The 144179-nt window shown below is 39.0% G+C and overlaps 1 protein-coding gene across 1 annotated transcript; it reads left to right on the top strand.

Moving 5' to 3' along the window:
- Window positions 1-35042: 35042 nt before the first annotated feature.
- On the top strand, window positions 35043-115583 carry LOC136862162 (ankyrin repeat family A protein 2). The gene is made up of 5 exons (XM_067138865.2): window positions 35043-35364; window positions 49044-49173; window positions 56289-56512; window positions 100563-100710; window positions 113902-115583. The coding sequence occupies exons 1-5, from the start codon at window positions 35158-35160 to the stop codon at window positions 113943-113945; spliced, it is 753 nt and encodes a 250-aa protein (XP_066994966.1). The 5' UTR covers window positions 35043-35157; the 3' UTR covers window positions 113946-115583.
- The last annotated feature ends 28596 nt before the right edge of the window (window positions 115584-144179 follow it).

Here is a 144179-nt window from a genome sequence, read left to right on the forward strand (position 1 = left end):
AAAATGGACGAACCATACTTAAGCAACTTTCTTCTTTTAATTCTTTGTTTCATCCTTTAAGTAGCCTCATTATGACATGTAATGATCTGTATGCTTTCCCAACAATGTCATCAACATGACCCTTCCAGTGCAAATTACTTTCAAATCTCACACCTAAGTATTTGCATTTGCCATCTTTTGAGATAACTACCTCATCCAAAGTATATTCAAATTCAGTTTTAAAGCTCCTGTTTGTAAATGTTGTAACAGTCGATTTGCCTCCATTAACCTTCATATTATTTTCTTCAACCCACTGTTGGATACTTTCAAGGTCCCTTTGTAATTCTGAACAATCCTCAGTGTTATTTATTTCCCTATAAACAATTATATCATCTGCATACGATCTTATTTTTGATGTTATATTGTTCCCTAAATCATGTGTGTATATTAAGAAAAGTAACGGACCGATTATACTACCCTGTGCGATTCCCTTCCAAATTTTCTCTTCCTGTGATATATTATTTCCTACTTTGACTTTCTGACCCTTGAATTTAGACATGTTCTTATCCAACGTATAACCCTTACGTCCAATCCTATTCCCTCCAATTTCTTTAATAATATTCCATGTTCCACTCTATCAAAGGCTTTGGAAAGATCTATGGCTATGCAATCGAACTGGCCTTCTGAATCCAACTTATCTGATATGTCCTGCTGAAATCCCACCAGTTGTGCCTCACAAGAAAATTTCTTTCTAAATCCATACTGGCTCCTCATGGAACAATTTTTATCATCACATATCCCTCTGATGTACTTTGCTATTATTCTTGTTCGTGAAGTTGATTTGGGCTCGTTATTTCACCCAGACACTATACTTTATTATATTCGTACTAGTTCTACACTCGCACACAATTCCGATAAAGTAAGACACCAATACAGTTTGCAATTTTCTCTGAATGAGAAGTACTTGAAGATTGAGTAAAGTAGATCATGCAGCGGACGCACAAAATGGATTCAAAGTACTTGCAATAGTTCATTAGAAGACGTAGCATCTAAACAAATGAGAGGGAGTAAATTATGTATACAATACTAGGAGATATAGGAAAATCACAGGGACACAAGGTATACTAATCTTCACGCTAGGGTGGCCGATATCAGCGACTTCTACAAAACATACAACACCGGGCCAACATATAAGGGAAAAGTAGGAGAGGGCAGTGGAACTACGGAGGGGTGAATATATGTAAGAGTGTGGGACTTTGGACAGAGGGAAATTAATATCAGTCGACGTATATAGGTGATTTAGAGAGCGGAAAATGTTATTGAGATCGTAAACAAAAAATTAAGAGGGGTGACAGTGTGATGATATGACGTCAATGAAAATGTACACACAATCGGTGGAGAGGGACAGATGACAATATACGGTAGCCATGTGGCCTGATTTAAAAGCAGGCGGTAGGGAGTACGTGAGTCAAATGAGAATATTATGAAATAAGTGATGTTAATGTATTGTGGGAATGAGGGATTAGAGTTGTAAATTAGAGTGATCTAAGAACTGATTTAATATATTGATTATTGTGTGAGAGGGCTTGTATACCAGACATGCAATTGAAGTGGGCAGAGGAAAATTGAAATGTATTAAGCTTGAGTACAGACAGCGTCTAGAGGAGTTATACAACGGACATTGAAAAAAGAGATGATTGATATCGGCATCTATGGATCCATAAGGACATAGGGGATGCTGTTGTAAACGAAAGCGAAATTTATATAGTGGTGTAAGAGCATGATTAAAGCGAAGGCGTAAGATATTGATAATATGCCGACGAGGGTAAGTTGCGTGTTGATACCAGAAAGTAGTAGGTAATAGTGGTTGTAGACTATGATAGAATTTGCCCTTCTGATGTGCAGATGTTGTCCATATGTGTTGACATGATTGTTTTTGTTGTGATTTTAAGAGAGATATGAAATCTGTGGCGGGAATAGAAAATGTAGCTGGGTTTGTAGATAATAGTGAAACCTATTTCGCTAATCGGTCAGCTGTTTCATTACCGGGTATGTTTTTATGTGCCGGTATCCAAATGAGTGTAACTTGGACACCTAATTGATTTAAAGTAAGTAGGATGTGCTTTACGTTATATACATACCACTTCAGCGTAAACTTGTTAGATTTTAGTGTTTGGAGCACGGAGAGAGAGTCAGTAAATATATTAACAGATTGTATGGATGAATTTTTTATGTACCGTAACGTTTGTCGTATTGCAAGGAGTTCGGCAGAAAAAATGGAAAAGTGTGACGATAAATGAAACAATTCAGCATACTGAGTTTGTTCGTAGTAAAAAGCAGCTCCAACGCCACAAGAATTTTTGTATCCATGGGTATAAATGTTGGGACATGCATTAGTGGGTGAGACAAGACCTTTTTAGAATATAGAGGAAAATATGAAAGCCGGTAAGGGAGCATAGCAGAGGATGATTCTTTAGAATAAATTATAGTAGGAGTATATTGAATCACGTCATATGACACAGAATAGTATGGTAACACCTGGCTACTAATAATATTAGGTTTAAATAGGGAGACAGGCTCTAATGCCCAAATTAAGGCAGGGGCTCGGCAATTTGGTGTGAGAGGGGATGGAAATGATTGAGCGAGTAGTTGTATTTTGGGTAGAAGGTTTTTGGAGATCACTAGAAGTCGTTTGAGAAGATACTTAGATGCTAGAAATCTGCGTCGAAGGAGAAGAGGAGGGTCACCAGTTTCTACTAATAACGCATTAGTAGGAGTGGTATATAATGCACCAAAACAAACTCGTAGCGCTTGATTTTGTGTCGTATTGAGGGATTGAAGGGAGGATGGTGATGCAAGATCAATGATATGTGCACAGTAGTCGAAACGAGCACGGATGGTGGAGCAGTATACTAATTTTGCTGTAACAGGCAGGAACGACGTGTAATAGCTTTTAATAGGTTAATGTATGTGGCAGTACTGTTTCGTAGGTGTTGTATATGTTGGGAGAAGTGTAATTTACGATCAAGTATAATGCCAAGATATTTATGGTGCGAACGTATGGGAATTTCATATCTATCGAACAGTAAAGGCTCTGAGTTATAAACACGCTTGGTAGTAAAAATTACCGCAGAGCATTTTCCAGGAGATAAGGATAACCCATGAGTGTGTAACCAAGACTGGACTAAGGCAGGAGCTGTGTTATGCATTTCCGGGCAACATCTAGATCTTTATGGGAAAAATAGAGAACTATGTCGTCAGCATACATAAGAATTCTGGCAGATTGGAGGGCATGTTGCTCAAGGTCGGCTAAATATAAAGCAAAGAGTATTCCACTGAATATATCACCTTGACGGATGCCGATAGTAGCCTGACGAGGGGATGGTGTAGTGAGGGGAGGTTTAAAGATAAGAGTGCGATATATTAACAGATGGCGTAGAAGAGTTATGAACGTAGTCGGGATTCCTTTTTGTAATAACACATCCCATAATAAATTCAGGGGGACTGAATCAAAGGCACCTTGTATGTCTAGGAAGAGAGCAATAGTGTGCTGTTTCCTCGATTTAGCTAATAATATAACAATAATAAGCATATTGATCGCATCCTGAGCATTTCGACTACAGTAAGCATACTGATACTTGGGAAGAAGGGAATAATACTCTAAGTACCACAGAAACCTTTGGAGCATGATTTTGAGAAATAGTTTGCGTAGACAAGATGGCAATATTATTCCCCTTATATTGTGAGGGGTGGTCATTGGACGACGAGGCTTTGGAACCGGGACTAGGAAAAAAGTGTTCCATTCCGGAGGAGGAGTCGTAGTGGTTAACAGAAAATTAAAGTACTGAACAAGCACTTGTAGGGCTTTGATCGGCAATTGTTGTAACATAGCATAAGAGATATAATCAGGACCTGGAGTGGACGATTTGCAAGAGTTAAGAATGGACGTGAGCTCTGGGAGAGTGATGGGACGAGAAAGGACTGAAGACCGACTAGTGGAAGCAGACATAGCTAGGGTATAAGGTGAAGTACATAATCTGGAGTGAGTGACGTTAGAATTTGATTCAGAATATTCGATGTGATTTGAGGGCGTGGGATATGAGTGGAAGCTCGAGTGAGAGCACGGATAGCATTCCATAACTGGGATGCAGAAATATGGGTATAGAAAGAGGATATAAACGTTTTCCAGGCTTGTCGTCGTTTTTGATTGGATACACGTCTGATATGAGCAATATGATGTTTGACGTGAAAGTAGTGTGAAGGGGTTAAAGTTTTACGATATATTTTGAAGAGTCTCTTGCGTTTAAGGATTAATTGGTAACATTCAGTGTCCCACCACTTTAATGTAGAGTTACCAGTCGTTATGGAGTGTGATGGTGCGTGAAAAGGATGGTAGAGGTCCAGATACTGTGTTATTATTTTGAGAATTGATTGATAGGATAATTCTGTTACAGGGAATGTCTCTAATTGGGTTACCATGAAGAACTTAAAGCACAAAGCATTGAAATGTTCCATGGAACGAATTTGAGCGGTATAATGGTGGTTAAGAGGGTTTTTAATAATATAACCATGTCCATAAGTAATGAGGATAGGAAAATGATCACTTGTATGAGTGTCACTTAGTACTCGCCACGTGGTTATAGAGGCGATAGTGTTGCGGCAAAGTGATAAATCTACTGCGCTAGGTAACGAACCAGGAGGAATGAGCCTGGTAGGGGAACCATCATTAAGAATCAAGAGATTATGTTGAGTTACAGCATGTAAGAACTGTGTGCCTTTAGAGGTGTTGAGCGGGGCTCCCCACTGAGTATGATGTGTATTGACATCTCCCAAAAAAAGGACTTGGGTATCAGATGGAAACTGATTAAAAAATTTGAACCATTGGGCGATGGAGATGTAATTATCAGGAGGATTATATAAGGTTATAACATATGTGTTATTATATATAAGGCCGAGGGAATAGGTATTTGGTATTATGTAATGTAGATGTAATGGAGTGTACGATAACGAATTATGTATCATAAGTGCGACACCATCAAATCCTGGTCCATGGCGTTCAATAGAATAACTTGGAAAATAAAAGTTGGTGTTATGAGAAAACCAAGTTTCTTGCAGAGCGACTATATGAGGAGATGTTTCGTGCATTAGAATTTTGAATTCTTATTGTTTATTTTGTAGGCTCCTAGCATTCCATTGAAGGATGCGTACTACCATTATTAAAGATAAGGTGTAAACTTTCTCGAAGTTGACTAATAACTGGTAAAATATTGGGGTGATCTCCAATTAGTTGAGTAAGCTGCATGAGAAGGTTGAGAACACACTGTTGAACATGTTCTCGCTGTAGGAGTGTAGTACCTGTTCGGGGATGCTGTGCGGGTTGCAGAGGGATTGACGGCTCGATGTTGAGGGAGTTGTCTGACTGGGTTGAATGGGGTATTGATAACTCAGAGATTGAGAAGGGCGAGAGGATATAGTGGATTGCACTAGCTGGAGATATCCAGCTCTATCATATCCGGGAGATGGCTTAGGTGGCAAATCCTTGAAAATCACTTGTGTGAATTTGCGTCTGCGAGGGATTTCTGGTACTGGAGAAGAATGTTGAGAGGGTAGGGGAGGAAATTGTTGAATGTTATTATACTCAGAATAAGTAGGTGGAAATAGTCGAGCAGAAGCTTCTGAGAAGGAGATGTTATCTGTGCACATGAGTTTTTTGATCTCCACTTGCTTCTGATGAACAGCACAATCAGATGAGCCCGTTTCGTGCTCCCGATTGCAATGTACACATAATTTGACATTAGCAAGGCAGTCTGAGATAGCATGATTCAAACCACAGTTGCGACAGCGAAAGTTAGTGGACTGGCAATTGCGTATGGTGTGACCATAACGCTGGCATTTGGAACAAATAATGGGGTAGAATATAAAGGGATTGACTTCTAACATTACGTGATAGATTGAAACATATTTGGGCAAAGTTTTGGAGCAAAAAACAATCTTTACTGAGCCGGTAGGTACATAAACTGCCTGACCATCTTGGAGGGTTTTACGACGTAGGCGATGAACAGAATGAACTTTGACGTCACTCTGAAGTAAAGTAAGAATATTTGATTCAGTTAGATCTTTCTCAACACCACGTATAATGCCTACTCGGAAGATATTGGAGTGGGGAATAAAGGCATGCAACTTGTGTGTATCAGGGAAATTATTCTGCAAAAAGTCATTAGCAAGATTAGGAGAATGAAAGTTTACCTGAATCCTGTTACGGCCTTTATATTGGATGGATTTAACAGGAAAGTTTATTTCATGGAGTAAGCGCCCAATAGCCATAGGGTGCAGGTTGCCAATGTTATTACCTTGTTTGGATGAAACAAAAACAAGATATGGTCCTGGGTGGTTTAATGGGTATAAATTACATGCAATAGTATTAGGAGGTTGAGCAGGAAGGGGAGGGTTATTATTGCATTGGGTCGAAGTTTGCAACGAAGGGGTAGTAGGAGAACTATCAGTCACGTTTTTATCCATTTTCACCACTTCTTCCCGTTCAACATTACTATTTGACGCGGGATGAAAGTCCCTAGTACCTCCACTATCAGAACTCATGCCACCACTGCACAATCACACGCAAACTAGCACTCGAATGCAGGAGTAAGTTCTAGAAACTTCAGACACCGAACACGAAACCTCGAACACTACGAACCGTACAGTACGATGTCGCGGACGAGACTAACTACTTTGTTATTAAACTCTCCAGTATTTTACAAACTATACTGGTCAGTCTGATTGGTCTGAAGTTCTCTGGTTTCCTTTTATCACCCCTTCCTTTATAAACTGGTATTATTATAGATTCCTTCCATTCTTTTGGTATTACACTATTATTTATGACATAGTCAAAGAGAAATTTTAAATAAGGCACTATGTACCACCCCATTGTCTTTAATACCCCCCCCAGTAATTTGATCACTTCCTGCTGCTTTTCCTTGCTGAAGCAGTTGGATTTCTCTGAAAATATCTTCATTTGTGAATGAGAAGCTTCTTGTTTCCTTATGTCTCTATCCCTCTCTATCTTCTGTTACAGTTTCCAACTCCTGACTATCTTCTACTGAATCCCTGAATTCCCTACTAAATATATTTGCTTTCTCAGTATCTGTTGAATAGTGTTCACCCCCTTCTCCCACCATTGTAGGAATTTGGATTCCTTTTTGATTCCTAATACATGAATACATCTTTTCCATTTCCCTTTGTGGTCATTACCCTCTTGAATTATGCCATTCATATATTCCTCTTTTGCTTCCTTTTTCACTCTATTCAGTTCCCTCATTAGCTGTTTTCTAGTTTCTCTATTCTCCCTACCCTCTTTGATTTTCCTGTTTACTATTCTACATTTTATTTTTAATTGCCTTATTTCCCTTGTATAATAAACAGGGTCTGAGGTCATTTTACCCTTCTTAACAGGTAAAAATCTCTTCTCTCCTTCCCAAACGATTCCTTTAAATTTAGCCCAAAGTGTATCCACATTACTCCCTTCACTTATCCAACACTGAATTGTGATTTAAGGTAAGTCCCAAATTCATCAACTTTAGTTTTTCTGTATAATTTCTTGTCTTGTGCAACCCTCTTATTAAGCATTTTTGGTACAAGTCCTACATCCATTATTACAGCCTTATGGTCTCCTATTCCTTCAATTACCTCAGTTTTATCAACAATTTCCCATGGTTTAACCAAGAATACATCTAGTATACATCAGAGGGATATGTGATGATAAAAATTGGTTCATGAGGAGCCAGTATGGATTTAGAAAGAAATTTTCTTGCGAGGCACAACTGGTGGGATTTCAGCAGGACATATCAGATCAGTTAGATTCAGGAGGCCAGTTAGATTGCATAGCCATAGATCTTTCCAAAGCCTTTGATAGAGTGGAACATGGAATATTATTAAAGAAATTGGAGGGAATAGGATTGGATGTAAGGGTTATACGTTGGATAAGAACATTTCTAAATTCAAGGGTTCAGAAAGTCAAAGTAGGAAATAATATATCACAGGAAGAGAAAGTCTGGAAGGGAATTGCACAGGGTAGTATAATCGGTCCGTTACTTTTCTTAATATACGCAAATGATTTAGGGAACAATATAACATCGAAAATAAGATTGTATGCAGATGACATAATTGTTTATAGGGAAATAAATAACATTGAGGATTGTTCAGAATTACAAAGGGACCTTGACAGTATCCAAGAATGGGTTGAAGAAAATAATATGAAGATTAATGGAGGCAAATCAACTGTTACAACTTTTACAAACAGGAGCTTTAAAACTGAATTTGAATATACTTTGGATGAGGTAGTTATCCAAAAAGATGGCAAGTGCAAATACTTAGGTGTGAGATTTGAAAGTAATTTGCACTGGAAGGGTCATGTTGATGACATTGTTGGGAAAGCATACAGATCGTTACATGTCATAACGAGACTACTTAAAGGATGCAACAAAGAATTAAAAGAAAAAAGTTACTTAAGTATGGTTCGTCCATTATTGGAATATGCAAACAGTGTTTGGGATCCTCACCAAGAATACCTAATAAAAGAACTAGATGGTGTGCAGAGGAAAGCAGCATGGTTTGTAACAGGGTATTTCAGGAGAAACAGTAGTGTATCAGAAATGTTAAAGGAACTTGGGTGGGAATCTTTAAGTAAGAGAAGGGAGAAAACTAGACTTGTAGGATTATATAGAGCCTATACAGGAGAAGAAGCATGGGGAGATATCCGTGAGAGGCTTCGGTTGGGAAATAATTATATTGGTAGAACTGACCACAAGTACAAAATTAGAAGGAATTTTAGCAGAAGCGATTGGGGTAAATTTTCTTTCATTGGGAAGGGCGTGAAGGAGTGGAACAGTTTACCAGGGGTAGTGTTTGATCCTTTTCCAAAATCTGTACAGATATTCAAGAAGAGAATAAACAACAACAGAGATAATAAATTAAATGTTAGAGGGCATTCGACCAGTGCAGGACATTGTAAATAATAAATGTGTGTGATTAAATTAATTCCATCCCCTGGTCTAAGGAGTTTGGACAGCCCAAGTAGGGGACTGCCTGTAGGGGTGAAGTACAGTGGGGACTTTGAGGGCCCTGGGACCGCTACGGTAGCTGTGAAGGCCCTTCAGGAACTCTGAAAAGTGGTGGCAAAAGGGGCTCTGGTTAAGACGCAGCAGGTCGTTATGCTACTTAGGTTCCAAAATGGGTAAAATATAAATATGTGAATAAATTCAGTGTTAATTTTAATCTTATACCAGTTGTATAGTATTATTAGAAGTAATTTCACATACCGTACTGTATATGAGTTGACTATGTTTGTAAGATATTATAAGTTGAATTTTGTAAACAATATAAATTTATTAAGGATGATGTGTGTGTTTAATAGAAAAAATTATTAGCGTAAATTGTATAATATTGTATTCTAGGAAAATTTTCTTCGTCTCCTGTTAATTTAAAATTTAGTGCTTGACAATAATGTATTTTAGTGTACCATTTGCCACCGAGGTAGACACCTCATTTGCAAATAAAGAGATTTTGATTTGATTTGATTTGATTTTTATTGAGACGAGTCGGTACTTGTACTACTTGTGTAAATCCTCCCTCCTAAATTAAATTATTTGCCAGTTTCTGTGCATGGGCTTCACTTGCAGCTCCATTCCATTCAACGTCAGGCAAGTTTAGATCTCCCCCAATTATTACCATATCATTATTATTGTTTTTATGAGTATTATCTATTATTTTCTCAAATATTTCCATGTCTCTTTCCTCTCTTCCAGGCCTATATGTTCATATAATTCCCACCTCCTTCATATTACCACAAACTAATTTTATCCCTAATATTTCATCCCTTTCATCGGTAAACCATTCATGTGAAGAATAAGTTTCCTTCACCAGAATAAACATCCCCACCTTTTTAATCTCCTCAGTCTCTACGATAGACTCTATACCCTTCTGGAAATACTTCTCTATTACCCACCCCTTCTCTCAACCATGATTCTACTCCTATCACCACATCAGTCTCATAAGATTCCATCAATGTACTGAATTTTATTTGTTTATTTACTACACTCTGACAGTTTACCAAGAGCAATCTCAGACCCCCTTCCTCCCTAAAACTTGACTGTTGTAATTGGGTAACATTTGCCTCATGAGTTGAGAACTCCCTGGAACCCAGATTTTTGTACATAGATCTTGATTTAAGGATCTGGGTTTTCTGGCAAGTTTCCCTGTATATGGCAATTTAGTGGTATGGGTTTTCTTAAGTGCATATTAGTTTGCAAATCTCTGTTGATAAGTGTAGCAATTTGTCTACAGAGAGTTGCTTTTCCATTACCATTCAGATGTAACCCATGCCTAGTGAACATTTGCCTGCCAATTACATAGACATTTCTAAAACTCTTACTTTGATATTTACATCATGTACAGCTTTGTTCACACACGAGTCCTCTATGAGGTCATACCTGGGTGGCACGTTAACTACAATTACTTTTGAATAAGTTAGTTTCGAAATCTTACCTCTGAGGGTCGTAATTATTTCCTCACCTTCATTTGTAGCAATGTCATTTGAAACACCAGATAGACGCTTGTCTTTTATGTGATAGTCTCTTCGTTTATATCGAACTGAGCAACATGATTGCTATGCTGCAAGGGCGCAACATCTTGAGCTTCTTTAGGGTTTGAAACACCAGATAGACGTTTGCCTTTTATGCTGAGAGTATCTTCGTTTATGTCAAAGTGAGCAGCATGATTTGTAACACTATTGTTAAGTTTATTGATATTATTGGTTACTACATCAGTTACATGAGTTTTGAGATTAGCGATGTCTTGCTTATGGGTAGACACTATGCTGTCGGTATGCTGTTTGTTGTATGCATAATCTTTTAAGTGGTGCAGAGTGACATCATCATCTTGATCTTCTTCAGGGTTTGAAACACCAGATAGACGCTTACCTGTTATTCAAGGTCCCTTCTTTGATATCAAAGTGAGCAACGTTATCTTTAAGTTCATTAATATCAATTTGATGGTTGGCTATCACACAGTCTGTGTATTGTTTCTTATATGCATAATTTTCATGATGATGCAACGTAACAACACCTTGAGAATCAATTGGATGCGAAGCCTTCGATATGCTTTAATTATATACATTGAGATTATCAGTGTTTACTTCTATAATGTCAGTTTGTTAATTCAAGTTTGATTTGAGTTCGTTTACAGCTCGGTTTAACCTTTCTACAACAGCATTAACTTCCTCCTGACTAGATGCGTACAGTTCCAAATATTGTTTGTTTACTCTATCAAGAGGTTTTCTCAGATCTTCCAAACCGGTTAGTCTTCTTCTCTTAACATATATAACACTATCTGTTTGAATATCAAAAATATCAGCGTAAGTGTCAATCTTACGTTTCAATTCATTGAATTCTTTTACAACTGATTCACCTAAATACCCTTTGGAGCGTGTATAATTATGGATACGTTCCAAGGTTACTGCATTACCAGCTGCGTTTGGATTTACTACTCCGGTAATTGTAGTGGATCCTTATTCCAAACATCCCACACCAGCATCGTTAAAGTTTTCTTTAATTCGTTAAGAGAATCTACAAATTTTTATTACATGCACCATTTTCAAGGGTCAGCTACACAACGTAGTCGTTTGTTATGTTACGAATAATCTCCATCTTCAGTGCGATATAAATTATTGGCTACAGCTTCAAACAAACTACCATCCACATAAGCCATATTTGGTATATAATTTTCAAGTACTGGGTAAGATACAGCAACCTTAACATTTCCACACACCTCCATGATGTTTGCACTTATCAATTACGAGATCGAATGAATGTGATCCATATTATGTTCACGGTATTTATACCTTCCTTGTATCGAAATACTTATCGAATCCATTAAGATACCGCCCGTTAGGTAATTCACCATCTGTATCGATAACAGGGAAACTATATCGATTTTCATTCCAACATTGAGCGCAGAGTTCTTTCAACTCATCGAAGCTCATATCTGTATTAACATGATCATCGTACAAATGTTTTAGGTCTCCAAATCTTGTCGAAATAATATAATAAAATTTGCATTATCTCGAAGTAAATGTTTGGGTAGACAGGTTTGACATAAATAAAAGATATCAACACCAAAATGTCTAGCCATACTAAAATATGCTTTCATAATACTTCTTTATCACACGGTACATCATCGAAAATAATTACAGAGTGAGGTTTTGTTTCCTCAGGACGTATAACATCTTCATTTTCAGAATAGAATGGAATGGAAGCTAGTAACTTTTCTAAGCGAGCATATTTACCTTGCTGTAACGATTTCGAATAGACGTAGACGTTGGCGAAACGCAAACCATTTGGATGTTCAAGCAGATTAATAATTAGTTTTTCCACAATTCGATGGACCACATATGATACAACGCAAAGCGTTTGGAAGGAGAACACTGCGGCGTCGCATTGCATTTTGTTCTCCACCTCCATCACCGTCTTCTATCACACGAACAGGTAGAGAGCTGTTTTGCTTTACCATTTTGACCATAACGGACTGAATGATATGCATCACCGGCATGCTTATATATATGCTTACCTTGAGGTATAAGCTTTCACACAATGTTTGTCACTCAAACGAGTAACAAAAACGTTACTTGTACTTCAAAGAAGACGGAGAAGGAAAGAAGACTTGTTATGGACGTGGGTTTTTTAATAAAATTATTAACAATGGGTAAACCATACAGTGATGGGCACTTTAAGAGGGCTCGAATAGTTTTATTTCACATACACCGAATAATTACGGAGATACATATTTCATTCATTGCAAGAGAATAGTGAAGTGTTCCTAGTTTTATAATAATGGTATGTTAGACATTTAGTATTAATTGCTGACCTTCTATAAAATATTAATTTCAGAAATTCATTAAATGACAGTGATGGGCACTTTGAAGACTAACTTGGGCACTTTGAAACACAGTGATGGGCACAGAGGAAAATACCTTCTAAGGAGTCACAAAACCTATTATCTCCTTAGTTTAATCATTTTCAATGTAATCTACTATGTCCAAACAATTTATGCAGAAGAAAATATTCTCATCCTCTGATTCATTTTCTGCTGGATGCAAATCGTTTACCACGGGAAGGCATTTCTTGTGGAATATCTTCTGACATATTTGACAGGAAACTCCTTGTATCTTAGTATTAAGGCTGCCGCCACACTAGAAACAAAGCCCAGACGAAAATATTTCGGTGGATTTCCGAAGAGAATTGTTAGTTTTGCTCTCCAGCAAGAAGTTACTTGATGACGCCCCGAAAAAACATCTTCCCATCTTAATTTCGCCTGTACTCAGGATGTTCGTAGAAGTACTGGCTTGTTCACAATCAGCTACTCCTTTCCCCTCAGCCAGACTTTCCATGTTCTGCTGCAAGTGTTCGTCACCGTGATTCCTCTCACCAGATTGTTAATTGCGATTCTCAAATAGCAAGATTTTTTTACAGATGTAGCTGCAGTTATTTTGGGGTCATTGCTCTCTCGTATGACAGGCAAAATATCCTTCCTATTCTTGTTTCCCCTTTCATTCTTGTTTATTTGGAACTTTTTCTCCACTCTTTTTCTCTTTCTGTCTTTCTTCTTCCTCTCCTCATTTGCTTTCGTGTCTGCCTTTTCTTTATGGATGTCTTTCCATTGCTTTGAAGTTATCACGTAAGGCATGCGTTGCACATTCCGTAGATTTTTCCTTTTGGGTGTTTCAGGCCATACAAGACAGTCTTCCAGTGATTTAACACCCGAACGCTTCAACACACTGCTTGACGATGGTGTTCGTGGCTGAGGCGATTCATTCATGTGCAGAGGCTGTACTGAGGGTCGGTTTGTCTTGTTCTACATATACATTCTCCAGAGCAGTTGGTTCTAAATTTGTTTCTCTGGTTTGCTGTTCTACATCCTGTCCATCAAACTCCGAATTTTGATCATTTCTCTCAGAAAATTCCTCATACAGTCTGTACAATACAAAAAATTCTTCACTGTGTTGTTCTTCTTCAGTTACCTTCTCAATATTCTTGAACTGCTCAATTCTCTCCTCTCCAACAATACTGCAGAATTTTTGAAATGTCAGTAATTTGTTCTTCTCATCCGAATTATTCACATTTTTGTTAATATCGGTTGGAGTGGAAAGACTGTACTTTCTTCCAATACATTTAGTGAAGTCTATATTGATTTTATTCCATGGAACAAGACCACAGACTCTGAAACCACTTTTCAAGGTTTCTGGCTTTATTCTCCCATTCACAATCTTTTCCAGCACTGGAGCAAAGTCTTTTCTCGTGAGAGCTTCAGAAGGGTGTCCACGACGCCAATTCAGCACTCCCTTTTTCCACTCACTCTTGACTGGCTGAAATACAGCAACGTCCGCTGGTTGGAGAATTCTTGTGGCGTTCGGATATAATGCTATAAGAATTATCTGAAGTTCAGTACAGAGCTCGCTAAGCTGAAACGTAAGATGGTTCTTGTGAGTATCCACAAAGTCACTGGAAATTTCACTTGTGTTTTCACTAAATGGTGATGAAGAACATTTGCCACAAATTCGAAGAATACTTCGATTTCATCCAGCCCGAGTCACTGCAGCCTATGCCCCATGAATCTGTAACAGACTGTACAATCTCATTAGGCAGTATTTTGTAGTTGTATACTATCATTGGACGGCAGACTGAATCATCGGCTACAAATGTGAACATAACTGTCAAGGTTTCCTTTTCATTTCCCATTGAAACTTCATAAACATTTTTTGAAACTCTTGGAGCAATGACTTTTTGATTCTTTGGGCACAGTTGAATGTTTGTTTCATCTCCATTAAACATTCTTGATGGGTCTTGGAGTATGTCGAACAAATTTTCTGATTTCAAATATGTTTCAGTCTCTTTAAACCGTCTTCTAATATCTGCTTCACTTATATTAGCACTAGCCTTCGTTACGGTCTCAGATATTCTTTCTGATAGGACCGGATGTCTCCGAAGGAGAGCTTTATACCACCCAATTCCTGGTAGGTTATCCTTGAAAGGAGTTTTCCTTTCGTTTGATTTCAGGAATTCCTGCACACTGAGCTGAAAATCTTCTCTTCGCCTAGGGAAACCTTTCTTACTCAAGTCTATCAGCCATTTAACTAAACTTTCTTCTTCATTGTCGCTAAGGATCGGATTGGGACCAAATGTAGACTTAGGTTGTCCTTTAAGGAAACGCTGAAGTGTAGACCTAGGAACACAGAAGTTTCTTGCTGCAGTTTTTATCTTCTCTCCATCATGTACCGCAGCAAATGCAGCCATTAGACTTTCTTTTCTATAGGGCTCCTTTCCTTTATTTGGCATTTTGGAGCTGGAATAAAACAAACAAACCTATGGAATCGAAGTAAACAACTGTATGACAACTTTTATGAATAAAAATATATTACGTCTTTTGCATTCACTTAGCCTTATTTATGATGCTTACGCCCTTAAAGTACGTCTTTATTGGAACAATATCTGCTTAAATTATCTGTTAGGATATTTCTTTAGATAAACTTAACCAAATATAAAAATAAGGGAGAATCACAGTGATGGGCACTGCCAATATCACACTGACGGGCACTGTGCCCATCACTGTGAAATACCATTTTAAATGTGTTCTATTGTTATAATGTATACACTGAGGTCATAGAGAAAACATTGATGAAATAAAAATGTTTAGTGCTCAAAGGTTCATAAATTACAGTGATGGGCACCCAATGCCCATCACTGCTTTCTCAGTTGCAAATAGTAACAGTTATGGGCACTGCCATTTGTAGGTTACTATTAGTTGGTAGAAGTTCAATAAGTGTATCAAAACATAATTATAACTCAGGCTAATATATTTAAACAGCAGATTCGGAATATATAGTAGCATATTTGCTTACCTCCTTAATAACTGGATACACTCTTCTTAACAATTTTGATAAGGATTCAATACCAAACCAACATGGATTCCACAACACTAACAAACAAACCATTCTTGTGCTCATTGCGTGGCCACAGACCATGGATATTGCATAGGAATATACCTAAGAGTACTTTTGACACAGAGGTACAAATAATGGATGCATACCACTGCCAGAATGCTTATTTTTACACTCCTTGTAGTTCCGGTGCCCATTACCATGTTAATGCCCATCACTGTATGGTTTACCCTAGTATTGGCCACCTCCCATTTGAAGCACACATTCCAAGTTACCAGTATTGTGGACCAGGCACACGACTCGGAAAACGATTGAAACGTGGTGATCCTGGCATCAATCCTCTAGATAAAGCGTACAAGGAGCACGCTATTTCATACCAAGAAACTGATGCAAATCGTCGACGAGAAGCCGATCGAGTATTAGCTTCTAAGGCTTGGGCTCGAGTCAAGTCACGGGACGCAAGCGTACGAGAAAGGCTTGCGGCACTAGCCGTAGCTGGAATATTAAAGGCAAGGTAAAGCTGGGAGCTGGAAAACAAAGAAGACAAATAAGAAAACACATTTTCGTTGGCTATTCAGAAAGCTCCGTCTGCGCTCGCACGTCTAGGACCAGGTGTCAGAATCAAGCAGGCAGCTACCGCAGCACTCAAAGCAGCGCGCAAAGCTGTAGGAAAAAGAAAAAGATTTACCCATTACCACAAAAATGTTGGCAGGAATTATTCCACCTATTTCGCTATTCGCAGGCCTATCAGCCTTAGGAAAACTAGCGGGTGGAGCGGCAGGTGTCGTCAACGCTATAAACAAAACACAAAAAAGCAAGAGAGCAACTATCCGAGATTCAACGCTGCAACCATGTCATGGAAGCAATAGCGTTACGCGTCGGAAAAGGTCTATATTTAGCTCCTTACAAAAAAGGATTGGGGCTGTACCTCTGAAACTACCATACAAACTGCTCTCCAACATTGAATTACATTACTATGTCTTACAGAGAGTTATTCCTTATTTTCGTGGTGTTTACATGCGAGAGACGTTGCCTAAGTACGCATAAAAAACGAGAGTTGTATTGTAAACCTAGAACATTCTTCCCTTTCAGGTTCACATTGGGTAGCAATACATAAGTGAGGGAAGCATGCACACTATTTTGACAGTTTTTGTGATTTGAGACCACATCGTAATGTATCACGCTATATGCGTGGTTGTAGCAGTATTCTATATAACTACGAACGTTACCAATCTTTTGATAGCGTTATTTGTGGACATTTAGTCTACAGTTCCTACTAACTATAAATGCTGCTGATAAGTGTTAACACATCACTCATCATGAAGAGTAGAAAGGAGTCGGTGTACACGTTGACTGGAAATGGGTCTGAATTGAGAAAGGAACTATATCCAGCGCTTGTTTAGATGACTATTCGTGCGAAGTAGGAATGAAAAGTTTGTATACTTCATACACTATTCCTAATATAACAAAAATAATAATCGTCTGAGAATTAGGTATGTAGGTAAACATAAAGACATCAATCATGATATAAAGATACCACCAGGAATGTATGAAATTCAGGATCAAATAGATGTCTTAAATAGAATGTTTGCGAGAATAGGAGATAATCCTGATCAAACAGATGAATACGAAAGGAATAATACAAACAGACCCACCGAAAATTTTACTTTAACTTTTGACAAACATACTTTGGAATCAAATTTGTACAGCAAATATACAATCGATTTCACCGTTGACGATTCTATAGCACCTATTCTTGGTTTCGGACGAACTATTTTGAATCCAAACACAACTAATATCTCACCTTCCCCTATCTGTATTTCGAACATTAACGTTATCCGTATAGAGTGCAATATTCCAAATGGTGCATTTTAAACGGAAAACGTACACATTCCATTTACGATTTTTATCCTAACATTGCTCCAGTGTATAAAATAGTCGAATAATACTTACCTATAATTTATTATGCTATTGCCTTACAAAGTGTAAACAACATCACTGTGACTCTCAAAGATCAAAGTGAAAAAAGGTTGATTTGCTTAACGAAAACCTTACTGTTACGCTTCACATACGACCTATCGAATAAACACATGGGTATCGTCTATAGAAATAGAAACGATGGAAATGGTAGTGGAGAACGTCAAGCTTCGAACCGCTTCTATCTAAAACCGTTGACATTAAACAACAAGCGATATCTGGAATCTTTAGGATATAAAAAGTGCTTCACCCTTATAAAGATATAAAACTGAACAGACACACCTCGTTCTCACCTACAGTCAGCTAATCCTTTATAGAGTAAACAACACATCTACCATGTCTCAAGCGCTAAAAGAAGAAAAACCTGTTTTCGATCGTTCTATTACTGATACTGCCGGATACAATGATGAAATACGAATCCCCTGTCACGAAAGCAAAAACACTATCTCTTGTGATCCTCACGCTATAGTTACAATAACAAACGGAATGTTTAAGTTATTACAAACGAACACACGCACACGGAATATGTAAAGTTACAAACGAAATCTTTAAGTTTTAGTGCTATCACCGCTTATAAAGGTAAAAAACACCGTGTTCTCGCTCATAGTGAGCTAAACTGTGTGGTAAACAATATCTCTACCATATTTCGTATGCTAAAAATGGAAGAAAACCTACTTTCAATCGTTTTATTACTGCTATTAAGGAACGAACCTATCTCCCCTAGGCAGGTACAACATTCGGATACAACCATAAAATACGAATCCCAGCAAGTAAGCAAGCAACAATACCATCTGCTGCCTTCAAAAAGTTCTTTTCACGTTACAGGTAAAGTTACAAACGGAGCAGGAGTCATATCCACTACTTCATATGAACTTAACGGTACAGAAATCGATCGAACAAGGAATTTGATAGTAGCAAGTACTATGAAGACTTATGCATCAAAGAAATCTACAACCAATCTCCAATATGCTGGTTGGTTTCCTGTCAGTGCAGATTACTTTCACATAGTTATGCCTCTTTCTAATATTTTCGGTTTTGCTGAAGATTATCTAAAGTGTATCACATGTTGCTCTCACGAACTTGTATTAATCAGAAGCAGCGACGATAACTGTATTCTCAAATCTACAGAAAATAATGATAACTCTGATATAATTATTGAGAATATTTGCTGGAAGGTGCCTTCGCCCTCTCTCTCCCACCAAGATCAAGCACGCATGCTTAGCATTGTAGAAAGAAATGAGAACTTACAAATCGCATTTCGATCGTGGGAATTGTATGAAATTCCTTCCCTGCCTGCAACCAAACGAATGAACTGGACTATAAAAGCATCTTCCCAACTGGGAATACCACGTTTTATTATCTTTGGATTTCAAATTGACAGAAAGAAAAAACCGCTTACAGCTGTGTGTTTGACCATTGTAATATTTCTAAACTAAAAGTCTTTCTCAATGAGGAATATTATCCAAATGAAGACATGCGTGTTAAAATAAGTGCTGGAGATTATTCCGAACCGTATGATATGTATACAAAATTTCCAGCTGCTTATTAAGCATTAGAGGAAAATGAAACAATTGAACCTATGCTTGGTAAACTTATGTTTAAATCACTGGCACCTTTGATTATTATCGATTGTTCTAACCAAAATGAAACTATTCGCTCATCTCCAGTCGACATTCGTGTAGAATTTGAAACCGACACCGACATTCCTGCTAATACATCTCTTTACGCGCTTCTTCTTCATGACCGAATTGTGACTTACAAACCGCTTAGCGGTGAAGTTACTATAAAACAGATGTAGACTTAGAAACACTTACCATGCGTGCATACTTCTCTGTTATTATGGAAGATGCTATACTAAAACTTAAAAATAGGTGTGACTGAACCATAGCATGGTGTCATCATAAATCAACGCTTCTTTCGTCACGCTTGTTTCGCCATGTATAAATTGCTTGTTGATGGAGTTACTACAAAACAGATGTGGTCTAAGAGGAAACCCTCACTCCGTGTGCGGTTACTTCTCTTTCATCATGGAACATTCTACACGAGCTCTCATCGATCTGAAACCTTTGGATAATGAACGTGTTGAATGTGCTTTCTGTGAATACACCAAGGATGCTGATTTCAGTTGTGCAGCTTTAATTAAATTCGACAAACGAGATAAGTTAAAATAATTTTTAAAGACTTACAAAACAAATGTTTCGTTGTGGTGAACGGATTGGAAGCAGAGTTTAAATCTGTGTTTTCTAAACCTGTTGCTGATTTATCAATGTACGGATGTTCGAAAGCAGCGTGGACAGCAGAAGAAACTTGTAATGATGAACACTTTCCGTGTGAACTACATCAAGAAGAAAAACAGAAATGTGCGTTATGTCATAATAAACACATGCATGATTGACTCTCTAAAGACAGTAATGTTATGCATTTAAGTCATAGTGGACTTAAATATTTCAACACTCTGGACTGGTGTTATATGCCTGGTGATATTCTGATTTCACTTGCTGGTTATCAACTTCCTTTTCTTTGGGATATACTTCCAGATGAATTCAAGGAAAACATGAATATGAATATTGTTATGAACATTACATCAACAACGATCCAAACGCTACTACTCATATAGATTGTCCTCCAAGTATTACGAAAGACTGTCGTATATGTAAACAAAAAAGGTGAAGGAGATGTATTACGATAGTCCATTTTGCTCAAAGAAATAAATAATAAAATGGTAGTGTAATTATGTTTATATATACATTCTATAAATATGTGTTTGATTGAATAAATACTATCATATAAGCTTTTTGTGTACTATTTATTTCATCACCTTCATTACTGTTAAAATAAAACAACCAATGTATACAAATTTATTATTTATATTTATTTATATTTCTTCATTTTTACTTTAATAACAATCAAATAGGTACACAAATAATTTATTAGTTCCTGCACATACAATATGATTAGTGTATTAAAAATCATACATCTTAAACTTCTTCATTATCAACATTAATAGGGTATTGACCCCGCGCTAAAGTTGAAATACCATCTGATTGAATGTATCGTTATCATGATCTGGTGTTAAACTACTTTCTTTTGACACACAGTAAACACATTATGCAGATTTGATTGTATAGAATGCTGATTTTTCGTCATATGCTTATTTTCTCTGAAACACTCCTCATAATCCTCTATTGTCAAATTCGCTGTAGATATTACACCTTTGGCTTTTGTTACAGTTTTCATTTCTGTTTTATAGCATACAGATAGTCCCATAAATATTCGGTCAGCCTGATCTTTCACACACTTTTATTGTGTAGTTTTCGTACACTACAATGATAACGTATAATACAACGAAACATGTAGGAAAACGTAGTAACACGTTCTACAAACACTGTGATGTAATTCAAACTCTTCTGACAGTCATTATTACGCCCTCTGCCGTACATTAAATAAAAGCAATAATTCCAGTGCCACCCCGAAAATATTTTCGGCCACGATACAAAATGCAACATAAACTCGCATAATTCACAATATTGTTACACATTCAGTACTTTGTAGGTCCACCTTGATGCTTTACGACCTATTCCATTCGATTCGACATACTGGCGATAACTTTTTGATATTATCAGGGCTTAATGCCGCCCATTCTTGTAGCAGTCTCCTCTTCAAACCTATGAAATAACTTGGTCGCCGCAATTGCAGAGCTGCCTTCATTCGATTCCATACATTCTCGATGCGGTTCAGGTCGGGTGATTGTGGTGGAGTTTCAAGACCTTCGGGCAGTTGTACAGCAGCCACTCCCTGACAAGTTAAGACTTGCGCTTGAGGTCGTTATTTTGGTAGAACTTGAAAGTACACTGTATACCAAGTTGTTCCACAAATTGTCGCAAATTGTTTCTGAGGATAGCCAAATAACCATTTTTTGTCAAAGTATCTTCAATGAAACTCAGTGCACCAACCCCTTTCGATGCTACACATCCCTACACCATTGCACTTCCTCTACCATTTTTGCCGTTGATTGTAAATTGCTTGTTCTCAGTTCCTCGTGCCGTTTCCGCAACACCAATTACTTTCCATCGGACCCGAAGACGTTGAACTTTGACTCATAAACAAATAAGACATCCTTCTTCCAAGCACTGGGTTTGCGTACGTAGGTTTCTGCGAACTCTAACCGCTTGTTTTTATTTACTGCACCAATATGTGGTTTTCTACTAGCTCTTCTCCGAAAGAACTCATTCCTTCTCAGTGCTCGTCGCACGGCTTCAGTACCTACTTTCTTTCCACACTCCCATAAAACAGCTGCTGCTACTTTCGGAGCACTAAGTTTCGGATTTCGTTTCCCATTCTGAAGCACAACCACTCCTCTCGTTCTGTCAGCCTTCTGAGTCAGCCTGTTCGGGGAATTGAATCAAATCTGTCTTCATTTCTGAATCGTCTTATTATATCTTCAATTGTTGATCTGGTTATGTGATTTACCTCGACCATGGTGGAATATAACGAGCTGGCGTTCTTCAAACGTGGTATTGTGTTGTCTTTCGATCGCTATTTGATACCAGTCCGCAATACTGCAGCAAATGATTTCAGCACGACGTGTCTCACGGCACCGCACTCCTGAAATTAATGTTTTGCAACGCTATCTACAGCGGCAATCCCGGCCTTTCCGGGTGAACGAATATATTTGAGGCGTGTCATTTTACCCATGTGAGCAAAGTCCTTCCTATTTACAGCGTACTGTTCATCAATGCTCAATGATTCCTCTTGGGCCTAAACAACCAAATGTAGTTTCATTACTTTGACACATTTGATTTCACATTCTGCCCATGGGTGCGTTTTTGTCATAAGTTTTTCGCGGATATTATCAGTGGCCGAATATTTATGGGAGTGACTGTACATTTTTGCTCTAAGTCCAGTAAATTTACAAAACAACACACCTGTCAATTTGCTTTTCATGTAGCCTATTTCACGTCTATTCACTCTAGGAATTCTATAATGATTGTCCTCTGAATAGTCCCCTGTATCGAACCATTCAGCAATATCTTCCTTTATATCTCAGTAAACATCCTCAGTTTTATTTGGTAAATAAGAATATCTGTATCAGTATACCCTAGTGTAAGGTCTCCCTCCTTTGGATACTTTTGATTAATGTACGAATAGTGAAAATCAAGCACCTTTGTTTTAGATAAGTCTAATATCGCCATTCCTACAAACATTGGTTTATCACTCTTTACTATCACCCTTTCCATTTCAATAGTTGCACACGGTTAATCGAAAATAACTCGTTTCGTAAAGGTAGGTTGCTCTATCAAACGTCCTGCAACAAAATGTCCATCCCAACGTGTCACCATTTTAACGTCTCTAAACTTTCTCACATTCATTAGTGTGCGACCAAAACAGAATGATTCATTAACATGAAAAGTTATTATCGAGATCGTTTGTGCTTTGCTTTCTGTATTCAAATCAATGTAAGGTTTAATCCAAGGAGCCTGATTAAGTTGTAGTATTCTATATGTTTTTAAACACTGCAAACCATACTTTAAATAAAGTTTCAAATTTCGATAATGCAACACCTACCGCTGTTTATTATGTAATGTTGTCATAAGTTTAGGAAGAGCTTTTTGTGCAGGAGATTTTCTTATTTCAGGACAAAGTGGAAAATCGCTATGCCAATCATGTGTTTCTCTAGGATACAATGAATCCAATTCTAAAATATAATCTATTTCGGATTCATCATCTACATTTAGCACATCAAATTCATCAACATTTTCTACCCAAGAAAAAATTGCCTACTGGGATATATTGCATCATAGCGCACCCATATAGGTTATTTACATCCAAGTACAGTAAATAAGAGTTGGACATTTCTGGGTTGTAATCGCTCATGTACTTATTATTAGCTTCAACATACCTATATAATATACTACTCCTCCTCGAATATCGCTTTCTACAAATAGCATCATATCCACATCGGTGATGAGTTCTATGTGAACTTTTGTTGTCTTTAGAAGCGAACTCCAAGCTCAACCGGGAGTAGTAAAATAATGAGCAGGATCCAACCCGTAAGTCTCTCTGCACACATTTCGAAAGTTTTCAAAAATATCTGTCAAAAGTAGCACATCAGTTTTCAAATACAAATCTGAATAGTCACCCAAACTAAAACAATTAAAAGTTTTCCATACACGTTGTGCTCGTTCGTATTCTATCCCAGAAATAGAAGTACCAGTAAGCAAGCCATCAAACATATCATTTGGTGGTAAACTTCTTTCAACTAATACGTTTATTTTCTTTAAATTCGTAAGGGAAACACCTTTCTGACACATTAATTCGAAATGAACAACATCTGGAAAAAAATTCTGCGTGATGCGTTTAGCATCATTGTTCATGTACAAAGCACATTTCTCTAACGAACTGCCCAAAAAGTTGAATGAATCAAGAAATCGTACTTGCAACGACTTGAAAGGTTTACTATCAACAATAGAAAGAACTTTAGTAAACGACTTATAGCGTTCTGTATTACTAGGTATCAATGTCACCCTTCCTGGTATAAATATCTCACTCTCATTACCATCATTCTCCTCTACCTCTACTACCTTCTCACACAATTGTTTGATAATAAAATGACTATCCTATCCACTCAAATTATGAAAACACTGGCAATTCGGTAAGGTGTACTGTAGATTACAACACTGGTGAATAGCACCACGAAATTTCCCAGTTAAGTGGTAATGATCTTTAACGTCTGTTGCAACAAACTCTTTTTCGCAAATATGACAAATAGTTACTCCTAAATATTCTTTTTCCCGATGTATACTAAGTTCGTCTATCGGAACTATTTGAGCATAATAATGTGCTATATCTTGAACAATACTAGATAATTCTCTAACATTGTTTCATTGTAAGAACAATGCAAATAGTAAGCGATACTGTGCGCTCTGTGGTAATTCAAGGGAGCTGTATAAGAAGTTTCATTGTTTTCCATAGCCGTATCAATTGGGTTCAAAACGCATTCGATGTAAGCATAAATATTAAAAGGAACTATTTCTTTATGTTTATAATGAATAAACTTGAATATTTTTTCATGGTCTTTCGGCATTTCTAACTTTACAGGATCAAATTGACTGCTAATAATCTTGTCGTTATCTAGTCTGGGTTGTGCTTTAAAGTATGATAAACAGCGTTCACACACATAAATCTAATGATTATGTTTGTTTACTGTTGAAGACACTAACCGAGACAGAGATTTAATCCAAGAAAAATGGTATATAACATTTTCTTGTTCCGTTTGGAGTAGCAATAGGTTTACATGTTTCCTTGTAGAACCCTCTTTCATTATAATGTAAATACGTACAATTGTAAACTGTTGATTGCTATCTTGTCCTGCATACATCCACTTTTTATTTTCATGCATTACTCCGTGTACATTCAACGATATATCGTTTTGGTTGTCAAATTTAGGCAAATTTTGTATTTCCATAGGAAATAAAATTCCTTCTAAGTTTAAAACACTTCTATAGTGTGGATATGATGATCGATGCTCGGTATGCGTTCTCGCTGGTTTAAGAGCAGCTAAAATTGACCACGCAAAACAGTCATCATCGTTGCATTGTACATTAATAACAACTTTCTCATAGCGTATTGCTTTAGGTAATTTCAAATGGTGACCCACATGAAATCCTACATATGAATTTATGTTTATTCGCAGTTCCAACAGTGACTTAAGAGCCCACCCAGAATCTCTCTCTGGATAGCGACTCAATTTGGTTAAGGTTTCTTCCACAACATTTTCTTCGTACCACTCTCGCAAATCTGTTGCAATAGTAATAATATGATTTTTGGTGTTGTGTGAAGTCTAGTTATTTGATCTGAACTAGGCAATATGTGTTCAGATATTAATGATGTGTTCACTTTGAGCGCACTACTTTCTAACGCTTTTTTGCACATACTCTTTAAACCACATGTAACACAATTCCAAAAATAATTTCGGATCCTTCAACTCACAAATATTTCTAATTGATCCTGTGAACATTCGCGTCTTGTAACAAATTTCTAGTAATGTCCAAGCCATACAACTTTTTTCTACTCTTACAGTTACTTTGCTTAAACAATTGTTTTGTATACAATTCTGTAGACTGTCAAATAGATTTACTCAATATGTATTCATCATCATCATCACTGGCACGACAGCCCTTTGTAGGCCTTGGCCTTCTGAAGAAGTTTTCCCCATTCTTTCCTGTTAAGTGCAGAGCTCCTCCAGTTCTTGACTCCAATCATCTTTACATCCTCTCTCACCCCTTCTTCCCACCTTAAATTTGGTCTGCCAACTTTCCTGGTTCTTTCTGGTACTGCATTAAATATCTTCTTTATCATTGTGTCATTAGCACGCAACACATGTCCTGCCCACTCCAACCTTCTGATCTTTATACAGTTAACAATGTTTGGTTCGTTATATAAATTATACAATTCATGATTATATCTTCTTCTCCAGACACCATTTTCTTCCACTGGCCCAAAAATTTGCCTCAAAATACTTCTTTCAAATATACCGATCTGTCTTTCATCAGATTTGGAGAGTGTCCAGGTCTCAGCACCATATGTTAATACAGGCTTTACTAAAACTTATACATCAGGACTTCAGTTTTCCTAAACAGCAACTTAGACTTCAGATATTTTCTGAGGCCACGATAGCACTTGTTGGCAGACAGTATACGTTTTTTGATTTCAGAACTAACATTGTTCTTGGAATTAACTTCTGATTCAAGGTAGATAAAGCTATGCACAACATCAAACCTATACGAGCCAATTTCTATGAATGTAGATCCACTCAGGTAGTCTTTCTTGGTTACGGGCATATACTTAGTTTTCCCTTCATTAATCTGTAAATTCATCTTTCTTGCTGCTTTTTTGAGGCTTGTGAAAGCTTCTTTCAATGCTCTTGGTGTTCTTGCGATTAAATCAATATCATCTGCATATGCCAAAATTTGAACTGATTTATATAAGATGGTTCCCCTTGTGTTGATACTTGCACCTCTAACGACTTTCTCCAGAGCTATATTGAACAAAAGGCATGATAATGAATCTCCTTGCCTAACTCCGTTCTTGGTCATTACAGCACTTGAAAACATATTCTGGATCTTAATTTGATTCCGAGTATTTTCCATGGTAGCTTTCACAAGGGCGATAAGTTTCTTAGGGATCTCAAACTCCTCCATTGCTACATAGAGGTTACTTCTATCAATGCTGTCATAGGCTGATCTGAAATCAATGAAGAGATGGTGTGTATCAATTCCAAATTCTTTACATTTTTCAAGTATCTGGCGAATTGTGAAGATCTGATCAATAGTAGATCTTCCTTGGCAAAATCCGCATTGATAATCACCAAACGCATTTTCCGCGTAAGGCACCAATTTGCTAAAGAGAATATTGGAAAATATTTTATAAACAATGGATAATAAGCAGATACCTCTATAGTTAGAACACATCATGATATCACCTTTCTTATGTATCGGGCAGATGATACCTACGTTCCATTCATCAGGGATTGTTTCAGCTACCCATATCTTGGCCACAAGTTTGTGAAAGTGTTTAACAAATTGTTTTCCAGCATTTTTTTACAAGCTCTGATTATATTAAATCCATTCCCGGGGCTTTGTTATTCTTTAACTTCTTAATGCCAAGCTCAACTTCCTCAACAGTAGGTATCGGTACTTCTATGTCTGGTTTTCTTGTATTTATAGGAGGTAAGGTTACTTGGTTATCACCTGGACTTTCATTCAACAGTTCGTCAAAATATTGGGTCCATCTTTCTAGTATTGCTTTCTCACTGCCCAGTATTATACCATCTTTATCTTTACACAAACTTGTTCTAGGCTGGAAATCCTTACGACTTTTATTTAACTTCTGATAGAAAGCTCTCACATCATTCATCCCTTTCAACCGTTCCATTTCTTCTAATTCTTTCCTCTCATACTGTCTCTTTTTCTTCTTGTGTAATCTCTTTTCTTCTCTTCTGGAAGTTCTATACTCTTCCACTGCTTTCCGGGTGTGGTTCCTCTATTGCATTCTCTTGTATGTCTCATTTCTTAAGGTTGTTGCTTGTGCACACTCTTCATCAAACCAATCGTTGTGCCAGACTTTCTCTTCCCTTCCTAAAACTTCATTTGCAGTTTTTGATGGTGCGTCTTTAAGATTCTTCCAGATTTCATCAATACTCTCACTATTAGGCATATCGGTCAGGGCCTCATTAAGCAAGCTAGCATATCTGAGAGCAGTTTCGGGCTCCTTCAGCCGAGCACTGTTGAACTTTCTTGCGTTGGATCCATGTACACTTCTTGCATTAGATATTCGGCTTCTAATAGCTGCTACCACAAGGTAGTGGTCAGAGTCAATATTGGCTCCCCTATAACTTCTAACATCCATCAAGTTAGAGAAGTGTCTTGCATCTATTAGGAGGTGGTCAATTTGGTTAAAAGTACTTCCATCTGGAGACTTCCATGTCATTTTATGTATGTCCTTTTGATTAAAAGTTGTACTTCCCACTACCATATTTCTCTAGAATGCAAAATGTATAAGCCTGATTCCATTATCGTTAGAAATACCATGCAAGCTATATTTTCCAATACAAGGTCTGTATTCGTCTTCCTTTCCTATCTTCGCATTCAAATCACCGAAGATTATTTTACTGTCTGCTCTTGGGCACTCATTATAAATTTCATCCAGTTCATCGTAAAATGAATCATTATCGTCGTCGCTCTTCTCTTCAGTTGGAGCATGTGCACAGATTGTAATTGACCTCTAATTCTAAGTCTGCACAATCTATGCGATTTTGCCCGAAAATCCATGATAAGGTGTTTTATCTGCTTATTGACAATAAAACCAGTACCAAACATGTGATCCTTCATGTGGCAACTATAGAATACCATGTGATTTTTCCTCTGCATCACTCCTTCGCCAATCCATCTCACTTCTTGAATAGCAGTAATATCTAGTCGATACTCATCCAGCTGATCGAGCAACTTTCTGAGGTTTCCAGCTTGGTAAAGAGTTAAAACATTCCACGAACCAATTCTCAAGTCCTTTACATGTTTGCAAGGTCGTCGTAAAAAGGTCAGGCCGGCTATTTCTTCTTCAGATTTCGTAACGAGAGATTTTTACAGATTGGGTTGTCAGCCCAACGCCAACCCCCAGCAATCCTGGAGGGCCGATGTTTTCTTTCGGGGTTGTCTCCCTTAGCTGGTGGGTCCCCATTTTGAAGCGTCGGGAAGTCGCTTTTTCGCCCTTACATGACTTAGCCGTGTACACGCGGTGTACCCGTTGCCCAGGGGTCACGGCGTGGACATGCATGTATCGGACTTGGTAGGAATAAATTGCATTTCCTGTGTTTTATTAGTACACTTCCACCAGCAAGAAGTGAACCCATAGGACCACATACCACCCCTTCGGCCCCCAAAATGTATTAAATTCATTTGTATTTTCAATTAACGTGGGTCCATAGATTGAAAGGCGATAAGTTGATGGAATAACGTCTACAGACACATTCAACCCTCTGCCAAAACCACATTGTTCTAACATACTCTCTGTGCTAGTGTATGTGTCATTTAAAAATTCTTTAAATTCATGATTATTTGTTACATTATAGAAAGAAAAGGAAGGTTCTTCTGATAACCTCAAGCGTTTTGGTTCCATCATTGTTTACTTAATTACTCTACCTTTTTAATAAAACAGTAGTAACAGTTACTGTACATAAGTTTAGTATGTGCATCTGCATGAATCCACGATTGCGGAGGAAATGTATAACACCACTAAAAAAAGGAATTCTTTCCAAATCACACTCGTGCTCAAAACTTCATAACAAATGCTGTTGGTATATCTTACAGTACATATCAAAAACGCTAATACATTTGACATAATTTCTTTACTTTGAATAAACAGTAATGACAGTTACTGTACAGAGTATGTACATCTGTATTGTGTTTCAACAACTGTTTTTGAATCCACCAATACGGGGAATGTATGACGTCACTATAACTATGAATTAGTTCAGAATCACACTCATTCTGAAGACTGTATAACAAATGCTGTTGATATATCTTACTGTACATATCAGTAAACACTATCACATTCGATTCAAACCTCATAGTTTTATAGTTATAACCAGAAATTATTAAAAAATGAGCATTTTTATCCAACTCTGGAGTCTGTAATATCACACTAACACACACTCATCAACATTTTTCCTATGCTCTTGATAGTATTCTTTCGAATCTGACGTGTATACAGTAAACTTTAAGGGTGTAATATTGCTTAACCAACCGTCTTCTTCTTCTGCTTCTGCTTTACAACCCTCAAGACATGAAGAAACTATAACTAACTGTTCGATTCCTTCTCTCTCTCTCTCTCTCTCTCTCTCTCTCTTTTACACTTGCATGTTTATGTTTCATATTTTAGGCACACATGTAAACAAAGCATTTTAGGCACACACATAAACAAAGCTAAAACCATGGTAGATAAAAAATAGGCTGTCCTCATTATAACCCGGTGAACTATGTGCGTCTAAGTCTGCCATCTAGGGGGATAATTTTTATCGCAACCTATTCGCAAAAAGCCTTACATATAGCCGTTGCCTACGAAACATTAAAGGACTGGAAATAGAGCACACTAGACTCGGCCTCAAGATACCTCCGACTACCGCCACGAGAGTTCTGTTTACTGAGCTGTATCGCCTGCTCATTGCAAAACGTTCGAGTATGAAAGCTATAAAAATAATTAAAACTAGTAATTTCGGAAGGCAGCAAACAAATATGAGATAAAAGATAGACCAAGAGCAATTATTTGCTTTATTTTCTGCAACGTATTTCTTACACTACGCTTAAACGAAATAAGTAATTCACGAAAGAAGCAGAGAAATCTGATAGCGAGTTTGCCAGTTCTTACCGATTCCTCTAATTGTCCTCAGAGTATCCGATCGAGTTTGCGGTCATAAATAACTTCAGGTTTAATCACCATTTTACCAATTATCAGCGATCCAATCTTTTCCTCCGCACATGATGTTTAGACATTCGTATTGAAGCCCCTGTTTCGTGAGCGATGTTATGCCCGTTTCGCCATTAAAACCCTATGTAACTTTTCAGCATCTTCTGATACGGTAGAGTTAGGCACTGTAAGGATCACAGAAATCTGTAGCTGGTAAGTGCTTTCCTATGCCAAAGGACGCAAATAATTAGAGTCGGTTCACCGTATGCCTTTTTTCCCTTCCCGTAAAACTCAATTTGTTCTAAATGACCATTTTTACCATTCTTTTCATTTTGGTTTCCTTTTTGGACAAGTTCAGATACCCTAAATCTTTTTTTCTGATTTCATTACCCTATCCTACTTCTCAATTTACAAATTGTTTTCCGTAATCTTGTATTTAATTTTCTCATCCGTATATTTTTAGAGTTAACAGAGATACTCGTAGCCTTTCATTGACAAAGAAACGAAACTTGTACTCCTTTTCCGTTTGTGGCTGACGTATGAAGATATGGAATGTTCATCGTTATCTGAATCGGAACTTTTAGGAAATTATGATGGCAGTACATAATTTTCGGGACCTGGACGTTTCCTTTGTGTGATATTTTTCTGTCTGTGAACAGGATACACACTGAAAACAGAAGAAACTTTGATTGATGTGCTTACACTGAAATCTGTTGTATGAGGAGAATAGATAAATAGAATAGATAGAATAAATAGATCCTACTTTATCACCTTGCCTAGAAATAGCTTACCTCCATTTCTCCCTTAATCTGCACTCGGAAGGGAAACTATGGAACGTCAATTTCAAGCTTTTTAAAGTGTCATCCGAAATACCCCTAGGAGTACACAACAGTGCACCATCTTCTGAACCTAACTGACACTCACCGACAGTAACAATATTCATAATAAATTGCACAATATCAATACAACATCACAATTACTCCGCATATCACAAGGTTAAATTCCGCCAAGAACAGAACGGAAACCTGACATCTAGCGGCCACACCGTCAACACGGTCGGGCCGTCTTTTCAGCGACAAATTATTAACTATGTCCCAGCCTTGTATATCTCGCAGGCAACGATAGAGGATCGAGACGGCGGTGGTTTTTACACTGCGGGCCACTATATAGAGCGTTCCAACCTTAAATTGCAGTACAGCAGTAATGGGATAATTCCGTCTCTTTCCTTCTCCCATGTTTTGCGGGTAGCGCTGTCCTACTCTAATGCAGCGGGTTTGCCAAATATCCGCGAATTGGAATGTTATCGGATAAAATGGGTGAATATCTTGTTATGTACAGAATTTCAAGGCGCATTTGGTGCCGTTAACAAAAAAAATGTAAAAAAAATAATTTAGTGTGAAAATGGTAATATAATGGAAAGTTTCGCCAAATGCAAAATCTTCATTGCATAGAACTTATCATGCCATAACTCCTATTTTATATTCATTATTTTCCTAATTTTTTCACTGCTGGTAAAGAAACATTTCAGCTCGATGTAGATAAGTTTATTTTTAAATTTAAATGCTAACAAAATGCAGTATATGCGTTTATTTCCAGTCATGTTCAGGGAATTTTATGTGTAGGCACGAAAAATCAGTCGCTGGCCAGCGTCTTTCCTATTGAATTTGCACGGGGGGTCAAAGCGAGGCAAATGGTCTTCAGATATGGAAGTTATTTTTAAAACATTCCCGAAGTTCCTATCTTGCTTAGTTATTAATTTGTGACAGGAAGAATATGTCCTTGAATTTTGGTTTCGCGCGTGACTCGGCTGGCTGGCTGAAGTACCGGTAGTGATCTCCCAAACATGCGCTTTTAACATTTCCGGACAGTCGCATGCAGTGCAGTGCTCATTTCGTCAGTAGTATGTATAATAGTGATTAAATACATATCAGTGACATATGTACAATTCTTGAGGGAAAGTGTATTTCGTTTGTGTGGTTCGTGAGTTCGTGCTCGTGCGTGGGGATCTAATTTCGAAGAAAACGTGCAGAAGGATCATGGCGTGGTTAAAGCAAAGCAAACGGTCTTCGGATATGGAAGTTAATTTTAAAACACACCTCAAGTCTTTAACTCGTTATCTCTTAATTTATGACAGGGAGAACGTCTCGTTTGTTTACGTTTCACGAGTGACTCGGCTGGCTGGCTTTTAAATATACTGGCAGCCGTGTGCAGTGGTGTTCATTTAATCAGTAATATAAGATTGATTAAATAAAGGTCAGTGATGTATATATATAATATTTAATGGCGTGTGGCCTCCGAAGAGGCCGAGTGCAGGTCTTTCCAGTGTTGACGCCGCATAGGCGACCTGCGCGTCTATAAGAATGGGGCCCCTACCCGTGATGAATTCTAATGCTGAAGACGGCACACACACACCCAGCCCCAGAGCCATTGGAATTAACCAATGAAGGTTAAAATCTCCGACCCGGCCGGGAATCGAACCCGGGGCCCTCTGGACCAAAGGCCAGCACGCTAACCATTTAGCTATGGAGCCGGACAAGATCAGTGATAAATGTATAGTTCTTGAGGACAAGTGGATTGTGTTTGTGTAGTTGTCAGTTCGTGCTCGTATGTATAGTTCTTAGATCGAAGAAAAATTGCAGAAGGATGTATAATGGATCGTCAAATTAAAAAGAAACGTTCCGTAGGTAAACTCAGGGGAAAAGAACGCAATATTATAATGAGTGTCCTGGATTATTTTTTAAAGATTATGAATATGAGCAGCGCAATCAGTGAAACAGCTAAAGTTAACATGTTATTCCGAAAGAACAATCTATGCTATAAGGAAGGAACACACACATGGTCCTTTGCGAACTCTCGAAATAAAAGAAAAGAGAAGGACGGCAGAAAAATTAAATATGATGAAATTGTTAGAAGTGGATGCGTCGGGCGGTTCACTCTCTTTTATTTGCTAACATACCACCGACATTGAGCGTGATTTTGAGTCGCGTAAATGGAGAAGATTCTTTGTCACGATTTTCCAAAACTACGTTGTATCGCTTCTTACATGATATAGGCTTCCGTTATTTAAGACGGGGTAATAAAGCAGCTTTCACTGAAACCGATGAAATTATTAATTGGAGGCACAGATATCTCAGGGAGATAAAACGTTTGAGGGCACAAAATAAAGCTATAATTTACACAGATGAATCGTGGGTAAATATTGGGCAGACAGTGACAAGAGAATGGAAGGATACGACAGTGAAAAGTGCACGGCAGGCCGCTTTTGAAGGGGTGAGTTCGGGACTTAGGCCACCGAAAAGCCGAGGACCGTGATTTGCCTTAGTCCATGCGGGTAATGAACATGGTTTTGTTCCAAATGCTGAACTAAAATTTTTATGCCATAAAAACATAAGACAACTGGGCAAATTACGTGAACGAAGTAAAGAAAGATGGAAGAGTTTTGTGGAAAGCAGACGAATTACAGGATGATGTCGACGATGAAAAGTTTTTAATACGATTTTCTTCATCGTCCGGATCATCCTCAAGTTCATCTCCCGAACCCGTTTCATCCAAAGCGAGAACATCAGGCCTTACAAAAATGTTAGAAGGTGTACGTCCAATGTCTGAGAGCAACGCCAGTGATTAAGATATGTTGTATTTATTTTACCATCCTACAAATCTTAGTTTATGAATGAATGAACTTAAAATTACAAAATTACAAACGAAAAATGTGGAACTGTGACGCCCTGTTTGAGTTACGCTCGAGCGTGATCTTCACGAATCGATTTCGCAACAGCGCGCTCCATCCAAATACTTTAAAGTATTTGCTCCATCTACGCTGTACTGCAATTTAAGGTTGGAACGCTCTATAGAGAGTGCTAGTGGCGCTATTTCGTCGGAAAGCTATGCACTTTCGACAATTTCCGCTATTATCTTTATAACATACTTGAATGTAGTTCGTCTTCAATATAGAAATCAGTTACGAATATCGTACGTTGTTATGGACTGCTGTCCTATGGTACATATTACTGAAAATTTTAACATGGCGGGGAAATTTGAAAAAGAAGATAAATTTTTAGTCTCACGATGGGAAATTACATGTCAAGCACTGGCAACATTGGATGGCAGTGTAAACACTTAAACAGAAGTTGATGTTGTTACAACGTGAACTAAAATTGCAATAATAATAATGAAATCTTGTGAAGAAATATTGCATTGGCCTATTGCATAATTTCTCAGTGTTTTCATCCAAATTCAAAATATTTCTGACCACCTAGATGGATCAAGATGACGACTCTTCGCAGGATACAGCTGCCGAACTGTACGATAATGATGATGAAGATTTGTGTTCTACTTTAGATGTGAAACGAGAACCATTGCAGATGAGTAGGACTTCTTCCCCTCTTCATGATATGGCTAGAATTCGTTGGCCTCCAGGATCGTGGCAAGACGGAACCCGTAGAAGTGCTTTCCAGCCATATCGAGTATGTTTAAACCTTTCATGTTTGCATCTTAACCCATTAAAGTCTGCAACGAAACAGAAAAGTACTGAAAAATACCAGTATTGTTAAAACATGTAATGTTTAAGGGAGATTTGTGCCCACGTCGATGTTTATATCATTGAAAGTGGGGATTTTTGGAGTGTATAACAGTTCATACGCTCGACTTTCACATAGTCTTAGCTCCATAAAGCACCACAGTATGAAACAAACATATAAAAACGATGAAAGATTTAGGGTAGATTACTGAACATTTGAATATTTTCTTGATAGAATTGGTAATTATTACAATGTCCCAATGCAAGGAATGAAGCACTAACCTCAAAACAGCAGCTTCAGATTGCACTCCACTGGCTTGGTAGTGGTGTACAGTATCATCGTGTTTCTGATATGCATGGTATTTCAGAAGCAGCCGTATGCACAGTTGTGACTAGATGTTGCATGTTGGTTGGCTGACTATGGTGAAGCATTTGCCACATTCACTGCACTTCGCAATATTCTTTTAGTTTGTGGAATACTTGTTTGAATGCTCAAAAATGATGCATCAAATGCATGTCATCCAGCATTTCTTGATCGATATGGGAAACATTCCTTGAACGTAATACTCATATGTAGACCAAATTAATAATTCTAGTATGTTTGTGTGAATTGGCCTGGTAGTGTCAGCGATGTTAGAGCTCTAAGGCTAAGTAAGTGACTTGAACTTGGTGCAGTTCTGCTTGGAGACTCCATATATCCTTTAAAATCTTGGCTTATACCAGCAGTAAACCAAGATTTTTCTAGTCCATCTCAACAGAGATTTTTAAGAGCACATAAAAAAGGAAAAGGCAAGGAGAGTTATTGAGTGTGCAATAGGCTCCAGTACTTGACTCTTTAACTCAAGCACTCTCTGCAAAAAACTTCTTCTCTCACGTTACTTTTAATTCTTTTACTCACTCTCCTTTGTATCAAAGTCGGAACAACAAAAATATCAAGTGAGTCTATTGAAGATGTGGATTAATAGCTGGTTGTAGTCAAGCACTAGCCTACTACTGGGAACGGGGATTTTTACATGGATAAGGCTGTTTCAAGGTTCACTCAACCTTCATGAGAACAATTGAGCTATCTAACGGTAGGATAGTGGCCTCCTCCTGCAACAAACCAATTCTAAGGTCCAATTGTATTAGCTGACTAATGAACTAATATTATGAGCGAGGACATTTTATTAGTCAGGTATAAATCTTTATGAAACAAAATTTGGTTAACTAATAATTATTTTTGTGAGTTCTAATATTATTAGTTAGTTTTATGAAACAAGGCCCTGATCTGCATTTTGGGCCAGGTGGCAGATTCCATATCAGTTGTTTACTTAGTTGTTTCTTAAATGATTTCAAAGAAGTTGGAAATATATTTCAAGAACATCTTGTCCTATTATTCCTCTTCCTATAAACAAATAGGCCTACCGTTATAGATCCTACATGTTAGACAGCCCTGTGGTGTGGTAGTAATTTATCTGCCTCGTATCCAGAGGTCGTGGGCTTGACTGAACCGGGATTTTTACCTGGATAAGGCTGTTTCGAGGTCCTCTGAACCTTCATGAGTACAACTGAACTATCTAATGGTAGGATTGTAGCCTCCATCTGGAAGGCCAATAATAATGACTGAGAGGATTTGTTGTACTGATTACACGTCATCTCATCATCTCCAAGTCGTCGGGTTGAACTGGGATTTGTGGGATTATTTTGTTCTTTTAGTTCTTTTCATCCATCAGGTCCAAAAGCTGTGAACATCCTTGACTTCTGTCTCTCCTGGCTTTTGTTACATTTTTGCACATTTAGATAATTCATTATTACTATTGATTTTCTAATGTATGTTTATTTTTTTCTAGTGATTTGGATGATTTTAGAGCAATGCAAAAATTAATATAGTAGGAAATATTAAAATAATGATATTTAGAGAACTAGATTTGTTTAAATATTAGTTTGTTAGTAATCAAATGTATTTTAAGTTAAATATTGGAGAATTTCATTTGGAAGTGGAGAACTGTTTGTATCGTTATGTCTGTATTACTCCGAGGTGGTTTTAAGGTTTTGTATCAATGACTGCTGTTTACGTAGAAATATATTCAATTAATTAAACAAATGGGTAAAACGCAATTGAGCTAATACACCAGGATATGCGAGTTGACCTCAGGGGTGGTAGTACCGTTGTTCAATCAGGGGTAAAAAATATATAGAAAAATGACATAAAGCAGTTTGTCAGCTGTGTTGAAGACAAGTTTTCTATTGTCTCTGTAGAGTTTGAATAGCTTCAAGGCTGCCACATTCAGTAAAAATAAGAAAACCCTGTATTTTGAATTTTTCATGTTGTGTGCTGGATAACCTGACTTTTAGTCAGCTGTAATTTTTGTCACATTTTAGCATGACTCCAGGGGATGCTAGAGACCTTGTTGGATCTCTAACCTATCTTCCGCAAATGTTTAACAGTAGTTTTACCATCTTAGGATACCAGTTACGATAGTAGACCTTAAACGTCTTGTCATATCAGTTATGTGGAAAAGTGTTCAAATCAGTTTAAGAAAAGTAAACTCGTGTCATTCTGAAGCGGTGCAGCTCTTTTCAGGCTCATCTTCAGTGGAGGTGAGCTGCACGTACCATTTTAACCATATACTAGCCCTCCTGTCATTCTTAAATCTCTGGCACTCAGGCCACTGAGGATGGCAGTAATGGTGCTAACCATTATGCTGTGGAGGCGGACGTAGAATCGGTTGCCATCCACATTATTAAGGCTCATGCCGAAATATGTAGAAATAATTTTGGGTCGATGTACGGGCGGTGATGTTAAAACAGGGTGTCTAGACCTCTTGAGCAGACTGTACAGTAGATTAGTATTCCTATGACAGAAAATAAGAGGGTATTTACCACTAGTATTTCATCAAATGTAGCCTAAAGCCTGAACCCATAGTTGAAATTGAAAACAACTTTAAAAACCGTAGGCCTACATTTAATGGTAATGTTGTTCCTCTTGAAGGTGTAACGCTTGAATTGGTAGAATAGGCCTATCTTTCTAATGCCAGTGATTCTCTCCCTGGAACAAAGCACCTGTCAGAAGAACATAAAAGGCTGGATAACAGAAATCAAGGAAAAAAAAAAAAAAAAACTAGGCAGTGATATGATTATGAAGTAGCTCAGTACAACTATTACAATCAAAAATGAAAGTTGGGAAAAATATTATGAAAAGTAATTGTGCTGACTCATGTAAAATTCCTATCAGCATTGTTTCTGATCATTATAAAACAGTAATGTCTGAACACAATTCACACACCAGTCAGCCAGCCATTAAGCACAGAAGAGGATATTCAATTACAGAGGTAAAAATTGCTATTTATGCAATAAAAGTTGATGGTATACGGAGTAATTAGATTCAGTTATCATCTCAGTGTTCTCCCCAGAAATTTTCGTTAGCTGGGTGGCAGGAATGAGTAGCCGGGCGGGGAATACTACATAGAAAATGAATATGATAAAATTTCAACTTATTCCCCTCATGCTATTAACAATAATATTAGACAGATAAACATTAATTGAAAAAATGAACCATTTTAGTGTTATCACGAAGAAGACATAGAGTAGTTTGAACTTCCAGTGTTCTACTGCTCGTTCATAATCACTTGGTTGCTGTAGAAAGCCAGACGGGTTTGTTACGTCCCGTGGAATCAAGTGCTCTCATGCGATTCCACGCTAATCCAGATACCGCTCGTGCACGACACTGCCAGTTTTCCCTGTCATCTTTCATTCCAGCAACACTCTCCACTATCATTTGATTTCATCTGTCAGTCATTAAATCATTGCCCCAGAGGAGTGTGACAGGCTTTGGCAGCTGGCACAATTCCTATCCTCCGGAGTACCTGGGAGAAAACCTGTCCCGTCTCCGCTTTGTCCAGCACAAATCTCATGTGGAATGACTGGGATTTGAATCACAGAACCCAGCACCGAGAGGCCAGCACGCTGCAGCCTGAGCCAGGGAGGCTACACATATTTCAGTCATTATGTGTTCCAAATTTAAATGTAAACACTAAAAATATTTAAATGAAAAATCTTCATTATTGTCAGCATAATTGCGCGATTTGCATCGGAGTTCAGCACTGAACATGGTTTTCCGTGGTTTCCCATTTTCACATCAGGTAAATGCTGGGGTTGTACTTTAAGGCCACAACTGCTTTCTTCCTACTCCTAGCACTTTTTTATCCCATCGTAGTCATAAGACCTATCTGTATCGGTGTGATGTAAAGCAACTTGAAAGGTTCTTCAAGTCAGCTGGAACAGTCCTGAAATATACGTGGTAACTGTGAAAGCATGTTCAGCTGGAGGTCATTTCAATTTTCTCAGTAGTTGAAAGGGTAATGGAGAAAGTACTCAACAAACATTTGAGCATGTTTGTAAGTTTTTTTTTCTCAATAGCGTGGGCTTGTCTCTGTTCGTTTAATCCACGTTAATTCTTCCATCGTTAAAACACGTGTCTCAAGAATGCAAAGTCTGATGGTTGGATTTGCTGTGTGGGATTGTCAGATGTTACTAAAGCATTGTTCATGAACTTGTATCATGTTGATATGCGTAATAATCTGAAACACTTGATTATCAGTCTTATGTCAGTGATATCATTGTCAAAACTGGCCTCAATAAAACTGAGAGAACATGGCTTCTCAGAGGCATAACCCGTTGTGGATGGAAGTGGTAGAATAACATCCACAGTATCCTCTGCCTGTTGTAAGAGGTGACTGATAGGGGCCACTGAGGCTTTTAACTCGGGAACGTGGATTGGTGACCATGAAGCCCTTAGCTGAGTCCTGATACTGCTTCCATGTACTTGTACCAGGCTCCTCATTTCATCTATCCTAGGCTTGTCAAGATCAAGTGCACGCCAGGTGAACTGCGTGCAGGGTGTTAACATAAAGAAATAAATGTGTAACTGGATTAAAGCTACTATATACATTTATTTAATAAAGCCAAGCTTTCCGCCAAATTGCATTGGCCCTCATCAGGGCATGTGAAGTTCTGCCTCTGACAGTGATCATTGAAATTCTTCAAAGGAACGTGGAACTCATGACCATACTATCCACGGCCTACCCTACTAGCTAGACTCAAGGATCGTCGCTGTGTGCTATGGTGGTTGGGAGGGAAGTTACTGATTCACCGCCCTCTGTCGACAGTTTATTGAGTGCGTCGCGCTGTGCCATGGTGGTGTTATGCATGCATTTCTGCAGTACAGGTCTCTATGTATTTGATAACTTGAAGCCGTCTTCCCTGTTGGTGTTATTTGGGCGCAACTCTATGGCTTCCCTTACAAGTCGAGCATAGAAGTCTTTTACAGTCGTGATGACCTTTGCCTGGACAAAGAGGATTTCATCGTCTGTACTGTAGAAATGTTCTGCTATGGCAGACTGGCTTATAGCATTCTCCGTGGAGATGAAAAAGTGACCTTCTTTACTGACCTGATGTGTTCTTTCACCCTGGTGCTAACAAGCCTTTTTGTCATGCCAATATATGAGCAACCACAACCACTTGGAACTTCATACATGCCCGGTGTTTCAAGATGTGGTTTTTCTTTGACTGATCAAAACAGGGATTTGAGCTTCAGTCTTGGCTGACACACACTCACTCGAGCGGAGAAATTCGAAGGAGATGTGTTAGGGGTGCACAGTATTCTTTCATTGTGAACGAAGTGCGTTACCTGTATATGAGAGCTGTCCTTCACCAATATCATTAATAAGGCACTGCAAGTTGTTAATTTGCATGAAATAATAATAAACAGATTATTGAGAGGCAAAGACAATAGAATTGTACGCTACAAAAATACTACTCACATTAACCAAATATTAAATGAAGAATCAAATTCCGACATGTTCAAGATATACAAATGAAACGTATTCTCATTGACAAAACAAAGGTGCAGTGAAATAACTTAAAAGCATTCCAGTGAGCACTTGTCTACACCCTTAGCGTCGTAGTTTAGCTTCTTCTAAAAAATACAAAATAAATTGTCTAAAAGCAACCTGTTTATGTTCACTGATTTCCTGAGCCCTTCTGATGTCTGCTGGCAATAATTTGGTCAATGTTAGACTTGATGGTGCTAGCAGACACTATTTTCATTACTGCAGTGAGATGTACGTCTGTTACCTACAGTCGGAATCAAGATTTGTCGATCTTCATCTTGGAAAAGAACTGTTTACATCTGTGAGTACTTCCAGAGATTAATAGGATTTCTGACACAAACTTTCAGAGTTGTGTGAAGCATAATGGGACAAGTGTTCAATAAAAATCAATAATTTCCCTTTCTTTGTACTCTTGCTTCAGCTGTGCATCACATATTAACTCTTATAAGTTCCAGTTGTAAATTCTGGGCTGTATCTTCTAGTTAAACACTAAATGGTTTGGAAAAAAAGCTGCAACTTCCCTTTCACAACATCAAGGTCCTGAAACCTCCTATCAAACTTGTCAATGAGATCACTTAAAATCTCAGTATATCTGTCCAGTTCGAACAGCTGCTAATATACCAGTCACTCTAATACAGTTTGATCTCATCAATTTACCCATTTTCAAGTGCAAAGCTGCTTGATTACTTGCTTTATTTATATACTTGCAAAGGTATTCAATGGAATGGACAGATCTGCTGTGTTCTACTTTTACGTGAACCTCCAAAATTTATTTTAGAACGAAGTGGAAGGTACAACCCACCTATTATTCAGATCCATTCCATTGATATCTATGGTAAACCGACCATCTCCATATCTAATCGTCAGTATAGTGCATAACAAACAATTTCAGTTTCCCTAATAAGTGGGCGAGGATATCTTTTGCTGCCTCGACCATCTTTCATGCTTGGAGCATTAGAATTTAAAGCTCCGCAGGGCCTGTGAATCATAGTTGACTTGATAGTATTGAAAGTAGTAGGTCACATTCAGGACATGTCATTTCTGTGCTTATGATATCATCTTATTAGGAGGGGTATGCTCCATCAACTACAGTAGAAAATGAATGAGAGGTAAACTGTGCTTTTACCATTCTCCTGAATACATGTACCAGCGTACCTCTCCAAATAAGCATCCTTTGATCAATAGAACCATTAGCTACTTTACTTTGAGACGAAATAGCCTGACAATGATGTCATGACCATCCAAAATGCCTCTAAAAATTTATTTCTACTTAGGATAGCAAGTGAACATTATAAAAAAATCATCATCATCATCATCATCATTTCCCAACTCCAGTTTCCTGGGTGTGGTGTATAAACAAATCAGATAATTTTCTTTTGCTTCTCAGACCATTATGTGATAAGTATAATAGCTTACTGAAGATACAGTTTTTTTTCCTGTTGTTTTCATTGAGGATCATGCAAGGCAAATTGATGTAATACCCATCCTCTCCATGACGGTTAGTTAAACTGGATATTGCTGCACATCATAAGAGGGGTTTATTTGCTGATGCGTCGTAACTGATTGTCATGGCTATGAATCAAGATATCTCTCTTTGTGAACTGCTGACTGACATCCTCCATGGCTACTTCATCAGTAAGCTGATCTGCATTTAGGGCAGTTGTCCAGGTGGCAGATTTCTATCTGTTGTTTCTAAAATAATTTCAGAGAATTTGGAAATTTATCGAACACCTTCCTTGGTAAATTATTCCAATCTGTAACTCCTCTTCCTATAAACAAATATTTGTCCCAGTTTATTCTCTTAAGTAACTTTATCTTCATATTGTGATCTTTCTGACCTTTAAAAACACCACTCAGACTTATTTGTCTACTAATGTCATTCGACACCATCTCTTCACTGACAACTCAGAACATACCGCTTAGTCGAGCAGCTCATCTGCTTTCTCCCAAGTCTTCCCAGCCCAAACTGAGTAACATTTTCGTAATGCTACCCTTATGATGTAGATGTTGATTCCCATAGGGAACCTAAAATATTTGTCCTGAATGAGTAAATTTACAATACCAATATAATGGTCCGTTATTGGACATTATAAAATATTTTCCAGCTAACTCATTCTTGGTTGCCTGCGTTTTGCCCTCGTGTGCTAAGTTAGGCTCGTCAGTTGGGACTTAGCACACCACCCAAGACACAAGGCTAGTGCATACCGTGGAGGCCACTGCATAGGCTATTTGAAGCCACCAGCAGTGCCAATGCACTATGAGAGCTATGTCTCATTTCCAAAAATAGATGCCTGCCTGGCCATCAAATGATGTAGATGTTGATTCCCAAAGGGAACCTAAAATATTTGTCCTGAATGAGTAAATTTACAATACCAATATAATGGTCCGTTATTGGACATTATAAATTTTCCAGCTAACTCATTCTTGGTTGCCTGCGTTTCGCCCTCGTGTGCTAAGTTAGGCTCGTCAGTTGGGACTTAGCACACCACCCAAGACGCAAGGCTAGTGCATACCGTGGAGGCCACTGCATAGGATATTTGAAGCCACCAGTAGTGCCAATGCACTATAAGAGCTATGTCTCATTTCCAAAAATAGATGCCTGCCTGGCCATCAAATGATGTAGATGTTGATTCCCATAGGGAACCTAATATATTTGTCCTGAATGAGTAAATTTACAATACCAATATAATGGTCCGTTATTGGACATTATAAATTTTCCAGCTAACTCATTCTTGGTTGCCTGCGTTTCGCCCTCGTGTGCTAAGTTAGGCTCGTCAGTTGGGACTTAGCACACCACCCAAGACACAAGGCTAGTGCATACCGTGGAGGCCACTGCATAGGCTATTTGAAGCCACCAGCAGTGCCAATGCACTATGAGAGCTATGTCTCATTTCCAAAAATAGATGCCTGCCTGGCCATCAAATGATGTAGATGTTGATTCCCAAAGGGAACCTAAAATATTTGTCCTGAATGAGTAAATTTACAATACCAATATAATGGTCCGTTATTGGACATTATAAATTTTCCAGCTAACTCATTCTTGGTTGCCTGCGTTTCGCCCTCGTGTGCTAAGTTAGGCTCGTCAGTTGGGACTTAGCACACCACCCAAGACGCAAGGCTAGTGCATACCGTGGAGGCCACTGCATAGGATATTTGAAGCCACCAGTAGTGCCAATGCACTATGAGAGCTATGTCTCATTTCCAAAAATAGATGCCTGCCTGGCCATCAAATGATGTAGATGTTGATTCCCATAGGGAACCTAATATATTTGTCCTGAATGAGTAAATTTACAATACCAATATAATGGTCCGTTATTGGACATTATAAATTTTCCAGCTAACTCATTCTTGGTTGCCTGCGTTTCGCCCTCGTGTGCTAAGTTAGGCTCGTCAGTTGGGACTTAGCACACCACCCAAGACACAAGGCTAGTGCATACCGTGGAGGCCACTGCATAGGCTATTTGAAGCCACCAGCAGTGCCAATGCACTATGAGAGCTATGTCTCATTTCCAAAAATAGATGCCTGCCTGGCCATCAAATGATGTAGATGTTGATTCCCAAAGGGAACCTAAAATATTTGTCCTGAATGAGTAAATTTACAATACCAATATAATGGTCCGTTATTGGACATTATAAATTTTCCAGCTAACTCATTCTTGGTTGCCTGCGTTTCGCCCTCGTGTGCTAAGTTAGGCTCGTCAGTTGGGACTTAGCACACCACCCAAGACGCAAGGCTAGTGCATACCGTGGAGGCCACTGCATAGGATATTTGAAGCCACAAGTAGTGCCAATGCACTATGAGAGCTATGTCTCATTTCCAAAAATAGATGCCTGCCTGGCCATCAAATGATGTAGATGTTGATTCCCATAGGGAACCTAATATATTTGTCCTGAATGAGTAAATTTACAATACCAATATAATGGTCCGTTATTGGACATTATAAATTTTCCAGCTAACTCATTCTTGGTTGCCTGCGTTTCGCCCTCGTGTGCTAAGTTAGGCTCGTCAGTTGGGACTTAGCACACCACCCAAGACACAAGGCTAGTGCATACCGTGGAGGCCACTGCATAGGCTATTTGAAGCCACCAGCAGTGCCAATGCACTATGAGAGCTATGTCTCATTTCCAAAAATAGATGCCTGCCTGGCCATCAAATGATGTAGATGTTGATTCCCAAAGGGAACCTAAAATATTTGTCCTGAATGAGTAAATTTACAATACCAATATAATGGTCCGTTATTGGGCATTATAAATTTTCCAGCTAACTCATTCTTGGTTGCCTGCGTTTCGCCCTCGTGTGCTAAGTTAGGCTCGTCAGTTGGGACTTAGCACACCACCCAAGACGCAAGGCTAGTGCATACCGTGGAGGCCACTGCATAGGATATTTGAAGCCACCAGTAGTGCCAATGCACTATGAGAGCTATGTCTCATTTCCAAAAATAGATGCCTGCCTGGCCATCAAATGATGTAGATGTTGATTCCCATAGGGAACCTAATATATTTGTCCTGAATGAGTAAATTTACAATACCAATATAATGGTCCGTTATTGGACATTATAAATTTTCCAGCTAACTCATTCTTGGTTGCCTGCGTTTCGCCCTCGTGTGCTAAGTTAGGCTCGTCAGTTGGGACTTAGCACACCACCCAAGACACAAGGCTAGTGCATACCGTGGAGGCCACTGCATAGGCTATTTGAAGCCACCAGCAGTGCCAATGCACTATGAGAGCTATGTCTCATTTCCAAAAATAGATGCCTGCCTGGCCATCAAATGATGTAGATGTTGATTCCCAAAGGGAACCTAAAATATTTGTCCTGAATGAGTAAATTTACAATACCAATATAATGGTCCGTTATTGGACATTATAAATTTTCCAGCTAACTCATTCTTGGTTGCCTGCGTTTCGCCCTCGTGTGCTAAGTTAGGCTCGTCAGTTGGGACTTAGCACACCACCCAAGAAGCAAGGCTAGTGCATACCGTGGAGGCCACTGCATAGGATATTTGAAGCCACCAGTAGTGCCAATGCACTATGAGAGCTATGTCTCATTTCCAAAAATAGATGCCTGCCTGGCCATCAAATGATGTAGATGTTGATTCCCATAGGGAACCTAATATATTTGTCCTGAATGAGTAAATTTACAATACCAATATAATGGTCCGTTATTGGACATTATAAATTTTCCAGCTAACTCATTCTTGGTTGCCTGCGTTTCGCCCTCGTGTGCTAAGTTAGGCTCGTCAGTTGGGACTTAGCACACCACCCAAGACGCAAGGCTAGTGCATACCGTGGAGGCCAAAGTCCCAGTCTCATCCATGGCTGTGACAATATGGAAGCTGCTGGGGTATGGGTGGTACTGAGTAATGGCATTCAGAGCACGACTAGTGCATCTGAGTGTTATGAAAGGTGTTGCTCATAGGGTCAGTTGTGCTGCAATAGCACTTTCTAACCCAGTGAGGAAAGCAATGGCAAACTACCTCACTCCTCGTCTTGCCTAGTACGCCTCATTTTGGTGCTGCCATTGGTTTTTGCGGTTTCCTTATAACCGCGTAACCTTTGGTGGTGCTATTTGAGGATCCAACCAGCCTCTGGGCTTATGACCTAACAGACAGACAGACAGACAGACATGGTAGGACCACAATAATCCAACATGCTGGGGAATCTGTCACTGCTGAATTATCAAGGTCATTTTAAAAAACCTGTTTTAAATAACGGGATATAAATAAAAACTAGTTTTAACATAGAAAACAAATAATTGTTATTTATTAAACACAACAGAAGATATTATAGCAAGAAAGATTATAAGTATGTAGTACTGTACTGTATAAACAAAATTGAATTGAAATTCAAATAGTGGACTGTACAATAAAATCAACTTAAGGCCCAAAGTTTAGTAATTTTCAATAGTAATAATTTTTTGTAGGCCAATTGTGAAATAAAAAGCACAATGGCTTTGAAAAGCCAAGAACAAGTTTATTTTAATCAAATAAAAATTGTAAAATACTGTACCAGGAATTAGGTACAGTTCAATCTGAATCACTGTCTATGGGCCTATTATGGGTGTTTGATGATATCGAGGGTATGGAAGAGGGCATGGCCTGTCCTGTGCAGTGTAAACGACAATACTTGGTGCTAACATGGGGCTGTGAGTGGAGTTTGATGGACTGAGTGAGCAGCGGATACTTTCCTGAGCTGCGAGACTGACATGTAGACTGCAGACCATGAAAACACTAATGAGTGTGACCGAGCGGTTGAGTGAGTGTGGTGTATGTGATCGAAGACACTCTCTCTCTCTCCACCTTCATTCAGCAGACACCTCCTTATATGGACATTTTTGCACGGAACCGATTGCATTTTACATTAGACACTTGTTAAATAAGCCTCATTTAAGTGGACACATCACATTCCAGACAGTGGACATCGCAATTATTCTTGTCCACTTGTTTTAAGCGCACAGTTTACACGTTCCAGGACACTATCTTTACATAAGGCTATGCCGTTCTTTCTCTTAATATCATTCTGCAGACTTACGGGAATTCTTTTTGAGTATTCATACTATTTCGAGCCCAAAGAAAAGAGAGATGAGACGTTCATAGGAAAGCTGAAATAACCATGAAGTTAAATGTTTTGTATAGGGCTCTATTGAAACATTCCATTAAGGTCCTCTTGTGTTCTAATTAGTGTACATTCTGAGATTTCTAGCTGCCCAGAAGTACTACCAATGACTGTTTACTTGCAAGCATTTTCCAGCATATCTTGCATCATTCTATTCATAACTCAGATTATTGCTGATAAGGTCAAGGTCAGGTAGTTCAGTTAAATTTCACAAGGAAGAGACTTTCATGTGCTGATTGTTGAGGCAGAAATATCATAGCATTTCGATCGCCCAGTAAACATGAGTAAGAGGGATGAACGTGTTTAGATCTTGAGACAAGAAAAATTGTGTTGCAAAATGACTTTCAGTGAGAAAAGTTCCCTGAAAAATTAAACTGCAGGAAAACACAACTGTGAAGAATAAAAATGATATTTTAAGTGAGTGGGAGGAAAATAGGAATCTAGGAATGAAAACAAAGTGGGAATCAGTTTTCGCAGAAATGAACATTACGGTATATGAGTGGTTCAAATGTGTTCGAGCAGAAACTGTGAGTGGGCCCATGTTACAAGAAAAACATGAGAAATCGGTAATAACTTGGAAGTTGAGGTTAATAATTGAATAAAGAATTGGTGTGTCACGCTGGGTCGTTATTCCCTTTTCGAGAATATTGTAAAGAAAAATGTGCTAAATTTATACACACAGCTGAATGATTACTTCCCGAAACTGTAATGATTACAAAGATTGTAAAATCACTTCTGATATCTCTCAGGCGACTTTTTAGTTAGAAATTATTTAGAATAATCAAAATAATGATGCATGCTTATATTTATGGTGGATGTTCTTTGCCATTAAAATGTTTGTTTAATTTTTACAACCTTCTTTTAGTGGACACCTCTTGCAATGAAGATTTTTCCATGGAACTGACGGTGCCTGCAGAAGAGGTTCAATTGTATTTCCAAAATCAAAGAAGCTTCTATAATGATGCTGATATATGCTACGTGAACTATGTATGTCATAGAAAGGAACAAACAAGTGCAAATCAAGTAATGCATAGAAAGATAGGAATATCAAAAGGAATAAATGTGTATTAATGGACTTGTTATATAGACAATCATTAATTGTTGTGTGTCTGCTTATTTATTTTCTTTATTTCTTCTTATTAGCCAACCACCGTGTTAACAAATCTCCAGCGTGGAAATATTCCTACAGAGACTCTAGCACCTGAGCAGGCTGATGTGGGACTGCACCACCGTGCTGGCCAAGGGGAGATTACAGAAATGGATTTGCAGCAAGGTTTGAATTAATTTCAGTTTTGTTATATGAATTGTTTTTTTACTGTATATTAGGGACTTTGTAATTATGTTGGCATAAATATTGTGATATTACCTGTGTTCAGTGGTGCATAGTTATAATAATTCCGCTGACAAGGGGGCTGGGTGTGTGTGTCTTCTTCATCATCATTTTATCCTCATCATGACACACAGGTGACCTACAGGTGTCAAATCAGAAGACCTGCATCTGGCGAACCAAACTTGTCTTTGGACACTCCCGGCACTAAAGACTATATGTCATTTAATTTTTCATCTGTATTCACCAGTTAAATTTAACGTTAGCAGTTGGTCCACCAAGTACGTTGGCTAAGCGATTTGGATCACATAGCTGTCAGCTTACATTCAGGAGAGAGATAGATGGATAGATAAATTTATTTATCATCAACAGGATACGTTCCCAGTTACAGATGATTCAATAAAACATTACATGCAACAAATGCACATTAAATAAATATAATCTAAAATAACTACCAAGGCCTCATTGCACCACTTCAACCAATCATTTTCTGGTCATCATCTTCAGTAGGTTTTCTTTCCAAATTGCCCTGTAGCTTTTCATTCATTCTGATCTTTTCTGTCATTCCTCATCTGCAAACACCCTTTTCATTGTATATCATTTGTCTGTTTTTGGTTTAAATCTTATTTTTATGCATTTCTTTTTTTTTTAATTTTTTGTTTTTTGTTTTGCAAATTGTTCAAGTTCTTCCATATCCTCTCTAATTTCCTTAATTCATCCTACTTGTTACTTCAGATTCTGGAGTTTCTCTTTAAGTTTTCTTGGTAATCTGGTTTCTGGTTTCCTCATAATGTAACCACAAAAAAAAAGTTCATCTTCTTCTGTATAGTACCTGTGATGGGCTTCAGTTCTCTGTACATCACTTCATTCGGCGCTGTGCACCATTGTCCAAATTCATTTGGTACTGTACACCGTTGTCCATCCTTTTTAATGTTTTCATTTATGCATGTTCTAGTTATTCTTCTCTCTACTTTTAGGATTTTGTCACTTCTGTTTCTGTGAGTGAATTGAGAAAGGGTTTCGCTTCCGTATGTCACCTCTGGTTGAACCATCGTCTTGTAATGTTTTAATTTTGTTTTTGATCGATTGGCATTTTTTGTTGTATGTAGATCATGTTAATTTTTGAGCTTTTATCATTTTATTAGTTCTTTTTTGCCATGCAGGTTTTTCATCCAAGTTGTATGTTTTCATTTCTCCTACGTATTTAAATTGTTTCACTATTTTTACTTTCCTCTTATGTGGTTTATTACTAGTGGATCTACTACCATTATCTCACTCTTTTCAAATGATATCTGGATTCCTATTTTTTGTGCTATATTTTGTAGACTTGTTATTTAATTTATATACACATATCTACATTTTTATAGAGAAGGCCTGTTCATGAGATCGTTAGGGCTCATCTAATATTAGAAGATGGAGAGTAAAAAAATCCACTGATTCACTTACTTCATTCAGTGATTTTAGAGCACTCAACAGCCATGAGTTTGCCCAAGCCAGTTCTCATTTTAGGCAGATGGAAAGTATACCTTTGCCTAGTATTGTGGCTAGGAACATGTAATGGAATCAACCCCAACAGTGTTGAGCCGTCCACTGTATTTGTCACACTCATAAAGAAAGAGGGCGCTGGCACATCTGTGATGCAAGTGCAGTGTCCTCATCCTCATAGTCTCACAAAAGGAATCGTAATCAGATGAACCTTTGTAGCTGATCCATATCTTGAACCTTATTTGGTCTCTTTCCAAGTTCTGTTTTAAATACGGTGAGAAGGTAGCCACACCTCACAATAGTATTTTAACAATGGCCTCATTAGAGTGCAAAACATAGTTTTCAGAGTCCTTGAAGGAACAAATTCAGCACAGTTTCTTTTCAGAAAGCCAAGTAATTTAAAACCTTTGCTAGAAGTTGTCTAAATGTTCCTCAAAAGAGAAACCATAACAGTTTGAAAGTGTCTCATCAAGATCATTTTTTTCTTTCACATGAGCTATTTTAAAATTGCATAAACGGTAAGGGTAATTTACTGGTTACGTGGAAAAGTAATTGCATTACATTTTGAAATATTCAAATCAAGTAGCCACTGTTGACACCAGTTACTTAGGAGGTGTAAGTCAGACTGTAGTAGCTTACAGTCCCACTCATTATTTACCATCCTAAAGAAATTCAGAATGTCAGCATGGTAATTATAATGTTGAATAAATGTTGTTATATCATTTATGAATATCACAAAAAACGGCCTAATAAAGAGCCTTGGAGGAAACCAGAGGTAGGGTGATATGGCTTTGTCATAATACCATCAGATTTTACTATGCAAACTAGTGATGGGAATATCGAATGTTTTAAACTATCGGTAGACTACCTATTGTGAAGCGTGACTATCGAATTAAAACATTCAATAGTTTTCATTCGGTTTGAAATCGGTAGTAATATACGTTTTGTACTGCGGTAGTACTAGTAACTACACTAGTAATAAGTCATTTGCTAGTAACTACCGAAATGTGGATTGTTATATTATACTACCGATTTTTATAGCATGTTTCTTTTGTTGGTAGTGATATAAGCGGAAATATTGAGACTCAGATCAAAAATTAGATGGATGGCTTTTCCGGCGTTTGCTCTATTAACCAGCGTTTCGTCTTAGGTCTGACACTAGACTCTTCAGAGTGGGATGTGTCAGACCCTACCCACTGACGCTGGGGTGTATGCAGGTGAACTTATCAGAAGCTTATTTATGAAGCACAGTCTGATAACTGCATACGGGAGATAAAACTCCACAATGGAATTAATGCCCGCCTAGCAATTCCAAATGGAAATTCTAAGTTCCCATGGAGGGAATTAGATTCTTTTCCACCAATAGAGCATATCAAAAATCAGATCAAAAATTAGATGGATGGCTTTTCCGGCGTTTGCTCTATTAACCAGCGTTTCGTCTTAGGTCTGACACTAGACTCTTCAGAGTGGGATGTGTCAGACCCTACCCACTGACGCTGGGGTGTATGCAGGTGAACTTATCAGAAGCTTATTTATGAAGCACAGTCTGATAACTGCATACGGGAGATAAAACTCCACAATGGAATTAATGCCCGCCTAGCAATTCCAAATGGAAATTCTAAGTTCCCATGGAGGGAATTAGATTCTTTTCCACCAATAGAGCATATCGAAAATCAGATTAAAAATTAGATGGATGGCTTTTCCGGCGTTTGCTCTATTAACCAGCGTTTCGTCTTAGATCTGACACTAGACTCTTCAGAGTGGGATGTGTCAGACCCTACCCTGCATACAGACACCTGCATAAATAAGCTTCTGATAAGTTCACCTGCATACACCCCAGCGTCAGTGGGTAGGGTCTGACACATCCCACTCTGAAGAGTCTAGTGTCAGACCTAAGACGAAACGCTGGTTAATAAAGCAAACGCCGGAAAAGCCATCCATCTGATTTTTGATATGCTCTATTGGTGGAAAAGAATCTAATTCCCTCCATGGGAACTTAGAATTTCCATTTCCAATATTGAGACTGGTAACAAACGATACACAACATTTGAGTGAAGTGATTGGAAAGTGAAGTACATTGGTCTATAAAATATGATAATATTAATGTCCCGATTAAAGTAATTGTGGTCCTTATGTTTCATTTTAAATAAAACACATTTTTGTGTCCCTGACATGTCCTTAATCACAAGTTAATGAATGTAAGATCGTCTGTTCGTAAAATTACAAATGTTGAGTAATTTCAGACGAAGGTTAGGTTTACACCTTATTGTAATGGCGCCACATATTAAAGTAATGTGAATATAGCAAACTAAACTAAATGAAAAGACAACTTATAATGCTAAAACACAGCTTGTCCTAATTATGAATGACTCATGCTAACTTAAGGTGATGTATTGTGGTAATAAAATATGATTGGAAAAATGGTTTTTAAAAGTCTGCAAAGTTCACAAGTTTGTTTTGCTGCTGAATAAATACACGAAAAACGCAACACCCAATAAATGACGTGTAATTATTTATTTAATCGAAGTGAAGCACTTCACCCATTGTTTTCAGACGGGGTATGCTATTGGCGTTGTTTTGCGAGTAAACAATGAAGTGTTGATTGTTTATTGCACTAGCCTCAATTGTATTTTCCCGCACAACCTGGAAAACACATCGCTGGATGTGAGCCAATAATGTTTTTCCGCTCTTGTAGCGCTTATTGTTGTGCCTTTAATTGTTCCCCTTTCAATCACACGTGTTTGTAGGATCTTTCTGTGATTCTCTTAATCAGCTTTCTGGAGTAAACATGCCGTTAAGCCCTGAACAAGCTGCGAAAGCTGTTGCTTTGGTAGAAGATGGTCGCAGCATGCATTACGTTGCAGAAGTGTTGAGTACTACACCTTCTACAATTTCCAGAACCATACGAAGGTACAGGGAAACTGGAGGCTTTGCAAGGAGACCAGGATCAGGCCCGAGAAGTGCAACATCGGAGAAAGATGACCGCTTCTTACAACTTCAAGTTCAGATCTGATCAAAAATTAGATGTTGGCTTTTCAGGCGTTTGCTCTATTAACCAGCATTTCGTCTTAGGTCTGACACTAGACTCGTCAGAACTTCAAGTTCTCCGCAACCGTCACACCACCGCTATTGAAGCACGAAATCGACTCCACTAAGTTCGAGGGGTCAATGTTAGTGAGAGAACCGTTCGAAGAAGACTGGAAGAAGCCCAGAAGATCTGCTACAGGACCGGAACTCACCAGAGAGCATCGCACAGCTCGACTGCGTTTCGCAAGGGAACATCTTGGCTGGACAGTACAACGGTGGGATCAAGTGTTGTTCACCGACGAGTCGCGATTTGGCCTCCGATCACCTGACGGAAGAGAGAGGGTCTGGAGAAGGCCAGGGGAAAGGTATTCCCCTTTCACATTCTCATCCAGGACGCCTTTTCACGGTGGTTCTGTGATGATGTGGGCAGGAATCAATACAGCTGCAAGGACGGATTTGGTCTTCGTGAAGCATGGGGGCCTTACCGCACATCGGTATGTGGAGGAAATCCTTCTGGAGCATGTTATGCCTTTCGCTCCGTTTATTGATGATGGTTTTACACTAATGCACGACAATGCACGCCCACATGTTGCAAGAATTGTGCAACAGTTCTTGGATGAAACAGGGATTCATGCTATGGTTTGGCCTGCTCGAAGCCCCAATTTGAATCTCATTGAGCATGTTTGGGACCAGCTGGGAAGAAGAGTCCGTCAGCACAATCCAGAGATCCTACAGGACCTACGGAACGCCCTCCTGGAAGAATGGGAGATGATTCCTCAACAGAACATTACCGCATTAATCAGGAGCATGCCTGAAAGGTTGAATGCCGTCATTGCTGCAAGAGGTGGCAATACACGCTTTTGAAGATGCGAACAGAGGTCCCCGAGATAGTCTCCGCGGTCTGTGAAGTGAAAGTGTGTAACATTAAAACCTTTATGAGCTTACTCAAAATTTCCTTGAAATGTGCATCTCTCGCTTAATTTGTTCAATTTGTTTATAATCATCTTTTCTGTTCATTGTTAAATGGTTAGATGGGACCGTACCACAATATTCCATCATAAGATGGTGGATTAGTGTCAAAAAAGTGTCATAAATTTAGAATAAATTTCAGTTTTTGAAAGAAATTGAAGTGTTGCATTTTTCGTGCCGCTCAGTGTAAATAGAATAAATGTATTGATTAGGTGCAAAGTTCCTGTCTTTATATTTGCAAATACTTTAACCATCAATACGGACAATGAAGTTAATAGATTATAATAACTGCATTTAATAGTCTTTCTAAGCACAGTGTTGTAAGAATGCCCTGTTTGTTCCTTTCGTGTACTTACTGTATTCAAGTAAGTAAGGAGTTCTCTTTTAGTGTTAGCTGTTAATCAGGAGAAATATCCAATTCACTGTCACTCACTACCTATGATGACCACTTTGCATGTAATTAGTCGCAAATATCGATATCCATCTTCAATTGAATTTGCCACAGCTCCACTGGAGCTCCAGGAAATAGCTCTACATATCCAATATTATTTTCTTAAATACATGAAGCTTTAAATAAAGAAAGAAAGATGCAGTGATGGCAGTAGTTTATATTCCATCACCACACCATTCGGAACTCATAATCTTGCCCACAATTGTATCAGTGATCAAGGAAATACGAGGTGCATAAAAGCGAGAATTCTCATAGCCCGTCACATACTCTCAATTGTCATCTACTGCCAGCTGATAAACTATGAGAATTCTCAGGGCTTATCACCCACATGGCTTTCGTTGTCACATAAGGCACATTGCCATCTTGAAAATTGTCTGTAGGTGCGCATGTAAGATCACCCGTATAGATAGGTTGTTTTCATGGTTACAGTATCTGGCTCAGTGGCTAAATGGTTAAATGGTTGGTCACAGGGGTCCTGGGTTTGATTCCCGGCGGGGTTGGGAATTTTAACCATAATTGGTTAATTCCCCTGACACGGGGACTGGGTGTATGTGTCGTCTTCATCATCATTTCATCCTCGTCACGACCCACAGGTCGCCTACGGGAGTCAGATCAAAAGACCTGCAGCAGGCCTCTCCAGAGGCCACACGGCAGTTCATTTCATTTCATTTCATGGTTACATTGATCGTAAAAGTGGGAAAAAAAATATTGGCACTAACATCATTGATCCTACTACTCCATGAAATGATGGCAAAGAGTTCAAACTGTAGCTAACATACTGCGCAGCAAGTTGAAAATTAAGTCAGTATGTAAAAACTGAGATTTTCGGGGCCCGCCCACAACCGTTGGCCCTCGGTAATATGGAAGAGATCTCTGGGACCAGTCTTCAATGTGTTAAAGTTCAGTAATTATGTAGTTTTGTAGGATATGTTAAACACAAATCATCAGCAAACTGCAAACAGGATAGTTAATAACAGTTGATATTGTATAGGCTATTCAAACCTACCTTTTTTTCATCAGATTACTTTTACATTGTAAAATTAATATTAAATTGTTTCTCAGAATGATCTGTATAATTTGGCCATAATCTCAATTAATAGTAAAATATGTGTTTTGTTACAATTGGCAGAACATGATGTAGATGTTGTAGACAGCAATGGGTTGAGTGCACTTATGTGGGCAAGTGCTTATGGACAGGTGCCAACAGTACAACTGTTGCTTCGGCATCATGCGCAAGTAGACAGAGAAGGCTGTGAAGGAGAAACGCCTCTTCTTCTGGCTGCGGCTGGGGGCCACCATGATGTTGTGCGGATTCTTCTTACTGAAGGAGCTGCAGTAAACCATGCTGATGAGGTTAGATATTCTACTTAATTTGCTGTGTTTCAGGCTTGTGAATGAAGGGTTTGAGTAAACTATTTTAAACAGATAATAGTTTAACAAATGAGGATACAGTAGCGGTTAGTTTATATAGCTTAATTTGATTACAGTGTTAATTTATGTACAGTCACAAAAAAAAAAAAAAAAAGAGTGTCTGGCATTGTATGTTCCTCAAATTGAATATTTTATGATGTAATTTTAATTATTAACAAAATTGAATTCACCTCCCATGTAAATACAAAACCTGTGGATACCCACAACAAATATATATATATATATATATATATATATATGTGCATTCTTCAGAATTTAAAAAGAATGGTATTTCTGTATTGGTCATGTTCACAGTAACAAGGAAATGCACTTTCTAATTATCTATCATTTCTGTCTGTATGTACGTGCATCATGAGAAAATGGATGAAGAGAATTTAATGAAAATCAGTATGTAAAGTCAGAGAATGAGCCACTGCAATCTAGGCTATAAATAATTTTATTCACTCGGAGTGAAATGGTAGTTTATTGGAATGCCTAAAATTTAATTCTCAAATATTTATGTTATTGGTCCTGTCCGTCTGTTAGGTCAACAGCGCAGTGGCTGGTTGGATCCTCAAATAGCACCACCAAAGTCTATGCAATTATAGGGAAAGCGCAGAAACCAATGGCAGAGCCCAAATAGGGCAAACTAGGCAAGATGAGGAGTGAGGTAGTTTTCCATTGCTTTCCTCGTTGGACCAGAAGGTGCCATTGCAGCATGACTGATCCTATGAGCAACACCTTTTGTAACACTCAGACACTAGGTGTTCTCCGAATGTCATTACTCAGCACTACCCATACCCCAGTAGCTTCCATATTGTCACAGTCATGGATGGGAATGGGACTTCAGTGGAAGCTCTGGCCTGTGCCAAGAGACAGATACAGAAGTACTGCATCCATCAAGAAATGGCAACAGGCGGTATTATTGGTCCTATCAATAAATATTACATGACTAAAGTTGTATAGAATTAAATTTTCGATCATTTATGTCTTTATACATTTTTACTGTACCGGCTATGATAACAGACATATTCATGAATTTGTCCATATCAACACCGAGCTACGAGAGAATGGGTAAACGGTATTTAATGAAAATTGTTATGTAAAGTTGGGGAATAAGGAACTACAGTATAGGCTATAAATAATTGTATTCATCCTTGATGAAATGGTACTTTAGGGGAAGATGCCTAAAATTTAATTTTATGATATTGGCCCTATTGAAAAGTACTGCATAACAAAAGTTTTAGAGAATACAATTTCCGATCCTTTATGTCTTATTCGGTTTTACCGTACCGACTATGGTAAGAGGGGTGGTGGTGATTATTGTTTTAAGAGGAAGTACAACTAGGCAACCATCCTCTATATAACACTAATCAGAGAGGAAAAAGTGGAAGGGGTCCAACGCATCGAAAAATGAAGGTATCGGCTTAAGAAAGGCAAGGACTATAAAGGATGTGAAAATGAAAGTATCCCTAGGCCTCCACACATAATACTGTTGGGGTCAGAAAAGAACAAGAGTTGACTAAGCGAAGTTGGATAGGATAGATCAAAGTTTGGAGCCTGGCACAAGTAAGTGGAAGCAGTGCCAGGACTCAGCTAAGGGCCCCGTAATCGCCAACCCAAGTTCAGAGCCCCTGGGGCTCATTTAGTCGCCACTTATAACAGGCAGGGTAAACTATGGGTGTTATTCTACTGACGCCACTCACAGGGGGATGACTATTCTAAGAGAATTCATGAATTTAGACTTTTGTTGCTTAGTCCATATCAACGCCAAGCATTGCTGATGTGGAAATATTGTTCAATCATGTTAATTGGCGATCGTTTTTGTTACGGAGTTCTCCGTGGTAGTTAGAGGTGAAAGAAGGTGCTGGGATGAATAGGTCTCAATATACGAAATTAAAGTTAATTTAAAATTTTAACAAGGTTATATTTTCTTTTTAAGATCAAGAAATAACAAATATAACAGGTACTCAGTAGCCTAGCAACAAATCGAGAATGTACAATTACAGTGTTACAGGATTTGGGCTCCGAGAGCCAGACACACAATTCTTGAGCACTAAGCCCCACTTTACTTATATACAAGGTTCAACAAAGGGGCAGAAAACCCCACTCATGCCTAGGAGCACTTGCTCCCCTTTACACGGTAAAGCCTCCTCGAGGCATACAGAAACCAAATTTTAAGAAAGAGCAACTCGCTCTCAAAGTTCAAGCCTATCAAAGGCCACACCAAACTCTTACTTTCAAGCTGTCCTCCAAGTACATGAAAACAGGGGTAAAAATACCCAACCTACTGAGGTCTACTCAATAAAGAAACAGGACGATTACATGGCCTCCAAAATACCAACTTGAAAGGAGGCGTCCTTGCACTCCTAATACACTTTATTTAAAACCTATTAGGCACTAAGCCACATATGCAAGGGCTAATCCCATACTAAAGAGGTGACACGATAGGAAAACTTATTACATTACGAAACGAAGAAAAATGGTTGAGAAAACGTAGTCACCTCAAAAACAATATGAAAGGGAGCTCGAGAGGGTTAGGCACTCTCTATCCCAATTTGTAGTTTAAAGAGATAGAATTTATACCAAGAGTCTTTTACATTTTAGAGGAAATTTACATGGTAAAAGGTATCGAACCTGCCACGAGAGTTAAACTGCTGAGCTAGCAAGAAAAGAAGTTATTAAAAGGCCATTACCTTATTGGAGAACTGCTGCCCGACGAAAGAGGCACTTCCCGCCCCCTGCTACATAATTTACACAATGATAGATGTTACTGAAGTGGCGCAGAGACCCGAGAATCAGCAGTTTATATACCCTCGCGGAACATTCGAGACCTTTTATGAATGATAACACCTGCCCACAAGCATTTTATTGGACGGCCAAAAGATTACATGTCAAAACTGAAGAAGAAAACCAGGATTGGTGGAAAATTAATTACAAAAATTACTCATTGGTCGAATTCAAAACTGGCGGAAAGAGAAGGGTTATACAGCCAACCTAAACAATGACTGAAAGAAATTTAACAAAGAACAAACTTATGCATACTAAAATTCTTCAAAAAAAGTTCTTTCACTTCGCACTAGGGTGCACCGTTGTATTTCTTCAGTAGTGCCATCTAGAAGAGAATGTTCACACTTCTCACTACAGAGAAAACAAAAATAAATCGAAAAAGACACAGTTCATAACTCTTCAAAATTTACAGATAGCGACATCTTCCGATAACCTTTAGAACTAACATGGTTGTTAGAGTTCAGGCTTCCTCCAGTAGAGGAGTTTCAACTGGCGCAAAGTTTGAATTAGCGGCGCGGAGGTGTACCGCCTGGTACAGTTTTTATCACCGTCCATATTGACGAGGAAAATTTTGAAGATGATTCTAAAAATGAGAAAAATTGTAAAGAATGATCACTTGAAGAATAAGACAAGTGAGAGTCTTGAAAGAAAGGAGGACTCCCTTTAATTAGATGCCCTAATATCACAGAGTTGGAAGAAAACTAATAATATAAAGGCCTACAGTATCAAAAGCTCATAAAATTGATCAACAGTAACATTGACCATTGCTTGTTGTGATGTGCTCTGTCTCTTCTGCTGCCACTCATCTCTGATAGATGCCTTGGATATTGGCAGGAAGTAGCTGGCGAATTAGATAACTTTCTTCTTTAGCATGCCATTCATCTGGTTTTTTTATGAACTACTGATACTACACACTGGTTCATGATAGTATTCCAGCAATGTGTACTGTGAGGTGCTGATTTGAGTGAGCAGTGTACATACTTAACAGAATAATGGCAGAGGAGTGTTCATGGCTGTCTGAGGTCTGGTCATTACCGCTCTAAAACTTTGGATTGTTAAAATGGTAGCGTAGTACTGTTTGTGAAAAGTGAGAAAATGTGTGGTTTTTCATTTGATTATTTCATATGATAGCATTGCTTTTAATCAATGACATTCCTACTGACGTCATTGTCATGCCCTATGTTGTTTTCAGTTGTGAAAACCACTAAGACAGTCCTTCTGTAAAAGCTCAGGTGGAGAGTGAGTGTCTGCCATTATAATGAAAACTACCCCACTCAATTGTGACAGGCAGTAGGCAAGTGAGTCTGCCATCAAATTGAAAACTCCCCGACTTGATTGTGACTGATAGTGCTGAATTTCGTGCATCTATCTGTCTTACGAGTGTGTGAATCAGTAAAATAAATTAAGGAAATTTAACAAAATTGAGCAACACCGGGAAAATGAAGCTCAATCTAAGGTAAAAGCGGTCGAGATATGACAAAAAGTTATAGGACCAAAGTTATGGATCTCCTCATTTTAGGGCCGAAAGTGCAATCCGCTTATTGATAGCAATTACCGTTCAGCCACCAAACAGCACGAAACAAAAGTCTGCACCGTCATTAAATTAGGCATAATATTTTGATTGTTTTTAGTGGGTAAAATATCAAACATTTGAACTTCTTGCGATATCTACGTCGGTATTATTATTTATAAATTTCATTTTCCGTATTGACAGACTCAAAGTATAGATAAGAAATGTGTTTTTCCACCATTCAATACACAATTTATTTTAATAGATTAAGCTAGTACCGGTTTCGGCTCTTTAACGGCCATCATCAGCTAGTACATGTTTTGTTTTAGCCATTAGACAATCCACAAGTTGTTATTGTATTAGGCATCCGGATGTCTAATGGGGGATGGAATAATAGCATATAATTAAAATATCAGTGGTCAGGTTAAAAAGTTATAAATAGAGCATGAGTATGTAAAACATATTAAAAACACACAGGTCACAATATATAACATTTAAAAAGTTTCAACACATTAAAATGGTACGTATAGGTAGACACTTGTTAAAATTTTCAATTTATGTTATATGGATTCCATTCTTCTGTCCTCTGTGCAGATCCTTCTAAGTAATGTTGATTTTAGTTGCGTAGGGTAATCTTCGAGGACATTTTGAAACTAGTGTACGTCTTATTGATGTGGGCCTTTGTCATGATGAAATTTTGTTATGTTATATATCCCAACTTGTGATATACTATGGCAAGTTTCAATATAGCAAACAGCAGGTCTCGAGCATGTATTTAGAAGTAGTCGGTGGTAACACTTCTCTCGTCTATGTTTGTTCTTGTAGTCTGTAAAGATAAAGTGATATAAGTATGCCGGTAGTGTGTGCATGAAGGAATGCCTAGTGTGTGTATGGAAAGAGTACTTACTATAGTTGTTGTGGAAGTCTTGTGCTGATGTGTTTGAAGGCTTGTTGTGTTCTACTGCGGGTGAGTCTGGGGCTCATATTAGCTGTGGAGGGGAATGTAAGTGGAGGGGAAGAAGGAGTGGCCGTTGGAGAAGTAGGGGCGGGGTCAGGCTTGTGATTCGTTGGTTTGTTAGAGCGTGTGTTTACTATTTTGAGATAATCATTCTTTAATATCGGAATGGCTTTGTCAAAAATAATGCTGGTTTTTTCATTAATATCATTAATGTTATGATTGGGGTTGGCGTATTGGTCTAAAGAAATGTAGAAATCTTTGGTTATGTTGAGCAGGGGGCCCTTGGAGTTTATATTTAGTATCGTCATGTCGTTATTGATGTTTGTGAAACTATGCTTGGATTCTTCTACATGTTGGCCTATTGATGAGAAATGGTTATGTTTTACTGCATTTATATGTTCATTGTAGCGGATGGTGAAGTTTCTGCATGTACGTCCTATGTAACTTATGTCACAGTTGTTACATTTGATACGGTAGACACCTGATTGGTTGTATTTATTGTTATTATTGACTGTTTTAGTGTTATGTATAATGTTGGTACTATTGTGTGTGGTTTTGAATACTGTTTTTATGTTGTGCTTCTTGAAAATATTAGCTATAGTATATATGTGGGTGTTGTTGAAGGTAAATAGAGCATAGTCTTTTTTGGGTTTGGCTGTTTTTGCTAATTTAGTTTTAGGTTGTGATTTTATTTTGTGAATGATTTTGTTGACCATTTCTTTGCTGTATCCGTTGTGTTTAGCTATGTCGTGGATTAACTTCAATTCATTATTTTGGTCTTCTGTTGTCGTTGGGATGTTAAAGGCTCTATAAATCATACTATAATAGGCTGCTCTTTTATGTGTATTGGGATGAATGGAGTCATTTTTTATGGTATTTGAGGTGTGTGTGGGTTTCCTGTAGATCTTGTAAGATAAGTGGTTGTCGTGTCTGGTTATTGTTAAGTCTAGGTAATTTAGTGCACGGTGCACCACACACAATAGTACCAACATTATACATAACACTAAAACAGTCAATAATAACAATAAATACAATCAATCAGGTGTCTACCGTATCAAATGTAACAACTGATATATTATAACATAACAAAATTTCATCATGACAAAGGCCCACATCAATAAGACGTACACTAGTTTCAAAATGTCCTCGAAGATTACCCTACGCAACTAAAATCAACATTACTTAGAAGGATCTGCACAGAGGACAGAAGAATGGAATCCATATAACATAAATTGAAAATTTTAACAAGTGTCTACCTATACGTACCATTTTAATGTGTTGAAACTTTTTAAATGTTATATATTGTGACCTGTGTGTTTTTAATATGTTTTACATACTCATGCTCTATTTATAACTTTTTAACCTGACCACTGATATTTTAATTATATGCTATTATTCCATCCCCCATTAGACATCCGGATGCCTAATACAATAACAACTTGTGTATTGTCTAATGGCTAAAACAAAACATGTACTAGCTGATGATGGCCGTTAAAGAGCCGAAACCGGTACTAGCTTAATCTATTAAAATAAATTGTGTATTGAATGGTGGAAAAACACATTTCTTATCTATACTTTGAGTCTGTCAATACGGAAAATGAAATTTATAAATAATAATACGGAAGCCAACCAGGCAAAACGTAAGGCATTTAAATATCAGAACTTGAAAATTAAACTAATGAACACAACCAAAAGCATTGCTTTTCTCCAGAAATACAATAATAAACACAGACGAACCGCTCAGACACGCAAAACACAAAACAGGACTAATGAAATTTGGTTAAAAGAAGAAATAAAATTCCTATATCGGAAGAAACAACACCTTAATAATGAACTTTACTCAACACACCTGAAAGCATCCCATGAACTCCCACACAGCTATTGGAATTACTTTCAACGAATTTCCAGAGAAAAAATAGAAGACTTAGCCATAAAGAAACAAAATACACTAAACAAAAAACTGGAAACACTGAAACAACAACAAAGTAAACTGAAGCCACTAACCATAATCCAAAACAAAGATCCCGCTCTTCCTAACAAGAATTCCCAACATAAATTCCATCCGCCTATAAAAAATCTTACGCAAACCGTATTTGACGACGTAGAAACGGATATATTGAACGGGACCCAAACACAACTGGGGTAATGCATCATCCTACCAGAATATTATAACTACCATTACCGAAACAGAACTTGCTTTACAAAAGATCCCATATGACATACGAGACGAAGTAAGACACGAAATCAGTAGAAAGATCCCGCAATACATCAATAGCGTCCACAATAATAACCCAAACATGAATACCACCAATAGATCGAACTTAAACAAACTTAAAAATAAAATAAAACAGAACAATCTACTAGTAACAAAGGCAACACTACGGTCATTATGGATAAAAATGAATACATAACAAAGACTAAAAAATGTTTCCAAGACAATACTTTTTCTATTAAACGCCGAGATCCAACCAATAACATACAAAGGAATTTAAAAATTTTACTTAAAAACACACATTTTCTTCTCACCGAAACTGAATCTGCTAAACTCATAACAATGAACCCCCAATTACCGACTGTGAAAGCCTACCCAAAAATACATAAAGAAGACATACCTATGAGACCTATTATAAACTATAGAGCCAGTCCAACCTACAAATTAACGCAATTCATCCAAAAAATTTTAAAAAAGCACTATACATTTTTAGCAAACAAAACAATACTAAACTCAATAGATTTTTGCAACAGAACCAAAGAGCTAAAGATCGAACAACACCATACCCTTGCTTCATTTGACATAATAAATATGTACCCTAACATTCCTGTTAGACAAACAATCAAAATAATAGAATCTAACCTAAAAAACAATAGCAACTTGAGCACCTTAAAAATAAACGAATTCATAAACTTACTTGAATTCGCCATAAACAATAACTATTTCAGATTTCACGATACCATTTATCAGCAACAAGGCCTACCTATGGGGTCTCCTGCCTCCGGAATATTAGCAGAAATATACATAGATAACCTAGAATACACGTCAATCAAAGAAATAGAGAATATACATTTTTGGTGCAGATTTGTTGACGATGTCTTCGTAGTTTTAGATAATAGATCCACTGACGCACAAACTATACTAGATAAGCTTAACACTCTAGATCCCCAAATTAAATTCACCAAAGAAACCGAAAATAACCGTGCACTAAATTACCTAGACTTAACAATAACCAGACACGACAACCACTTATCTTACAAGATCTACAGAAAACCCACACACACCTCAAATACCATAAAAAATGACTCCATTCATCCCAATACACATAAAAGAGCAGCCTATTATAGTATGATTTATAGAGCCTTTAACATCCCAATGACAACAGAAGACCAAAATAATGAATTGAAGTTAATCCACGACATAGCTAAACACAACGGATACAGCAAAGAAATGGTCAACAAAATCATTCACAAAATAAAATCACAACCTAAAACTAAATTAGCAAAAACAGCCAAACCCAAAAAAAAGACTATGCTCTATTTACCTTCAACAACACCCACATATATACTATAGCTAATATTTTCAAGAAGCACAACATAAAAACAGTATTCAAAACCACACACAATAGTACCAACATTATACATAACACTAAAACAGTCAATAATAACAATAAATACAACCAATCAGGTGTCTACCGTATCAAATGTAACAACTGTGACATAAGTTACATAGGACGTACATGCAGAAACTTCACCATCCGCTACAATGAACATATAAATGCAGTAAAACATAACCATTTCTCATCAATAGGCCAACATGTAGAAGAATCCAAGCATAGTTTCACAAACATCAATAACGACATGACGATACTAAATATAAACTCCAAGGGCCCCCTGCTTAACATAACCGAAGATTTCTACATTTCTTTAGACCAATACGCCAACCCCAATCATAACATTAATGATATTAATGAAAAAACCAGCATTATTTTTGACAAAGCCATTCCGATATTAAAGAATGATTATCTCAAAATAGTAAACACACGCTCTAACAAACCAACGAATCACAAGCCTGACCCCGCCCCTACTTCTCCAACGGCCACTCCTTCTTCCCCTCCACTTACATTCCCCTCCACAGCTAATATGAGCCCCAGACTCACCCGCAGTAGAACACAACAAGCCTTCAAACACATCAGCACAAGACTTCCACAACAACTATAGTAAGTACTCTTTCCATACACACACTAGGCATTCCTTCATGCACACACTACCGGCATACTTATATCACTTTATCTTTACAGACTACAAGAACAAACATAGACGAGAGAAGTGTTACCACCGACTACTTCTAAATACATGCTCGAGACCTGCTGTTTGCTGTATTGAAACTTGCCATAGTATATCACAAGTTGGGATATATAACATAACAAAATTTCATCATGACAAAGGCCCACATCAATAAGACGTACACTAGTTTCAAAATGTCCTCGAAGATTACCCTACGCAACTAAAATCAACATTACTTAGAAGGATCTGCACAGAGGACAGAAGAATGGAATCCATATAACATAAATTGAAAATTTTAACAAGGGTCTACCTATACGTACCATTTTAATGTGTTGAAACTTTTTAAATGTTATATATTGTGACCTGTGTGTTTTTAATATGTTTTACATACTCATGCTCTATTTATAACTTTTTAACCTGACCACTGATATTTTAATTATATGCTATTATTCCACCCCCCATTAGACATCCGGATGCCTAATACAATAACAACTTGTGTATTGTCTAATGGCTAAAACAAAACATGTACTAGCTGATGATGGCCGTTAAAGAGCCGAAACCGGTACTAGCTTAATCTATTAAAATAAATTGTGTATTGAATGGTGGAAAAACACATTTCTTATCTACATCTACGTCGGTTACAAGCTAGGAGCTAGAACTTTGCCAAATTTTAATTTCGTATGGCACTGCATCGTGACATCTGCAATTTTGATTTGGGGGGTTTAAAAATTTGAATTTTTTGGAATTTTTCAATAGGTTACAGGCTAATAGCTATCACATTGCCAAATTTCAATTTTCTAGCTCATGCCAAAGTGGGAAAACATTTATGTCAGTCATTTAGCCATAGGGTTATATATATATATTGCGCCCAGGTGGGGGTGTGATAGGCGTCATTCAATTATAATTAATTATGGAGGAATATATATTTCATTTTCAGAAGAAAGAAAATCGTACTTTACATATAGTAAGTACAGAACAGGCCGAGATGGTATTGTGCAACCTGCCACAGACTGTTGTCTCCACTATGATTAAGAAATACAATAGGCAGCAGAATTAGAATTCTCAGAAATGGTGACGAAAGAGGAAAGAGAGAGGCGAGAATTGTTGACAAGTTAGGGGACACATTATTCGCCCCGAGCAAAAGTGGTAGTGGCAACAGCGTATAGAGTCGTGTGCAAAATTCCGAGAAAAGATGTCAAAGGAGTTCCAAGTTATTAGGAGAAGCTGAGCGCAAGGTTGGCACTTGAAAAAGATATGAAACTTCTCTGTTCCGCGCTAGCATGGACCAATCGTAAAATTCATAGACCAGTAGTAGGTACGCCAACTTCGTATTGTAAGAAGCACCGCCAACATTAACTCCACGGATTAAATGTATAGAAGGTAGTGAGTTATAAATTCGGAATAAGGTGGAATTTAGAAGCCTAACCAAGTAATAAAAGTTATTAAAAGTCACTAACTGAGGGAGATTGATTGGCGTAATTCTGAGAATTCATGGATGCTATCCGTTGATTGGCTGCAGGCAAAGGACGCTGCAAAAGAGCGCGAAATCCCAGGCCGGGATACAAGAGCTAAATTCGCAATTATATCAATTACCAGCGAACGATATTAGTGGAGAATTGGCATGGAGCCTTTGAGAACATAATTACATCATTGGATCCCATATTTAAGCCACTGGCAAAGGCGCAAATAGTCGTATGAGGATATCGGAGGTGCACGTCGTAAGATGACCTTCCGTGAACTCGGAGTAGAGGGGAGTCAAATATAAATATAGGGTCGTGGAGACGGACTTGGTTACTTCTGACAAAGTGTCGGAGCTGTTACCACGCCAGGGGTGCGTAACTTACTTGTGAATATTCCGTGCCGTTACTACGCCAGGGAGCATATGTATATTTACTTGTGGAGTAGTGTTCGAAGTGTTGGAATGTTATGTAGCAGAGTGATTCGTGACATTAAGTAGTTCATATTACAGTCTTCAACAGTCTACTAGCAGGAAGAGTTCCAATATATACAGAATTCATTCAATTAAAACCTACGGATAGGAGAGTGAGATTCTACAAAATAAATTAGGGAGTACATGGTGTGAGAACGATCACGGGTGTTTGACGTATTTCACCCAGTAAACAGTCTATCATCAACTGATACCTGGTCAGCTGCATGGACATGCGACGGAAATTTGAGTGCGCCCCGGGCCGTTGTAAAAGGGGATCCCGAGGTATCCCATGTTCCTAGTGTCCGGGAAAGGAATGAAGAATGTATATTTACATTAAGTGGGCTTGATAAGAGGCCAGGAATGTAAAGTTTCAGTTCAATATTAGTGTGTGTAAAATTATTAAAATGTTAAAAATTTAAAAACTTGAAATTTAATATGTGTAAATCTGAAAAGTGCATTGATTTACTTCTTCAAGCTGGCCTGAATACCAGTAGAATGCAGTGCTAAACCTGGGCAGGGCCCTGTGCTCCTCGTCCAGTTTAGCAAACTACAAGGCTGAGATGAGTAAACCTTTAAGATAAATTTGTAGATTGCTATCGTTAGCGGGAGGATATCATATTCCTTCATTATGGTAACTTGATTGTGAAACAAGCCGTTTCCGGCTCGTATAAATTCAGAGATAGATAGACAAAGGGCCAAATTAATATGTACATAATTAGATCAAGCACTCATCATAATTTTGATTATTTAATAGAGTAGAGTAGGGTTGATTTGTTTATTCAAGTGCTTGAATTGTTTGAAATTATATGGAGCACGTTTCACGTAAAGATAAGATTAATGTTCATTTTATAAGTGCTCAAATGCGTTTTCCGTTATCAGAAACTTTATAGATATTAAGGCATGTTGTAAAAGTATCCAGAGGTAGAGGGTTGCCGAGTGATTTTTGTCCTTGTTGGATGGAATGAAGTCCATTGAATTCTCTGTAAATATCGATGATTATTCGTGCAGCAAAGTTCACCAGTGGACAGAAACATAATAATCAGCAGAAGTATCGGAGTGATAAATGAACGTGGATAATGTGTAAATGCGTGTTTATTGCAATGCTTTGTGAATAATGGCACGGGCCTAAGTTGATGGAATAATTGCAAGTTAAAGTAATTTCAATGTGGAGATAACATGTGGCGTAAATATATTTTAATTCGAGCAGTAAATTTGATTTTAACCTTAATTGTTGATTTAACGTTTTTGGACTCCATAATAATCATAAATATTTGTTTAGAAGTGATAGAGGCACATTTATAGGGTGGTCATGATATGTTGAAAGCCCAGAGTGGTTTGAGCCCTTTTTTGAGATCGGAAATCGTGCGGGACGAAAATCCGGCATAAGGTGAAAATTGAGCCGTACTGTTTTTGATGATGAAATAGATAAATTTCAATGCCTATGTCGATATAATATGAAGATTCGGTGTCATGAGTGGTAGGAGTCCACGCACCGAAGATGAATGAATGAATTAAATGTTTGAAGAGTTCTAGTGAGAAAATGGACTTCAAACAAAAATGGAAAGAATAATTTAGCACTTGCAGATATTGGATGTATTTGCCCAACTGCGAGGTGTTATGGGATCTGAGATTTGTCTTAGGAGGACATGGTCTCCATGAACTAACGACAGTATGAAAATAAGGTTGCGGGTTCGAATACCGTCATTATGTCCCGAGCGATATGAAATCGGATCTCGGTGGTTCATATTTGGAAGTTAGTGTATATGACTAAGTTCTAAAGATGGGAAATAAAAATATAAATTTTTGAAATAATAATAATATTTCAAGTAAATCATGTTTGAATTGCTCAAGTGCCAAACTAGACCAAAATTGTAAAAGGAGTTATGCGTTAAACATAATAATAGTTAGCTGCCACATATCAATTGAAATTAAAATATAAATTTTCGAAATCATAATAATAATAATATTTGAAGTATTGGAAAAAGAAGAAGCTACTTTTTTTAAATTTCAGATGAGAATAATAAGAGCGAGAAGTTGAAGTATTAGAGCGAGGATGATTACGGGTTACGATAATCACGATCTCCACTATTAATAATGTTAATAATAATAATAATAATAATATTTTTTATTTTATTTTTTATTATTATTTCGGATGGTGATGATGAATGAGACTAGGGAAGTCAGCTGGTGAAATAACGTTATAATGTCATGTTGTTGTAAATAATAAGTTAATATTTGTAATATGAAGGCAAATCCCTATATCTGGACCATTAGGTTAGAGTTCCTTTGTTGTTTCCTTCAGTTAACGATTAGCATATCTTGGTTAGGAACCTGGGGAGAGTTTGTAGTTTCCCGGGTTGGTCTCATCTCAATAAAAGTGGAGGCGATGATAGGGGTCATGTGATCGCGCCCCCTTGGCCAACAGGTAATTGGTCCGTGACCATCAATGGTCATTTTGTTAATGAGGGTAAATCTGATACCTTCAGATATCAATGGTTCCACCACCCAAATGGATGGGTGGTCAAAAGTGTCAAATATTGTGTAAAAAGTTTCAGGAATAACTTGCCAATACCGGCAAATTAAGGATCAGCAGATTTTGGTTGTGTGTAAAAATTTATTTTGTTTACTTAAATAAAATGCTCCTTTAGCATTTGCAAGGAAACAGTTCCAGGTTCTTGTTCTTGTAGAATAGTAAACCCTTAGTGACCGTTTAAATACCCGTCCCCATTCCTAGGACGGAGCCTTCAGATTTTTCCCTTTGATCTGATTTGATATGTTTTTAGGTCTTTTTTATAATGAGCCTTAAAGTTAATGATTAGTGTGTCCCGTTCAACCCTGTAGTACTGATTGGATGGCGCCCATACATTTAGTTTGAGATCTTATATATCTATATATTAAAATTTATTGTTTATTAGTTGCGATAGATTCGGACCGTAACACTCCCTGAGATAAATGCTGGTTGGGACTCAGGCTTTGAGCGGGTACAATATATAAGATAGAGCCAGGCAATGTGCACGCTAAATAATGCAGACCTTCATTTGGAAATTTATTGCGGCCAAACGGTACGTCGTATCGAGGTATGGATTGCACCGTCAGGCGACCCCTTTAGTCGCCTACACTACTGTTTTAGGCATTTCTCGTATCTTGCCTATTTCATCTTCTTTTATGACTGCGTAGGATCACTTTAGTCAGTCCATCGTTCAGGTCTCTTTGAAGGGATTGTTCAGGCTTTGCGGTCCTCCCAGTACTTCTTCAGGCGCTCCAATCTTCGTGCCCTTACCTTGGTTGAAAATATGCATGTTGTTGGTTTGTTTCGTGAAAGATGGTGGCAGGTACATCACAGATGTAAAGGTCATCCCTAGTGAAAGCATGGACAGTGACCACAGATTGTTGGTAGTAGACTTCAAACATAAGACTAATGAAACGCAGAAAATTATTATGGAAAGACCAAGGGTTAAAACTTGGGAGTTGCAAGAAGTCCAGATAAAGGAGGAATACAAACTAAGGATTCAACAGAGTTTGCCGAAGGGTGAAGTAACCAGTGTTAATGAAGAGTGGAAGGCCTTCAAAGACACCTTTGTGGGAGAAGCCAGAAACCTATGTGGAGTTACAAGTTCTATCAAAAGAAAAAAGGAGACACCATGGTGGAATGATAGAGTGAAAACAGCGGTGAAAGAAACCAAATAAAGAAGGCACTGGACAAGGAAAAACAGGGACAAGAACGAAATGAACAAGAAATACAAAGACTTCAAGGAGTATACAGAAACAAGAAACTTGCTGTAAAGAACAGTGTAAGGGAAGAAAAAGAGAAGGGATGGAATGAGTTTGCAGACAAACTGGAAGAGGGCAGTAGAGGAAGTATGAAATTGCTATACAGAGTAGTGAAAAACAAGCGAAGGGATCAAGAGACCATAAAAGCAATAGAACGTGATGATGGAACTCTGGCACAAGAAGAGGGAGAAATTAAAAAAAGAAAAGCTGCTGAAGGGAGATACGGAAAACATAACAATGGATAGAGGAGAGCCAAGTCGAGGAACCACAACTGAACCACCAATTACATGGCTTGAGGTTGAAAATGCGCTCAAGAGCATGAAGAAAGGGAAGGCAGTGAGCATAGATGAACTAAGTGCAGATATGCTGAAAGCAGCAGGAATTCCAGGAATCCAGTGGCTCTACAGACTGCTCAACAAGATATGAAAGGAAAATACTATTCCTGAGGACTGGAAGATGGGCATCATTGTACCTCTGTTCAAGAAAGGAAGCCGACGAAAATGTACTAATTACCGTGGTATCACACTACTGTCTCATGTCCTGAAAATATTGGAAGAAATAATAGAGACCAGAATCAGAGATATTGTTGAACCAATTTTGGAAGAAGAGCAGTATGGTTTCAGACCAGGAAGGTCAACTACAGACCTTATATTTGCAATTAGGATGCTAATGGAAAAATACTGGGAGAAGAACAAGCCTTTATTTCTAATATTTTGGGACATTGAGAAAGCATACGACAGTGTATCAAGGGAAAGAATTTGGCAATGCATGAAAGAACTTCAAGTGCAAGACAGCTCATAGACAAAGTGAAAATGTTGTATAGTGGGAATAGAAGCTGTATTCAAGTAGGATGTGGTTTGTCGGACTGGTTTGAGACGAAAAAGAGGAGTGCAGCAGGGCAGCTCATTGTCACCACTTCTATTTATTATTGTAATGGATGAAGTAATGAAATCTATTAAAAGGAAAGAACATGGAGATATCAAGGCCTTCACATATGCAGATGATGATGTGATCTGGAGTGACTCAGAAGAGGAATTGGGAGAGAGAATGCAAAGCTGGAATGAGGAGTTTAAGAAATATGGTTTAAACATCAGCAAGACCAAGACGGTGGTGATGAAAGTGTATGGGGAAGGAGCAGAACCAATAGCCATGTTAAATGAAGCCCAACTGGACAGCGTTCCAGTTTTCAAATACTTGGGTAGCGTTATATCAAATGAAAACCTAGCAAAACATGAGGTGAACAATCAAATCAGTAAGGCAACACAATTTTACCACCAGGTAAAACACCTGCTGTGGGATGAGCAAATACCCATGAAAACAAAAATGACATTGTACAAGTCCTATTATACACCAATTCTTACATATATTCTCAAAACCACAACATAATTTCAAACTTCAGGCAGCTGAAATGAAATTCCTATGCACTATGATCCAGAAAACCAGGAAAGACAAGATTAGGAATGAGAAAATTAGAGAAGAAGTAGGAATAGATGATTCTCTCCTCAATAAGATTCAGATATCAAGACTGAAGTGGTTTTGTCACATGAAGAGGATGCCAGTAAACAGAACTGCAAGGAAGGAATTTGACAGAAAAGTAGAAGGAAGATGATCCGTGGGAAGGCCACGAAAGAAATGGATAGATTTAGTTAAGAACGATGTACTGCTGAGAGGTCATGATTGGGACAAGTTGGTGGAGGAAGAATGGTACAAGGACAGGCTGAGATGGAGGAGGCTCATATACCACACCCGGGAAACTGGAGATGGTTTAGGATATTGATGATGAAGGGTAAAGCGGAGGTTTGTATTCTTGAGTTTTGTATTCAGTCTTATCTTATTTGTGGTGTCTTCTGTTGTAAGGCCTATTTCCTTCAGATCCTCTCTTACTTCTCTGATCCATTTACATCCTGACGTGGTATTTATTGAGATGAGATTGTGTTGTAATAGTTGTTTCAGAAGTCTCAAATCCTGCATCCTCATGATTTGTCCAAAGAATCCCAGTTTCCTCTAATAGTTGTTTCAGAAGTCTCAAATCCTGCATCCTCATGATTTGTCCAAAGAATCCCAGTTTCCTCTTGCGCATAGTATCTAATGGGTTCTAGCTCTTTGTACACAACTTTGTTAGGTATTATCCGCCACTGTCCATCTTTCTGGTATTTTTTGTTGATGCAGGTTCTTCCAATCCTTTCAATTTTCTGAAGTCTGTCACTGATTATTTATTGAGGTGAAAAAAATATTTCTGCTGCATATGTAGCTTCTGATTGTATAACTGTGTTGTAGTGTTTTATTTTTGCATATATATTGATAACCATTTCGTTTTGTAGATATCCCATGTTAATTTTTGTGCTTTAGCTAATCTATTTGTTCTTGTTTGGATTGAGATTGTTTTCATTTGGTTATGTGTTATTACTTCTCCAAGATATTTAAATTGAGTTACTATTTTGATTTTTTTTTTTTTTTTTTGTGCTTGTTGCTTTACGTCGCACCGACACAGATAGGTCTTATGGCGACGATGGGATAGGGAAGGCCTAGGAGTTGGAAGGAAGCGGTTGTGGTCTTAATTAAGGTACAGCCCCAGCATTTGCCTGGTGTAAAAATGGGAAACCATGGAAAACCATCTTCAGGGCTGCCGACAGTGGGATTCGAACCCACTATTCCCCAGATACAACCTCACAGCCGCATGCCCGTAACCACACTGCCAACACTCCTGGTATTTTGATTTTAATACCATGTATGGTAACTTCTTTTAGTTGTGTTGGTTTTTGGGGCATAATTTCTGTTTTCTCAAATGATATTTTGAGGCCAATTATATTTGCAATGTTTTGAAGTTCTGAAATCTGGGTTTTTGCTTCCTTTGTGTCCTCTGCTAGTAATGCTAAATCGTTAGCAAAACCCTCGCAGTTTGTTTTGATTTTTTGGGCAATCTTTTTTTGGGGGGGACATTTCCTAAACCATTCCCTCATTACCATTTCTAGAGCACAATTAAATAATAGTGGTGAGAGCCCATCTCCCTGCCATAGTCCAGTTTTAATTTCAAATGACTCTGATGTTTCACCCCTAAACTTCACTTTTGATTTGGTGTTAGTGAGAGCCAATTTTATCATGTTTATTAATTTGGGTTCATGTTTGTGGGTTACTGTAGTCACGTCCTAGTTCGTGAACCATGGGCAACAGCTGAGTGGCCTAGTAAGTGGTCCTGAGAGTCGGGATACCAGTTGCTATGGAATGGGAGTGGGCATCTCGGACATATTCTGAGTCATGGCCCTCCTTGTGCTCAGGCGGCTAGGACTATACAATTCACCGGTGGTCCATAACCCGTTAGAAGAGAGATCCTCACTTGGACTATGTGCAAGTAGGGTAGCATCCTGCTTCATGAATTTACCGAGCTCAGAACATTTTAAGCAAGCCTCGGACCTATGGGAGTACCAGAGTCCCGCTTCCATTTGACAGGCGAGGGACTCTTTGGAAACAACTTGGCGAACGAAATGGAATTTGATGGGGAGCTATCAATATTAATGGGGCTTATGGAAGAAAGAAGGTAGAACTGGCTGAGTCAGCAAAGAGGATGCGTCTGGATGTGCTAGGAGTAAGTGATATTCGGGTAAGGGGAGATAATGAGGAAGAGATAGGAGATTATAAAGTGTACTTGACAGGTGTTAGAAAGGGAAGGGCAGAGTCTGGGGTAGGGCTCTTTATCAGGAATACTATTGCACGCAACATAGTTTCTGTTAGGCATGTAAATGAGCTAATGATGTGGGTAGATTTGTCAGTTGGAGGAATTAGGACAAGAATTGTGTCCATGTATTCACCATGTGAGGATGCAGATGAGGATGAAGTTGACAAGTTTTATGAAGCATTGAGTGACATCGTGATAAGGGTCAACAGCAAGGATAGAATAGTGCTAATGGGCTATTTCAATGCGAGAGTTGGAAATAGAACTGAAGGATACAAAAGGGTGATTGGTAAATGTGGAGAAGATATGGAAGCTAATGGGAATGGGAAGAGTTTGCTGGACTTCTGTGCTAGTATGGGTTTAGCTGTTACGAATACATTCTTCAAGCATAAGGCTATTCACCGCTACACATGGGAGGCTAGGGGTACCAGATCCATAACAGACTATATCTTAACGGACTTTGAATTCAGGAAATCTGTTAGGAACGTACAAGTTTTTTGTGGATTTTTCGATGATACAGACCACTATCTGATCTGTAGTGAACTAAGTATCTCTAGGCCTAGGGTAGAAAAAGTGAAATCTGTCTGCAAATGAATAAGGGTAGAAAATCTCTAGGACAAGGAAATTAGACAGAAGTACATGGATATGATTAGTGAGAAGTTTCGAACAGTAGACAGTAAGCAGGTTCAGGATATAGAAAGTGAATGGGTGGCATACAGGGATGCTGTAGTAGAAAAAGCAAGGGAATGCATAGGAACAACTGTGTGTAAAGATGGGAAAAGGTGAACATCTTGGTGGAATGATGAAGTGAGAGCAGCCTGTAAACGTAAAAAGAAGGCTTATCAGAAATGGCTCCAAACAAGGGTCGAGGCAGACAGGGATTTGTACGTAGATGAAAGAAACAGAGCGAAACAAATAGTTGTTGAATCCAAAAAGAAGTCATGGGAAAATTTTGGTAATAACCTGGAAAGGCTAGGTCAAGCAGCAGGGAAACCTTTCTGGACAGTAATAAAGAATCTTAGGAAGGGAGGGAAAAAGGAAATTAAAAATTAACCGTGTTTTGAGTAATTCAGGTGAACTCATAATAGATCCCAGAGAATCACTGGAGAGGTGGAGGGAATATTTTGAACATCTTCTCAATGTAAAAGGAAATCATCCTGGTGGTGTTGCAAACAGCCAAGCTCATGGGGAGGAGGAAAATGATGTTGGTGAAATTACGCTTGAGGAATTGGAAAGGATGGTATATAAACTCCATTGTCATAAGGCAGCAGGAATAGATGAAATTAGACCTGAAATGGTGAAGTATAGTGGGAAGGCAGGGATGAAATGGCTTCATAGAGTAGTGCAATTAGCGTGGACTGTTGGTAAGGTACCTTCAGATTGGACAAAAGCAGTAATTGCACCTATCTATAAGCAAGGGAACAGGAAGGATTGCAATAACTATCGAGGTATCTCATTGGTTAGTATTCCAGGCAAAGTATTCACTGGCATCTTGGAAGGGAGGGTGCGTTCAGTCGTTGAGAGGAAGTTGGATGAAAACCAGTGTGGTTTCAGAGCACAGAGAGGCTGTCAGGATCAGATTTTCAGTATGCGCCAGGTAATTGAAAAATGCTACGAGAGGAATAGGCAATTGTGTTTATGTTTCATAGATCTAGAGAAAGCATATGACAGGGTACCGAGGGAAAAGATGTTCACAGTACTGGGGGACTATGGAATTAAAGGTAGATTAATAAAATCAATCAAAGGCATTTATGTTGACAATCGGGCTTCAGTGAGAATTGATAGTAGAATGAGTTCTTGGTTCAGGGTACTTACAGGGGTTAGACAAGACTGTAATCTTTCACCTTTGCTGTTCGTAGTTTACATGGATCATCTGCTGAAAGGTATAAAATGGCAGGGAGGGATTCAGTTAGGTGGAAATGTAGTAAGCAGTTTGGCCTATGCTGACGACTTGGTCTTAATGGCAGACTGTGCCGAAAGCCTGCAGTTTAATATCTTGTTACTTGAAAATAGGTGCAATGAGTATGGTATGAAAATTAGCCTCTCGAAGACTAAATTGATGTCAGTAGGTAAGAAATTCAACAGAATTGAATGTCAAATTGGTGATACAAAGCTAGAATAGGTCGATAATTTCAAGTATTTAGGTTGTGTGTTCTCCCAGGATGGTAATATAGTGAGAGTGAATCAAGGTGTAGTAAAGGTAATGCAGTGAGCTCACAATTGCGATCAGCAGTATTCAGTAAGAAGGAAGTCAGCTCCCAGACAAAACTATCTTTACATCGGTCTGTTTTCAGGCCAATTTTGCTTTATGGGAGTGAAAGCTGGGTGGACTCAGGATATCTTATTCATAAGTTCGAAGTAACAGACATGAAAGTAGCAAGAATGATTGCTGGTACAAACAGGTGGGAACAATGGCAGGAGGGTACTCGGAATGAGGAGATAAAGGCTAATTTAGGAATGAACTCGATGGATGAAGCTGTACGCATAAACTGGCTTCGGTGGTGGGGTCATGTGAGGCGAATGGAGGAGGATAGGTTACCTAGGAGAATAATGGACTCTGCTATGGAGGGTAAGAGAAGTAGAGGGAGACCAAGACGACGATGGTTAGACTCGGTTTCTAACGATTTAAAGATAAGAGGTATAGAACTAAATGAGGCCACAACACTAGTTGCAAATCGAGGATTGTGGCGTCGTTTAGTAAATTCACAGAGGCTTGCAGACTGAACGCTGAAAGGCATAACAGTCTATAATGATAATGTATGTATGTATGTATTAATTTGGGGTATAGTCCAATGTGTCTTAAAATTTTAAACAGAGATTCTCTATGGATGCAATCATAAGCTTTCTTGAAATCTACAAATGTTATCACCATGTCTGCGTTTCTTCTCCTGTTGTAGTCCATTATCAACTTAAGACTCATGATCTGATCAGGACAGCTCCTAAAGGGTTTGAAACCTCCTTGATATTCTCCTAGTTCTTTCTCAAGTTGTAAACTTTTCCTATTAATGATGATTATTGAAAATATTTTGTATGTTAAGTCTAGGAGTAAGATTCTCCTGTACTTATTAGGGTCGGTTTTGTCTCCTTTTTTGCACAGTGGCTAATGAGGGCTGTTGTCCAGTGTTCTGGCAGTTCTTGTTTAATCCAGTGTGATAGTACATATATCACACCCTCGCATTATATGTAGAAGTGAGAAATATTATTGTCAGTATTCGATTTTTTATTATTATTATTATTATTATTATTATCAGTATTTTATTTGTATATTTTGTCATTTATATTTATAAGCTGGGAGGTCTCCATATATGTAGTATGAGTAATTTGTTTTGCACTGGGAAAACATTGCTATATTGGACTCTGGTAATTTGTATGACTCATGCGGGCATCTCAGTGTCTTGAGAGATGTGCTTGTTGTCGTTGGGAAGTTCTATGATTCATGTATATATCCCAGTCTGATGAGAGGAGCTTGTTGTGGTACTAGGAAAGTTCTGTGACTCATGTGGAACACCCGAGAGTTTGTTTATGTCTTGGGAGCAAGGAGAAGTTCAGGGAATGGTCTTGACAAGAAGATCACTCATGATTGGCTGACAAGGACCAATCCAGACGTATCATCTGAGAGGAAGGGAGGAGCGGATGTTTATATAAACTTCGACATCACTACGGAAGAAAACCACAACTGACACACTGTACGGGAAGGAAGTGGTGCTGATACAAGGTACTGGAGTGACACGGCTGCAATGGACTGCACTTCAAACGTTCGTGGAGCGTAGTCTTGTTATGTTCGTGGAAAGTGGCTGATCGACGGATTGTGGAGTGCTTGCGCATTAAGTATTGTAGCACCTGTGGCAGCCTGGCATTATATGTTGGTGAAAGCTATCTCAGAATTTCCATAATTTATGTTCAGGGTCAACAAGCCTTTGTTACTCAAATGTATATATCTTTACAACAAGTGTTTTAAGTCTGTGAACACAGTATTATGAGGTACAGTATCTGTGTGATGTTATAACTGCCGATTATGAGAATCGACAAGTCGTATTGATATAGAGACAGTGAAGGGTTCTTATATACATATATGTACATTGTTCAATGAACTAACTACAAATGTTGGCTTAGTTCTCGCTTTCATTTTCCCACTGTTTTCATTATTGTTGTTGTTGTTGTAAATATGGAGTCTTCCAGCAATCTTGTGTTTGTGTATTATAAGTGTATTTTGGTGTGTTGATGAGGTGCTCATGCACAGATTTCATTGAGAATATAGTTAATATATTTTAGAATCAGTGGAGTTATTGATGAACCTAGGTGCAGTTCCTACATATTTAGTCATTTTCAGCAGGTTAGGTAAGGCCTGTAGCAGATGTACCAGTACGCAGCATTATGTACACGCCCTGGGATATAAAGTTTATCACGCTCTATCTAAATTCGAGGGATCCATTCTGGTGAACTCTGGCGCCCATACTATGGACAATTCGATTAACTATTTTTATTAATTTAATTTATTTCAAGTATTTTATGAAGTTTTTGAGTAATGTTATTTATTTATATATTTTTATTTATTGGTAGTCATCAAATAGTTGCAATTGGCTTCCCAACGTGTGGCTGAATAATTGGTACATCTGTTAGGCTTATAAGCGTAGGTGCACTTGTCAGGTGTGGATGGAATTCAGAAAACTATGTCAGTGAAGTGTTTCATGTGTATTTTGGAGTATGAAGAAATGTCTTAGTGAGTCGAGTATTATACAATTGAGAAATAGAGAGGTTGTTAAAGTTCCTAGTACTAAGAATCAGGATAAGAGAGGTCAAAAGAATTCCACCACATTGAGTTTATCTAATTTAAGTAAGAGTAGTGAAATGGCTGATAGTAGGAAAGATCAATTGGCAACGATAGGTGAGGAATCTCGTAACCCGTCTCAAACTCAGAATGTAGGGGATCAAGGCGAGGCTTCAATGTTCAATATCCTTAAATCGCTACTTAATGAGTTGAAGGATGAATTGAATGCTGTTAACAGTAAAATCGATAATAATAATGTTGAATTGTCTAGTAAAATCGATAATCAGAGTGTTGTTTCTAATAGTAAGAGTGATGAATTGTCCAGTAAAATCGATAATAATAAGGTTGAATTGTCCACCAAGATTGATAGAGTAAAGAGTTGAAGAGTGAATTGAGTTTTTTATGTAATGAAATATACAGTATTAATAGTGAATTAAATTCAGTTAGTACAGAACTGTCCAGTAAGATTGAGAATCAGAGTAAAGAGTTAAATTCAGTGGGTGTTGAATTGTCTAGTAAAATTGATAGTTTAAGCAGTGCTGTGAATTGTAGAATAGATGAATTAAACCAGAAGTTTGACCATCAAAGCAGGGAAATTCAGGAAGTCAATAATAAGGTAGAAGCTCAATGCTTGGAACTGACCGAGAAAATCGAATGCCGATTTAATGTAGTTAGGAAGGAATTTGTTGAAAACAGCAAGGGATGTGATAAGAGAATAAAAATAGTGAAAGATAAAGTTGAAGAAATAGATAGAATTAAAACCAATCAGAATGTTTTAGTGAAGCGAATAGAATAGAAGAGAAGGATGAGAAATTGGAGAAAGACCTAAAGTCAGTAAAAGATGACCTCAAGTCAGTAGAAGGAAATGCCAGAATGTTAGTTGAAGAAGGAATTAAAGCATGTCATGTGAAGTTAAGACAGGAGATCAGTCAAATCCAAGTAGGTAGCAGTATATGTAGTAGGTACGTATCTTGTATGAAGGACTCTGAATTACCCTTAATGGTTGGCAGTTTAATCCGATGGAATTCTTGAAAACGGGGGAGAAATGGTTTTCAAAGAATCTTGACGATGGTTTGATTGAGTGGAGCATGGTGGATGAGATGTTGGATGTTGCATTTGTTGGAGAGGCGAGATCTTGGTTTCAAGTTTACAGACAGGGTATTTCGAGTTTGGAGGAATTTAGGGAGAAATTTAGTTCTAAATTTTGGAGTGAAGCCATTCAGGGAAGGAAAAGGGATCGCGTGCTATTTGGCAGATATAGACCTCAAGAAGGTGTGTCTATGACGGAGTATTTCTTGGCGCATGTTCTGATCAGCCAGAACATTGAAGGTCTAGCATCGGAGAGGGATACAGTCCGCCAGATGTTGAGGCATTTTCCTGAGAAGGTCGGATTAGCTGCATGTATGCAGAATATCATTACGATTAAGGAATTAGAGCAGCTTTTAGAGAGATTTGATGCTTTGGAAGGGCAGGGGAGGACTAGGCAAAGTGAAGGTAGAAATTATGGGGATAATGGGAGACAAGGTAATCAGCTAGGGGGAGATAGGAATAATCAGAATTTCAGTCATTCTAGGCAAGGGAATCAGGGTGGTAATTCCAGAAGGGGAAACAGACAGTCTAATCAGGGAGTTAATCATCAGGAATATTTTGGCAGAAGACCTAATCAAGGGGAATCAGAAAGTAGGGGGCGTACGGATCAAAGACCTCCAGACCAAGTGCAGAGACATGACAACAGTGAACAAGCCACGTCAAGTAATTTAAACCGGAATCGGACTTCTTAGTTGGATCAGATAGGGAGTCTGATACCGAAATTCCTATTCACGCGATGAAACAGGTAAGTTACGAGGTAGACATGAAACAGGAATTATTGTATGACCATGTGTTTTGTGATCAGAGAGATTTTGAGAAATGGGGGCATGATGAAAGTAAGAAAGATGTGTCGGATGTCTTACTTTGTGCTAGTGGTGATGGTAATAGCGGTGTTGCGATCAGTAATCTTGTGGAAGTTTCTGAAATTGAAAGTGAAGTTTTTTGTGAAGTTGATGAAGATTGTTTAGTGAGTGAAGAGTGTTTACGGAGTATACATCATGAGGATGTCTTTGTTGACTTAAGTGTACGTGAGGAGATTAAAGTTAGTCCATTCTGTGTGAAAATGGTGACTTTGAGATTAATGAAACTTCTGGTAAGAGAGTCAAGAGTAGCATTGTTGGCATGAAAGTGGTGTGAGTGGGAGCTGATGTGAAAGGTGGTGATGATAGATTAATTGTTGCATCATTAAGTAGTAATGATAGCAATTTCGAAGTGTATTATGGTAAGAATTTCAGTAATAGTGTGAGCGTGAGTGAGAATGGAAGTGTGTGTGAGATGAAAGAAAGTCTTTTCAAGCGAGTGTGTTATGTTTTATTTAATGCTGAGAGTTGTGCGAATGATTTGAATGACATGCTGTATGATATCGATGTGGAGTGTGTGAAAAATTATGTGATCTGTTTGCTTGCATTAATTATGTTTTTGTGAAAGAGGCAACGTTGTGAGATTCCTGCACATTTTAGAAATAGCAATTTCTTTGTTATGAATGTTCTGAATGAAAGCTTGTATAATTCTTGTGTGGCTGGATGGGATGAATGTTTGTGTGTGAGATAGAGTGGATTCTAGACGTAGTTACGAGGGCTATTTTTTTTTCAAGGTCCGATTGGTCACGAAATGAAACAGCAGTACAAATTTGACACTTTTCTATTAGTAACACTTACTGATACATCACAGCTATTTTTCAACATAGTCGCCTCGCAGATTGAGACATTTGTCGTAGCGTGGTACCAACTTGTCAATGCCCTCTTGATAGAACGTCGCCGCCTGCGCCTGTAACCATCTTTGTATGCCGGTCTGCAGCGCCTCGTCGGTGTCAAAACGCTGTCCTCCTAGCCAGCGTTTCATGTGAGCAAAGAGGTGAAAATCTGATGGAGCCAGGTCCGGACTGTATGCTGAGTGATCGAAAACGTCCCACTGGAAATGCTGCAGGAGGTTCGTGGTGGCAGCTGCAGTGTGCAGCCGAGCATTGTCATGGAGGAGGACAATGCCTGATGACAACATCCCTCTCCGCTTATTCTGAATTGCCCGTCGTAGGCGTTGAATAGTCGCACAGTATGCGGCTGCTGTGATGGTGGAACCACGTTCTATGAATTCCACCAACAGAACTCCTTTCCGGTCCCAGAACGCAGTAGCCATACACTTTCTGTTGGAGAATGTTTGCTTGAATTTCTTTGGCTTACTCGGGGAGTGCGAATGCATCCACTGTTGTATTGCTCTTTTGTTTCTTCCGTTTCAAAATGAACCCATGTCTCATCCCCTGTGACAATTTTGTTCAAAAAATCCAGTCCTTCATCATGGTAGCGCTGGAGAAACGCTAAAGCGGTGCCCATTCGCTGTGTTTTGTGACGGTCAGACAGCATCTTCGGAACCCATCTTGCTCAAAGTTTGCGGTACTGAAGTGTCTCACTCACAATTGTGTAGAGAGCTGACCTGGAAATTTCAGGAAACGAAGCACTCAACACAGAAATTGTGAACCGACGATTCTCTCGAATTGCTTGATCCACACGCTGAACAAGATCATCGGTTGACACACGCTTCCTTCCCTGGCCGCCTGCATCATGGACGTCTGTACGCCCTGCTGTAAAGTTCCTGCACCATTGTCGCACTTTGCTGTCGCTCATGCACCTTTCACCATACACACGACTCATTCGGCGATGAATTTCGGCTGCATTGCACCCCTCAGCCTGAAGAAATCGAATTACACCGCGCACTTCACACTTGGCGGGCGAAGCGATCGTTGTAGCCATGTTTACAAGCGCGCTGCACGTTCACTACTGACGGGACTGAGGTGAGGCGCATAACGGTAATTTCAGAGACGTTGCGCAACACATCTACGCAGCGGTTCATCATATATTCGCGGGCGTTTGACTGTCGCGACCGATCAGACCTTGAAAAAAAAATAGCTCTCGTAGATTTTATCGCGGTACGCATTCCTCGTCTATCGATGCCAATGTTAAGTTTATGTATAGTTTTTTCATCTATATCAGGGTCCGGATACTGTGGACAGTAGTATAGGCAAGTGTGCTTACCAGTTTCAAACCTCTGACGACAAGGTCCTTGGGACATTTAATATCTATGGTCTTCGCAGATGTAAGAGATAGGATCTGCACCTTGGATGTATATATTATCAATTTTGAATTACAAGTGTACAATAGTAAGAAGGAATTGTGTTCAATGATATATGAAACGGTCGAAGTTGTTTGTATATAGCCATATTGTTATCATACTCCATACGAACACAAGCACGGGCATTTCCTCTCATGTTGGATAATTAAGTAAACAAACAAACAAACGCAAGATGTCAAATTCATTTTAAGAATGTGTTCCTATTCATCACATGGACTTTAGCATGAAATGTGTATTTAATATGTAATTTTAATATGTACTGTGAATATTTTAATGTGTTTATGTATCTGTATCTTTTAAAATAAGTTGATCAACACGGTTTTTAGGCCCTCAGACACACTTAATATTAGATATATACATAGCCGGCTTTTACTTTGAAATATGCCTAAAATTTTAACGCTTGTTACATCCCTCTTTTTACTTAGCAAGGTACAATACCAATTTTGACTAATGTAAAGGTAATGTACAGCTGAAGATGACTTTGCAAAAGGAGTCGAAACCTGTACTGTAATATAGGAACTTACAATAAACTTGTATTGATTAGGTGGATCCTTTCTTTTTTCTTCTATAACTTTGAAAGTCAACGAACAAGTTTATTGCGCCGCGGTATGGCAATTCCGCCCTTGCATTTTTGTGCACATACCTCACAATTTCATCTTCGACGTCTTTAAAGCGTCCTTATGGGCCACTGAAAGCAATTTTTGTGCAGTACGCATTTTTAAGCTATCTTTGTCTCACGGTAATGCCGAATATTGACTTTAGTTAGGTCTATGCCGTATTTTCTTGCACTGCACAATTATTATACATTTCCGAGTGTTTAATAGCCATGAACTTAAAATTGGCATCATAACATTGATGAGAACCCATTGAAAATTTGCCCACAATACCTGTTGCACATATCTTTACAATACGACAATCCATCACGAAAATATTCCTGCTGTCTATGAAACTTAATTTTAGTAAGCGTCAGGTAAGCAGACGTGTTATAACTTTGTTACTGAGTAGTCGTGGCCTTTCTAAGAATTCGAAGGCTCGCATGTTTTGATGCCATTCTGCAGATTTGAGAAACTTTTTTTGTAGAGGATCCAGTGACATTACACATAGCCACTGTACAACCGGTCACCGTGGCTAGCAATGATAAATAGGCGGTCGTTTATTGTCAACGAGTTTTGTGTGCGTGCGAGGAGGCGGCGGGTGAAAAGAAACAGCGTGGTTACTGCGGTAGTTGCCAGTGGTGTTCATTAATATCAGGCCGCGAATGCAAAATGACCCTTGATTTTTCACATGAGATTCTGAGGAAAAAATCATTGTCTTGGATTAGGAGAAATACGGTATCACTTCAGAGGCTTCTGTGGCAAACATTTCAGTTTTCTTCTTCAAACGGTATCACCAAACCTAACCGTATATGTATCATGAAAACTTTTTAAAAACCCATGTAGAGAAATGATCCTTCTCGCTAAAAATTGACATGGGAATAGCTTTCCGAAATTTAACTTGACGAGGCCTATATCCTTTGAAATCAGTGATGTACCCTGCCGTATCTTGAGGTGTATCACATTTTTACTTAATTTCAGTATACGGTATACCATTAAAATGAAGAGATAGTTTACTTCAGCCTTTATTTTCATTAGAGAACAGCAGTCGACGGGTATTACTAATTGACTCCAATATCGCCTTTGAATGTTGATGAGAGAGCTCGCAAATGCACATAGCACAAAAACTATACCGTACCGAAGATGATCGATTGCATTTTATGGCAAAGTTTCAGTTTTGTTATTCAAATTGCGTCACCTATCCTAACTTATCTGTACTGTATGTATGATTAAAACATACTTCAAGCGCCAGTAGAGAAATTATAACTTTCTCGCCATAAATGTATATGATAGTCTTTCCGTAATTTAACGGACGCAAGAAAATATAAACTAACCTCGTAATCAAAGACGCACTGTGCCATATCTTGAGGTGTAGGCCTATCTCATTCTTACTTAATTGCGGTATTTAGCATTAAAATTAAGCAATAGTTTATTCAGCTTTTATCTTTAACGAGTTAACAACGGTTATCGGGCATGCTATTTACGCAGTTATTATGAAAACATGTTCTGCTCTTTCATTTTCCTTGCGGAAGAGCAGTCGACGGGTATTACTAATCGACTCTGACATTGGCTTCGAAGGTATCGTTATAACGGGGTTCTCGTTATATGCTGTACTCGCTACAGCGGACTTCTACTATACTTGGGTAGTATAATATCCGAGAATAACTTTGCTAAATATGAAGTAAACAGTCGAATCAGCAAAGCAATACATTTTTACCTCCAAGTAAGACAACGAACAGGGTGATTAATTTGAAAATTCAGAGCGGAGTGCCGAGGATTAGGCGCACTGGGAAGCGGAGACAGTGAGCGCAGTGTCTGCCATGACAAGTAGGCATAGTTGGCTCAAAAAAGCGGCATGATTAAGCCTATAGAAACTAAACGAAACTAAACTGAACTACATAGATGCTCTGGACAAATAAGTAAATGAATAAACAAATAAATAAATCAACTAGGAAATTAAACTGAACTCACCAGTATTTACAGATGATGCTGAAAGTGATCTCCTTCAGCTGCAATGCAAGCTTCACATCTTGTAATGAGATTTCGAAACACACTTTGTAGTTCATGGACACTGATAGAATGCACAATGTTCCTAATTTCAGTTTTGAATTCTTCTGCAGTTCGAGGATTATTCCTGTAAACTTTTTCTTTAAGATTTCCCCATAGATAGAAATCACATGTGCTTAAATCAGGCGAACGAGAGGGCCATAAGCCTTTACTGATGATCTGATAATCATCAAACATTTCCCGTAACCGTCGCCTAGAGCTACGCGCCGTATGGGCCGTTGCACTATCCTGCTGGAAATAGCCGTACCTTTTCTCTTCTTCAGTCAGTTCAGCAAAAAATGATTCCAGAATGTTGTGAATATAATGATCAGAAGTAATCTTGTCCTGAAAAAATATCGGACCGATAATTCGTCAGGCACTGTTAGCGCACCACACACCCACCTTCACATCGTGCAGAGGTCTCGGCTGTAAAATGTGCGGGTTGTCTGTATCCCAGATTCTATTGTTCTGTGAATTGACATATCCACTCAAATGAAACCAGGCTTCGTCGCTCATAAAAAGAAAGTTTGGATCCACAATACCGTTGTGGACACTATTTGTTAGCCAATTGCAAAATCGTATTCTTGCATTGAAATCTGTAGGCAGTATGTTATGGACTGAATGAGTCCGATAAGATCGTAAGCGTAACAATTTTGTTGCATTACGTGCTGAAGAAGGTGAAATACCACTTTTCCGAGCTAATCTCCGAAGTGACTTATGTGGACTGACCTGGAGTCTTGCCTGTATATCTTCTAACCTCCCCTTTGCTTCTTTTTCTTATTGCTTACGGAACCAGTACAACGCCACTCGTAAACAAGCTGATGCACGTAACGTTTTGATGGTACTGTCGTGCCGGGAAATTGTCTACGGAATTTTCGAAGGCACCTTTTAACTGGTTTCTTCTTCTCGTGCAAATAACACTCGACCAAAAATATTCTTTGCTCTATAGTGTATTTAACCATCGTGATAATAACCTCACAACACACCTTAAAAGTCCAATATTTTCTAACTAACAGAGGGACAGAGTGCTAAACAGCTGCGCGCTGCAGTGAACACTTCTTATCTTGGCGTGTTGACAGAAGCCATATGGCACTCGCTCGGGACTTCCCACGGCATGCGAGAAGAAGTCTGAACACTCAAATTATTCTCCCCGTACTATGGGATGAACAAGTACCACTCAAAACCAAGATGGATAGTGGTTTCGAACCCCACTGTCGGCAGCCCTGAAGATGGTTTACCGTGGTTTCCCATTTTCACACCAGTTAAATGCTGGGGCTGTACCTTAGTTAAGGCCACGGCCGCTTCCTTCCCATTCCTAGGCCTTTGCTATCCCATCGTCACCATAAGACCTATCTCTGTCGGTGCAACGTAAAACAGATAGCAAAAAAAAAAACCAAGATGACACTGTATAAATCATACTACACTCCTATCCTCACATACAGCCTGGAAACCGCTACATTAACAAGAAAAGACAACTCGAAACTCCAGGCAGCAGAAATGAAGTTCCTACACACAAAGATCCAGAAGACCAGAAGGGATAAAATCAGGAATGAAAAAGTCAGAGAAGACATAGGACTAGAAGACTCCTTACTCCAGAAGATGCAAAAGGCAAGACTGAAGTGGTTTGGTCATGTGTAAAGAATGAGTACCAATAGGTCTGCAAGAAAGGAGTATGAAAGAGAGATAAGGGGGAAAGAGACCAGTGGGCAGACCTAGAGAAAAATGGAAGAGGAGAGAGGTCAGGATTGGGAGCGGATTGTGAATGTAGAATGGTTCATGGACCGAACAAAATGGAAGGGGTTCGTATACCACACCTGGTAAACTGGAGTTGGTCAACAATGATGATGATGATGATGATGATGATGATGATGATGATGATGATGATGATGATGATGATGATGATGATGATGATGATGATAAAACATAAATGCGACAAGCTTTCCTGTTATTTATTTTTATTCTTTCCGTCATGGAACTTTGACACTTGGTAGCATGCCTAACCTAAACACTTGTGTTAGCCAAGTGCAACATTAGATTTAAAAGAACCGAAAGATCTATAAAAAAGAAGAGGAGAGTAGGACTGAAAGAAGCAACAACAAAGGCGGCTTTTGAAGAACGAACCAATAAAGTAGATAATGGAAGTGATGAGCCAGTGCAGTGGAATAAAATCAAGATGAGGATAATTGAAGCAACAAATGAGCTTTTAGAAAAAAGAAAATGGAGCCCAGAAAACCTTGGATGACAGAAGAAATACTAAATGTAATTCAAGGAAGGAAAACAATGTAGATGTACCAAAAGCATCACTGAAGAGATAGAAGAAGATATAAAAAAGGGAAAACAGGATCAAATTTATAAGAAGAAAATCAGTGCCATTCAGTCCAAAAATAGAACCAAATCTGCAGTAGTAAAAAGTAAAGAAGGAATATTACTGGTAGACAACGATAAGAAATATGCTCGCTGGAAAGAATACATAGAAGAACTGTACAATGATAAGGACGAATGAAAATAATCTAATTGAAGATATCAATGAGTGTGGAAGAGAAATTTAAGGTCCTCCAATCATGAGACATGAATTTTAACATGCCCTTCGAAGCCTGAAAGAAGGAAAAGCAGCCGGTGTTGATGACATCCCAGCAGAATTACTGAAAAATGTAGGTAACAACATGAAAGACCAATTATTCAGAGTAATAAATGAATGCTACAAAAGAGGAATCGTGCCAGAAGACTTCACACAATGTAGAACCATTGTTGTTGTTTGAGTCATCAGTCCATAGACTGGTTTGATGCAGCACTCCATGCCACCCTATCCTGTGCTAACCTTTTCATTTGTATGTAACTATTGCATCCTACATCTGCTCTAATCTGCTTGTTATATTCATACCTTGGTCTACCCCTACTGTTCTTACCAGCTACACTTCCTTCAAAAACCAGCTGAACAAGTCCTGGGTGTCTTAAGATGTGTCCTATCATTTTCTCTTCTTGTCAAATTTAGCCAATCGATCTCCTCTCACCTATTCAATACAGTACCTCTTCATTTGTGATTTGATCTATCCACCTTACCTTCAGCATTCTCCTGTAACACCACATTTCAAAAGCTTCTATTCTCTTTCTTTCTGAGCTAGTTATCATCCATGTTTCCCTTCCATACAGTGCCATGCTCCAGATGAAAGTTTTCAGAAACATCTAATTCCTATATCAATGTTTGAAGTGGGCAAATTTCTTTTCTTAAGAAAGCTCTTCCTTGCTTGTGCTAGTCTGCATTTTATGTCCTCCTTACTTCTGCCATCGTTAGTTATTTTACTACCAAAATAACCGTATTCATCTACTTCCTTTGAGACTTCATTTCCTAATCTAATATTACCTCCATCGCCTGCCGTCATTCAACAGCACTCCAAACTTTTGTTTAGGACCTATTTTTTTTCATTTTGTACTCCTTACCCTAGACTTCGTCCATACCATTCAGCAACTTCTTGAGATCTTCTGCAGTCACAGATAAAATTAACAATATCATCGGCAAATCTCAAGGTTTTGATTTTCTCTCCTTGGATTGTGATTCCCTTTCCAAATTCCTCTTTGATTTCTTTACTGCCTCTTCTATGTAAACATTTAAAAGGAGCGGGGACAGACTGCAGTCTTGTCTCACTCCTTTTTGGATTGCTGCTTCTATTTCAAAGCCCTCGATTCTTATCACTGCAGACTTAATTTTATACAGATTGTGGATAATTCTTCATTCTCAGTATCTAATCCCAATCATCTTCAGAAACTGAAATAGCTTGTTCCAATCAGCATTATCGAATGCCTTTTCTAGATCTACAAACGCCATGTATATGGGCTTGTCCTGCTTAATTTGATCTTCTTAGATCAGACATAAAGTCGGATTGCTTCATATGTTCCTACATTTCTTCTGAAGCCAAACTATACTAAAATAGGAAAGGCTGTTGACTGCAACAATTATAGAACACTGTCAATATTAACTCATGCCTCCAAGATACTCATTAACATAGTTAAGAACAGAATAAAGGGAAAAGTAGATATTTTGGAGAAGACCAATTTGGATTTATAGAAGGTAGAGGAGCAGGTGCTTGTTGTTTAAAGGGGCCTAACATCGAGGACATCGGCCCAGAGGAACAGGAGAAGCAATTCTGGCCTTACGCATGTTATTGGAGAGAAGGATGAAAATGAATAGAACAACTTATCGTACCTTCATTGACTTAGAAAAAGCTTTTGACAATGTGATCTGGGAAGTACTGTTCAGAACTATGAGGAAAATAGGACTGGACTGGAAGGATAGAAGAATGATTAATCAACTGTATCTGATCCAAAGCACAAAAATAATCATCGATCAGGGGCCTGTTCTACCAACAAACTTTGCAGCTTTTCACTTTGCACTTTTCAGTTCAGATTTTGTTCCACCATCACTTTTCAGATTTAGCTTGCAAAGTGAAAAGTTAGGAATCTTTTCACTTTTCAAGCCTGTTATGTTCCTCCATTGTTACAGAAATGCAAAGTGCAAAGTAATAAAGTGAAAAGTTTTCAGAAATTTTGCAAAGAGATGATTCTCTTTTCAGTTGTTAATTAACAAGTATGTACACTAGTTTCCCGGCCTAGAATTTGGTTTAGTGATATAAACATGTTATGATGAGAGCTTTTGTTATCATCAAGTGAGGACAGTGATGAAGAATCCAACAAGAGAACATACAAAGACAGGATTAATTTTCATAATCTCACTTCGACAGAATTTTGCTAGTGTTTTCGTGTTACCTCATTACAGACTGACTATATTCTTTGAAATTATTGGTCATTTATTGAAACCTGCTACAAAAAGAAGTCAATCCCTTTCCAAAAAGGAACAAATTCTGAAATGCTTACATTGGTTAGGAAATGGTGCCCAGCTGCACGGTGTGGCAGCAATGCATGGGACATCAAAATCAACTGTTTGCAGAACTGTTACTAAAGTCGTAGATGCTATATGTAATATTTCCTAACATAGTACTTTGGCCTGATAATCCACATAATATAGCGACGGAATTTCTAATGAAGGGTGGCTTTCCTTCTGTGTGTGGATGTGTTGACAGTACTCTTGTTAATATTGATGCTCCTACTGAGCATGAGGAGGTTTATGTTGATAGACATGGGCATCATTCTCTCAATATTATGGTGATTAGTGGCGCAGACTTGACCTTCTACAGTGCTAATGCTAGTTGGCCAGGTAGCGTCCATGATTCCAGGGTCTTAAGAAACACTGCCGTATGTAGACGTTTTGACTCAGGTTGGAGGCCGTTCCCAGGAGCAGTTGTATTAGGTGACAGTGCCTATGGACTAAAAGAGTGGCTAATACCCCCTCTTAATAGAAATCCTGATGATGCTGTTGAGCAACGATTTAACAAGGCACATAAATCGACACAGCGTATTGTTGAGAACAGTATCGGAATTTTAAAGGAACGTTTCCCTGCTTAAACCACTTACAATTATGTCCAACAAAAGCGGGAAAGGTGATCTTAGCGTGTATTGCATTGCATTACATTGCACATAAGGTTGGAAGAGAAAATGAAGAAGACTTACTTACCTTAATGGATGAAAATGAAGACACCAATCCTGGAAATGATGAGGCACCCGATTTAGACACCGTTGCTAAACTCAATTCGTTGTTGAGATATTTCACTAACTGAACTGAACAGTAATATCTGTTTCTATATTAATAATATTCATTTTTATTTACTATACTATATTTTTACTAATCTACATACAATAAACATGTTACAGTGGCACCTTGATTCTCCGTTTTTCGAGGGACCACGAAAATAAAACGTACAACACGGGAAAACGGAAAATCCGGCATTAATGAAAACCATCAACAATTTGGCTAAACATCACAAAACTGAAATATGTATAATTATAATCTTACAAAAACTCCTGAACCAAACCAAACTACAGTCCCAATGGGGCTTTGCCTGCCAAGCGACCGCTGCTCAGCTCGAAGGCCTGCAGATTACGAGGTGACGCATGGTCAGTGTGATGAAGCCTCTCGGCCGATATTCCTGGCTCTCTAGATCGGGGTCTCTATCTCACCATTAGATAGCTCCTCAATTAAACAATTAAAGGTAATGACGTAGGCTGAGTGTACCTGGAACCAGCCCTTATATACAGATAAAATTGCCTGACCTGGTCGGAATTGAACCCAGGACCTGTGGATGAGAGGCAGGCGTGTTAGACCGCGAAACCGCATTAATTACCGATATGCAAGTACAAAATCTCGGTAGGGCTACTTTATATTCAATTTTACTGGGGAATCTTCGTCAGATTCCCATGAAAACTTCTTTCATTTCAGTAACTGATTAGACAAACTCTTCGAAAAATCTAATAACTGCAAGCCAAACGACAATCGACTACAAGTAGTTTTTAATTCTCTCATCTAATAAAATAAAGCACATTAGATACAAAAGCTCCCAAAATAATGGCGAAATCCCTTCAATCCCTTCTTTTCTTAATCTTTCATTGTAATTTGGTCTCCGTTATACTGTTCGTAGTCAGTTCCTGGAAATCTTGTACCGCGTAAATTAGGCCTACATCGACTTTTAAAGGTTATGTTGAACTCTAAAACATGGTTTCAAATGTAAGTATCGATTCTCAAAAGTTCTCAGATGCATTATATTCAATTCTGCCTGTCACTAATCCTATCAAATTGGAAAGAGGAAAAAAATATCATCAAAACTTGAGAAATTATGGTTATTCGTGACCTTGAGGTCATCTGGAAAGCGTGCTCGCTGCACGTCAGCACGAGGAGTTGGAAATGATACAAACCATTAATAAATGTAACGTGCACAAATAAAACTACTGCGGTTTTTGGCATTTTAACGCAAAAACGTAAAATTCCCAGTCTTACTTAAGGGTCAAAACAGTAATAGACAATCCAAAGACTTCCCATGGCTTTCTTTTTTAATGAAAGGTGGTCTCACTAACATAATCGTGTACGAATTTGTGTTAAGAAGGAGCAGTTTCCTTTCGATTCCTGCCTGAAAGCCCAGTTACTCTACAGTGCCCTGAGGAAAGTGCCGAAAACCTCTTCGGCAGTACGATCGAAAAAAAGTAAAATATAAACATCTAACTCTGGACATAATCTGGACGTTTTATAAGTGCGAAGATTTGACGAAACTTGTTCAGTCTTCAAGCAGAGCTGTCGAAATGCGCCATGTCGCCTTCCAATTGTTGTGGCCACTCTGTGCTTTATGATTTCCGAGATTCTCTAAACAGTACCACCCGAATGCGATGTTAAGATGGTCCCTTATACAAGTTCACCGCCGATCGCCTTTCCAGTACAGTGCTTGCTCTAATTATTGCAATGACAGGGCGTTAACGCCAAGATCCACAAGTATGCCATAGCTGTCCTTTCATGAGATACAGTTTATTAAAAATCGACTAATCGAGAATTTAGCGTTGATGGGACTGAAATTTCTGAACGGTTGATCCGGGAAGTCGTTTCTTCGAAGAACATATAATGCGGGATTTTTACAACGTGATTTAATTATGATGCTCGCGGGACCATGTAATTTAAACGCATATTCCGGGAAAATGTAGTTTCCAGGAACGGATAATCGAGGTTGCACTGTACTATGAATAATTATTACCGAGCTCGATAGCTGCAGTTGCTTAAGTTCGGCCAGTATCCAGTATTCGAGAGATAGTAGGTTCGAACCCCACTGTCGGCAGCCCTGAAAATTGTTTTCCGTGGTTTCCCATTTTCACACCACACAAATGCTGGGGCTGTACCTTAATTAAGGCCACGGCCGCTTCCCTCCCACTCCTAGTCCTTCCCTGTCCCATCGTCACCGTAAGACCTATCTGTGTCGGTGTGACGTACAGCAACTAGCAAAAAATAATTTTTTTATGAATTATTATTTATTTATCGTATGGCATATATACATATACAGAAACAAGAAGGCAAGTACATTATATTTTAATGCCCAAAGATGTTATCCATTCTAGAGCATCTGTATTGGCCTCTAGAAAATCAAACCAATCTCCAGGGTAGGCTCTTCTGCTACACTCCTTTACAATGTGCTCGATGGTTTGAAAAGGAGCACCACAGTCACACTCGGGGGATTGTATCTTTCCCCATTTATACAGGGACGCAGCACAGACACCATGACCTCATCGAATTGTATTAAGGATGGACCAAGTTCTTCTTGGGAGATTAGACCTCGAATTAGGTGGAAGAAAGGCCAGAGATGTTCACCTGTTTTTGAGATCCAATTTTCCCTCCATTGGGCATAGGGGTTGAAAATGTCTTCTGTGAGCTTCTGAGTGAACTTAACTGGCAGATGTCTAGATTACAACCATTTCCTCTGAAGGTCAGGGATATTGGAGTGGATGGGCAAGTCAGGGTTCTCATTTGTCTTGGAGTATGAAATTTAAGCTCAAATCAATCACTCGGTACTTTTATTGGCTATGTATTCTATGCATTCATCTGTTGTATAGACAAAATTCTGCGAAGCGGAAGCTGCAATGTCACTAGTAAATTCTGAAGGTGGTACAGTAGAAGTCCGCTATAGCGAGTACAGTATATAACGAGAACCCCGTTATAGCGATAGTTTTTGTCTGTCCCTTAGGCGTGCACGAATTAGTCTGTTAGCGATATTTATGCACCCAGTCATTATACTGCATGTGATCGATCATCTTCGGTATCGTTTTCTCGCTATGTGCACTAGTGAGCTCTCTCGACGACATGTCAGAGTTGATTATTAATGCCTGTCGACTGCTGTTCCGTAAAGAAAAATGAAAATGTAAGAGAATATATTTTCGTAATAAATGCGTAAATAACGTGTCCAATAACAGTTGTTAACTCGTTAAAGATAAAGGCTGAATAAACAATCGCTTAATTTTAATGCTAAAACCTGCAATTAAGTAAGAATGCGATACACCAAGGTATGGAAGAGTGCGTCATTGATTACAGAGTTTAGTTTATATTTTCCCGCGTCCGTTAAATTACGGAAAGGCTATTACCATGTAAATTTATAGTGGGAAGGTTATAATTTCTCTACTGGCGCTTGAAGTAATTTTTCATCATATGTATAGTACAGTTAAGTTAGGATAGGTGACGCAATTTGAATAACAAAACTGAAACGTTTGCCGCAAAATGTGATCGATCATCTTCGGTACGGTATAGTTTTCTCGCTATGTGCATTTGCAAGCTCCCTTTTCAACATTCGAAGGCGATGTTGGAGTTGATTAGTAATATCCGTCGACTGCTGTTCTCTAAAGAAAATTTGAAATGAAAGAGGATAACACGTTTTCGTAATAATTGCACAAATAACGTGGCCGATAGCAGTTGTTAACTCGTTAAAAATAAAGGCTGAAGTAAACGATCTCTTAATTTTAATGTTACATACTGAAATTAAGTGAGAATGTCATATGGCAGAGTACATCACTGATTCCAGAGGATAGTTTATATTTTCTCGCGTCTGGTTAAATTTCAGAAAGACTATTCTCATACAAATTTTTAGCGAGGAGGTATCATTTCTCTACATGCCTTTGAAATATATTTTCATGACACATATACGGTTAGGTTATTTGGCGCCGTTTGAAGAAGAAAAGTGAAATGTTTGCCACAGAAGTCTTTGGAGTGATACCGTATTTCTCCGAATCCAAGACAACGTTTTTTTCTCAGAATCTCATGTGAAAAATCAAGAGTCATTTTGCATTCGCGGCCTGACATTAATGAACACCACTGGCAAATACCGCAGTTACCACGCTGTTTCTTTTCACCCCCCCCCCCCCCGCGCGTGCGCACACAAAACTCGTCGACAATAAACAACTGCCTCTTTATCATACATCGCTTGTCGCGGCGACCCGTTGTACAGTGTCTGTGTGTAACGTCACTGGATCTCGGGAAATAGTGAAGAGGGAATGACATTCTGTTATCCTGTACAAAAACGTTTCTCAGATCTGCAGAATGGAATTAAAACATGCCAGTCTTCGAATTCTTAGAAAGGCCACGGCTACTCAGTAGCAGAATTATAACGCATCTACTGTACCTGACGCTTAGTAAGAGTAAGTTTTATAGACAGCAGGAATATTTTCGTGATGGATCGCCGTGTTGTAAAGATACGTGGGACAGGTATTGCCGGGAAAATTTCAACGCGTTCTCGTCGATGTTATGATGCCGATTTTAAGTTAATGGCTATTAAATACTCTGAAATGTATAATAATTGTGCATCTGCAAGAAAATTCGGCATAGGCCTAACTAAAGCCAAAGCGTTATCGTGAAGACAAAGGTATCTTAAAAATGCGTACTATACAGAAAATGCATTCAGTGGCACACAACAAGGATGCCTGAAAAAGTCAAAGATGAAATTGTGAAGTATGTGCACAAAAAATGCAAGGGCGGAATTGCCATACCGCGGCGCAATAAACTCGTTCGTTGACCTTCAAAGTCCGCGATTAGGCCTATACATCGCTAGCCACTGAAGGTGGCCGAATGCGGCAAGCGAGACGTGCGTGTAGCAGCAGCCAGTTATATCTGACACTGAGCGAAAGTAACAGTTGTATAGTAAGCAAGAATATTTTCCCAGTGGATTGTCGTATTGTAGAGACACGTGGAATAGGTATTACCGGCAAATTGTCAATGGGTTCTCTTCGATAATATTATGCCAATTAATGATTATTAAACCCGCTGAAATAAAGAATAATTATACAGCTGCAAAAAAATACAGCATAACTAAAGCAATGTTCGGCGTCTACAAACAGTCTAAAAATGCGTACTGTATAAGAAAGACATTCATATGGTTTTACAAAGCACTTTTTAAGCCTGATTTAAAAATTTTGAAGGAAATAGTGGGGGTTGTCCTGGATACGGAGAAATACGGTAATATATTTTTTTCAGAATGAAATTAAAATACACTTGCACATAGTATCGAATTTCAAAAAATAAACAAGTAAGTCGTAGTGTGGATATTATCCACAAAAACGCAAGATTTGAACAAACTGATTGACGTTTCATACTGATTTTAATGTGTATGGAGGTTTTCCCGAATTTTACAAAAATCAGATATAACGACAATCCGCTATAGTGAGTAAAATTTTCGCTATTGTGAATTCTCGCTATAACGGACTTCTACTGTATCTCCAATTCCCTTTCCAACTTCAGAGTTTGGAACTTCCTGTGGTAAATTTCCACACGGAGAAGTTCCTGCCTCAGTTTTTTTGTAATCGTATCTTCTTCAATGTTAGTAATAGGACGTGGGGAATTTGACAGCTTCCTTTTCTTTCTCCTCGGTTTATTTTGTAGGTTTTCGCCACTGGGAAGTTCAGCAGGAGTCGGTATTGGCTCCACGGTCGCTTGATCTTCCATGTAGCTTTCGGGAAGATTCAACCCGTCTGAAACAGCCGAATCTTTCTGCAGGATGTCAAAGATAGCAGCATCCACCTCATCCAATTGCTTATCTTTCCCTCCTTCATTTCCAGTTTTCTTGGCATTATCTCTTTTTGCCTAAAAGCAAGAATTTAATGCTTCAGACGTGATATACTGTATAAGTAAGAGGAAATCATTGCATATATTCTTCAGTCACTTCTACATTACAATTTGATGTAGCATGCTGCATCGACATATGTGAAGTTATACAAATTGATTTAAGCGATGTATTCTTGATTAATGCATTTAATGAAAACGTAAATATTTACTTACTAGTGCACGACATTTCCATAATCCAAATAGATTACCCCTCACGTACGTCCAAGATTTTTCGGCTCCAGCTAACTGCAAAGACTGAGCTTTCTTTAGAACTTCAGTCCACTTCAGTCCAAGCGGATCGCTTGTCATCATGTGATAGGTTATTTTTGAAGTTGCCAAAAAGAATGTCCCGTTTCTCCTTGACAACTTCTAACACCGCTAGCTTCTTGTAATTTTCTTTCTTTCCCATGATCAAAACTTTAAAACTGCCGGTACCACAATTATCGTCAAATTCATCGTGAAAAATAAAGTATTAAAATCATGGGGTATTATACAGTTTGACCATGGAATAAACGTGATCGGTTCACTCATACGCAAAGACTTTTCACTTTGCAAAGAAATTGAGAAGTAATACCTAGATCATGCTGGAACAGAAAGACTTTGCACTTTGCAAGAATTGAAAAGTGAAAATGCAAAGTTGCAAAGTGCATTCGTGGAACAGGCCCCGGGTAGAAGAAAAGGCCCGTATCACTGTATTTATTTAATATGTTCATTGAGGAAGAAGCTATTCAGATCATGAAGGAGGAGACAAAGTGAATGAAAGTCAATGGTGAAAGGATACATTGTATTAGATTTGCAGATGACATCGTATTAATTGCAGACTCAGAAAAGGAAATGAATAGAATGCTGCAAGTCCTCTCAGACACTCTTAAACTCTGGAAATTAAAAGTAAACAAAGTAATTGTAGTACAGAAAAATATGGAAGAAATTATAACCAATATAAAAATTGATGGTGTCAGAATTGATCAGGTGAAAGAATTCTGTTATCTTGGTAGTATGATAACAGAGGATAATAGATGCTTCCTGGAAGTAAAGAGAAGAATAGCATTGGCAAAACAGGCATTTATGACTAAGAAAAACATTTTCACCAGCACACACATGAATATGGATATCAGAAAATCCTTTGCAAAATCATTTGTATGGAGTACACTGCAGTATGGAAGTGAGAGTTGGACTCTGGGTAAATTAGAAAGGAATCGACTTAAAGCTTCTGAAATGTGGATATGGTGAAAAATGACCAGAATGTGCAGGACGGAAAGAAAAAACAACCTGAAACTGTTTAAGGATGTTAAAGAAGAGAGAAGATTGTTAAAGGAAATGGAAAACAGGAAATTAAAATTTATTGGACATGTCATCATCAGACACAACACTTTCACCACTAACTTTCTTGAAAGGAAAGTGCTGGGAAAGAAAGGAAGAGGAAGACCTAGGATGAAGTATTTGGACAACATCAAGAAGAGGTTAGGTTGTGACAATTACATGGAACTGAAACAAACAGCCAATGAAAGAAGAGAGTGTTTGCATCAACAAGGCATAAGCCTTTAGAAGATTGATTGATTGATTGATTGATTGATTGATTGATTGATTGATTGATTGATTGATTGATTGATTGATTGATTGATTGATTGATTGATTGATTGATTGATTGATTGATTGATTGATTGATTGTCACAAAAGGTATTGTTTGAATTCTGATAGTCATTGGTCTTATAAATAATTTAAATAAGACTAACTTATTTCTTATTTCTTGTAACAAATTTTCTAACCATAAAAATTGTCGCATTATTATAATCAGTAAGGATGATAATCTCAATGTTTTTCCTCCTAATACAACTATCAGTATAATCAGCGAGTTTCAGAAAGATATAAAATGCATTAATAAACTGGTTGCTGCAAATTTTGTAAGAAAATATGTAGTTACACGTGTGTCTGTAAAGCAGTTTACTCCCCTCACTTTTTAGGTTGGAAATACAGCCCTTATGTATGCTGCATATGGTGATCATCCACATTGTACCAATGAATTATTACTGCGTGGAGCTGATATTACCATGGTCAACCTCAATGGAGATACTGCATATGGTGTAGCAGTTCGTAGAGGCAGCAAATTAGGTATGTATAGAATCTGTCTTTTTAGACTTTGGCTCTGCTTTTGACCAAATGTATATGGTGAGGACTTGCAACAAAGTTGGTAATACCCACATGTAGCAGCCCTGAAGATGGTTTTCCATGGTTTCCCATTTTCACACCAGGCAAATGCTGGGCCTGTACCTTAATTAAGGCCATGGTTGCTTCCTTCCTGATCCTAGGCCTTTCCTATCCCATTATTGTCATAAGACCTATCTGTGCTGTGTCGGTGCAACATAAAGCAAATTGTATAAATATATATATATATATATATATATATGTGTGTATATATCGTCCTGACGGAGTTCACTTTTGATTTAGATGGAGTAAACTTCTGTGATTAGTACTCTAACTCGTTCCTTATTCACTACTGATACCACAAGATATAAATTTCATATTTCTGTATTGACAGCTAATCACTTTAATAATAATATGCTCATTGTCCGGTCCCGAATCCGGAATGGGAAAGGAGGAGGGTTAGCTGGCTTGGCAACCAGCTGTAAAAACAGCTAACGCCGAGTGTCGAGCGGTGGTAAATAACTCGATCCCCCATAGGGGCCAACGGCTTCGGCGGATGAGCCCCTTTGGGTGGGGTGATGGTCCCCTCAGTGTAGGAAATGACACTGGAACCCATCATCTGTGTCTTTGGCTCAATGGCAAAACGGACGGAGGAACCTCCTTTTTGTGGTTCTAATCGGTCGTGGCGGTGGATGAAGTCATGCCAGACGAACTGGCTGTGAAGGTGCAACTCAGTGGTATTTCGAGTCTGGCAGTCCGTTGCTGTCATGGTACTAGAACCTGCATGTCGCATTTCATTTGTGCCGCAGGGTATAGTTCCGAGATCATAGTGTGTGGGTCACTTCCTTGCAAGCTGCGATACACCGTAAACAAAATCCCACTTGTGGCACATTTTCCTGCTGTCACTCCCTTCAACTCAAGTCCAGTGGCGATGGGATAAGGATGGTGGAGGCAGGTTTCCGGGTGAAACTGGAAGCCTCTAGTTTGGACTTGCACGTTAGCAGCAGATGTATGATCATCTTTCTGAGACCCCATGACTGCTCAGGAATTCGGTCCTGCATCTGTGTTTGGGCAGGCCTATTTAGAATCACTGCTGCCCACCCTGAATGGGGAAGGCCCTAGAAAATGTGGGCTAAACATCGGTAGTCACACTTTCAGCCAGCTAGGAGGTCACACCCAGCGAGTTACCCCTTATGCGGTCGAGAAACGAAGATTACCAAAACTTTGATTGAAACCTGGAATGTTCGAACCCTACTTGATTTGAAAGACAATAACAGATCTGAGAAAAGAACAGCGCTTGTCACCCATTGAGCTTGGATGAATGAATATTGATATTGCTGCCTTAAATGAAACCAGACTGTCCAGCGAAGGTAAACTTACAGAGCTCAGCTCAGGCTACACAGTCGTCTGGAAGGGAAAAGATGAGGGAGAACACCGCATACATGGTGTGGGATTTGCTGTGAAGACCACATTGGTGAATGATTTATCAGCTAACTCCAACCGCAGAATTATGACTCTCCAAATCCCACAATTTGGAGCCAAATCTGTGACACTCATCTCTGCATATGCTCCCACCTTGGATGCTGATGTAGAAGCTAAAGACCAATTCTACAACCTGCTGAGCACTACCATCACCAAAGTACCACCAAAAGACAAACTCTTACTACTTGGCGATTTCAACGCCTGAGTTGGTAAAGATCACCAATTATGGGGCAATGTGATGGGAAAACATGGACTTGGCAACTGCAATGCCAATGGTCTGCTCCTCCTTGGTTTATGTGCTGAACATGATCTCTTCATTTCTAATACTCAGGTCCGCCTGCCTAATCGCTACAAGGCCACTTGGATGCATCCTCGCTCAAAGCACTGGCACATCCTTGATTATATTATCAACAGGCAATGTGATAAAAAAGATGTCCTTGTTACAACGACCGCAAGAAACATAGATGACTGCTGGACAGATCATAAGCTCACCCACACAGACCAAATATGCAAAGTAGAAAAAAATAATATAGTATCAAGACATGTTAGATAAGAACCGTAACAGCATGACAAGAGTCAGTCGATGGCTTATGGGCTTGATCTGAGAGCACGGATCAGATATCTGGGTTGCCACAATATAGGCCAGGCTCACCCACTCAACACCATAACCAAACTTAACTTACACGCCGCATGACACCTTCATATCGCATATCAAGGCGAACATGAATCGTACAGCATTAGCGTTAAAACATATAACAGAACATAATCTCAAGCCAGACGTCGAAGCCGAAGAGAATATAAAAGGTCTCCAATCAAAACACAAACGAACTCGTCACACACACAGATAAAGTGGATCAGTGTTACCTTCCACCCCTATGTAGGAACGAATGTATTACAAACAGACTTGAAGAAAAGGAATGACACTGAAATAAGCCAGCAGCAAAGAAATAAAAAATAAAATACAGAACAGGGATCTCTCAGCACACTAAACCAACATAACTATGGCAAGCCAAGGAGAGGAAAAATAGAATCCAGAGATTCTAAGTTATCATAATTATACATTGACACAAAACAGAGAGTCATACTGGGTACATTACTAATCTTTCTAAAATACCAATTAAAAGATACGAGAATCATCTTGTACCCCAGCGCGTCCATCTTTTTTTACCCAAGCCATTCTTGTCTCTCGAGCAGAGAGCAAACGAATCAAAGATAAGTTAGAAAGAAATGCTTCAGCAATCCTTCATTACTTGAGGTACCATCTGTCTAATCGGGATGAACTACACGTCAAGTTAGAGAACATTAACCAGTCACAACCGACTGATCTATGGCATCGAAAGAATGCGATATCAGAAAGTAAAATATGAAGGTAAATAGGTGTGGCAAAATGTTCTTTACCTCATTTCACAGTGGAATAAGTGACTCAGCAGATGCAACAACTATGTGTAGCTAACTTGAAGTTACTGTGCTTTTCCACCAATTGTTTGGTTTTTAAATGTCCGACCCTTAGGAAAGTTTTGGGTTTCTGGTAAGTCAGAAATAGAGTACTTCAGGAAAACTTATAGTCTCAATCCTAGCTGCAGAGTGATATTTTCTTAGAACATTACCTTATTCTAATGGGAACAAAAAAGTGGGGGCCACCTATTCAATACAATACAATGTTATAAAATGAATTATAACATTTTATTATTCATGGGACCAGTTTTGATGCTGGTGTGCATCATCTTCAGCCACAAAATTAGAAAAACATACAATGACAATTTAAGGTTGCAAAAACAATGCATAAAAGAGTACACAAATCTTATAAATGATAGGAGGAATGGCTTGATTAAAAACATGAGCCATGAACATTAACTTGTAATATTAACCTAAAAGTATGCTTTTCTAAAAATGTAGTTTTGTGTAAACGTCCTCTTAAGAAGAGTTCACTGAATCTTAAAAACGTTGAATGATATGTGACTAGATTAACAATGAGCGGAGGACAATAACTTACATATCACTATCTTAAAAGTCCAACACCATATTTCTTTTTTCATGAGAATATTTGTATGAAAGTCGTCTTGATGAACATTCACCAAGTCTTGAAGTAAATGGTGCAAATCTTAAGAACTTCAATCAAAAAACATTCTTTTTTACTATTGATTGAAAAGGATCGGTCGTTAAAATAGCTTAACCAGTCTTAAGACATAACAGATTATAAATCTAAAGAGAACATGAAGGAAATTCAAAGTCTGTTTTTACGTAGTAAAATGCATGTCTTCTCTAACTGAAGAAATTGTGGCTGGAGTCAGTCTATTAAGTATTCTATAGGAAGTTTTTACATGAAAATGAAGCAGACGCCATGTTTTCCCCAGGGTGCTAAACGATGTTCTTGGTTCAAAATGGGACCTGATGCAGATAAAGAAAAAAGAGGGGGATGTTATGAAAAACTCTTGAAAAAAGATAAGGTTCCTATCCTAAGAATTAACGTGAATATGAGACTCACCTCTGGCGGCGTGTATGATGTGTGCAATCAGATGTTAGAGAAGACACTGAGAGTCGAAAGGCACCGTGACCAATGTAGCTGTGTTAGAGGGGAAGGGGGAAAAGTTGATCAGGGGAGGCATTGAGGGGGAAATAGCAGGATAGGTAGGGAAAGGGGGGAGAAGAAGGAGGGGCTTAGAGTTAAAGGCAAGGATGGAAGGAGGGAAGAGAGAGGAGACTTATGTAAGGTGATGGGGTGAGATGGCATGGCGTGAGAACGTTTTCTGTATGCTTTGAAAGACTGATTTGCTTTTGGAAACTTTTCTGAGTCTGAAATACGTTATCAAAAAATTGAACAATACTTTTGGTTTCTCAGAAATATCGTTGAGATTTAAATTAGAATTAAAATCTTGAATAAAATATTAAAATATTGATCCAGGTGAATGAAACAACTCTCAGTGATGTCAAGAAAAGTACCTTTATTGAGAACCTGTAGAACTGTAAGATCCTGATCAGTGTTAATAAAATTATTCTGAAAATCTTTCATATGCTGCCCCATTGCCAAAAACTTATTGTATCTGACGGCATTAACGTGTTCTGCTTATCTGATTTTAAAATATCTTCCTGTTTGTCCCAGATAAGGACAGCATAATCTGTACACTCCGGAACTATGAAAAACGTTATTTTTATTTATTGAAGTGGAGTTATGCAGGATGTCAATGCTTCTATTATTAGTTCTATAAGAAATCTTGGTGTTATGATGTTTGAAGACGGTGATATTGTGTATTTTATTTGTAGAGGTAACGGTCAAAAAAGTATTAGCGTTGGGTTTTCTTCTCAGAGGGGTGGTATTAGGACGGTACTTACTGAGCTCGATAGCTGCAGTCGCTTAAGTGCGGCCATTATCCAGTATTCGGGAGACAGTAGGTTTGAACCCCACTGTCGGCAGCCCTGAAGATGGTTTTCCGCGGTTTCCCATTTTCACACCAGGCAAATGCTGGGGCTGTACCTTAATTAAGGCCACGGTCGCTTCCTTCCCACTCCTAGACCTTTCCTGTCCCATCGTCACCATAAGACCTATCTGTGTCGGTGCGACGTAAAGCAACTAGCAAAAAAAAAAAAAAACACGGTACTTAAAGTTGTTAATGATTCTCGCAATGAAGACATTCTTGAAACCATTGTTTCTAGCTATCACACAAATTAAATTGAGTTCTTTATTTAAAATCTTTTTTGGCATAGGAACTCTTAAAGACTCTGTCAACCAGACTATTGTAAGTAGCATTTTTTTATGAGCCTGAGAATGGGAAGAATCATTCCTGATGGTGATAGCAGTCTGAGTAGGCTTTCTGTAGATATTATTTGAAAAAGAAGAAAGTGATCGAGTAATTGTTAAGTTACATGTAATTAATATCATAATAGAACTTCATTTTCCTCCCTTTTCTTTCATTCCAGATTTCAAACTCCAATTGTGCCATAATCTGCTTCATTCTTCTACGGATTGCCTGAACTCTCCCTATATTCTAGATCGTAGTTACTCTTTAATGAGTTCATCATTGATGTTCTACGTTGTATACGTTTTTAATTTTATTGCTAGCGCGTGAATGTGGACTAGTTCAACTTGTATTTCCTTCTGGCATTGTGATTCTCTCTCCTACAGAATTCACAATTACTGGAGATCACATCATATCAACCTTGGTTACGTCGTCATGCGCCTTTTGACTGGTTCTATTTGACTCGTACTATTCAATTAACTCAATTCAACTTTTGTTTTTGCACAATTGTAAGAACTCCAACGTCAATAATTAATCCACGCTTCACGCATTAACATATATTTTAAATGTCTACAATATCTATTTCTGTTTTTTTTACTTTAACAACCCCATGATTGTTTTTAACTTCATAGACTGCCATCGTTCAATGTATTTCACCACAAATTCTCCCTGTTGATCTGTACATACTGTTACTAATTAAGTCTAATGTTATCATATTACTTTTTATTACGACATTGTTATTCTTTTAACAATTTTGCTGCATCCGGGAGGTAGTAGGTTCGAATCCCACTATCGGCAGCCCTGAAGATGGTTTTCCGTGGTTTCCCATTTTCACACCAGGCAAATGCTGGGGCTGTACCTTAATTAAGGCCACGGCCGATTCCTTCCAACTCCTAGGCCTTTCCTATCCCATCGTCGCCATAAGACCTGTCTGTGTCGGTGCGACGTAAAGCCCCTAGCAAAAAAATTAACAATTTTGATCACTTAAGTTCAGGGCCCTGACCTAGTCTTTGTACATTAACAGCTGATGATGTTCGCAATGCCGAACGAAACATGTTCCGTTATTTAAGCCATTCTTTAAGACACCTCATGATTATTTTGTAATTCAATGAGTGTATTATATTGTATTGAGTAGGTGGTTGTTAATAAAAGAATTTTATAACTTTAATAATTGTTAAGTCCAAAAAATTTAAATGATAATCATTCTCGGATTCTAAGGTAAATTTTGTATCTTGATCTAAACTGTTGAGATTGTCAAGGGTAGATTTTGCATCTGTGGACCATTCATCGAGAATTACGAATGTATCGTCCACATATCTGGCCCAGAAATGAATATTACTGAACGTTAAATTGTTGACGATAGCATTATTTTCCAAGAAATCTAAATAAATCTCTGCCAAAATCCCCAAGGTCGGTGACCCCATTGCCAGACCATTCTGCTTATAAATGATATTATCGAAAGTAAAGTAATTATTGTTAATCAGCAAGCTAAGGAGACTCATAAAATTTAGAACTTCTGGTTTACTGAGTTGACTATTAGCAAGAAGATTCTTCTTGATGATGGGAAAAAGTGCATTGGTATTTATTCTGGGAAACATGTTAACTATATCGAAAGAGTGCATGGTGTGAAAGGGACAAAGAACAAAATGATCCAATCTATTGATTAATTCCGTGGTTTTCTTAATAAAGTTATTTTGAAAAAAATTGTAATTTTTAGCAAGAAGTGTTTGAATGAACTGTGCTAGCTTGGAAAGAGGACTGGGTCTATAATTTATAATAGGAAAAATGGGGACACCGGCCTTGTGAATTTTGGGAAGTGATCTCCCTGTGCGCAAACTCAGGTTTTTTCTTGTTCTGTAAAAAGGAAGGAAGGAAGGAAAAATCTTTTAAGATTTCTTTTAGCTGCCAGAGGTGAGTCTCATATTCGCGTTAATTCTTAGGACAGGGCTTTATCTTTTCAAGAGTTTTCCTTAACATCCCCTTCTTTTTTTCTTTATCTGCTTCAGGTCCATTTTGAACCGAGAACATTGTTTAGCACCCTGGAGAAAACACGGCATCCGCCCCGTTTTCGTGTAAAAACTTGCTATAGAATACTTAGTAGACCGACTCCAGCCACAATTTTTTAAGTTAGAGAAGACATGCATTTTACTACGTAAAAACAGAGTTTGAAGTTCCTTCATGTTCTCTTTAGATTTATAATTTGTTACGTCTTAGGACTGGTTAAGCTATTTTAACGACTGATCCTTTTCAATCAATGATAAAACAAAATGTTTTTGATTGACGTTCTTAACATTTGCACCATTTACTTCAAGACTCGGTGAATGTTCATCAAGAAGACTGTCATACAAATATTCTAATGAAAAAGGAAATATGGTGTTGGATACAGTGGTGTGGATGGTGTGATATACAGTGAAACCTCGATTCATCGTTTTTTGGAGGGACCCCAGGAAAAGAAAAAAAAAAAACGTATAACATGGAAAACGGAAAATTGGGGAATGAATGAACCATCAACTATTTGGCTAAACGTCACAAAAATGAAATATGTATACTTATGATCTTACAAACAGCCGTAAATCAAACTATAGCCCCAATGGTTTTCTGCCTACCAAGCTACGGCTGCTCAGTCCAAAGGCCTGCAGATTACGAGGTGACGCTTGGTCAATGTGATGAATACTCTCGGCCGTTATTCCTGGCTCTCTAGAGTGGGGTCGCCATGTCACCATTAAATAGCTCCTCAATTAAAGGTAATCGTGGAATGAGTGAACCTGGAACCAGCCCTCATATCCAGGTAAAAATGCCTGACCTGGCCAGGAATCGAACCTGGGTCCTCCGGGTGAGAGGCAGACAAGTTAGACCGCGGGGCTGGCTTCAAACATTAATTACTGGTACGCGACTTAAAAATCTCAAAACTTAACATTCACTTTTACCGGGAAAACTTTGTCGTTTCTTCTGAAAACTTCTTTCAGTTCAGCAACTTTGATCAGCCAAACTCTTCGAAACATCTAACACCTGTAACGCCAAGCCAAACAACAATCAACCACAAGTAGTTTTCAATTCTCTAATCTAATAAAATAAATCACATTAGATACATCATTTTGGAAATCCCTTTTTTTTAATCTTCCATTGTAATTTAGTAACCGGTATACTGTTCATAGTCAGTTTATGGAAATCTTGTATCCCGTAAATTAGGCCTACATTGACTTTTAAATGTTATGTTTAACTCGAGAATATGGTTTCGAATGTAAGTATCTATCCTCAAGTTCTCTAACTTAATGCATTATATTCAATTCTGCCTGTCACTAACCACAATCAAATAGGAAAGAGAAAAAATATCGTTAACACTTCCGAAATTACGGTTATTCGCGACCTTGACTCAGCCGGAAAGCATGCTCGCTGCACAAGTCGGTAGGTACGACTGAGAAATGATACAAAGTTTTTAAATGTAACTTGCACCAAAAAAAGAAACTGCAGTTTTAATAACATTTTAGCACAAAAACGTGAAATTCCCAGTCTTATATTAAGACCAAAACAGTAATAGGCAATCCCAGAACGTCCCATGACTTTATGTACAGAACCGGTACCAGTATGTAAGGTTCTGGTCTCGATAACACAGTCGTAATAAGAAGTTGATACATTAATAAAAACCACCTTTCCAATGCATAGTAATCCTTTATATTTAGGATAAAACCATTAACAGTTATTAAAATTAGGATATGTTTCGCTCATACTTTGTGAGCATCATCAGCCAGAGTAACCTAATTCAAGGTAGGTCAGGGCCCTGATCCCAGTACATATAACGTAAAAGCATCTAATAATACAGTGGTAAAGTTAATTACAACAATTTAAAAATAATCAGTAAAAATATAATATGTCTATTAAAACATATAGTGACCATTAAAATAGCTTGGTGCTGGGCTGAGTGGCTCAGACAGTTAAGGCGCTGGCCTTCTGACCCCAACTTGGCAGGTTCGATCCTGGCTCAGTCCGGTGGTATTTGAAGGTGCTCAAATACGTCAGCCTCATGTCGGTAGATTTACTGGCACATAAAAGAACTCCTGCGGGACTAAATTCTGGCACCTCGGCGTCTCCGAAAACCGCAAAAGAGTAGTTAGTGGGACGTAAAACAAATAACATTATTATTAAAATAGCTTGAAGTGTAGGTGAATGGCAAGAAATATTATTGGTGCGTTGCTGTGAATGATTATTCTTATAGAACGATGAATGTAATCCTCACATGGTGGCATTAAACTGTTTATAGTTGTGAACACTTTTACACCATAAGAGTGAACTATTGTGCCTTGTTCCTATTTAAGTCTCTCACAGCTCTGTCAAACTCTGACCTCAAAATTGGGTCTCCCATTTCATCAACATCAACAGCCCCTTCTTGTTCTAGAACCAAATTGTCTACAACTTTACCTTGATAGAACTGTTGGATATGTTCTTGCCATCTTTCTGCTTTGTCTTCTTTCCCTAGAATTGGCTTTCCATCTGAGCTCTTAATATTCATACACCTAGATTTCCTTCCTCCAAAGGTTTCCTTGATTTTCCTGTATGCAGCATCTACCCTTCCCAGGACCATACAACCTTCGACATCCTTGCACTGCTCCTTTAGCCATTCTTCCTTAGCTACCTTGCACTTTCTATCCACTTGATTCTTTAATCGCCTGTATTCTTTTCTGCCCTCTTCATTTCTAGCATTCTTGTATTTTTGTCGCTCATCAATCAGGTCTAGTATCTCCTGAGTTATCCACTTATTCTCAGTTGATCTTTTCTTCCTTCCTAACATTTCTTCAGCAGCCCTACTGACTTCATTTTTCATGACTATCCACTCCTCCTTTATTGTGTTTCCTTCAGCCTTTTCATTTAGCCCTTGTGCCACATGTTCCTTGAAACAATCCCTCACACTCTTTTCTTTCAACTTGTCCAGATCCCATCTTTTTGCATTCCTTCCTTTCTTCAATTTTTTCAACTTCAGATGGCATTTCATGACCAACAAGTTGTGGTCAGAGTCCACATCTGCTCCTGGGAAAGTTTTGCAATCCAACACCTGGTTTCTAAATCTCTGTCTAATCACAATGAAGTCTATTTGATACCTTCCAGTGTCTCCAGGTCTCGTCCACATATACAGCCGTCGTTTGTGGTGTTGGAACCAAGTATTGGCAAGGACTAAATCATGATCAGTGCAGAATTCAGCCAGCCGAGTTCCTCCTTCATTCCTTTGTCCCAATCCGAATTCTCCTACTGTATTACCTTCTCCTCCTTGGCCTACCACTGCATTCCAGTCTCCCATCACAATTAGATTCTCGTCACCTTTTACATATTGTATTAAATCTTCTATCTCTTCATGATGTACCAGGAAAGCCTAGGTCCTGGTCCATATTAATCGAAAGAAACGTTATTCCAGCATAAAAGATCCGACCGACGTACGAACATCTATGTAAAGAATGTTCCAGTATGTGCCAGATCCCACGAGTGCACTAGGCGGAGTCAAGTGACGTCACCTGTCGCTTGAAGCTCACCTCCCCTAGAGATATTTCTCGAAAATAATTTTTTTTTTTGTCAGCTTTTCAACGCCTTAACCAATTTCAACGGGACAAACGCTGAATCGTAGCGGACGTCATAAAAGTTAATCCCTGTGAATTTCGAATTAATTCATCCCATGGTTGTTGAGTTATAATAATTTAAAGTTTCAAAGATATTACGCACTCACGGTCACATGGCCAAGAGATGCTACCCCTCCCAGCGCTGGTATCTATATATGTCAAGGCCAGCCAGCAAGCAAGCCAGTACAAGGACGAGTATACAGCTGTGTGTGAGTGAGACAGAGGAGAGACCGACCCGCGTACAGTATGTTCGCGCAGTCACGGTGAAAGTACTTGCCGTCGCATTTCCGGAACACGAAGTTATATCGCCGACAGAATTATAAAAGACGTCGCACTATGTTTAGTACATCGCGTCGCGGCTACAGCCTAATCCTAAAGACATTTAAGAATATAATACGAGTGAACTTATTGGTGTGCAAATATCAACTATTTAACGTTCACAGAATATGTCATTACGTGTAGACTTAGGTTACTTCAAATGACATTGAACTTCTACAGAAACTAATGTGTAGAATCACCAGAACTCATTTCTTTTCGAGTATTGAACTGTATTTCTCTATTCACGCCACATCAGTATAAGACTTACAGTAGTAATTTGAGTGAAAACTAAGAACTTTTTCTGAGGTAATATGACGTTATAATAACAAGATAAGCAGAAATAATCCTTAGTGACTTAATGACTGTGTTCAAAGACTGTGATTATCGACTATGATTTGCCTTTTCAAGTGTGAACTGTGTAATTATGAACGTTTCAGTAACGATTTTAAATAGTATTTCATACAGGAAGGACTGTGATTCTTTATTTTACGTCTTGAAATTCAATTACGCCTTAAATAGTGTTCAACAGTAAATGACAGTGTCAGTGATAACTACTCGCACTAAGTGAATTTTTCGTGTGCGAAAAATCACCCTAACAAGCTGCAATTCTACATGATCCAGTTCCAGCTGTCATCACCTCATCGGGAACGTCAACATGGTGTGTTAAGGGAACATCGCCGATCCTGATTCTCCACGGAACATTCCAGATGTCCATCCTTCGACATTTTGTAGCAACATTTCTTTCCGTAAGTGAGTAGTAACAAACTGACTAAAATTTTTTTTTATTAATTTTGAACAGTGGAAACTTCAGTGCCGCGTGTGAACAAATATTTCAGAGTTTTCATAATTTCTCAGAAGTGATTAATTTAATTTCAAATTTCATTTTTATATCTCACAGAAAGACTTTAGGCTTTTCAAGTGTGCTATATCTATCAAGGTTTACAAACTGAAAACTTATAACAGAAATTTAATTTCTCATATCAACTTACAATTACAAGTGTGTGCTTAGGTTTAGAAAGACTTTAGGTGGAAATTCAATACCTCATATTCTCACATATGAAAGACTTTGGAATCAGTGATATTTATTCAGGAAGATTACGTTCAAACTTTTAATGCCAGATTTGAGTCCAATAATCATATTGCAGGATGAAGAATTAATAAATTGTTTTGAAAAAAAAATTTTTAACCATCTATTATTCGCTCTGCGAGTCTATCCTACTCTGTATCGGCTCCAAAACCAAGTTCCACTCCCTGAGGTCCTACTCATGCCCTTTGCCCAAAAACTTTTCCTGGTACAATATATTCTTTTGATTTCCTCATCATCCGCTGAACTAGTAGGCATATAGACCTGCACTATTGTGGTGGGCATTGGTTTGGTGTCTATCTTGATGACAATAATAATCGAGCTTCTACTGTATAAGTTATTGTCCTCGGCTCGTTGTTAATCTAGTCACATATCATTCAACGTTTTTAAGATTCATTGAACTTCTGTTAAGAGGACGTTCAAACAAAACTTTAAGATAATTGATGCTATATTTTTAGAAGAGCGTACTTTTAAGTTAATGTTACAAGTTAATGTTCACAGCTCATGTTTTTAATCCAGTCATTCCTCCTATCATTCATAAGATTTGTGTACACTTTTATGTATTGATTTTGCAACCTTAAATTGTCATTGTATGTTTTTATAATTTTGTGGCTGAAGATGATGCACACCAGCATCAAAACTGGTCCCATGAATAATAAAATGTTATAATTCATTTTATAACATTGTATTGTATTGAATAGGTGGACCCCACTTTTTTTTTGTTCCCATTAGATTCTCGATTCAATACGGATTTAATATGAAGTTTTTAAACTTGAATGACATTACCTTATTCCTTTCATTTCCTTATTACTGAAACTGAGCTTGGTAATTTATTCTATTTTTGTGTACAGATGTAGTGTGATAAATCATAAGCTTGATACTTTTCCTGAAGCAATTGATTGTCAATTTCTTTATTGTATTTTTATGTTTTTTTCAGCACAGTCGGTCATTGAAAATTATCTTCTAACTTTGCTCAGCTGACATCTGCTCTGAAAAGGCTTCATCTCATGAAGAATTCTACAAGACATTAGTGTAAAATCTGTGATAAGTAAACTCTTGTCCTCTTCCCGAGGTGATGCAGCTCTTTTCAGGCATACCCCCAGTGGAGGTGAGCTGCATGTACAGTACCATTCCAAGCACATACCAGCCCTCCTGCCATTCTTAAATTTCTGGCAGTACCAGGAATCGAACCCAGGTCCCTGAGGACGGCAGTTAATAACACTAACCGTTATGCTGCAGAGGTGACAAATCTGTGATGATATAGAAGGAACATTTTTAGAATTATTGCTGCTGTTACAGGGATACTCTCATTACCAACTTGAAGAGTTAGAGATATGAACATAAGTGATGAGTAAATTATTATCATGATTATTACCAGTGAGATTATCTCAGTGCGTTAAGGTAATGTATATGGTGACTACAGTCCATGAAACCAAGCTCGATAGCTGCAGTCGCTTAAGTGCGTCCAGTATCCAGTATTCGGGAGATAGTAGGTTCGAACCCCACTGTCGGCAGCCCTGAAGATGGTTTTCCGTGGTTTCCCATTTTCACACCTGGCAAATGCTGGGGCTGTACCTTAATTAAGGCCACGGCCGCTTTCTTCCAACTCCTAGCTCTTCCCTGCCGCATTGTCGCCATAAGACCCATCCACGTCGGTGCTGCGACGTAAAGCAACTAGCAAAAAAAAAAAACAACAAAAAAAAAAAAAAAAGTCCATGAAGTTGGTACAGTGAAACATCGTTAAGACATTTCTGCAAGGGACATCAAAAATGAACGTGTTAAGCGAGAAAACATACTGCTGAATATACGAAAAGAAAACTGTTTAACAGGCATATGGAAACACTAGATATGATTTTTGCCGACATGAGTGCATTTTTCGTCGTGTATCCGTGGGTACAGTGAAAACTACATCTACCATTTCTAAAGATGAGAGGAAAGTATTAAAAGGCATGAAAAACACAAGAGAACAAATATGAAAACCTTCTCTGCTAGGGCTTATAAAAAAATAAGTGCACTGAAACGTGTGGAAAACACGAAACAAATATGAAAACATATTCACGGGGGCCAATAAAAATATCCAAGTATTATTGCAGATCACACTCTTTCTAAAACAAATGTTAGCAGCATCCTTTTATTTCAGAGCAGTGGGTTATTAAACATTGTTTTCTGGTCGCACTCTTAGATAGTGAATTGGAGGTTACACTCTACCTTCTTCTTCTTGTCGTTATTTATAAGTATCGTTACTCTTATTACCAACTTGAAGAGTTAGAGATATGAACATAAGTGATGAGTAAATTATTATCATGATTATTACCCGTGAGATTATCTCAGAGCGTTAAGGTAATGTATATGGTGACTGCAGTCCATGAAGTTGGTACAGTAAAACCTCGTTAAGACGTTTCTGCAAGGGCCAACAAAAATGAACATGTTAAGGGAGAAATCGTAAACCTGAATATACGAAAAAGAAACTATTCAACGTCTTATCCATATACTTCTTCATCTTGATCGTTATTGGACTCTGCATAAATAGCCGCCATCCAGCCACTGAGCCTCTTTGATGAATACAGTGCTTATACTAAAGGCCATATCGAATAAATTATTCTGCTAGGGAAAGAACATAACCAGGTGCGATCCGGTGGAATCAGGAGGAATGATTTGGACCACCATTTTGTAAAACTTTGATCAAGTCAAATGATCGAGTCGAAACTTGAAGGTGCAAGTTCAACATTCGCGACTTCTTCGTGCTTAAGGATGCGGATGCCAGTCCACTTTCTGAAAGATTTAAATTTTTTTCCTTCATTAATAAGGAATTTCACAACTTTTTTCCATATCCATAACTAGGCTATCACAAGACAAATATGCGCTACGCTAGTCAATTTCACACGATTATGTTTCTAATCCAGATATAGGCTGTCATATCACGCGACAAAACTTCACTGTACCACTCAATACAAAATAAATTTCTACCTTTTGAATGGAATGCGAAATACAAACACAAATAGGCTCACTTTTTCTGTAATTACGCAACTGTGGTAACGGCTCTTACTTGATTTGTAAATCATGTTTCTTTCACAAGGTATTACAGTTAACATTTTCAGGGCTAGGAAAAATGTGATCGCACTTGTAGTAAGCGGTGATAGCAAAAATTCGTAATGCGATAGGTATGTTTATATGTTCCTAATCCAGATATAGGCTACTATGTCATGCGACAAGTATTCGCTACACTTCACTGTAGGCCTACCACTCAGCACAAAATCAGTTTCTAACTTCTGAATGGAATGTGAAATACAATCACAAATAGACTCACTGTGTTATTCAGCAATCTTGCTGCTAACTGGCAAACAAAACTGTATTACAAATAACATTTTCAGGTCTAGGAAAAAAATTATCATACTAAGCGGTTAATAGCGATAATTTGTGACACAATAAGCGAGGTATTTAAATGTAGATTCAATACGATGAGAATCGGTACTTCAAATTTACATACTAGGCAGGAAAATGTGTTAATGAGGAACGCACTAACGAGGTTTCACTGTATTCAAATAATACCGATGCCATTCTTGAAAATTACTTTTTTATCATTTGTATTCCAGCTCCAGATATATGTTAGTTTTCTGAATAGTCACAGATGCTTATTTCCTAGTACCAACTCCTGTTAATAACAAAAAACATAGCATAGAACAAATAGGTTTGAATGGTGCTTTTAAAAGTAGGAAGGATTATAATATAAAGTTGAAATTCAAGAGTACAAATTGGTTTTTATATTTGTTTATAGGAGAAGAATTAGGGATTGGAATAACTTACCAAAGACCAAGCTCGATAGCTGCAGTCGCTTAAGTGCGGCCAGTGTCCAGTATTCACAAGATAGTGGGTTCAAACCTCATTGTCGGCAGCCCTGAAGATCGTTTTCCATGGTTTCCCATTTTCACACCACGCAAATGCTGCGGCTGTACCTTAATTAAGGCCATGGTCACTTCCTTCCCACTCCTAGCCCTTTCCTGTCCCATCATTGCCATAAGACCTATCTGTGTTGGTGCAGCGTAAAGCAACTTCTAAAAAAAAAAACACTTAAAAAATTTACCAAAGGAAATGTTTGATAAATTTCCTCATCATCATTTCTTCGCTCCAGCAAGCCGGGTGCGGTTGTGTACGAGCCTCCTCCAGTTTGTCCTATCCATCCGCAGATGCTGCTCATGTGTGCGACACCAGTTCACATCTCTAATTTCAAGGTCCTTCATTATCTGTTTTTCCCAAACATCACGAGGTCTTCCTCTTGGTCTCTTCCCAGGAACATTGTGGTCAAAGTATGTTCGAGGAGGCCTGTGAGGGTTCATTCTTTTCATGTGACCATACCATTGCAATCTCTTCACTTCTAGAGTCTCCAGCAAGCTTCTTTCCAATCCAAGCTGTTGTCGGATATCCACATTCCTTATTTTATCCATTTTTGTTTTTTGTAGACAAGAACGGAGAAACTTCATTTCTGTTGCCTGAAGACGACTCTTTGTTGGTCCAGTAAGTGTTGCTGCTTCCAGGCCATACGTCAGTATAGGTACTAGATATATTTTGTACAAGCTGATCTTGGAAACTAACTGAAATGTTTCATCCCAAAGTATTTGACGTACAGCGTGATAGAATTTGGAAGCTTTCTGTATTCTGTTGCTAATCTCTTGATGTATGGTATTGTCTGATGACAGAACACTACCTAAATACTGGAAGTTGTCTACAATATCCATCTCCTCATCTCCAATTCTTAGATGAACAGTTGGAGAGTTTCTACTCATCACCAAGCCAACTGTCTTCGTTTTGCTGATTTTGAGACCTAAGGTTGTAAAAGCTTCATGCCAGAGATCTAGTCTAGTTTGTACTTCAACTTCTGTCTCACCCCATACCATTACATCATCAGCAAAAACCAGGGCATTAGTTGTTGGATCCTTTCTCTTAACTGCTTTTGAAACTTCATCCATTATGATTATGAAGAGAAGTGGTGAAAGACAACTTCCTTGCTGGACTCCACTCTTCATTTCAAACCAACCTGACCTTCCATCCTGGACCTGGACACAACACTTGGTTTCATCATATAATCATTGTACTCGTGCTATGATGTCATCGGGCACTTTCTTATGTCTCAAACATTCCCATATATGCCTGCGTGGCACATGGTCATATGCTTTCTCGATGTCCAGAAAAACAGTTATAAGTGTTTTACCTTTCTCCCAATACTTCTCATAGAGCATTCTGGTGGCAAAAATGAGGTCTATAATTGATCTATGAGGTCTAAATCCATGTTGTTCCTCCTTAAGTGTAGGTTCAACATATTTTCTAATCCTGCTCTCAAGGATGGATTCGTAGATTTTGAGGCCATGTGACAGCAGAGTTATACCTCTGTAGTTCGTACATTTCTTTCTATCACCTTTTTTTCAACAATGGGATGATGACTCCTTGCTTCCAGTCACAGGGTATTACATTCTCTTTCCAGATTCTATTTAGTACCCTGTACATCCACTGTTGTCCTACCTCTCCTAGTGCTTTGATCATCTCAACACGTAATTCATCTGATCCAGTTGATGTGTTGTTTTTCAGCTTAGGTATTGCTGTCTCTACTTCCATCCATGTCAGACTAGTGGTATTCGTGCTGCCAAAATCATAAAGCTCGTCGTCTAATGGAGTGACATCTTCATAACAGTTCAGCAAAGTTTCAAAGTGCTTTTGGAACTCCTGTAATATTTTGGTCTTTTCCCTAGTCACCTCACCATTAGGAAGTTCTACAGATCGGATAGATTCATTTTGAGTTCTTCTATTCTTAACAATACTGTATAACAGTTTTTTTTATTTCCATCCTGCGTTATTTTGGTAGCCAGATGTTCTTTGCATTTCTGCTTTTTAGCTACAACCAACTGCTTGACCTGTAATTTTTTCTTTCTGTAAAGTGACAGCTTCTCCTCTATTTCGTGTTGATCTCCCCACGTTCTTGCTTGATATAAGGATCTTCTTGCACGGTTTCTCTCATTGATAGCCTTTTTAATATCATCATTCCACCAGGCAGTTTCTTTAGGTTTTCTTATTTGACGCTGTCGTCCACATACTTTTTCTGCTGTACCAACCACAACCTTCTTTAGAGTATCCCATTCTTCATCTACCAATTTCAGTTCTTCTCTTGGCAACAACCTGCGGACACCTTCCCTGAATTCTTCCTTTACACTTGGCTCGGTTAGTCGCCAAGTTTTTATTTTTGGGACTCTTTTGTTACAGACTTTGGAAGGTCTTTTCTCTGCAATAACTGCAACCAACAGTCTATGGTCTCCGGCAAGGTCTTCACTTGGAATGACCTTAACATCATTGACATTTTTCCATACATTTTGATTTATCAGAATATAATCTATTACTGTACCTATTTTATCATCCCAGCTATATCTAGTGATCTTATGGGAGTCCCTTTTCTTGAACCAAGTGTTACTCACTATTAGGTTGTTTCTCATGCACAGATCTAGCATATATTCTCCCTCTTCATTTCTGTTTCCCATTCCATGAGGGCCCAGTATGGATTCATATCCTGTTCGTTGTGAGCCAACTTGTGAATTAAAATCACCCATTACAATTAGATTGTCATACTCAGTGTGTTCTTCCAAGTTATTAAGGAAGTTGGCCTTTTCCTCTTTTGAGCATCCTACCTGTGGAGCATAGACTTGGATCACATTGTACTTTTTCCCTCCTAAGTTCACAGATAACTTAATTATCCTTTTACTAACAAACTCAACTTCACTACAAGCATCTATGTCTTTATGTATTAAAAATCCTACTCCATTCTTAGACTCTACTTCATTTCCAGACCAGTAGAGACTATAGTCCAATCTGATATTCATTTTCCCAGTTTTCTTCCACTTTGTTTCACTCAGGCCCATGATCAGAAGTTTCCTCCTTTCCATGAGGTCAACCAGCTCTTCAGTTTTGTTTGTTAATGTCAGGATATTTAATGTTCCCAATCTGATACTTTGTCTTCGTTTGGTTTGGGTAGCTGGTGTAGCATCGGGCTGTAAACCGTCATTTGCACCAAACTGATGTCGTCGTCGTGAATTCCTACATCCGAGGCTCGTATTATTCTTGAAAGCAACTTCTTCAGTAATCCCTCTGTTGACCTGCTGAGCCTAACACAGACGGAGATTTTCTTTCAGGGTTTTCTCCCTTAGCCTTTGGTGTCCAGTCACCTCAACCTACAAGGCAGCAGGTTGTACTCATATTAATCCCTGAATACAAGGCTGCCTCTTCCGCCATCTCCACCGTACCGAAGTCCACCTTCTCCGCTGTAGAAGTCGTTGAGGTCTTCACTCGTAACCCTGAGCTGGGACCCTTACCAGATGTTACACACCGGGTCAGTGTGCTCTGGGACTCACACAGGCAGGGGCACCACTCACTGGGTAGGGCTACCTCCGAAAAGGGTCCCTACCTGCTAGATAAATTTCCTCTTGTCTGAAATTATTTAAGTAAAGACCGGGTAAACAACTGATAGGGAACCTGCCACATGGGTAACAGCCCTAAATGCTGATGATTGATTGATCAGTTGATCTTGCTGTCTTTTACCATACAGATTTCACTGGTGTGATCACTGCCCTGGCTTTGTGACATAGTTGGTTGACTACTTGATGTGGCATCAAATCTTAAAGTAGTCAGTTGGCATATAAACGTGCTGGAATGGCAGTATATTTACTGGCATATAAGTGATCCCCTCTTCAGGGCATAATTGTGGACTGTTATAAAATCTACAATAGAAGGTGAAGAAACATGTAATATTTTTAAAACGAAAAATTATGCTGTGCGCTCAATGTTGTGCTAACACTGGCAGATTGTTTTGCAGCTAGGATAGGTTACAGTTTAATTAAGACACAGCTTCAGCATTTGCCTAGTATGAAAACAGGGAACCATGCAAAAGTAATTTCAGGCTGCTGGTGGTGGGGCTTAAACCCACGATCTCCCGATTGCAAGTGTACACCTGCATGATCCTTGCTGCATAACCAACTAACTCAATCATTCTTACAATGATTTAACATGTTTCAGCTCCTTAAATGAAAGTAAACTACAGTAGAAGTCCGTTATAGCGAGAATTCATAACGGCGAAAAATTTACTCGCTATAACGGATTGTCGTTATATCCGATTTTTGTATAAAAGTCGGAAAACCCTTCATGCCCTTTAAAATCGGTACGAAACGGCAATCAGTTTGTTCAAAACTTGCGTTTCCGCAGATGATATCCATACTACGGCTTACTTGTTTGTTATTTTTTGTAATCCGATACTACATGAAAGTGTATGTTTAATTTCATTCTGAAAAAATATAGTTCCGTATTTCTCCAAATCCAAGATGAACCCCACTTTTTCCTTCAAAAAATTTAAATCAGGCTCAAAAAGAAATTTGTAAAATCATACAGGCCTACGCATTTTAGACTATTTTTAGACGCTGAACATTGACTTTCATCACGCCGTATTTCTTTTTTTTTTTTGGGCTGCACAATTATTCTTTATTTCCGCGGGTTAAGGGACCAATTAACTTGGTAACACTGGCATCATAATACCGAAGAGAACTCGTTGAAAATGTTCCGGCAATACCTTTTCCATACGTCTCTACAATACAACGATCCATCAGGAAATTATTCTTGCTGTCTATAAAACTGTTACTTTTACGCAGCGTCAGATATAATTGGCTACCGCTACACGCACGTCTCGCTTGTCGGATGCGCCCAAATTCAACGGCTAGTGATGTATAGGCCTAATCACGAACGTTGAAAGTCAACGAACGAGTTTATTGCGCCACGGTATGGCCAACCGCCCTTGTGTTTTTCGTGCACATACCTCACAATTTCATCATCGACTTCTTTAAAACGTCCTTGTTGCGGACCACTGAATGCATTTTTTATACAGTACGCATTTTTTTAGCTGTTTGTCTTCACGCTAACGCCAAATATTGGCTTTAGTTAGGCCTATGCCGTATTTTCTTGCGGCTGCACAATTATTCTACATTTCCCAGTGTTTAATAAACATTAACTTAAAATTGGCATCATAATATCGACTAGAACCCGTTGAAAATTTGCCGGCAATACCTTTTCCATGTATCTTTACAATACGACTATCCATCACGAAAATATTCCTGCTGTCTATAAACCTTAATTTTACTAAGCGTCAAGTGCAATAGACTCGTTATGACTCTACCACTGAGTAGCCATGGCTTTTCTAAGAATTCGAAGGGTCGCATGTTTTGATGCCATTCTGAAGATTTGAGAAACTCACAGGCACTGTACACTGTACAACCAGTAGCGATGTGTAGTAAAGAGGCGGTCGTTTATTGTCAATGAGTTCTGTGCGCGTGTGAAAAGAAGCAGCGGTGGTTACCGCGGTAGTTGCCTTGAGTTTTCGCATGAGATTCTGAGGAAAAAAAGTCTTGGATTCGGAGAAATACGGTATCACTCCAGAGATTTCTGTGGCAAACACCTCAGCTTTCTTCTTCAAACAGCGTCACCTAACCTAAGCGTATATGTAGCCTATCATGAAAACATATTTGAAACGCATGTAGAAAAATAACCTCCTCGCGAAAAATGTGCATGTAAATCGCCGTAACTAGACGCGAGAAGATATGAAATATCCTCTGAAATCAGTGATGTACTCTGCCATATCTTGAGGTGTATGACATTCTTACGTAATTTCCGTATATAACACTAAAATTAAGATATCGTTTATTCAGTCTTTATTTTTATGAGTTAACAACTGCTATCGGCCACGTTATTTACGCATTTATTACGAAAACTTGTTATACTCATTCATTTCGAATTTTCTTCTGAGAACAGCAGTCGATGGGTATTACTAATCAACTCCAACATCGCCTTTGAATGTCAACGAGAGAGCTCGCAAATGCACAAAGTGAGAAAACTATACCGCACCGAAGATGATCGATCGCATTTTGTTGCAAACGTTTCAGTTTTCTTATTCAAACAGTGTCATGTATCCTAACTTAACCGTACTATACGTATGATGAAAACACACTTCAAGCGCCGATAGAGAAATTATACCTTTCTCGCTATATATTTTGATAATAGCCTTTCCGTAATTTAACCAGACGCGACAAAATACAAACTAACCTATGAAATCAATTAAGCACTCTGCCATATCTCGAGGTGTATCCCATTCTTACTTAACTGCAGTATTTAGCCTCAAAATTAAGCGGTCGTTTAGTCAGCCTTAATTTTTAACGAGTTAACAACCGTTAACGGACACGTTATTTACGCATTTATTACGAAAATATGTTCTCTTTCATTTCAAATTTTCTTTACGGAATAGCTGTCGACGGATATTACTAATCGACTCCGACATCGCCTTCGAATGTCGACGAGAGAAATCGCTAGTGCACATAGCAAGGAAACGATGCAAAAGTAATCGATCGCATGCAGTATCATCGCTGGGGTGCACAAATATTGGTAACGGAAAAAATCGTGCGCGCTTAATCGCTCGTAATAACGGATGCGCCAGTGATAGGGTTCTCGCTGTACCCGAAGGACGATACACGGTTTAATATAGGAATTTTGAAGGGACAGAAAAAAGTCATCGGTATAACGGAGTTCTCGTTATATGCCGTACTGGCTATAGTGGACTTCTACTGTACTTGTTGATCCAGAAAACTATAAACCTGGTTTTAACTGAGGTTTGTTGCGGTAACTCTGTTGTGTGTTTTACTATGTTTTAATTAAGGAGTGTGAATTTAGGTATAACATTGACAGATTATCTCGGGGAAGGATTTATATTCATAGACATATTAATAGATTGGCCCTCTGTGCAAAGAATATCATCTGACCTCAAGCATTTATTTATTTTTCTCCGTCGTCGAAAACCTTCGATGTGTTAGTGCGATGTTAAACAAATAGCAAAAAAAATTATGTAATTATTTTGCTTCTGAAGGAAAATACAATTCAAGTAGAAATTGGTGATCAATGCTCCACAAAGATAGCTGTTTGATGTGGAATGGTACAAGGTGAGCCATTGTCCCCGACTTTATTTAATCTTGCTATTAACTTCGTCTACGTGTTATTTCCTAAGCAGTGACCTAGAACCTGTCTGCTTAACAGGATTTGCTGATGATCATGCTGTGACTGCATGTAGCATCAGTTAAGCTATTCATCTAATTGACATAACACAAAATCTCCTGTCATCTATAGGCCTGAACATTCATCATCATCATCATTTCCCTTTATCCAGCTGTAACCGGGTAGGGGGAAATATGGTTCCTCTCCACTTTCTTTGGTATTTCCACCACTCCTCCTCCAACACTGTGTCCCAGTCCAGGTTTCTTTCTATAATGCTGCGTTGAATGGTATCCTTCCATCTCAATCGTGGTCGTCCACAGCCTCTCCTTCCTTGGATTTGCATTTCCATCACCTTTTTTGGCATTCTTTCGTCGCTCATTCGCTTTATGTGCCCAAACCATCTTAGTCAGCTCTTCTCTATTCTATCACTCATTTTTTCCACTCCAATTTCTTTCCGCTTTTTCTCATTCCTTATTTTGTCTCTTCTACTCTTCTGTATCATACTCCTCAAGAATTTCATTTCGGCTGCCTGTATTCGACTCTCATCCTTCTTTGTCATTGTCCAAGTTTCTGCTCTGTAAGTTGTTATGGGTACGTAATACATCTTGTACATAGTATCCTTTGCTTCCATTGGCACATCTTTGTCCCATGACATGTTTCATACACTATGATAGAAACAACTTCGAGCTTGAATCCTTTTACTAATCTCAGCATCCAGTCGAGCATTCTCCATTAATTCACTCCCCAGGTATTTAAACGTTTCCACTACTTCCAGGGGCTTGTCTGCAAGTCTAATCTGACCTTTCCCTTCTTTCTCCCCTCTAGTCATAACAAGAGTTTTACTCTTTTCTACACTTATTCAATCCACATTCTTCAATCTTCCCATTCACACACATTCAACTGTTCTTGAACCTTCCTGTCGTCTTCTCCCCAAATCACAATATCATCTGCATATAACATCATGTTCGTTTCTCTTCCTCCATATGCTGCTTTTGATGTTCTCATGATGTCATCCATTACTATTGTAAACAGGATTGGTGATAGAACACTTCCCTGTTTCAGCCCACTAGTTATTTTGAACCAACTTGTCCTGCCAACTTGTGTTTGCACGCAACTACAACATTCCTTATACAATGCCATGATCATTTTTATTAATCCCTGTCCAATTCCTTTTTGCACCAGACTGTCCCAAACTTTCGTCCTAGGGACACTGTCATATGCCTTTTCAATATCAATGAATGTCATCACCATATCATTCCCGTACTCCCAATGCTTTTCCATTAGTTGTCTCATAATGAAAATGGGCTCTATTGTTGACCTTCCACTTCTGAACATTAATCCTAGTAAAAGTTTGGTGCTTTATTTATCTTGGATTAGAGCCTTGTCCAGTTCTTCAGTTCTGAAGTCACAGGAATACTCCAGATGGGATGTCGTCTGTGATCTTCTTGCTCTTAGTTGCTTCTTAACACTCCTTGCGTGTACCTTATCCATCTTCGCTGTAGACATTTGTGTAAGTCTGGAGGCACTACCAAGTTTTCTTATCAGGTTCCAGGCTTTAGGACTAGAGTGTGTGAAGTCCATCTCTGCTGTAATTCTGTACCACTTTCTCTCCTAGATTTATTTAGAACCCGTAGCAACTCATCAGCTGTCGTTTTATTAGGAGAGTTCTGATATTTGGTGTTGAGATGATTACATTCTTCTGACCATCCTGGTATATACTGTGCCCTACAGGGCCCTGTGGTTCCGGCCAGGCAAATACCGGTCTCGAACCAAGAGCACTGCAGTGAACAAAACTCTCACAGGCGTGAGCTTGTGCACATAGTCTTACCTGTAATACATATCCACAAACTGCAACACAGCAACTCAGTCACGCACGTCTCAGGGGTACAGGGGAAAACATAGGGCGAAATTACGATAAAACAACGGGATGTGTGACATAGCAGGTAAGAATAATCTAAATTCAAAATGAAAAATACGAGAAACCAAGCTGCATTCATAAAATAACATGATGAATTTATAACAAAAAAATTAAATCCAAAAGAATATACAAAGAGTTTGAACATCTGACATATTCCCAATATGATTTCGCCGGGGAATTCCATGTTTCGCAATCATCGGTCTGCCGGGCTGGAACAAGGGTGGAACAACAGAATAAGTCGAGATAGGAAGATAAGAGAACTACCTGGGCAAAAAGAGAAAAATCAAAAGCAATCTCCCATGCGTAAAAACGTTGCATCACAGGACCTCGAACCCTTACTCCCCCATAAACAAAGCTTTACTGTACAAGGCCTGGACTGGATGAAAGCTTACAGTCCAACATAACTAAGGTACACACACTTATCAATAAAACCATAGATATCACCGCTCCATTAATACGTGGCAAAATGAACATGTGGTGAGATTAAGAAGGCAGAATAAAAAACCAAACAAACGAACTGCGGTCCTAACAGGCAGCCATAGTCAAGGCCATACGCCAAGGGCATCTCCCCCCTAAGACCACTTGAAACCAAAACAAACACTCAGACAGCGAGATAATATCTCTTTGCCAGTGACGTCAAACACGACTGCCTTGCCTTACACAAATCACATGGTCGAGTATTCGCCGTGCCCCCTTTTCTGATGCGCTCAGCTATTCACCGACCGGGGGGTTCCTACTCCGTACATCAATTGTCCGACTACTCTCACATACATCTAACCTTTTAGTGCCGAAATTACATCATCACATCTTATCTGCCTTCATAGGGCTTAGACACAAATCTTATTCTCTCATAAATTGCCTCTATAGGGCTTCTTCATCATGACAACTGGGTTCAATTCCCTGGCACTACAATAATTATTCATTATTCAACAGCACTCAGTCGCATAACGTACATATGTGCGATTAGCTATCTATTCAGTGCACCTGAGGCACTAGCACGAGGTCTAATACCTCCAGCCATGCTAACCTGTGCAAGTCAAGGAATCAGTCTTCAGTTTGGAAAACTTACGTACAATAACCAATGAAATAAAAATCCTCTGCTTCTGTAACTCTCGTGTCTGGCTAAAAGACCTATCTAACGTAACCAAGGCGTAAAAGATGCCACGAAAAGAAACAAACTGTATACGAGGGAAAATATAAAATTTACTACTTATTCTACAGCCCTGAGTTCGAGGTCTGTGCATACCTATCCTATACAAATCTTTATTTACATTGGAGAGTAACTGTCGTGGCTGACGCCACCTTGAATTCAAATTTTAATCTAGCCCATGCTTATTATTAATTGGATCTGTCTGACCTGGGAGTACCGATGACATTGTGAGGCAGCTCTCTATGGAACCCTGGAGCTTAGCTCATGTTGACAGATGACACTGCCAGCTGCAAAGTTATGTGGATTACTAGATTCATGATGGCTGGTGAATGATTCTTCGACAGCTTCCATGAAGGTGGTCCGGTGTCTCTTCCGGTATTGTGGTGAGCTTCGCCTTCCTGGGGTCCCCGCATCGTTGCTCGATTGTCTTGACAGCTGCTCCGTTGCTACAGCTTGCAGTTCTTCTCTCTCGTTCTCTGCGCCGTTTCTCACGTTGTACCCGTGAAGGAAAACTGTAAAGAGACATAAGTTACCGAGAGTTCTGCTACAATGTCAGTCTCCACTCACGCCCCTTTCATACGTTTTAAAGCTCCCTTTAGAGCTAAGTCAACTACACCAATAATTCACATCTTCACATATAGTGCCGAGATTCAGTCTTTCTATCACAGAGATGTTTTTCCAAACTGCCAGAAATCATCTGAGCTATAATAAGATTACGAACCTCGTTCCTAATACTTGGCCCTCAAAGTTATTTGAAACTACAAGCGAGACAGTGGAGTCATAGGCAGTACATAATCTTACTAGGCAGGTAAACACATGTAGTCTGAAAAATTCAGCTTGATTATGCAGATTATTTACTTACTTCTATTCCCAAGTAGATAGTACTGGACGTTAACAGCTCGTAGCTCACATCTGATTCACGATGTCCTCCTGGAGTCGTATCACGCCGTCGTACTAGCAAGACAGTCAAAGAGTGAGCTCCAGCGCTCTACCGCTGCATATTTATAACACGTCTCGCATGCCCAAGCTTATTATTTCCCCGCGAGATTCTCCCTCCGGCGGACTCCTTGCAGGAAGCGCGCTAAGTACTATTCTCGCATATGCACTTATACTGAAGTCGCATATCAAAATTTTGCTCAATTTATGGAGGTTGCAATATTCTTCTCAGATTAAATGTATTTCTTCTGTGCTCTAAGATATAAATTAATTTCCCTTTTGCTCCAAATCTTAGTTGAACGCTACCTTTGTCGAGTGTTTAGCGTCCTGCTTCTAAATTAACGCGCTTGGCTGGGGTAATAAATTTGTCTTATGAGATTCCAGAGATTTCCTAATTATTTAGCTGCTCCATTCCCATGAGCACTGCACACACTCCACCGCTCCCAGGCAATAAATTAGAATACAAGGACCTTCAAGATACTTCTACGGTGGTCTCAAATGTACTTGATATCTCAGGCTCAAATAATGACTCTTGGACTATGACCAATATGGTTCATATGCCCTCCGTGACACCAAAATAAAATTCCGCAAGAAATTTTATTTTCCTTATGTGAGAGACCACCCGCTCGCTCACGTCATCCAGTCTGCGAGTCCTCTATACATCCAAGATTAAACTAGATTTTGTTAGCGGTCATTAACCCTTTCAAGGTCGGGTTTTCTAAACGCTCACATACCCCACAATTTAGGTTTTTACAGGCACATAAATAAATCTCTCTATAAATAGCAAAACACACTCATTGGACATTATATTCACAAAAATGGATAAAATACAGATGAATGAAATGAAAAACAACAATATCACACAATTTATCTGCTTAAAAGTTTTTTTGTATGATATTCCTCAAAGCACGGGGCTGAGCACAAACCAATATTCTTCCAAGGTATGTTTGTTTAGATGACCCATTAATACTTATTGCTAAAACAAATACATTTCTTCGACAGTAACATCAGTCCATTTTGACGCTCGGGATGTGGGAGAAATGACCTAATTATTCTCTACATATTGCGAGTGATACAAGTTCGTTCCTATGACTATTTTTTCCACTAAGGTATGCGGAAAAATTATTTTTAAAATGTCTAGTTCTGGAGAGTTTTCATTCAAAGATTGATCCTGGATTCCGGCAAGATCAGGCTTATAGCCGAAATCAGTAGTTAAAAATTTATTTATACCCGTTTCTTTTTCCCAGACCCGATGATCAGCTGATACATTTCGTTTCTGCCTCTTCGCGGTAGCTGGTTATAATTCTTCATCATTGTCACTTACACCTTCATCGTCACCAGTTGAAACTTCGGGCACAATATCGTCAACACTTTCTAAGTCAATTTCACACAAATCTGAACCCTCACTTTCATCATTCATTAATATTTCAAACACTTTTTCATCACCTTTCAAAAACTTCTGCTTGCCTGCGAGCAGCCATGTTTATCAGATCGCATTGACTCGCAAGTGTGGTAAACATTCACATAAAAAATTTAAGTTAACAGCGTTCCCAAAGAGAATACAAATTAGCGTAAGCTTCCGTAATATAGCCGGTAGATGGCAGATACGACAAATTCTTCAATCATTGCTGAAATTCAAAGAGAAGCGAAGATATGATGCTTGGAAGTTCGACACGCAATATATTGCGCCGTAACTGCTGGGGCACTTCCCGCGAGGCGCAGTATATTGCGCCGTGACCCGGAAAGGTTTAAGGCATCCCTTTCTTTCCTGACTTGAAAGTACACATCTAGTAAAGCTAGAAGTTTCCTCTGGTTGCTGCCACAGTCTGGGCAATCGATTCCTTCTCGCTGCGCAGATGGTTGTAACTAGCTGTCTTCAGAGATAATCACATTAATTCCTTCTTCTTCTTCTTCTTCTCCTTCTTCTTCCGGAACCTCGGGTTGTATACCATCGTCAACCTAGCCATCCCCTTCTGCAATGATAACTCCATCTCCAGCCATTTCCTCGTCTTCCTCTTCTCCAAGTTCTTCTTCTTCCTCATTCTCCCCTTCTTCTCCATTGTTTAACTGGTACTGGCCTGGGGTGAAAAAGGGCTTAAGATTGACGGAATTAAAAACCTTCGTCACTGTACCATCCAAGCTACTTACTTTGTAAGAGTTATTCTCGTAGCTATGTATGACTCGATATGGTCCTGTGCATAATTCCGCAAATTTATGATAGTATCTCTCAGCAGGACAGGATACCGTCGGTGTCTTAATTAAGACCAACTCTCCCACTTGTGGCGGCCTGTGGAACCTCTTATTCCGGGTTCTACGCAGTCGTTTTTCAGCTTGCGTTTTGAAGTAGTCTGGCACATTTCTAATGCAAATCTCCCGAGCCAGTTGAGGGTCTCTAGGGCAGGGAATTACATTCTCCCAAGGACGTTTGGGCATAACATTGTAGTGAAGCCATGACGGAACCATACCTCAATTATTTAAAGTCTATCAGGTTCCACCTTTTCAATACTAATACAATGTTGTTGGGTGATATTTACAACATTATTTATTACAGTACATGTTTCGGTGCTCTATTATGTCACCATCATCAGCTGATTTATAAAATGTGAAAAAACTTGGCGATCTAATATTAAACAAAATATTGTCATACTTAACTCATGCATATACATATTTACATACAACAGAATATAGGTTAATTCCTAAACGTCTATTATGCTATATTAATTATCCTTAATATGTATAAGTCATGAATATAAAATTTTTCTCATCTGGTTGACAAGTTGTCTTTACATTCCTTAATGTTTGTGATACTATGCTCTCGTACTGTCTAATTAGCACTTAAAATTGAGAAATTAAAATTGCATGCAGTCTATTTGATGTTAAAATGTTCGTTTCATTTGTATATTAGCTGCTTTTGTTGGATAAAATGCATTATATATAACATAATTGTTGAAAATTGAGCCGTCTTCTTATATTTGTTATGTACTAAAACTTCGTATATTTATTGCTTTGTGCTTGGTTAGAACTGTAATTAATTTGTCCTGCTGTTGTTAGGCGGACTTATCTTCTCAGTTCAATGGGAACCCTGCAATGATGAAACCCAATATTAAAAGAAAAGCGAGAAAATTGATAAAAAAGTTGATTGAATCTAACTGTTGATACGGCTGACTCACCTCTAAGGCTGTGTACTTCGTGTGACGGCTACCGCGCGATGAGTGTGTGTGCTAGTATCTTGTGCTGTGTGACAGAGCGCTAGTGAAGGAGAAGTAGGGGCGGCAAAGGGGATGTTTCTAGAAACGTGAACTTTTAGGAGAGGGTCCGGTGGGCGTTGTGCTTCTGTTGTCAACAAAGTCAACCCATTTGCTAAATCAGGGGTATATAGATTTGAGTGTAAAGACTGTTCAAGCGGTTACATAGGGCAAACTGGGCGTAGCTTCAACGTCAGATATCAGGAACACCTTAACGCTGTTAAATATCACAGATTCTCAGCAGTAGGTCAACATATCCATGAGTACAAACATAAGTTCACAGACATTGATAAAGACCTCGAGATCATGGAAATACTTTCTAAGGGACAGAAGCTTGATATTACTGAAGCATGTCTAATACATATAGACCAATACTATAACGCTAACCTCAATCTGAATGAAATTTCGGAAAAACCCAAGGTACTGTTTGACGTTTTGATTCTATTACTTAACAAGCTAAAAATTCCAGAAAATTCGAATGTGTTCCGAATGCTACGTAACAACTTTGCGTACTATTGTCTCCGTCCACAACGCCCACCGGACCCTCTCCTAAAAGTTCACATTTCTAGAAACATCCCCTTTGCCGCCCCTACTTCTCCTTCACTAGCGCTCCGTCACACAGCACAAGATACTAGCACACACACTCATCGCGCGGTAGCCGTCACGCGAAGTACACAGCCTTAGAGGTGAGTCAGCCGTATCAACAGTTAGATTCAATCAACTTTTTTATCAATTTTCTCGCTTTTCTTTTAATATTGGGTTTCATCATTGCAGGGTTCCCATTGAACTGAGAAGATAAGTCCGCCTAACTTTTTATTTATTTGCTAGGGGCTTTACATCGCACCGACACAGATAGGTCTTATGGCGACGATGGGATAGGAAAGGCCTAGGAGTTGGAAGGAAGCGGCCGTGGCCTTAATTAAGGTACAGCCCCAGCATTTGCCTGGTGTGAAAATGGGAAACCACGGAAAACCATCTTCAGGGCTGCCGATAGTGGGATTCGAACCTACTATCTCCCGGATGCAAGCTCACAGCCGCGCGCCTCTACGCGCACGGCCAACTCGCCCGGTAGTCCGCCTAACAACAGCAGGACAAATTAATTACAGTTCTAACCAAGCACAAAGCAATAAATATACGAAGTTTTAGTACTTAACAAATATAAGAAGACGGCTCAATTTTCAACAATTATGTTATATATAATGCATTTTATCCAACAAAAGCAGCTAATATACAAATGAAACGAACATTTTAACATCAAATAGACTGCATGCAATTTTAATTTCTCAATTTTAAGTGCTAATTAGACAGTACGAGAGCATAGTATCACAAACATTAAGGAATGTAAAGACAACTTGTCAACCAGATGAGAAAAATTTTATATTCATGACTTATACATATTAAGGATAATTAATATAGCATAATAGACGTTTAGGAATTAACCTATATTCTGTTGTATGTAAATATGTATATGCATGAGTTAAGTATGACAATATTTTGTTTAATATTAGATCGCCAAGTTTTTTCACATTTTATAAATCAGCTGATGATGGTGACATAATAGAGCACCGAAACATGTACTGTAATAAATAATGTTGTAAATATCATCCAACAACATTGTATTAGTATTGAAAAGGTGGAACCTGATAGACTTTAAATAATTGTGATCTCAGTTCAATACGGACAATATAAGATGAAGTTCCTTACGTTTAAGGAACCATACCTGTCGACTCATGTCTGGTTGAGTTAATACACTCAGTTATAATAGGCACCACAGCATTCCACTTATAATGCTCTCTCGGGCAGTATATTCTACAGTACTTGGAGATCTCCCTCATGACACGTTCGCTCGGGTTAGCTTGAGGATGTCTGATACTGGATAAAACATGCTTAATTCCAAGTCTGTCTAACTCACGCTTAAACCCTGCAGCAGTGAATTGGCTCCCATGGTCACTTAAGATGCTCTCTGGCTTGCCCATAATGGGTATTATCTTCTTCTTGATCTGTGAGAGTGCCGAGCATTTGCCCTCTCAATAGGGCATAACGTTACAAATTTACTAAACACGTCCATACAGACAAGGATGTACTTTAGGCCCCTAGTAGCAGAGGGCAAGGGACCAAAGAAGTCGATTGCATATAATTTACGTGGTTCTGTGGGTATCAGTGACCTGGGTGGTTGCTTCAGAAGGTAGGGATTTGGTTTTACCCTCTGACAGATGTCACAGGTACGCAGTATTTTCTGTACCATAATTCGCATTTTAGGCCAAGCGAAAGTTTCCTGCAATACTGCCACCACTTTATCAATACCCGAATGTCCGGTCGAATGATGAGCTACCCACACCAGGTCGACCTGTAATTGAGGAGGTACAACAATCCTAAATTTTGTGTCGTTCTCATCCACAAATTTATGTAAAATATTATTGAAGTAAAGATAATTTGCCGCTTTGCTCTCAGCCTCAGCGTACTGTGGAGTCCCGGGTTGGAGTTCTTTCCGAAAGTACTGGATCAGCCGTCCGGTTTCTGGGTAATTTGCCTGTTCCTCATGAATGTTTCGAAGTTTATCCAGCATATTCTGATCCTCTTGGTTTAACATGGTCAAGTGTATCGTGAGCTCCTCCGGATTTGGATTTCTGCTTAACGCATCAGCAAGTACGTTTAATTTCCCTGGGCAGTGTTCCACCGTAAGGTCGAACTGCTGGACGTAAAGTGCCCATCTACTGACCCGTGCATTAGCCATGTCAATCTTGAGAATGAAAGTGAGGGCTTTGTGATCTGTTCTAATCACCACGGGGAACCCGTACACGTATTTTCTCCAGTGTGCCAAGGCAGTAACTATGGCTAACATTTCCAACTCGGTGGTAGTGTATTTCAACTCGTGTCCCAGTAATTTTCTACTCATGAAAGCCAAATAGGAGATTTTGTGCTCCCTTTCGGGTGTCTCCTGGTAAAGCACCGCTCCGACTCCTACTGCAGAAGCATCAGTCTGAATTATGAATTTTCTATCGAAGCTAGGTTACCCCAATTTTACTGAATTCTCTAACAGTACTTTAGTGTTTACAAAAGCTTTTTCTTGTTCTTCTCCCCATTTCCATCTGTTATTAGTCTTTAACATGTCTTGAAGTGGTGTCACAGTTTCCATATAGCCTGGACAGTGATCAGAGAAAAAAATTCGTTAGGCCCAAGAACTGCCTAACGTGTTTAACCTTGACTGGTCTAGGAAAATTCTGTATTGCTGCAATTTTAGTTGGGTTAGGCCGAATACCCTGACCGTCAACAACATGTCCCAAGAACAGTACACTGCGCTGACAGAAGTGCCATTTCTCAAAATTGACCTTGAAATTGCTTCGTTCGAGGTCCTGAAAGAGTAAATTAAATTTTTCCAGGTGTTCTTCTAGTGTTTTAGTGCAAATTAAGATATCATCAATGTACCTAATAGTAAACTCTTTTACCTCGGGACTGAGGTTCGATTCTAGTACCCGTATCAAAGCAGCGCAACTCGACGCCAGGCTAAAGGGAAGGCGTAAGAAAATATACGTCTGATTATCAAATAAGAATCCGGTTAGCATATTAGTGCTTGGATCCAAGACGATATGGTGAAAGCTTGAGGTCATGTCTACTGTGCTGAAGAATCCCATACCTCCGAACTTCTTAAGAATGTCTTTAAGGTTTGGAGGTCTCTCATACTTGGGGACTAGGCGTTCGTTCGAAGCCCTTGCGTCCAGACACACGCGGATAGTCCCGTTTGTTTTGGGCACTGCACATAATGGGTTTAAGAATGGACTCAGGGACTTGGCGATGATCCCGTTCCTCTCCATATCTTCGATGACCTCCCGGACCTGGGGAAGCATTTTCTCCGGAATAGGATAAGGTTTCTGTTTGAAAGGCTCCCAGTTATTCACACACAATTTGTGCTGGTAATTAGGGATTTTTTTCGGGTCTCGAACCAAAGACCGCCTCATGCCTCTTCAATAATTCCTGCAGCCGACCCTTGTCTTCCGGACCAATCTTCGCTTCTTCTACTTTACCAGGTAAAAGACCTAAAAATTTTCCTCTCTCTCATTGCTCTTCCAATTCGGATAACATGATTTCAAACTCCGGTACTATTTCTTCATGACCCTGTAGCCACTCTTCTGAACTAAGGTCTTCCGTCTGCATGTCCACTGTCCAAATACGTTCACCAGGCTGGTAATCCTTGTTCTTATTTAACTCAACTCGTTCTTGGTTACCATTCAATTTTAACAAAATGGAGTTCGTCCCCATGTCAATAATAGCTCCATATTCCCTCAAGAAATCGGCCCCTAAGATAAGATTATATTCCATTCTGGGAAGCACAATGCAGGGGTGAGACACCAGTAAGTCTCCAATTTGTATGTCCAGTAACACCTGCTCTTTGCAGCATGTTGCTTTGTCGGGTATAATACCTTTAATTTTGACTTTTGAAATAGGTATGGACGGGATACGAACTCGGCTTTGAATTTTGGATACTAAGGCTTGTGAAACCACACTGACCGTGGCTCCAGTATCAGTTAATGATCACACCTTCAAACCGTGAACTTTAGTATAAATTACTGGTAATTCTTTAGGTCGGGGCAAACTACTTTTAATAGGATCCTCTAGTAAATCATCTGGAGTGATAACCCAATTATGAATGGCCACTGTCACCCATCCGGTATCCTCGCGATATATTCTATCTCCTTGAGTTAAATTCCGAGTTTTTTTTAATCTTCCCTCTCGCCCTCAATAAAACTAGTTGCGTTCGGGTTTAAATTCTTCTGCCTGGCCCCATTGTGGAATTCTTGATAAGCCAAGCTCGTGGCCCCAGGAGAATTGGCAACACTGTGGGACCGTATGGCATCTCGCCATACATCTCATGGTGATCCATCCCCTGCTTCTTTTTCTCTTGAGTGGAAGGAGCCCTCTTGTCTGTCAGCATCTCTCGGGCGCAATGAACTCTCACTAGGACTGTTATACCTCTCTCTGTTTTCATTCCACCGCTGATTGTTATTTCTGGGGTGGTGACGCTCTCCATCTCGCCTCCAATATGGCCGATCATTTCTTTGCTGCTCAAATGAGTTCCTTCGGCGGTCTTGCCCTCTCCATCTGTCCAGATCGTCCCGCCACGTGTTCCACCTTCAAGGTCGCCAGTTCGTGCCTCCTCTGTGCTTAGGGTTTTCATCTTCTCGTTCCCTCGGGGTTGGCGTTTGAGTGCCGGAATTGTGACACCCCTTGCGGCTTCCTTCTCCAATCTGCTCTTCCGCATGCATGTCCACATGATGGACAGTTTCTATGGTCCGTATGCGTGGCTGATGCAGTGCAGATGTCTGGTCCCAGAGCCTAAGCATTTCCTCAGCGGCTACCGCCGTCGTGACATTCGCAGCGATTAGAGCTCTTTGTACCTCTACTGGCAACTGTCTAATAATGGTCATCACGATCTCCGTTTCTTCCGGCGGATGATCTAGTTCTTGTAAACGCAACTATTGAGAAATAAAGAATTCGCTCAGTCTTGTAGGAGAGCTATTTGCATACTTGCGAGCATATAACTCCATCCTAAGCGCCAGCTGATGTCCCTGATTCCAGAACTTATTCAGGAACGCACGTTTGAACTCGTCATAGTTTTTAAACGCTTGCCCAAATGCCTTGAACCAAGCTCCTGCACTTCCTCCCAAGTACCTTTCTACAGTGCGTAACCTGCGCTCTGGTGGTATCTGACATTCATCCATGTACGTTTCTAAATCCTTTAAGAAGGAACGAGGCGTGATTTCCCCACTACCATCAAATTTCTTGGGTTTCTCCTATGGCGTCCTTATCCAACTGTAAACTGGGAATGCACTGTCCTGACTGAATAGGGTAGTATTTTCTATTCTTGGCTTAGACCTAAATGATTCTCCTAGCAGTCCATGTCCCTCATCCTGACTTTCATTCAGGCTGTCACCTTTATACTGGCGTTCTATTGGGTTGTGAGTAATACTCAGCTTCCGTTTCTTTACTCCGTTTTCCTCCTCGAGTTTCAATTGGTCCAACTTATCGCGCATGTCCTCCATTTCATGCTCTAACCCCTGTATCCGCTTCTCAGTTGTCTTTAGTACCTGCTCTCTGCTATTCTTCAAACCCAGGATCTCAGCGCTGACTTCCTTCCTAGTCTGCTGTAAACTAAGTTCTAATCCAGCAAGTTTTGCCTTGTTCTTTTCGGTCGTCTTATCACACCTGCCAACTACTTCCTGAGTCCTAGCCTCCAGTTTTTCTTCTACTTTCACTAACTCTTCTTGGGTATGCTCCATACGGACTACTCCTGCCATCAGGCTTTCTTTAAAAGTTCTTAGCTCAGTCTGTCTCTCCTTGTCCTTTTCTTCTATTCGCCGTTCTATTCCCTCAAGGCGGCCGGTTATTTCACGAAACTGCTATCTCCTGATTGGGGCGATTCTTCAACTTGTTTACGTAAATCTTCGGTTGTGGTCACACAACAGAGACGCACATTTTCTAATTTTGTATCCAACTCCGCTATAGTTTCCCTAGTAGTTTCGCTGTCGGAGGTCAAGCTTTCGAAACGAAGGTTAGTACTTTCTCCTAGCTCCGTTATCTGGCTTAATACTCGTTTTGCAGTGTCTACTAATTTTTCAGTCATAGCACTGGTCACCCTTTCCCTACATTCCTCGAATTTCTCGGTGAATTTTTTGTCTATGTGTTTTTAATTTCTGTAACTGTACTGCGTTCCTATCCGCTTGTTCCGTAAGCCGATCACTCATCTGCTCATTATTCTGAGCTAACTGTTCCCTGTTCTGAGCCAGTATACGTTCCTCGCATTCTTTGAGTTGACCTTTCATTACGTTCAATTCCTCTCTAAGTTCGCTTAGGTACCGCAGTACCTCCCCCATCTCCACTGACATCACACTCGCGATACATAAGTTCCGGCGAGAAACCACCTCACATGTAATCGGCATCCCTCTAATTTCAATAAAATTTCCTACCACTACCGCCAAAGAAAATAAAAAATAACTATGCTCCTAATGGTTAAAATGTTAAATCATCCAGAGCCTATGTAGGCTACATCTAAGCCACATAAATTTACCAAAATTCAAGGTTACCGTCAGCACGACAGTATAACACAAAACAAATATCACAAAATGTTATAGAACATAGAAACATACATCACAACATGCCCTAACTACACTACGCTAAGTAAAATATCAGTCAAACATAAGACCCTATAAGTCAAACCAATATCTGGAAAAATAATAAAAAATAGAAAAAGACTCTCCAAAACAACCAGGTAGACAACTAATCAGCCTACGCTCATATCACAATACCAACCGCTAGACCTAAAAACAAAGAATTCCTCAACAATTCCTGTGCACTGGAAGTCATAAAACATCTGAACTCACAACGGGACATGCCCAAAATGTCACAAAGCAGACCGTACCGGTAAAAATCTATCCAGTTATCCAACATAATACCAAAGTGAATGCAGCTTATCCAAATTACAGCCACAAATGACATAACCACACAATGGCAGTGTGATCCCTTCTTACAACAATATCGGGTTCCACACTTTGCCTACGCCATACAATTATGGCTGTGCGCCCTCTTTACGGACTTGTCAGGCCACACATGTCGGCGCTATGATACCATGGCGTTATGGGCCCCCTTTACGAGAATATCGGGCCACACGTTGCTCGGCGCCATAAATCCTATGTGCCCTACAGGGCCCTGTGGTTCCGGCCAGGCAAATACCGGTCTCGAACCAAGAGCACTGCAGTGAACAAAACTCTCACAGGCGTGAGCTTGTGCACATAGTCTTACCTGTAATACATATCCACAAACTGCAACACAGCAACTCAGTCACGCACGTCTCAGGGGTACAGGGGAAAACATAGGGCGAAATTACGATAAAACAACGGGATATGTGACATAGCAGGTAAGAATAATCTAAATTCAAAATGAAAAATACGAGAAACCAAGCTGCATTCATAAAATAACATGATGAATTTATTACAAAAAAATTAAATCCAAAAGAATATACAAAGAGTTTGAACATCTGATATATTCCCAATATGATTTAGCCGGGGAATTCCATGTCACGCAATCATCGGTCTGCCGGGCTGGAACAAGGGTGGAACAACAGAATAAGTCAAGATAGGAAGATAAGAGAACTACCTGGGCAAAAAGAGAAAAATCAAAAGCAATCTCCCATGCGTAAAAACGTTGCATCACAGGACTTCGAACCCTTACTCCCCCATAAACAAAGCTTTATTGTACAAGGCCTGGACTGGATGAAAGCTCACAGTCCAACATAACTAAGGTACACACACTTATCAATAAAACCATAGATATCACCGCTCCATGAATACGTGGCAAAATGAACATGTGGCGAGATTAAGAAGACAGAATAAAAAACCAAACAAACGAACTGCGGTCCTAACAGGCAGCCATAGTCAAGGCCATACGCCAAGGGCATCTCCCCCCTAAGACCACTTGAAACCAAAACAAACACTCAGACAGCGAGATAATATCTCCTTGCCAGTGACGTCAAACACGACTGCCTTGCCTTACACAAATCACATGGTCGAGTATTCACCGTGCCCCCTTTTCTGATGCGCTCAGCTGTTCACCGACCGGGGGTTCCTACTCCGTATATCAATTGTCCGACTACTCTCACATACATCTAACCTTTTAGTGCCGAAATTACATCATTGCGTCATATCTGCCTTCATAGGGCTTAGACACAAATCTTATTCTCTCATAAATTGCCTCTATAGGGCTTCTTCATCATGACACCTGGGTTCAATTCCCTGGCACTACAATAATTATTCATTATTCAACAGCACTCAGTCGCTTAACGTACATATGTGTGATTAGCTATCTATTCAGTGCACCTGAGGCACTAGCACGAGGTCTAATACCTCCAGCCATGCTAACCTGTGCAAGTCAAGGAATCAGTCTTCAGTTTGGAAAACTTACGTACAATAACCAATGAAATAAAAATCCTCTGCTTCTGTAACTCCCGTGTCTGGCTAAAAGACCTATCTAACGTAACCAAGGCGTAAAAGATGCCACGAAAAGAAACAAACTATATACATGGGGAAAATATAAAATTTACTACTTATTCTACAGCCCTGAGTTCGAGGTCTGTGCATACCTATCCTATACAAATCTTTATTTACATTGGAGAGTAACTGTCGTGGCTGACGCCACCTTGAATTCAATTTTAATCTAGCCCATGCTTATTATTAATTGGATCTGTCTGACCTGGGAGTACCGATGACATTGTGAGGCAGCTCTCTATGGAACCCTGGAGCTTAGCTCATGTTGACAGATGACACTGCCAGCTGCAAAGTTATGTGGATTACTAGATTCATGCTGGCTGGTGAATGATTCTTCGACAACATCTGTGAAGATGGTCCGGTGTCTCATCCGGTATTGTGGTGAGCTTCGCCTTCCTGGGGTCCCCGCGTCGATGCTCGATTGTCTTGACAGCTGCTCCGTTGCTACAGCTTGCAGTTCTTCTCTCTCGTTCTCTGCACCGTTTCTCACGTTGTACCCGTGAAGGAAAACTGTAAAGAGACATAAGTTACCGAGAGTTCTGCTACAATGTCAGTCTCCACTCACGCCCCTTTCATATGTTTTAAAGCTCCCTTTAGAGCTAAGTCAACTACACCAATAATTCACATCTTCTCACATGGTGCCGAGATTCAGTCTTTCTATCACAGAGATGTTTTTCCAAACTGCCAGAAATCATCTGAGCTATAATAAGATTACGAACCTCGTTCCTAATACTTGGCCCTCAAAGTTATTTGAAACTACAAGCGAGACAGTGGAGTCATAGGCAGTACGTAATCATACTAGGCAGGTAAACACACATGTAGTCTGAAAAATTCAGCTTGATTATGCAGATTATTTACTTACTTCTATTCCCAAGTAGATAGTACTGGACGTTAACAGCTCGCAGCTCACATCTGATTCACGATGTCCTCCTGGAGTCATATCACGCTGTCGTACTAGCAAGACAGTCAAAGAGTGAGCTCCAGCGCTCTACCGCTGCATATTTATAACACGTCTCGCGTGCCCAAGCTTATGATTTCCCCGCGAGATTCTCCCTCCGGTGGACTCCTTGCAGGAAGCGCGCTAAGTACTATTCTCGCATATGCACTTATACTTATACTCAAGTCGCATATCAAAATTTTGCCCAATTTATGGAGGTTACAATAGTCTTCTCAGATTAAATGCATTTCTTCTGTGCTCTAAGATATAAATTAATTTCCCTTCCGCTCCAGATCTTAGTTGGCACGCTACCTTTGTCGAGTGTTTAGCGTCCTGCTTCTAAATTTTCGAGCTTGGCTTGGGGTAATAAATTTGTCTTATGAGATTCCAGAGATTTCCTAATTATTTAGCTGCTCCATTCCCACGAGCACTGCACACACTCCACCGCTCCCAGGCAATAAATTAGAATACAAGGACCTTCAAGATACTTCTACGGTGGTCTCAAATGTACTTGATATCTCAGGCTCAAATAATGACTCTTGGACTATGACCATTATGGTTCAATACGTCTTACAATATCCCCAGGGAATGAACTTCCTAACATTAGCTTTTATGGCGTTGACAAATCTACTGTAATTTTCAGTAACTGGTGGTATTCGTTGTACATTGTTATCAAGCCCTTTTGCAAATTTATCCCACTTTGCTAGTCGAAAATTCCATTATGTTGTGGTACTGAAGACACAAGAGGGATCTCAGTGCCATCTCTCTTTCCTAGCATTTATCCCAAATTATGGGGTCCACTGCTTTGCTACATCTCCTCCATTTCGTCCTATTGCTTACATCATCAGGTCTTAAACCAACGTCGTGCATGTCGGCCTTGATATTGTCAGTCCACCATTTTAAAGGCCTTCCATGTGGCCGTGTCCTCCCGGATCAACTTGGAAGCTGTTTTAGCAACTGAGCCATCCTGCCTTCTCATAATGTAACCGTACCAGCGGAAACGCTCTTCCCTCACTTTCTCCACAATTGGAGCGACGCCCAGCCTTTGTTGAACATCTTCATTCCTTATGTGGTCACATTGAGTCAGTTCAAGAGTCCATCGAAGCATCCTCATTTCCATTGTATGAAGAGTCTGCTTATGCTTTTCTGTCATTGGACGACATTCTGCCCCGTAAATAGCTGCTGGGCGTACCACGGTCTTGTAAATTTTTGCCTTTAGATGGTGAGGCATCTTTCTATCGCAGTGGACTCCGGTGACTTGTCTCCACTTCAGCCAAGTTGCATTTACTCGCGCTCGGGTATCAAAAGTGGCATCACAGTTCGAAATGACAACTGACCCTAGGTATTTAAAATGCATGTTTTTCTGCAAGTCTTGATTATTGATCCTTACAGTCCCACTAGTTTGGGGGACACATTCTAGGTATTCGGTTTTCTGGGTGTTGAGGCGCAGACCATTCTCAGATAATTTGTCGTTTCGAGTTTGTGTCTGGCGTTGGAGTTCAAAGCGTGTTTGCTGGGCAAGTACCACATCATCCGCATAAAGAAGGGTCCAGGGATGCGATGTCCGTATGTCAGCCGTTGCTATATCCAAGCAGAGGTTAAATAATAAAGGCGATAGAGCTGAGCCCTGATGTACACCCACGGTGATATCAAAAGGCGGAGAGATTCCAGCTATACTCTGGACCACACTAGTTGTATTATGATACATAAGTTGTACCCAACTTACATAGGCTTCCGGGACTACATGACTATGAAGAGCTCGCCAGATGAGGTCATGTGGGACTTGGTCAAATGCTTTTTCTATATCCAGAAATGCCATGTGTACACTCTTCTGCCTCTCCCTATGTTTTTCTATCAATAGATGTGTGGCATGGATGGCATTGATTGTGCTGCAGCCCTTAACAAATCCACACTGGTTGGATGTTACTGTGACAGTGTTTCTGAGCCTGTTGTCCAGCACTCATTCAAATATCTTCAGTGTATGGCAGAGGGGTCAAATAGGGCGGTATATTGAGCAGTCGCTCATGTCTCCTTTACCCTTCCAGATTGGGACTGTCGTGCTAGTTGTCCATACACGGGGAAGTTTGTTCTCGATGATGATCTGGTTGAAGAGTGTGGCAAGGAATTCTTCAGCGGGCTTGCCAAGAATTTTCCGGATTCTGCTGGTATGTCATCTGGACCAGTTGCTTTACCATTCTTCATCTTATTTATGGTAATCATTACTTCCTCTGCCATGATCAAGGGCACGGGTCCATAGACAGGATCAGATCTTGCAATCGGTGGATGATCAAATTCTTTGTTGCTGATATCTGCAAAACAGTCTGACCATAGTTGAAGGATAGCTTGTTGGTCTCGTAGTAATTTGTTGTCAGCTCCCTTGATATGCATGACCGGGCGAGTTGGCCGTGCGCGTAGAGGCGTGCGGCTGTGAGCTTGCATCCGGGAGATAGTAGGTTCGAATCCCACTATCGGCAGCCCTGAAGATGGTTTTCCGTGGTTTCCCATTTTCACACCAGGCAAATGCTGGGGCTGTACCTTAATTAAGGCCACGGCCGCTTCCTTCCAACTCCTAGGCCTTTCCTATCCCATCGTCGCCATAAGACCTATCTGTGTCGGTGCGACGTAAAGCCGCTAGCAAAAAAAAAAATTGATATGCATGACGTATCCAATGTCCTGGTTGAACGGTTACGGGACTTCGCAAGGCGATAAACGTTATTTTCTCCTGCTGGTGTGTCAAGCTGGTCGTACAGATCCTGGTAACAACTATCTTTTGCAGCAGCCACTGCTCTTTTCGCTGCTGATTTCAGCACTTTATACCTCTGAAGGTCAGAGTCTAGGCGTGTCTTCCACCAAGTCTTAAAGGCTACCTTTTTGTCCTTGATAGCTTGTTGGACTTCATCATCCCACCACCAAGTCTGTTTATCAATGTACTTTCG

The sequence above is a fragment of the Anabrus simplex genome, chromosome 1 (genome assembly GCF_040414725.1).
Source record: "Anabrus simplex isolate iqAnaSimp1 chromosome 1, ASM4041472v1, whole genome shotgun sequence".
Lineage (NCBI taxonomy): Eukaryota > Metazoa > Arthropoda > Insecta > Orthoptera > Tettigoniidae > Anabrus > Anabrus simplex.

What these genes read in the sequence shown, in the direction of transcription:
- LOC136862162 (XM_067138865.2), top strand. Translation starts at nt 35,158, where the DNA reads ATGGATCAAGATGACGACTCTTCGCAGGATACAGCTGCCGAACTGTAC. An exon ending in AGAAATGGATTTGCAGCAAG is followed by an intron (nt 49,174 to 56,288) that starts GTTTGAATTAAT and finishes TACAATTGGCAG; the next exon opens with AACATGATGTAGATGTTGTA. An exon ending in TCGTAGAGGCAGCAAATTAG is followed by an intron (nt 100,711 to 113,901) that starts GTATGTATAGAA and finishes TGTTTTTTTCAG; the next exon opens with CACAGTCGGTCATTGAAAAT.